The sequence below is a fragment of the Sesamum indicum genome, linkage group LG13, assembly GCF_026168435.1.
Source record: "Sesamum indicum cultivar Baizhima isolate 11 linkage group LG13, ASM2616843v1, whole genome shotgun sequence".
Lineage (NCBI taxonomy): Eukaryota > Viridiplantae > Streptophyta > Magnoliopsida > Lamiales > Pedaliaceae > Sesamum > Sesamum indicum.
In genome coordinates, this window is record NC_142669.1 from 11958002 (window position 1) to 12102180 (window position 144179).

At 33.3% G+C, this 144179-nt stretch overlaps 9 protein-coding genes, 2 non-coding genes and 1 pseudogene across 14 annotated transcripts; 5 read left to right on the forward strand and 7 right to left on the reverse strand.

Annotated features, from left to right (window-relative positions):
* Positions 1-4963: 4963 nt before the first annotated feature.
* On the reverse strand, positions 4964-5776 carry LOC110013103 (uncharacterized). The gene is made up of 2 exons (XM_088876994.1): positions 5547-5776; positions 4964-5283 (listed from the first exon to the last, which is right to left on the reverse strand). The coding sequence occupies exons 1-2, from the start codon at positions 5637-5639 to the stop codon at positions 5161-5163; spliced, it is 216 nt and encodes a 71-aa protein (XP_088733120.1). The 5' UTR covers positions 5640-5776; the 3' UTR covers positions 4964-5160.
* A 22425-nt stretch (positions 5777-28201) lies between these two features.
* STIPL1 (GC-rich sequence DNA-binding factor-like protein with Tuftelin interacting domain-containing protein) lies at positions 28202-32454 on the reverse strand. The gene is made up of 2 exons (XM_011099721.3): positions 32300-32454; positions 28202-31059 (listed from the first exon to the last, which is right to left on the reverse strand). The coding sequence occupies exon 2, from the start codon at positions 31031-31033 to the stop codon at positions 28454-28456; it is 2580 nt and encodes an 859-aa protein (XP_011098023.1). The 5' UTR covers positions 31034-31059; positions 32300-32454; the 3' UTR covers positions 28202-28453.
* A 7907-nt stretch (positions 32455-40361) lies between these two features.
* LOC105176808 (lumazine-binding family protein) lies at positions 40362-41676 on the reverse strand. Its single transcript, XM_020698867.2, has one exon. The coding sequence runs from the start codon at positions 41608-41610 to the stop codon at positions 40756-40758; it is 855 nt and encodes a 284-aa protein (XP_020554526.1). The 5' UTR covers positions 41611-41676; the 3' UTR covers positions 40362-40755.
* Positions 41677-45033: 3357 nt separating this feature from the next.
* Positions 45034-45114, forward strand: TRNAL-AAG (transfer RNA leucine (anticodon AAG)). Its single transcript has one exon. It is a non-coding gene; the product is annotated as a tRNA-Leu (tRNA).
* Positions 45115-45854: 740 nt separating this feature from the next.
* Positions 45855-48678, forward strand: LOC110013117 (CASP-like protein 1C1 pseudogene; annotated as a pseudogene).
* A 3975-nt stretch (positions 48679-52653) lies between these two features.
* Positions 52654-56281, forward strand: LOC105176807 (formin-like protein (DUF1421)). The gene is made up of 3 exons (XM_011099719.3): positions 52654-52972; positions 54457-54747; positions 54956-56281. Exons 1-3 carry the CDS (start codon positions 52817-52819, stop codon positions 56084-56086), a joined length of 1578 nt encoding a protein of 525 aa, XP_011098021.2. The 5' UTR covers positions 52654-52816; the 3' UTR covers positions 56087-56281.
* A 10522-nt stretch (positions 56282-66803) lies between these two features.
* On the forward strand, positions 66804-73311 carry TMT3 (tonoplast monosaccharide transporter3). Of its 3 annotated transcripts, none has more exons than XM_011099716.3 (6): positions 66804-66950; positions 67530-67716; positions 68025-68591; positions 69320-70176; positions 71396-71583; positions 72357-73311. In XM_011099716.3, the coding sequence occupies exons 2-6, from the start codon at positions 67638-67640 to the stop codon at positions 72799-72801; spliced, it is 2136 nt and encodes a 711-aa protein (XP_011098018.1). In that variant the 5' UTR covers positions 66804-66950; positions 67530-67637; the 3' UTR covers positions 72802-73311. The 3 variants fall into 3 exon arrangements, with proteins under 3 accessions (XP_011098018.1, XP_088733037.1, XP_011098017.1); XM_088876911.1 differs by lacking the exon at positions 66804-66950 and adding an exon at positions 66957-67071; XM_011099715.3 differs by lacking the exon at positions 66804-66950 and adding an exon at positions 67084-67313.
* Positions 73312-73738: 427 nt separating this feature from the next.
* On the reverse strand, positions 73739-81402 carry LOC105176805 (MLO-like protein 10). Of its 2 annotated transcripts, none has more exons than XM_011099713.3 (15): positions 80995-81402; positions 79917-79974; positions 79615-79820; positions 79170-79286; positions 77970-78030; positions 77779-77867; positions 77580-77654; positions 77405-77493; positions 77242-77291; positions 77090-77130; positions 76844-77017; positions 76027-76062; positions 75875-75942; positions 75733-75793; positions 73739-74359 (listed from the first exon to the last, which is right to left on the reverse strand). In XM_011099713.3, exons 1-15 carry the CDS (start codon positions 81127-81129, stop codon positions 73922-73924), a joined length of 1698 nt encoding a protein of 565 aa, XP_011098015.1. In that variant the 5' UTR covers positions 81130-81402; the 3' UTR covers positions 73739-73921. The 2 variants fall into 2 exon arrangements, with proteins under 2 accessions (XP_011098015.1, XP_011098016.1); XM_011099714.3 differs by lacking the exon at positions 80995-81402 and adding an exon at positions 80532-80958.
* Positions 81403-100402: 19000 nt separating this feature from the next.
* LOC105176804 (transcription factor SRM1-like) lies at positions 100403-102114 on the forward strand. Its single transcript, XM_011099712.2, has 2 exons — positions 100403-100873; positions 101490-102114. Exons 1-2 carry the CDS (start codon positions 100464-100466, stop codon positions 101944-101946), a joined length of 867 nt encoding a protein of 288 aa, XP_011098014.2. The 5' UTR covers positions 100403-100463; the 3' UTR covers positions 101947-102114.
* An 8876-nt stretch (positions 102115-110990) lies between these two features.
* Positions 110991-111211, reverse strand: LOC148784513 (small nucleolar RNA U3). Its single transcript, XR_016063909.1, has one exon. It is a non-coding gene; the product is annotated as a small nucleolar RNA U3 (small nucleolar RNA).
* A 13118-nt stretch (positions 111212-124329) lies between these two features.
* On the reverse strand, positions 124330-127536 carry LOC105176803 (uncharacterized). The gene is made up of 5 exons (XM_011099711.3): positions 127097-127536; positions 126197-126883; positions 125188-126101; positions 124880-125067; positions 124330-124627 (listed from the first exon to the last, which is right to left on the reverse strand). The coding sequence occupies exons 2-4, from the start codon at positions 126852-126854 to the stop codon at positions 124921-124923; spliced, it is 1719 nt and encodes a 572-aa protein (XP_011098013.2). The 5' UTR covers positions 126855-126883; positions 127097-127536; the 3' UTR covers positions 124330-124627; positions 124880-124920.
* A 7555-nt stretch (positions 127537-135091) lies between these two features.
* Positions 135092-143380, reverse strand: LOC105176802 (thioredoxin reductase NTRB). Its single transcript, XM_011099710.3, has 2 exons — positions 140819-143380; positions 135092-135330 (listed from the first exon to the last, which is right to left on the reverse strand). Exons 1-2 carry the CDS (start codon positions 141906-141908, stop codon positions 135260-135262), a joined length of 1161 nt encoding a protein of 386 aa, XP_011098012.1. The 5' UTR covers positions 141909-143380; the 3' UTR covers positions 135092-135259.
* Positions 143381-144179: the final 799 nt, after the last annotated feature.

Genomic DNA, 144179 nt, shown 5'->3' on the forward strand with positions numbered 1-144179 from the left:
CCATTTGTTCTTCCTGAGGATGGTGACCGATGGGGTTCTCATAGCGGTTGGCAGCATGTATATGGTTTTCATCTCTTCCCTCGAGTTCTTCATGTCCAACATTCCCACTCCTAGCTCACAATCGAGTATTCATTCTCAATGCTTAGATTAACTTTCCACAAACGACACCAAAGTTGATGGGGAATAAATAGGAAGCTCGTGATTAAAGTACGTTATACACTTCTCAAGCTAGAAACTTTTTAGCTCTTCTAGCAAATCTTGTCCTTCCAATTGCCCTTCCGAAAGTCCACTTGTACAATGAAATTATGCGATATTTATACTATGCTAGCAATAAATTTGAGGGTATAAAACAAATTTTACCTTATTACACCAACCATTAATTTATGAATACAGTTTACTATGTAAGGTAATCTAGTAATTACAATGTATTCAAATCGTACGGTCTTGATCTCTTGTTGCCTATTATGCTAAGTATTTGACTTTATTTTTTAATCATCATTTTATTGATTTTCTTGTCTCAATCATAACCCAAATTTACTTTTTCAAAAATGATTTTATTTGAAACATTAGGTGTGAACTTAGTAAACATTAACTACCTGGAGAGCTGTTAAGTCAAAAGCACTCACATAATACTTATTATTGGTTAAGATATGTGCTTCTATGATTTGGTCCTCTTTATATAAATTGGATTATATATTTTAATATTATATTTTTAAAAAGTTATTATTTTAAAGATATGTAAATTTATATTTAAATATATATTATGAATTTAAAAGATATTTATAAATTTATAAATAATATTGATGAAATATGAACCATTCATCTATATGAGATGCTATCTAATAGTTTACAACTAAGAGTAAAAATATTCTTTTACAATTAAAAATCATAATAATAATAACGTATGTCTTTCATCCCTAACACGAGGGAGGGGGTTGCTATTTTTTTCATATGTTGAGGGATTATTTCGCAAATTATTTATTTATAGGAGTTATTTTATCATCTTTATAACACCGGGTTAAATTGCATTTTTCTCCCTAGGAAAGTTGAACTCCCAACTACCAATGTATAAAGAGGTAGATTGAAGCTTCAAAGTTGCAACCTCACTTTAAACATCTAGGGTAGATTGAAGTTTGGCAACGTGACCAAACGTGTCAAGGATCTGAACTAACAAATTAACAAGTTGAAGGTGACAGTTGTGAATTGCAACACAAATTCTTAGATTGAACAATTGAAAGATGACCTCGAGGAGTGTCTTGAACAAGAGGAGCTTATTTAGAAGCAGCGGGGCTAGGCACAATGGCTAAAAGAGGGGGATCGAAATACGACCTTTTATGTCAAGGCAAGTGACCACAGGAGGAAAAAAGGGATGCGACAACTTCAAAGTGGGGAAGAAAATCTAATTACTGATAAAGGGGATATTGAATGTGCTATCCTTAATTATTTTAAGTGCTTATTTCGTTCCACTAATTCCCGAAGTCCGTAGGATGGATGAGCTGCTTGAGGCCTTAGATCCGAAGGTGATGGAGAATATGAGTGCAGAGCTGGTTTGACCCTTTTCACTTGAGGAGGTCAACATAACTTTGTGAGAAGTATATCCGTACAAATCTCTGAGTCCGGACAATATGTGTCCTATTTTCTATCAAAAACTTAGGCATATTGTTGGTATAACGTCTCTGCTTGTCTGTTAAATATTTTTAATAGCCTATCTCTCGATCCTCAATTTAATTTCACCCACATTGTCTTAATCCCAAAAATATACCAATACGAACTCTATTTCGCAATTCTGACCCATTAGTCTGTGTAATGTGATTTATAAGATCGCGTCTAAAGGTATTGCTAATTGCATGAAACCTTTTCTTGATAACATCATTTTTTAGTCTTAGTCGGCCTTTATCCTTGGCTATCTAATCACTAGAATGCGCTAGTTGCCTACAAACTTCATCATTATTTATCTTATAAACATTGGGGGAAAGTATGCTATGCAACATTGAAGCTCATCAGTAAGGCCTATGATCGGGTTGAATGGTGTATTCGTGAGAGAGTCCTAAGTAGAGTAGATTTTCGCTACTATTTTTTTTGCTTTGTTTATGATGTGTATATCTTCGGCAACCTATTCAGTACTCCTTAATGGATACCAGTTTGGTTATATCACTTCAGAAAGAGGGCTTCGTCGGGAAGACCCCTTTTCCCTACTTGCTTCTTTTCTATATAGAGATCTTGAGCTGAAAGAGAGTCGAGGATGTCTTCAAGGTGATGCGATTAGCCGAGGGCACCAACGGTCTCCCACTCACACTAATATTCTGCCAAGCCACCTTGGATGCCATGATGTATATCAAACGGTTATTGTCTAATTTTGAGGCGGCTTCAGGTCTACAAATTAGCTTGAGAAACTAGAGGTAATTGTTAGCAAAAACGTGCCGCAGGAAATGAGGGAAGAGATTGCTTCGCTTATGGATGTCTTCAAGGTGAGGCGATTAGCCGAGGGTGCCAACGATCTCCCACGTATTGTTTGTTGATGTCACACTAATATTCTGCCAAGCCACCTCGGATGCCATAATGTATATCAAACAATTATTGTCCAATTTTGAGGCGGCTTCAGGTATGAAAATTAGCTTCAGAAACCAGCGGCAATCGTTAGCAAAAACATGGCGCGAGAGATTGATAAACCAAAATTATTTAAATTAATTCAATAAACTTAAAAGGCCAAACTCAAAATTCAATTAATCCAATTAATTAAATTTTGTGCCATTCACATAAATGGTCCAATCATTTATGCTCTTCAAGAATAAATCATTTCTTCTCGAATTAATTTTAAATTAATTCCATCACTTACTGTGATTTGTGTGTGACTCTTTATGTTCATCCTCAGGTAGATTTGAGCGCGTACCAATGCAATTAATTAAATTAAATTAAATTAATTATTTTCGATTATCTAATAACAAAAAATACCCGTTACCATAGGTGGCAATCTAGCAACAGTATATGGCATTAGAGACTAGGTGAATAGCAACATGAATATTTAGGCTATCGAGTTCCACACTGATACAGTACTTCCATCAATTCTCTCCTGACCATAGTCTAGGGTATGGAATCGGGCTTCAATTCTCATCTTGGACTAAGCATCTGTATTTAATACTCAAGGCCTCGTTTACTTTATTGTCGACATAGGAAACTTGTCCCTATTCAACGAATCATTGTGACCACAAATTATAAGAGCTTAAACAAATCTTGGAGCGTATAGAAGATATTGTGCTGACAAGGACGACTTTTGTCTTGGGATTCACTGTCCTTAATACACATTCTAACTGCACTGGATAAAGCTTATAATGACCATATCCTATCATGTGCATATGATTACCATGGTTTCTCAAATCCGAGGACTACTTTCGCACTAGTGAAGCTGGGAACACCTATTATACCGACTAAACCTTCAAGGTTCTCATATGATGGTTCCCCCGAGTCAGCTCAGTCTGTTCGACAACCTAGCCAACTAAGTCAACAAAACTGCATAGACGACCTACGTCTTTCGTCTATAAAATACATCACACTTAGTGCAAATCTCTATAGGACTTTCGATACCTCGTCTTGAGGTCCTTGACTTGAAATATTTCAGACTCAACCCTCAAAAGTTAGTTTCGTAGTTGTCATCCAATGCACAACCCAACTATATAGGTTATTCCTTTGGTCTGTAGGCTTTGCAGTGATGTTCAATTACATACAAACTCGCCAAAATTGCATAGACGACCTACGTCTCTCGCCGATGAAACACGACACAATAATATTTAGTGTAAATCTCTATAGGACTCTTGATGCTCCATCCCAAGGTCCTCGAGTTAGAACATTTCAGACCAAGCCTTCTAAAGTTACTTTCATAGTTATCATCTAATGCGCATCCCAACTACATGGGTTGTTCCTTTCGTCTGTAAGTTTTGCTGTGATGTTAATATAATTGTGATATTCATTATAAGTAAGCACAACAAAACTGAATGTCATAAATGAACACTTACTTTTATTCATCAAATAGTATTGCATTACATCTTGAAATTGTCAAAATAGATTACATAAAGATCAATTTAATTGGCTTTTGATCATTTATTCTAACATCGCAATCCTCCTCTTGAAAATCCATTTGTGAAGCTTGTGCTCTAGTTCAACAAGGTCTTGGCGGAAGATTGATAACGGCCACCGAGTGCGAATTTGGTCTAATCTGTGGTTGCCTCGTCCATCTACTTTCAAGCTAGTTGCAACCCCTGGATCATTGGGAAGGAATGAGACAGTGGCCGAACTCATTGGGGAAGATGGAGTTTCATAGAGGTGCTAATTCGCGTCAAAGTTGGATGCCGTTGAAATTTTGAGAACGCTTACCGGGCACTAGCGTGGAGCATACACTAGCTTGGCACCATGAGAAGAACGGAAAGTTCACAGTTCAGAGCGCCACTTGTTGGCATTGCAGTTGGGGGATTCAGGGGGCACATCGAAAGAGGCAGCAAACTCACACAATCAGACGAGAGGGTAGCAGCATCTTTTGGGATGCACCCGTCCCACCTAAGGTGTCGTTATTTATGTGCAGAGCCTGTTAGGGAGCGTTGCCAATAAACGTCAATCTGAGGGAATGGGGGTGTCTAAGTCCAACTAACTGCATCCGATGCACGCAGGAGGAGGGGGCCATGCACACACTGCTTCGTTGCACCTTTTCCAGGCAAGTTTCGGCATCGCAAGGCTGCGGCACTCCACCTTGCAAGGGCACGTCTTGAACTTGGTTCCTAGTTTTCGTTAGGATTGTTTGTTTTTGTTCTCTTTTCTCATTTTTGCTCAGTGTCTTACTGGCTTTGACCAAACTCTTTACGTTTAATATAATTGATTTTCCTCTCCGAAGGAAAAAAGAAAAACTCGAAAAATTAGAAGAACAATAAACAATTGAATGGCGCATGTAACTCTCAGCTCTAACCATCAGCAAGAATAGACTAAAAACATTTTCATATCTGTCATCATCATTACATTTTTTCCCCAGCAACGATACAGACAATAAAATTAGCTTCCTAACAGTAAATTACCATAACAATCACCAATAATCAAGACTCTGTCTCTCTCTGAATTTTCAATTTTTTGGGCACCCAAAATAAAGGGTGAAAAAGAAAGAAAAGAAAAGCATTATTCTCATCTATGAGCTGTGACCAGTGTCTCTATGAATCTCAATCCATCAAACCTCGGCGCAAATTTATCCGGAGAGGACGATCCCTGTGATCCAGAATTCTCGCTGCTTTTCCTCACACACTCATCCTAAAAAATAAAAGAAAAAAGAATAATCAGAACAGAAAATTTTAAGATAATTTAAACAAACTTCTCACCATCACTCACACAAAATTCAAGAGAGAAAAACCATATTTCATAACACCGAAGGTAGAAATCTCCCCGAATATTAGAACAAAGGAAGATGAATTCTGAATCTAAGAAGAAAACCCTTCTTCTGTTTTCGAAATTCTAAAGACAGAAATCACAAAAATTAGAAAAGAAAACAAAAAAAAAATAGATTTTCAGTTTACCTCTCGAGGAAAGTGAATTTTGGAGGACGCGGAGGAGATCGCAGTGGCGGAAGCGGCAGCGACGGAGGCTGCTATGATGCCTGATTTCTTCATGGTGTGTCTGGGAGGGAGGAAACCGTTTTCCCTCTGAATCTGAAAATTTTCTCCAATTGGAAGTACGGAAATGGTTTCCGCGGAGGACAGAGGAATGCAAAATATGGGAAGCGATTTATGGAGGAGAAGGGAAGCTGGGGGGGAGCGGACTTATATATAATGCCGTGCGTGTCGTGCGTGCCGTGCGTGCTCGGTCAATTCTTTTTCGAATACATACGCGGCAACCGTCTTGGCATCTCTCCCCAATTTCGGTCACTCAAATTACAACTTCACCCTTCCCCTCGACTTTCATTACCCCCTTTTACTTGATTTATACTTGTCCTCATCTGTTTTTTCGTGCATTTAATAAATAATTTTTTATATTATAAAATATTTTAAAAATAAAAATAAAATATATAGATTAATATATTATATTTTCAAAAAATAATTTAAAAATATTATTAGTAAAGACAAAATATTAAGATATTGTTGTAATAAATTGTTATTTTTTATTAAAAAATAATTTTTTTTTTCATAATTAACATAGAAGTATAGATAAATAGGCTTAAAGGGTGTTTGGTTAAATTTATCTAAAAAAATTAATTTTAAAATTTGTAGAATATAATTTTTTTTTAAAAAAAAAAGTTGGAGTATTTGAATAAACAGAGTAAAGGTTGTAACATGATAGTAATAATATTTCTATATATGGTATGATCCATACTAAAGAAGTTTGTTAAAAAATTAAAAAATAAGTTCGTACCTCCTTACTTTTTAAAGAACTTATAAAATTTTAGCTTCTTATTTTTAGATTTCGTCAATTTTTCTTTTTTTTTGATTTTGAGTGAACTCAATTACAGTTAAATTATAAATCTCAATAATCAATAAATATATCAAATATCCAACAAACAATTATTATTACAATAGACTGACAATTGCCATTAAAATAAATAAAAAAACCTCATATTTTGAGATTCTAATCTATAATATCGTACTTATGAAACATCAATTTCAGCAACTAAATTAAACATTGCTGATATTCTTTTCTGTTATTATTATTATCAAGCACTTGGCAATATCTTTGATGTGGGGATATTTCTAATATACCACTAAAGACCTTCAATTTGCTCTAAAGACCTTCCTCTTACAATATCACAGTTTTGGTCGAGGCTCCTAGAGACTTTAAAGAAAGACTGGTCTCTTTGGGCATAGACTCTGAGTATTTGATGATCGATTTAAGTGGTAAGGTATCTTAAAGATCTTCGTACACAATGAAAGGGACATCAGTCTTACACAGGTAGTGTTGTGGCCCCTTTTAACAATATGGCATGCTTGTCTCTAGGACAACTTCCTGTCACTATCTTGAGGATATGTACGACCCATTGCACACCATTGATCATACATCGATCTAAGGTGCACTTGATACCGTATAGTCCAACCGACATCTATATATTGACTCTCCCATATCAGGTACAACTCTTGCTTCTCCAACTCTTACGTTCTTTTCTTTAGAAATCCTGAATCCTCACTGACTTGAGTATCAGAGTGTCATTGCCGAAAATCCTTCCAACTTGATTTTAACGCTATGCTCTTTTGTAGGATTTCTACTACACTAGAGGGGATACTTAGAGTATTTGGGATAACGAAGACCTTAAACACTTACTGAATATCATCCAGATACCTACCGTCTTTCTTAGATTCAGTAATTTCAAAAGATTAAAAATACCTTTTAAGATGCACTATTTTATGTTGTATTTAAGAAACTCAACTTATACACCCAACCAATCAAAAATTAACCAGTCAAATTATTTTGATAGAGTAAAACAATTTCATAAATTAATCAACAAATTGTTTGGATAAAATAAGATTGTGAAGCATATAAGATGTCAGTACTCTACTAACCATAAATTTCTAATTTATTTAAAAAGATTTGTTAAGATTTTATAAATAAGTCAGCGATCCTTATGTTTCTTTTTTAACGAACTTATATCTTCCGGACATCATATTTTTAGAGCTTATAAGATCTTTTTCTAAAAAAAATTATCAAATACTTTATAACATCTTATAAGATACTTCAAGGAGCTTGTAAACCCACCCAAACACCCCGTTTAATTGATCCATTTTAACTAAATTTTATTTTTGGAGGAGTAGTTGAGAAAATAGAAGGTAAAACATAGCATTTAGGGCGAGGAATGATACGCGTAATAGGGAACAAAAAGTTTTTAAAAAATTCGGCAAACGACAACAAAAACTCCAAGACATGGAAACATTCAACATATGCTAAATTCTTACTGGAACAAGTTTGATCGATGTTGAATCAATTATAATAGTTACTTTATTTGAATTTTATATTAATCACATGAACAGAGTATTATAGTTGCCGTTCATGCTTAGCCAGCACCGCTGTGATTTAAAACTTTCTTAACGTATTTAGGTGGTAGTTGCAATCACTTAAATAAGTGAGTATCAACTTTTTGTTGAAAGCAGTATTTTCGAGTTATAATTTCTGCCTTTTGACCTATTTGTTCCAGTTTGATCGATGTTGAATCAATTATAATAGTTACTTTATTTGAATTTTATATTAATCACATGAACAGAGTATTATAGTTGCCGTTCATGCTTAGCCAGCACCGCTGTGATTTAAAACTTTCTTAACGTATTTAGGTGGTAGTTGCAATCACTTAAATAAGTGAGTATCAACTTTTTGTTGAAAGCAGTATTTTCGAGTTATAATTTCTGCCTTTTGAACTATTTAAATTAGGTTGTTTTAAGCCAAAACTATACGCAACTTTTTATCAAATTCTATAATTTATTATCAAATTTATAAATGTTAAATTATTTTTCAAAGACTCAAACTTCAATTTTTTTTTAATTTTTTAATTTTATTTTCAAGCACAATAATTTTACTGCTAATCAAATAACAACTTTTCTTTTAGAAGGACTTTTCTTAGAGCAAATCTTGTTATTTTGTCTTTTAGAACATTATTCCATTCTTGTAGAAGGAAAGAATCCTACTTATACTAAAACATTAGGTCACTTAAATAGTGAAGTTTTTGGCATTATCAATATATTTTTCATTGAGAAATAAAATATAATTAACGAAAAAAATGCAAACAACCTTCAATGTGATATCGTAAATGAGCAAATTATCTTTTTAAGAAAAAAATAGTAATTTATTTTCTTGTATTTTCTAAAAATGTAGCAATTTATCCTCTAGAATTTTTTTAAAATGAAGCATTTTACCTTTTTAGATAGAGTGGTAAATTATTTTATTTTAAAAATATAAAAAAATAAATTATTATTTTTTATTATAAAAAAATAATTTGCTCACTTACAATATTATAGGGGTAAATTGTATTAGCCCTTATAATTGAAACATCGCGCTAGAAATAAAGAAAGAAAGAAGTGTATGTAGGGGTAGTATGGTAAATAAGGAAGGGATGGGGATTTGAAACAATGTTTTTTCGCGTCTGGCGTTGATTAACGATGCTCATGGAATTTCGACAAAGCTGTCTCATTGATAGGCCGATATTTCGAAGTTGGGGACGAATAAGGGGACGAAACGTGTATGGACGAGATGGGGCCACGAGGGTGCTCTGTGTTTCACATGTTCACCTCGAGGCCCAGGTTTCCGGACCATGGCAGGTGGAGTGATGGCAATGGCTCAACAGTGACAGTTAACAACGACTGCTATCGGGAGTTGCTTCTTTCCATATATATTTCCACATATGCCCTTCACCCACGATTTTTTTTTGGCAATAGGTAGAATTAAATAATAAATTAATATGATTAAGGATAATAGCAAAATTACATTAATTCAATAAATATATCAAAATAACTAATAATGATGACAAATTATAATAAGCCACGTAAAGTGAGACAAGCACTCAAATAAAATGACACATATTCTTATACATTTGGTGGGGTTTGAACCCATGATCTCGAACTTGTTCATGAGACTTAGGTTTAATCTTAACTACTAGACTAAGAGGGTGTTTGGCTAAAATTGTTTTAAACATCTTATAAACTCCTACATCTTATAATATATTTTATGAGCTTATAAGATGTTGGATCTTATTTTAAAAATAAGCTCTGATGCATTCAAAGAACGTACAGGTGCAATGAATATAGACTATTATTTGAAGTATGGGCAGAAGGGTATGCGGATCCTGAAGAAGGGAGCTGCAAAAAGGACGTTAGGACTCCAGACGCCCTAGTTACTATTAAATTCGAGATAAAATAAAATAAAGAGTAAGTGAATTTAATTAAGAATCGAGATATAGTGAATAAATTTGATGAAAAGTGTAAGAACACATGATAATATACTTAGATAGAGCTTAAGAGACAGTTTAGAGAGTAAGATAGGTGTTTAGAGAGTGAGAGGGGCGTGAGAGGGGTGTCCCCTGTATGGAGGACTAAACTTGTATTTATAGAGGGGGTATATCCCACTCCCAAGATTCTTGCGTAATTTGATTGGAATGATTGGGATAAGCGGTAGGTCATTTTTATCCGTAAGTAGGAGTACATTAGCAAGAGCTATCTTTAGTCTTGGAAAACCCTTCGCCTGTGAGGAATCCCAACCTCTAGGGAGGTCCTCCTAGGGCGGATGTGGTCTAAGGTGACTGCTGACACCTAGGTTGATGAGGTGCCACGTGGGAAAGTGGGTTGCCACGTGTCTGGCCTCTTGGGCTGAATGTTTTGTCGAACTTTGATCATGGTTCGAGTCGGGGGATGTTCTAGGTTTTCGCCCTTCCTCCTGGGCTTCTTGGGCTGTCCATTTCTTTTGAGCCTACTTCGGTATAAGGCTCTATTATTTTGGAGCAAGACTTAGGAACCTTGTTGGAGGTATAATAAGGTGTCCGTCGGAAGCAGGGCTTAGGTGCCTACAAAAGGGGTAGAGCTCACAAGTCCCCTAAAGAGAACCTAAGTGCCTGCCCAAAGGAGGATTGGGGTGTCTCCAGGGAGGAGGGTCTCTGTACCTGTGTGGAAGACAGGGCTTTTTATGAGAGGGTGCTTGCCTGGGGGAAGGACTTTAATCTGAGAATATATATATTTTGCATTCGTCCAAGTTTAACTATTGTATGAATCAACAATTATATTACTTAATTAATGGGAGCATTATTAAATTAAACATTCACTTTTTCTATTAATATTTTAGAAAAATTAAACATGAAATATACTAATTGAAATAAAATTTATTATGTTTTTTGAAAAAAGGTAATTATTATTGACAAACAACAAATGCAAATATAAGTAAAAATAATATCTTTTTAACAAATGGGTATAAATTAGTCTTTAATCAATTAAGTTCATTTTAAAAGTAATTTTTTTCCAAAACTACCCAATTCAACTTTTGTTTGCTTTTTACGTTTTTTACAGATACCACCCATTTTTTATTCTGCTATAACTCTCAACTTTTTTTTTTTTTTTTATAAAAGTTACTTTTCTAATACTATGAAAAAATATGATATTACTGACAAACTATCAAGTGATAACTTTGAAGTTATCGTTAAAAATACATATCAAGTGATATAATTATTAGAGACAAATATGCGTATAAAGTTGTCACTAAATTTAATTGGCGACACATTTATAGAGACAACTTAGTGACAACTGTTATTTATTGTCGTTCAGATCATCATTATACATGAGTCACTAATCGTATTTAGTGACAACTTTGTGTATATTTTTTTGCTATTAATTCATATTAATAGCAATTTTTACAAAATAACAGTAATTACTAAAATCATGAAATTTCTATTGTGACAAAATAAACAGCCTTGTCACTAAATATATATAATTAGTGACAATATTAAAATTATCACTTGAATTTTTTTGTCACTAATCTTCTATTTTCTTGTAGTGTAACAGCAGAAGTTTTCACAAATACTCCCTTAGTCAAATCTGGCTTTAACTAAATCAAGTATTTTGGATCTGTCCACTAACTTTCTATAATATGCCCACACAAAATGACGAGCTCTACACTTTTAATGGATTTGAATTCGTAACATCTAGTACACAACATAGACGATGTGTGTGTAATATCTAAAAATTATAAATAATTAACTTTTTGTCGATGGGTTAATTATAAGTCATGGGATAGTGGTTTCAAAATATAGGATGTGCCAAAAGTTGAGGCAAGATTGAGGGGCATTTTAGTAAATTAATTAAAAAATATTAATAATCCTATTATGATCGAATTTATGAAAAGAATGAATGTATTAAGACGATAAATTTGGATGTTCAAAAGTTGGTATAGCAAAATAAGTTTTATAATAATATATGATAAAAAGAATTACCAATGGATCTTATTGTATTAGATTAATGCAATACTAACAGTATATGGCGCATTCGATGTATGTGCATAAAATTTTTTAAATAATTAAATACTATTTATTAATTTCTTTAATTTAGAAAAAATAATAATATAAAAATAATTATGATAAAAAAATAAATAATTTTGAAAGATAATATTTTTTAATACATACATTGAGCGTACCACAACCACTAATACACGCATTGTCTTTTATTTTTTTACTTACACATCAAACACACTTACATATATTCCCAAATTCGAAGGCAAATGTGATGTTTGTAGGATTTTATATATTATTGAGAAACCAATTGGTAATTATTAATAAAATTTAAATTTTATTATAATAAATTATAGATTGAAATTGAAATATAATAAATTTGAATGGAGTAAATTAGAATGCATTATAATATTTAAAAATAAATTATATTACTTAAGAAATTAGGTAAAACGTAATGAAAATTTTTAAAAAAATTAAATTAAATAATTCAATAATATATATGTATATGGTGTGTGAGAAGTTGACAGTGGGCCATCACCCTCATCGCCTATCTTTGTAATATATGTATATATATATGATAAAATATTACGATTGACGATAAAAAATACATTTATTTCTATTATTTTTAGATTGTATATACATTTACATAATGTTTGGATTCGTATTCTGAGTGTTTTGTGGAGATAGATAGAGAGAAATAAAGATAAATAAATGTGTGTTAGAGCTAATATGTATGTTTGATTTATTTTTTAAGATAATTTAAAATAAGTATTGTATGTTTAATGTTGTGTTTTGGAGGACAAAAATTATTATATATTGTCAAATCATGTCTTTTTTTATATATATTTATGTCTATATATTTGTATATATATGTATGTATTTATGCTAAAACAGTTTAAAACATCTAAATAAGGTATTTTTAAATAATAACAAATATTGAATATGTTTTGACTCGTTTCGAAAATAATTTGAAAATGAAAACAAAGTATTTGGTTTTTGGAGTTGATAATGAATGGTCAATAGATTCGTTCCTTTTCTTTTTTACCTTTTTTTTTTCTATTTAGTTGATTTCTTTTGTAATTACGAGGCTATTATTAAACGACAGCAAACTCAGCAACTAGCTACAACCGTACACGTGTCCTATCGCATCGCCATCTTGATCTTCTGTGATTGACATGGTTGGCCAAGTTGGTCTGAAATCTTAAATCCAGAAAATGACGTAACCATCCCACCACATCCATAATACTAAAACTTATTGCAATATCCACAAATTACAATGTTTTTTTTTTTTTTTTTGTAGAATTAATATAATTATAAATATTTTTTTATTATTTAAAAATTTATTCATATCTTTTATGCTCGATGGAATTATTCAATTTCTTGGACAAATATTTAGAAATGTTGATTTGCCCTCTAAAAAAAAATAAATTGAATTTTCGCTACATTATAAATGACCACGGTTTAAGAACTCTGATAAATCAATACTATTAACTACAGTTAAATAAAATCAAAGCAAAATTTTAAATTTTTAGCTCGGTTCGCCATGGTTTTAGCAATTGCCAAAATATTTGACATGGTTTTAGCTATGATTAATGTTTTGGCCGCATTTCAGAAACAACAACTGATTGTTGCTGCGAAGCTTTGGTTGCCATGATTTTTTTCTGTTAGCTTTAGTAATTAACCGTAACAAAAAAAATAGCCCTTCCTATTGTTTTTTCTATGAACTTAAAATTTGAAAAATTATGCAGAACAACGGACGAGATGAAATTTCATTTTTACCGTTGTAGTTCGTGAAAAATCTTTAGAAATTTTTAAAAAATATGTACAATTGTTTCATAGCCACAAAATATTTTGACTAGTTTACCACAATAAATGGAAAGAAATCTAACAAAAACTAATGAAATGGAGTAATTGCTAAACGAACGTTAAAATCAGGAGTTATTAGTAATTTTTTCAAAAATGTCAAATCTCAAATTTCCTTATAATTTACCCAAAAACTTTGTTAGAAAATACCACAATCCTACACTAAAAAAAAAAAAAAAGATTAGAGGAAAAAACAATTAAGTGAGTTTAATATTATAACTACTAATTAATTATATGTATGAAGTGATAAAAAAATTGATTTGTTAATGAATTTCATAGTTTTGATACTAATAATCATTTTGTAAAAACTATGATCACTAGCAAGAGCCAAAAAAAAAAATGTGTATAGAGTTGTCATTAAAAATAATTAGCAACTATAATATCGACTTAATAATAAAAATAATTATTTAATATTATATTTCATAGTTATATCACTAATTATCTATAATAATAAAACTAAAATATTTGTCACTTGAATGATAAATAATCTATCACTAATATTATTTTTTATTGTAGTAATATTACAAAACAAATTGCATAAATATCGATATATATATGTGCATCTACAATAATATAAAAAGAAAAGATACTTTTTACATACAAATGATGGTTTATGAAATTACTATATAATAATTTTTTTATTGTGTTAATAATATTTTAAAGTTGATTTTTCTAATTTCTTTCTTTTTTAGAAATATAATGTGTTGGTTATATTTTATTTTTATTTGTACTATATTTTAAAATATGAAAAATTATTTATTATATACATGCAGCCTGCAGGGATGGTATCAGTGGTCTAGCGCTACAATAAATATAAGGGTTAGATATATTTTGTACTCCTGAAATACGCATAAAGTGAATTTACGTACCCCTAAACTATAAAATATAACAAAATGTGCCCTCGTGATATGAACTCATTTTTTTATGATAAAAATACCGTTATTATCACCCCTAAAATATATCTATTACAATCATTATCCTATAATATAATTTGAATTATTATTAAAATAATAAATAAATACTTAAATAGTATCCAAGATTTATGATTTTTATTAACGAGTATAGAATATGAATAAACTCTATAAATTTATAACCCTTATATTTTCTACATATCTATTCAGAATTTTACATAATGTTTGCTTGTGTTGTTATATATAAATTGATTTTAAAAAATAAATTATCAATATAATTAAGATATTTTATCGAACATATATATATATATATACACGATAAAATATGAAAACCTGTAGTATATTTAACCTATTATATTCTTGTATCTTTTTTACTAATCATATGCCATATTTTAATTATTTGCACATCGGTATATGTAATTGAATAAAAACTATAAGTTATATAACATATGTTTTTATAAAATTATATATATTACATATTTACACATACTTATATATATATATATTTTAATATAAACAATTTACTTTATAAAATATATTTCTATATATTAAGCTTGTCAATATTTTTGTATTATTTAACTTATAAAAAGCCATAAATTTTTTAAATATTATTTTTAAATAAAATTTGAGTAAAATTTCAAATAAGTAAATGAAGCTTTGGTGGAAATTTTTAATAAAAATATACTCTAGGGAGTAAAATGAAAAGTATGGGGAATAAGTGAGAAGGGTAATTTATCCTACCAATACCAAATTATTTTGTAAGGGGTATTTCTATTATCTTTCATATTTTAAAGGGATAAATAAGATTACATGCATAGTTCATGAGTGCAAAATCCACTTAACTGCAAATATAAAAAGTATAAAATACAACGATTTGAATATGCTAAAAAACTTAAAGGTTTGCTTAAATTAAATATATAATATTTAGTAATTTGTGCTCCGAGAAATAAGGGATGTGCAGGATTTATGTATTATGAAATTGATGCAAGAGTTAGACTCATTATTTTCAAGACAATTGTTGCCCCGCTCTGGTGCTAACGAAAATGACAAATTGTCTCCCAAAATACGACTAAAATCTCAAAGTAGTATCACTACAGACTTTGAGAACAACGAACCAAAAATATTTTGAAACTCTCTTGCTAAAAGTATACTTGCAAAATGCTTTTATTGCTTTAAAATGCTATGAAAATAAATTGAATTAATGAAATAAAATGTGAGGACCTATTTATAAAAGTTGGAAAGATATCATCCAACGGATACGTCCAATCAGAAAAAGATGTATTTGAAAGGTTATAACCTTTCATCCGAATGGACGCATCCTTTAATGCAAAAGATGGTTGCCTATATTATGCCTCCAACATTAAACCTTCCAGATGCAAGTTTGACAAGAGATCCTCCAAGTATATCGTTGTAGGTTATCCCCCAGGTCAAAGGGCTTCAAGCTTTTTGATTTTGACACTCAGTCTTAACTTCTTTCTAGAGATGTTATCTTCTATGAACAAATCTTTCCCTTTTCCAGCTCCTCTTCTAGTCGACCTACTTGTCCTTTACATTTAGTATCAGCGTCTGTTGGTGTAGCTGTGACCTCGCCTCATTCACCTCAGTTTCCTGTACCAGATGAGGTAGGTGTGCCTTCTCCAATCTCTCCCACAATTGCGTCCACTGCACAATCATCCAATCCTCAGTCCTCTCCACTTGCTCCTACTCCAAACTTTAGAATCTCTCCGACAACTATCTCCAATGATCAATCACCTACTTGGATGAGGACATTTTCTCCAGTGATCAATAAATGCATTTCTCCATGGTACTTGGATGAGGACATTTTCGTGGTGCTTCCAGAAAGGTACCATGTTCAGCTAGGTCATGTATGCAAGCTGAAGAGATCACCTTGTGGGTTGAAACAAGCTTCTAGACAATGAAATCAGGAGTTTACTTCGAAATTGTTATAATTTGGCTTCAACTAATCTGCTCATGATCATTGCCTCTTCATAAAGGGTACCGGGGATAGTTTTGTGGCCTTGTTGGTTTATATAGATGATATCTTGGTCAACAGTCCATCTTCTACTCTGATTGCTAAGGTCAAAACTTATCTGGATAAGCTTTTTACCATAAAGATTTGGGTCTGGCCCAATACTTCCTTGGCCTATAGATTGCACGATCCTTTATAGGAGCTAGCTCACTCAAGCCAAGTAAATTTAAGATATCATTTTAGAATATTGGTCTGCAAGAGGCCAAGATTGTCACTACACCACTTCCTCAGGAGGTTAAGCTTTGTGCTATGGGGGTGGGGGGGGGGTGGGGGGGGGGGGTGGGGGGGGGGGGTGGGGGGAGGGGGGTTGCCCTATTAGATCCTGAACCTTACAGGCGACTGGTGGTCAGGCTATTAATCTGGGGTACCCTCCGCCTAATTCTTCATACGGTGTATAGTAACTTAGCCAGTTCCTACAGAGTCCTTGTGAGAGCTATTAGCACTCGACTTTGCATGTTGTGTTCACTACTTGAAGGGAACACCAGCCACAAGTCTCTTTTTGCCTTCTTCAAACTCGTTCCCAGCTTCGAGCTTATTGCAATGCCGATTGGGCGTCATGCCTTGACTTTCGTAGATCTATTACCGGCTTCTGTGTGTTCTTGGAGAATTCTTTGATTTCATGAAAGACTAAGAAACAGGTTACTGTTACTCGTTCCCTAGCAGAAGCTCAGTATCGCAACATATGGGTGATTGTCTGTGACGTCCAATGGATTTTCTACCTTCTTCATGACTTTGACCTTCCTATCCTTGCTCCCATTCCTTTGTTTTGTGATTACAAGGCGTCTCTACACTTCATGGCCAATCTCTATCTTCCATGAGCATACGAAACACCTTGACATTGACTGTCATATTGTTTGGAATGATATAAATTGGATTTTGTTGCTCCTTCCTCTGTTCGTAGCAATGAACAACTTGTGGACATATTCACCAAGAGCCTCTTTGGCCCCTCCTTTCTCATAGTATTGTCCAAGCTGGCTTTGTTCTCTATGGGCCCAAGTCTAGCTTGTGGGGGCTGTTGGAAGTTTGCTTCACCAGCAAGAGGACCATGAGTCTCTCCAGCTTCGTCATGGTCCAGTGCTTGCTAAGCTAGCTGAGCACCATCTTGATACTGGATAGCATAAGTTTAGAAAGAAGCGTGTTTTAGTAGTAGCGTGTTCTTCTTTATGTTGCTGGGAAGCTGACTATTTTATTCAACTTTCTATCGGTGCACTTGGATGTCCACGTATGTCGGTCAAGTTAGTTAGAAAGTAGATAGTTGGTTAGATTAGTTAGCTGAGGAAGGCGGAAGACTTATTGTATTTAAAAAGGGGATTTTGTAATCTTCTTATTCAATTTTTCCCCGAATGCAGAAACTTTCATATTTTTATCCAGGGCTATCCTTGAGAATTGCTCTGAAAATTAATTTTCTTTTCACTATCACTATATATATGAGTTTCACCTGTGATTTAAAAAATTAAAGAAAAAAATTCAATACCCAAAACTTTGTGCAACGGTACCCCTCAAAATAATATTAGGATTGAGTAGTTATTTTAATCATAAAAAATTCGTAATACCTGACAAACCCCTACTCTGCCAGAAACATCCAATCATATCCTAATGTTCCATGCAGACACAAGTTCTCTTTAAAAGCATTAATGCAAAAGTTGCAAATAGTGCAGAGAAAGCAAATATCCAAAGAGATAGGAAAGCAATGGATGGGCAGGACACAGTTGCTGCAAACGGCTGTCGCTGTCGGTGTTTAAGGGTATAGGTACTTTAGAAAATGATGGCGGAGTGGAACGCAGATGCCCTTGGGAAGTGTGCGCGTAGGACCACCCCATTGCCTGCCCTTACGCACATGATGATACAAGATAACGTTTTACGCATTTGAACGTTGAAATATTGTGCCTTCTTTCTCGGATTACTTTCGCATGATGAAATATCTTAACAGTAATAACTGATCAGATCAAAGTTGGCATTGGGGTATGTGGTTCCAAGATAAGAATATGGATATGTAATGAACTGATTTATTTTCTTGAAATGTTCGGAAATTATAATTTAAAAAGAAAGATATGTGGCTGCTTATTTTCTGTTGAGAATTGGAGTACACTACACAAAGTAAAAATAAGAAAAAATTAAGGGATTTTGTTGTAATTTACGGCATGTGATATTGAAAATGAATAAATGAGGTTTTATAAAAAAAATCAAAATATTTTTTTATATTTTTTAAAAAAGAGAAATTTACTGCCTCACACGGTTTAGTGTATTCCACGGGCGTCTTTTTTTTTTTTTTAATTATAAATTATATTTATAACCTTACTTAATAACCTTTCGATCTAATTTATTCTAAGGTCTAAACTCAACTAACATGCTCAATGGCCTAAATTTTCTTTAATTCGAATCAAGGGTCTAGATTTAAATTTGTTTATTAATGTTATATATATTTATATAAATTTTAATATAAAATATACATATAGTAAAATCTTTATAAATTAATAATGTAGGGGCCACGTAATTTTATTAATTTGAAGAGGTATTAATTAATTATTAAATTAATAATTTATTAACTTAAAGATATTTTTTTCTTAAATGGATGAAACCTAATAAAGACTAACTAAATTAGCTAATTGTTGGATAGACGTTAAAAAATCAGGGATATTGGTAATTGAATGATATTTATTTAGATTTAATACCAATACATTTTAAGAAGTACCAATAACAATACATGAGAACACACTATCGGAGCTTTTGGATGCAATAAGAAAAGTTAGAAACGAAATACAACTAGATTTAAATTTTAAGAAGAAGCAAACGAACATAGAATTATAATTTACTAAGTTGTCTTAGTTATATTTGTAATTTTTATAAAATTTATAACATTAAAGGGAACATAAATTTATATATAGGTCTTTCGAAAAATTATTATCTTATTAATTTATCAAAATTATTAAACTTAGACCATGGGCCCAAGTTGGGACCAAAAAACATTATTATTTTTAAAAAGTTAACACTCTGAGATTATACTATATAATATATTTTAAATATATAAAAAATAAATTATACATAAAGAAGGGCGAAGGGAGGGAAGGCAGGCGATAGTGAGGGCTTGGAAGGGGAGGGTCGATGATGGGAGAGGGGAAAGGGGAAGGCGAACGTCAAAAATTCATTCGTCAAAAAGGAGAACGTCAAAAATTCATTCGAAGGAATTTTAGCGAGAACCCTCTGGTATGGTGGGATAAGAACGAGATCGAAACAACTCTGAAAATCAAAGACGAATACAAATATGAGTACGTTCAATATATACAAGCCTTATAGATTGAATAGTTATGGGAATAGTTCTGCTGAAAAAATAAATCTAGAGACTAATTCATACTTTTGAAAACATTTAGAGGCCAAAATGAAAATGAGGTACCAAAATTGCAAATCTCTATAAAGTATAGTATCAAAAAGGCTATTTTTTGAAAATTGTGGTACCTGACTTGTAATACCCTTATACCGTGGTATCGAAAATGCAGTTTTATATTAAATATTAGAACATACACCACATGTAAAACAGTCCTAGCACGTCCATATTGGATGATCACTAGCCTAATCGTATGCGATCCACTAAGCTCGCAGTGGATCCATGGTTAATCTAGGGCAGCCTGCACCATTACAAAATTATAACATATTATTACTGTAATGGGCTTTGTAACGCCTCTTTGTTCTTCGGGGCTTTCTATCCTGGGCTCCGTACAACGGGCCTCTTCTTGGACCTCCATTGCCATGGAAGTGCTTCCTTACATTTTATTTCAAAAATAAAAAATCCACACAATCTAACTACACTCATTACAACCAAAATTGGAAACCTTGATTAAAAGTTGGGGGGAGTATATAGAAAGGGAGGAAGAAAGCCTTATTATTTCAAAACTAAAAACGAAAAGAGAGAAATAAAATTAGAGGCATACAGATCTCAACCCACATAAATTAAACCATATACAAGGGTCATGGGCGTTGTAATCATCCCCATTGTCTCTCCAATACAATATTATGACACATGTATATCAAATATAAATATGCATACCAAATAAATATATCAGATGCACTTATTCACATGATATTCAATATCATAATCAATAATTAATTATATATAGAAATTATATATTAGTAATGCAATTAAAATGGATATCAAACTCCATACATCTAATGTACATTTTTTTTTTTTGGAAATTATTTCTAAATTAATCAGAGATAAAGTTTAATTTTAGAAAAATTCAACTTAACTAAAACTAAAATCGCCAAAATTTATAATTTCAAAAAAAATATAGAAATCAGAAAATTTATTTAATTTTTCAAAAAAAAACAACACAAAATGGCCCAGCCGTTCAAAATCGGCCGACCGACAGCTCAGTGCCAAGCGCGTGCTCGCCTACGCCTACTGGTAGTGGCTGCTATTTTCAACCCATTTTTTTTAAAATTTCTGCAGAAAATAAATCAAAATTAAAACATGCATATATAAAAAATCTATTTCTAAAAAATGGATGGATATCCATAACTAAAAGCAAACTTAACACATTTTTTAAACACATAATTATGCTCAAAACTGTAAAACATGCTTTTCAAAAGCAAACTAAACAAGTTGCTCAAGCTTATCCCATAAAAATATGTTATTCCTAAAGCCACAACATCGAATCTGGCATTGACACCACTGAAAGAATCAGTACGGCCCAACAACATGGCGGAAACATAAAATAAAAAAGAATTTAAAATCAATTTCAAATGGGTGTTCACTTTGAATTTTCAGGTATTCGGTGTTTCTGAAAGCATCATAACAACAAATAAAATATGCTTAAATATGTGGCTAAAGGAGAAGATAAAAAATACAAGAAATGTAAATCATAATATTACTTTTTCATTTTCTTATGTAGAATGGCAACAAGTGCTGTTCCCTTTTCGTTCAGTTTATGTTCACTTTAAGATCTAAATTAGAACCCCGCTAATTTGTCCACACCATACTTTGTAATATAGTCTAACTCTATTGCTAGATAGAATTAAATAAGGGAAGAAACAAATCCCAAACGAAAACTATTAATTAGTGTATTTGGAATCTTTTGGTTCTATACTTGAACTTAGTTCAAACTAGAACATTCCAAGGAGAAAAGAGAAGGATTTTCCTCTTCCAAAGAGGTTGGTAGTGGTGAGTTATGAGAACAAGTGAGGGAGAGGAGTGGTTTTGTGTCTTGTGTAAATGTAAGTAGTTTCCAAAACAACCTACATACTGATGCGTAATATGTGCTCGACCTCCAACCATGTTAGCACAATATGTACACCACCTAGCCATCATGGCAAGCCACCTCATTGCTCACATTGAGTAGTTTCAACTCCTCTTCAACTTGTTTTAATCCTTTGAGTTTGAACTTCGAGTCATGGATTGGTTTTGACCAAGTTTTGATTTAATCAAATTAAATCAAGTCTAACCAAGATCCATGAATTTTAAATTAATCCAAATAAAATTTTAAACCTTATTGAAATTCAATATTTTTATTTAATCCAATTAAATAAACATAAGAAAAAACACTAATTGAAAAAATCCCAAGAAATTAATTTAGTTAATTTAAAAGTGTTAAGGCCAAAATTAATTAATTATTGGACCATCGATCTAATAGACTTTCCAAATAAATGATCGAATCTCCTTGAATTAATTTAATTCAATTAAGTTAATTCATTTATTCCAGAATTAATTTTCAAATTAATTCTACTGATTTTATAGTGATTTGTGTGTGGCTCTTTAGGTTCATCCTAAGTTAGACTTGGGTTTATGTTCAAAATAATTGATTAATTAATTAAATTAAATTAAATTAATTATTTTTAATTAACTATTAATGAAAAATGCTCATCACCATGGGTGTTTGTCTAGGAACGATTCAAGCACTAAAGACTAGGTTAATGTTGACGTGAACAATTAAGCTCCTGAGTTCCATATAGGTAGTCCTTCTGCCGATGGCCTCCCAACCATAGTCTAGGGCATATAATTGGGTATTGCTTCCCATTTTGGATTAGACAACTATACTTAACACTCAAGATATGTTCACTCTAGTGATCGACATAGAAAATCATTCTCTATTTGCCAATCGCTATGACCATATAATTAAAGAGTCTATACCATCTCAAAGCACATAGGAGATATATCCGTCATATACTTATAGGGGACGGTTCTATCTTGGAATCCACTGTCATCATTACATACTCCGACTGCACTAGACAAGGCTTATAACAACCATATTGAAGACACGGTCATCTTTTGCTAGATTCAAGCTACAACCATCATATGCATGCAACTGTCATGTTTCCTCAAGTCTGAGGACTAAGCCCAATACTATGGGAGTTGGGAATTTCAATCATACCGACCAACCTTCCAAGGCTTCCATACGACTATTCTCATGAGTCATTTCAATCAACTGACAACCTTTGTCAACAAACTAACTAAAATTTTATAGACATCCCACGTCTCTTGCCGATAGAACACGACACTCATCCAATAAAGGCGATGCTTAGTGCAAGTTCCTACAGAACTCCCGATGCCCAATTTCGAGAGCCTTGACTAGGAACATCTTAGACCAACCTTCAAAATTTGTTTCAAAATTGTCATCTAATGTGCAGCCCAACTACATGGGTTTTTCAATTGGTCTATGGATATTTGTTGTGACGTTAAAGTATCGTTCAACATAAATCATAAGCACAACAAGCACATAATGTCACAGATGAATGTTTACTACATTCATCAAAATAATATCAAGTTAATAAAGATTGCCAAATAATTTTCAAAATCGTCAATCCAATTGACTATCCAATTACCTATTCTAATAGTGATGGCCTCTCCACCATTCAGGTTCTGGTGGCTCATCACCACCCAAGACAAAATTCAAGGAGGCCACGATAAAGGTCTTCTATTGTAAGCACGATCACAAGAAAGCTAAATCACTATAAGAAAATTACTTAATAATTATGAGAACATTTTATACTAAAATTAACGTTGAGCTAATTAGCAAGTAAAATTTTTACACCATTTAATATGTATTTATATATAAAAATAAATTAATATATAACTAATTTTACATTAGAAATCATATTAAAAAATAAACAAACACCAGTACGAAATTCATACCCACAAAAACGAGGCATCAGGCACTAGAAGAATTATAACGTTTAACTACAGTTAATTGTAGTTATTTACCATAGTTTAACAAATAGCCATAGCAAATAGTTATTGATAACGGCCACACAACGGTTGTTAGCCGTGATTTTTGCGATGATGGCTAAAATATTTGTCATAGCAAATAATTTTTTCATGGTGGAAAAACTAATTTTTTACATCGATTTTATTTAATTGTAGTCATTTACCATAGTTTTTAGCCATAGCCACTAATACTGTAATTAATAGTAATTTTTTTCTAGTGAGAATTCATGATCTTAAATTTATTTTTTTGAAATAAGAGATAAATTATTATTAATTGAAATAAATCGATCATAATTATTCATTTCGAATATCAAATCATACCAAAGTTATTACAATAATCATATCATAATCAATCATATTAAGTAAATTAAATTTGATTATCACTTATTATTATTATAATAGAAAACATCTTATGTAAAACAACATTAAGACCCATGATCTTGGAATCTTTGACTTCACCTTTTGCAGTGAGCGATTTGACCTTGGCAAAGGAAACACTTCGGCGTTGTGGGGTCTGATTCTGATTCTGGGACAATGGGCTGCTCAGCATCACTTATTGTTGCGTTTGACTGAAAAAAGAATCATTATGTTGCGGCTGACGAGAATCAAAATGAAGAACCACCAAAAGCACGCCTTTGCTTTGGATAAAAGAGCAAACACTCGCGACAACACAGAGTCGCATATTCAGCCGTTGACCATTTTCTCACCACAACCAAAAAGGTCTAATAATTCAGTCAAGATTCAAACCATTTTCAGTGATTATGTCAAATCAAAATCCATTAGAGCTACATCCAATTCAAACAAATCAAAAGTCCACTCCAAAAAAGAATATTGGATGTTTTGTGGGTTTTTTCTTTTTAAAAGTTTGTTACGTATGTACAATAGTTTTAGATATTTCATCGTTACAGTATATAGCATATAAAGGTTTAATTCAATTTACCCTCTGTGATATTGCAAATAAATAAATTAATTTTCTATAAAAAAATAGCAATTTACACTCCTGTGATTTTTAAGATGAAGCAATTTACCTCCATATCCAATGATGTAAATTGCTTCATTTTAAAAAATATAGGGAGATAAATTGCTACATTTAAGAAACACGGGAGGAGTAAACTGCTATTCTTTTTATAGGGGATAATTTGCTTATTTACAATATCACATAGGGATTGCTCGTATTTTTGTTTTATTTTTATTGGTAAGAACCGTTGAATTCGATAGAAATCTTTTATTGCTCACGGCGTATGTGTGACGAGAGAAGGTGGTTGGACCAAATATGAATTTTTGAATGATTGAGCATGTACATTATACATATGCATGCATGAGTAGGCCTGAAAAAATAATCAAGCTATTCGATATTCAACTGAAATCGATCGATAAAAATTTGTTTGAACTCGATTTATTAAATTTAATAAATCAAACTTGAACAAAAAAATTTTGTTCAGTAAATTCTTGGAGCCGAGCTCGATTTGATTAATTCAAAAATAGTAAATTATACTTAAAAATATCAAATTACTCGAGTTTGACTCGAATTTGATCCAATTAAGCTCATTTGAGCTCGAATTAAATAATGAATAAATTAAATTCAAACACAGTTTTTAAAGCACAATAATAATTCAAACAAATTTGAACAATAATATATTGGAGTCGGCTCGAATCATTCACAACCCTTATGCATGAGATAATCTATCACCTTACATATTACTTCATCCCCTGCACAGAGTCCTTCAATCTTTCTACTAAAAGAACAAATGTGAAGGGGACAAATCCAGCATAGATCTGATTATTTATCACTTCAAGTGCTCAGTTGGGTCTTTCAATTCACCCACAATCATTTATACTGTTATAAAAGAAATTTTTTTGTCTTTTCAATTTTTGAATACTCAAATTCACCTTTTATTTTTTAAAAAAAAGCTACATTAATAATTTCATAATTATATTTTTTTTTCCTCTTAAATACCCGTTGCTCCATATTTCTCTGACCTTACTTCTCCATATTTATACTATTAATCATTATAATTTTTTTTTTTCTTATCATTTCATATCAAGGTGTTTTTTAATATGCTGGTGGAAACCACATGAGACAATAACTAGTGTATCTACACGCCAAAATACTGTGAATCATTTGCTGCAGCTAATACAGATTTAACTTGTATTAAAATTATAAGGAAAAAGTATTATTTTAGTCCGCTAAGTATGCCTAATTTTAATTTCAGTCCGATGACTATATCCATTTTTATTTAGGTCCAGTAACTTACGAAATTGCTTACTTTAAGTCCTCTGACTGATTTTCGAACAATTTTACCCCTATGAGTGCATATGGACTAAAACTGCCTTTCAAAAGTTGCATAGGGGTAAAATTATCTGAAAATCAGCCAGAGGACTAAAAGTAAGCAATTTCATAAATTGCTGGACCTAAACAAAAATAAATATAGTTATCGGACTAAAATTAAAATTAGACATACTTAACGAACTAAAATAATATTTTTTTCCAAATTATAATATTCATGCACCACATGGAGAAGTTAACTGAGGTTCATAACCTATGAAAGAAAATGCTACTTCTATAACTTGGAAGAGTTTGCTAAGAACCAGTAATTTGTCCAGCATTTTATACATTTCGTCCTCAGCTTAAACCCATTTCAAGTCACACCCAACGACCCATTTCAAGTCACACCCAACGATGGACCAATATTTGGCTAACCAAGCCCAACCATTCTTGTACATACGAAATGAGATTGAACAATAGTAGAAAAATTTTTCAGCCATATTACGCAACTTGATGTGGATTTTAATATGGATCTGATAGTAATGGCTCCAAGACAGCATGCCCAAGACCCGGTTACGCTCTAAGTAAATTAAGGTTTAAGGTATGTCAGTCGCACACCGGCCCACAAGGACAGTTGCCAGCGGAAACGCTGGATGAGAGACGTCTGGAGGCATCCCCAAAGGAGACGGATGTAGTCGATACAACAGGTCCTAGATATAAATACTCGGGCATTTACGAAACCAAGGTAACAGTTCATTGAGCATTATAATCCAAATTTATATGTACATACCTAACTTCATCGTCGGAGTGCTTATGTCAGGTCAAGTCGGCCACACTCACTCTATGTAGGTTCCGAGCTTATTCCTTCTCTTGATCCGAGCCCAATAGCCATTGAGCAACTTACTACCATTGGAGATCAGGACACATCACAACTCAACTAACTACCTTGTTTAATTCATGTACCCCAATGATGATAAAAAAAAATACCAACTCGTTTAAGTATACTGATTCACCGTATCAAAAGTAATAATTTAGAAGCTAAAAACTAAATATAAAGCATTTATGACTATTACAACAGAAATGCATTTCAGATGGATATCAAAGCAGATGTTTACCTATCCACCTTGCTTGGCATTGCAGCTAGTAGTTTCGACGATTATGCCAACTTCACCAGAGCCACCTTTGAAGGAACTTACTTCCTCTGTAAACAGCTTTTGTTACACATATATGAGCCTAGTGCCGTCAGAAGAATGAAAAGGTTCAGACGGCGGAATGCATACATAAAATTTGTATATACCTACGTATGAGTACAAGTATAACTAAAATCCATTATCTAGATATCCCTGCAAAAGTCAGGAACCTGCAAGACAATAAAGAATAAGAAGATAGATATTCCTGTGGAAAGCACAGAAAACTTCAAAAGCCCTGATCGCTATTACACTTACATTGGCGGCTAGAAAGACTTCAGCACAACCATATTCATTCGGGAAATCAGACAAGAATAAGAATCATGAATGTCTAGGAAAGAGTGCATGCCGTTTACCAGATGACCACCACACTCCCTCTAAAATAGCATTGTGAAGTAATGAAGTATGCTCATCGCTATTTAGCAATTGATCCATCTTCGAAGATAGTTGCTGTAGCAAAGGAACCCCCCCCCCCCCAAGCCTGGAGATTGAAAAACCAGACTTTAATCTTCGAAGATGGATCAATTGCTAAATAGCGATGCGCCAGCTAAAACTACTTTATCATCAGTAGTACAACATACCACTCCTAACTACAAATATCTCTTCTATTATCTTACTCCTGCAGCCACTATGAAAAGAAGAACATGAAACTACCCTTCATAAATCAAATGGCAAACCAATAAAAAGACCGAAAATATACAAGAGTATAGCCTCAACAATGTCCACATAGGTATTTCTTTATGAACCTATTAGTTTGTGTTAAAGGTATCTTTTGTCATGACAGTTATTCTGAAAGCGACTATGGTGTAATAAAACCAAAGTGATAAAAGTGTTGAAACTCCATACAACTAAAGATGTCCTAAAATTAATTATCAGTTTATCAAATGGGAACACTAAGGCTGGATGTATGTTATCAGTAGTTTACACCTATGCAAGAAGATATATCTGATTACAAAATTAAGGCAGTACAAGATTTCTAAATCCGGGGACCAAATAGCAGAATCTAATAACAGCGAATTCCCCATTGCAACAGTTTGTTTTGTACAAAAATTACTCTTAAGGAGTTTGGGAGCTCAGTGGCGCTTCAACCTAGAGCGATTATGCAACTCCAGCAGCTGCTCAAGGGATACCAGAGACCATCTGTCCTCAGCTTGGGCAAACACCTTTTGATTGAGGGAGTCTATGATTATGCTTATGTTACCAAAACCATATATTTGATGGCCATCTTGCATCCTTCCAGGTTTAGGCTTGAACAACAGACCATTATGCTGAGCATGAATTTCAATAACTTCTTTCAAGGTCATTTCAACCCCACCACTGACGCCCTCTGCTTTAGCTCCAGCATCCAAGCCTGGAGAGGCCCGTTGTTGAGCTTGTGCAGCTGCTTTTTTCTGAGTCTCAAACTGTCTTTGTTCGCGCACTCTGAGGTAACTGATATTCTCTTTCAAACCAGGTGGCGCAACCTCCATTCCTTCAACAGCCTGGTTCATCATATCTAGACCAAGGTTAAGCCTATATCGAATATGCTCATTTGCCTGAAGTTCCGGAGGAAGAAGTTCTTTCCAGCCAAGATACCACTTGGTCACTTCCTCAAAATCTGGTTTTGAACACAGCCAATGGTATAAGACTTCTTGCCACTTATTGAAGAAAACATCCATCAACTGCAGCATGTGATGAGTAGGAATAGAGGTAACCCATGTTCGTACCCAATAGAATTGATCAAGATTCTGATTGGCAGGATTTATTTGTAAATCATGCATAACAGCCAACAACTTTGGAATGATGTATCGAACCATTAGCTGCTCCCAACTGGCAGGATCAAACACAGTTTTCCAAGGAGACAATATGTAATACGCAGACATATCGCTTGGGTGCCAGGCGTGAAGAACACTTGCCAATCTATTACGTATGGTGTGATAGCAATTCTCTAACTTGTGTCCCAATAGTGGTAACCATGGATGGATCCAAGAATGGATGGGAATGGTTTCTGTACGTGGATCCCAAGAATCCACTGCAGCTGATATCTTTGGCATAACTACACTGTCCAGTATGAGTTGTAAGGCAGGAGGAGGCAAAAGCTCTTCCCAAGATTCCAAAAACCTAAGCATAGGCTCAGGGTCCCGTGCCTGCCAAGAGTTGGTACCAGATATTCTCACGGCTGGGAATACAACTTCCATAAGCAGCTGCATGTATGGAGAGGCTGCAACAGAGAAATTCAACGAATTTTTGCCTTGCAATAATTTTTTCCACAGGGACACCACCTCGACTCCATGAGTTGGACTCTGAAGTGGGTCCCACCCCTGAAATATTCTAATAAACAGAGGTAGAGCATATGAGCACGCAATGCATGATAAGTTGCATAACGTATAATCATCTGAAAATCTTGTCTGCAAATCCATGAATGATTTAGCAAGTGATTCTAGAGTCAGTGTCCCTGAAGAGCTCTCCTCGCCTATTTGGTCCAGTATGCTCACTATCTCTTCCATGTTCTGAAGTTGCTGCTTCTGTTGATGCGCCTCTTTCTGCAGTTTTTCCTTTTCCTTCTGCAAAGCAACCGCAGTCTCCCTCTCATTCCTCAAATCTCTATCAAGCTTCTGTATGTCAAGCTCGGCTAAATCAACTATCAATCTTACATTGTGCTGAAGTTCAGGCATGGGAACATCATTCTCCCTGGCTTTATCTTCTGCATTCAAGTTCTCCAAATTTGTCAGAACACGCACCTGTGGTCCCCTCATGTCAACAACCTTCTGAACAACTTCAAGACCCTGTTCCTGCTTCTGGGCCAGTAACTCTTCTGCTGTTATATAAACCTTCTTCTTCTGAGCTTGCTTTGACCAAAGTTTCTCTCTTGAACGACCTTCTAAAGATTGGCTTGGAGGTCTCAACGATTTTTCATCTAACTCCTGTAATGCAGGGCGAATAGCCTCTTTATAATCATTGAAGCCCATTCCCATATTCTTTGGGCGCATCTTGGCCTCGATAGGAGCCAGAATTCCCTGCTCATTTTTACCAAGGCCACCTCCTTTGTAGCCCATCTTCTCAAGCAACTTCATCCCAATACCCTTAGTATGCTTCTCAAATGCACCAACACCAGCTGGGTCCAATTCTCTCCTGCCAACTTGAGAAGACTTCTTGGCTAGGATGGATTTTTCCTTCTCCCTTTCTCTGCGCAACTGGGCACCTTCCTTTATCTTCTTCCCAAAGGCAGAGGGCAGGAAGTTATCATCTTCATCCTTACCTTCATGAGCATGTGCAGCTTCAGGAGTGACATTCTTGGAAGAGGCCGAACCAAATCCAAGACCAGCAGAAGATCCAAGGCCAGTAGGTTTGACCTCATCTTCATCCATTACGTCATTATCCTCCTTGGAATTACGATCAATCTCCTCATTGGGCATAACAGTTCCAGTTGAAACAAAATTAACAGGCTTGGTGTAGTCGGTCTTCTTAGTTAGATCTTTCCTGCGCTTCTTTGATCCCAGCCCATCATATGAATCAGAGTCGCTGTCGCCAGCAGCAAATACACCATAAAGAACATCGTCCTTGGTCTGAGCATGTTTCTGTCTACGCTTGCCATAAAATTCACCGCCAATCCACTGACCATCTTCATAATCATTATCCATACTAAACCTTTCCATTTCCTGATATTCGTCCATCTTATGATTTTTGTAACAATAGCCTCCTGAAAAAATTAAAGTGTTTGATTAAGGTTCAATCAAGTAGCCATGATGAATCATATAAGTAGCAATTGGACTTGGGTGCGCACACACTAAACCTCAACCAATAATGCTGCCGCAGAGGGGAAAGAAAAAGGAGAGAGAAAGAAAGGTTTCGGATCTAAAACCTCGTTTTATTCAAACATATTGCATTTGGGAACATGTTCTAGCGAAAAATAAACAAGAACCGTCATTAGGCAATCCAAAGCGAGAAGACAAAATTACAATGTTAATTTTCTTGGACTATTAAAACAAACTAGGCAAGGCATAGATCACAGAACTCACTTGAGAAAGTGAAAAACCGAAGGGTGAAGCTGAGCGGCTCCATCAACAATTGATGGAGAGGGTTTCGTCAGGATAAAAAAAAGGTACATATGGTGGAATTAATCAAAAAACTTATTGGATTATCTTTAGGCGAAGTTTTCTAAATAGGTGGACTAAACTCATTATCCGACATATTATTACTTAAAGAAGGTTTTAACTATGTTGAGCAATTTGGGTCACAAAACCAAAGGTGTTATTCTTATATCTTATTGATGGAGCTATTGAACCCACAAATTCTCTGGGCAGCATAGTAAATATTCACATTCACTACTATTTATAGGAAACAGAGAACTATAGATTTAAGGTACAATATGGTACTTGAGTATGGTTACAACATTAAATTTTCAGTCATTTAATGAAGCAAGATTACCGATAACGAAGATGAGCTAGTGTTTCTTATTCCTCCCTACTTTATTTACTCAACCGCTTTCTCTTATTGCTGTATACCCTTTTTCTTTTTTTTTTAAATTGACAACTCTGGTTGTTTCTCACTGCCTAACATGTTGGAATCCTCCAATCACTACAAAGTTTATAAGAAATGTAAAACATCGGTAAAATTATTTCATGGAAATTTCAAAAGTATTGTTCAAAGATTGACTAAAAAGCAAACAATAAATCAGAGTCCATATAAATCCATATAAAAAGTTGATCTTAATACCTTAACAATCAATCAATTCGTAACTAAACAACAATAGAACCAAATCACAGTCCAAAAACAAATTAATGAACCTTAATAAAACGCCAATCATCATATAGAACATATAAGCTTGTCAGACACTTAATATGGGTTTTCTTCCCGGATGCGATTGTTGCTCTAAGCAATTATGGGTTTCTTCAAATCAAGCAGGTAGATATTGTCAGAGGAATATAAGGGAAATGTACCTGGAGAAGGTTGTGGACGGCGGTAGGGGACGGCCACAGCAACGGAGTTTGGCAGACGGCGGTTATGTTGTCCGATCGAGTGGTGGATGGAGGGTTTGGGGTTTTCTCGTGACAGAGAGAAGAGAAGAGAAAGGTTTGGGATTAATTGTAGTAGCTGCGGCACACTTTATATATTATTTTTTAAAATGAAATAAAATAAATATTTATATCAATTATATTATTTATTTTTATAAGGTAAAAGAATACTTAAAAAAATATATTAAGATAATAAATTATAAATATTTGTAGTTTATAAAAAAGTAACAAATAAAGATAATAAAATAATATAAAAAAATTAAAAAAATAATCAATAATTATAAAAAATCATAATAAATGAAGAAGTTAAAAAACTTAATTAATTAATTTAAATTTAAAAATAAAATAACATATCAAAATTAAATGAGGTGTTAAAGTGATGCTCTCACTTAATATATAGTATAGTTTCTGATTGTATTTATAATCACTCAAACCTAATTCTAATCATAATAATTAATATATTTTGTTTATTTATTTTTAATTAATATGGAAAAAAGTTATATATATAAAATATATTAAATGTAAATTAAATATAAGAATTAAAAAAAAAAGAAAAAGAAGAAAAAGTAGAAAAAGAAAACTTCATCTCATAACTTACCGTCAAAAATGAATTTTATTTTCAAAAAATTTCTAAATTTATTATAATTATATATGTTTTTGTTACTAATTAAAATTTTGTTATTACTAACTCTTACTAATTTATGCATTAATTTTAGAATTTTTTTAATTAATATAAACGTACCAACCAAACCCTGAAAACGTTTATGTTATGATTCTCGCGAGTCAGTTCCGTCAGTCAATTATTTTGTCAATTAATCCGCTAAAATTGCATAGGTGACCTACGTTTCCCGCTGATGAAACACGGCACTACAGTACTTAGCGCGCAAGTCTCTATCGGACTCTCAATGCTTTGTCTCTATGTTATCAACTTGGAACATTTCGAAGCGACTGTTAAAGTTGGTTCTATAGTTGCCAACTTATGGGCAACCCAACTCTACGGGTTTAACCTTTCAGTCTGTGTGCATTTGTTTAGACATTGAAACGTCATCCAATATAAGTAATAAGCACAGCAAACACATGAGCCGATGATGAACATTTACTTTATTCATCTAGTCAATATTACTTTGATAAAGATTAACGAATAGGAAAATAGTTAATCAAATTAGCTTTTTAGTCACTTATTCTAACATACGAAGCCATCCACAATGCTCGGTGATGGTGATTAAGCCACAAATTTATCCAATCCACGGTTAACTACAAAAAATAACGATCTGCTAGTAATTCATGAGGCCCAATACAGATATTCGATAAGGCCTAATCATTTATTTGATCCTAATGATGTGATAATACAATTCAGTCTTATTGAATATTTTATATAATTAGATAAATAGTCAACAAAAAGTATTAATTTAACATAACTCATATTTTATTCAATTGGGTCCTATCAAATACTTATCCCATGTACAAAAGAATTTAATGCCTAATAAAAATTAGGGTAAATTTGCTCCCTTGAATTAGTTGTCATGTAATATTTACCCTCTTAAACTAACATATGTAATATTATCCCTTTGGTTGGACAAAAATACCCCTTATGCCTTGAACAATGATATTATTCTCAATATATTTTAGTATTTTACATATTAAATCATCACTAAATTATTTTTTAATTAATTTTTTTAATAAGTGAAGAATTTAAATTAAAAGTGAAGTATAAATTAATATATATATATAGTAGATACACAATAAATATAATATATATATGCTTCCTAAAAGAAATTGACAAATATATATGCTTAACCAAAGGTTAAATATTTTTTAATATATATATATATTATCATATTTTTTAAAGAAAATATGTTCGAAAAATCGATATATGATTACTCATTTTTATCTAAAAGAATAAATAGTTAATAACTTAATTTCATTACTAAATTAATTTTTATGAATTTTTTTGTGTATTTATTATACTCATTCATTCCTTAATTTTGAGTCTATAAAAAAATAAAATTCGAACTATTTAACTAATTAATTGTATTTTACTTTATTATAAATAAAATATACTTTTTCCAATTAGGAATATTTTAATTAAACTTAAAATACAAAATTTCTAAAAAAAAAAAAAGAAATTCTTTGAACTAAATATATGTAAGGGCAATATTGTCTAAAAATTTAATTGTAGGGGAAATGTTACATTTGTGAATTTATGGAGGTAAGTATTATATGACGAATAGTTCAGAAAGACAAAATGTATTTTACCCTGGACGAGACAGTGCTGGTATGGAGCGGTGTTGGGAGTAGGTGGGTTTTGGGGTGGGGGAGGGAAGTATTTGTGTATATATATATGTAAGTATATATTTTATTAATTACGATATTAAATATGTATTTTATATATTAAATAAAATTATTTTATGAAGATGAATGCTGGTCGTAGGGGGAACATAATATAAAATATATTAGTTATTTTTAATATTATATATTTTAGATTTATATAATATATTAAATTAACTTTTTTTTATAATATATTATATATCCTTAACCGTCTCAATTTTTATATAACATATAATATTAACTTTTATTTTTGAATAAAATAACATATAATTAATGTATAAGTTAAATATCTTAATTTTATTTTATTTTACGTACTCAAAGTTAAGTAACAAATGAGTGTAATAAATATAAAAAAAAAAAAAACTTTCATGTAAAATCACTTTTCAGAAGTGCTAAGTTAATATATATTTTTCAAATAAAATATATTTAGAAAACAGAGTTGTATTTAATGATAACATTATTCATATTTTTTGTCACTAATAATTATAGATAAAAATTATTGACACATAATATATATTACAAATAATAATTTTAAGATTATCATTTGATAGTTTATTACTAATATCATATTTTCTTGTAGTGAGTAGAAATACACGATCTTGTTTCGAAATGCAACAAAATATTCCACCATTGCTAGACTACTAGACATTAACTTGCAACGTATCTTGTGCAAATCGCGAAAAGAAACCGATAGATGATGTCGTATATTAGTTAATGATAGAGATAATATGAGATAATTGTGCGTAGACAGACCATTTTCAATGGAATTGATGCAAAAGAAGGATATGAGCAGTGGTATGTGTCATCGTATGCTGAAAGACGTGTAAAAAACAGGTATTAACCTGAGAACGCATCTGTTTGACAAATTGATGAACGGAAGCTAATAAAACAACTTCGTTTTCAGACATGTTCTTTCTTTCTTTAAGAAATTACCAAAATTAAACTGTTTCTGACGTACTTCAGGCTAGCCAAATGCAATCCCTTCAATTAAGAGGACATGTCAACTAGAACCGACGCATGGAGGAGAAGTCATGGCACGACGTCTACTAGCATAGTTGAGGGCGATACTACCGATAGTGATGCTCTGCTTAATACTGGCATTTCGATACTCTATAAACCTATGTTTACAACTTTTAGGCAGGGTGGATATAGCTGGTTCATCTACAATACATATGCTTCTCAACATAAGAGATGATACTGAAAATTGCTTCGTCCCACTGCCTCCACAACAAGATGATTGAGTCCAATCGACTCCATACACACCAATATATACGATACTGTGTTCTACACAAGTTGATCTTAATCTTGATCTTAGCATTATACAATGACGCGCAAAATTTTCACAAATTTAGTTTCCATCGATGAGTACATAACGTGATTAATTGAAATCAATTTTCACGGCATCATCAAAGTCTACCGCAAATCAATATATATAATGATGATCAAATACAAAACGAACTAACGGGCCATGAAATGCATAATATGTGTCTGAGGAACGAAGAAGACAATCTATAACGGCACAGGACTGCGAGACATTATTTAAAGTTTGTAATAATCAACAATTTTGTACATAGTTTGATATTTATTTCATTTTATTGTTATTTAATGCATTGTTTTTCTAATGTCTTAAGGCCGTTTTAAAAAAATATATATTTCAATATATTATTAGAAATAAGTAAAAGTACAAAATAAATATACATTTTGTACAGTCTGCAGCATAGTTAAAAAAGATTAAATGCAAAGTGAATAGTTGCTCTCTCCTGAAGTTCGATATAATTACACATACATATCTTGTGGTTTAAAAAATTATATTTAGCAACTTTGAAATTTGCTTCAGTTTAACAAATAAGTTCCTCCGTTAGTCAAAACTCATCAAATTTTGATAATACTAACAAAAAGAAATTGGATAAAAATTCATATTTACCACCAATTAACTTATTGCAGGTCAAATAAATCATTTTACGATCAACTTATCCTTATACATCTTCATGCATTAATACATGTGAGTAGTATCATTTGAAATACATAATTCAAAATTCTAAATAAGAACCAGGAAGAAAATTTTCACAAGAGACTAAGAAGAAGCAATACGATGAAAAAAAGAAAAAAAAAATTGACAATCATGAAAAACCATTCGATCCACTCATTTAATGAGAAGTAATCAAAATTCCACACCACTACTTAGTTTTTAAACTAACATCAACAAATTCATATGCATTATATCAAATATATATTTACAAAAGAATTATCAGAACGTACTGAATTGATGATTAAGCTTGTCTTTAGATAATATAAATCAAAATATATTATTTTAATATCTAAAACTAAATATAAAATATTGACTAACAAATCTAATATATGGTGAATTTTGAAATAAATGCATTTTTTTGTAGTGGATACAAAAATTATAGCGATAAAATTCATATAAATTATATTAAATACTTAGTTTTAAAATAATTATCAAAATATACTAAATTATTAATTAAGTTTGTTTTCAGTTAATATAAACTAAAATACCATAATTTAATATCATCTAAAACTAAAATCTGAGATATTGACTAATAATTCTAATATATAGTGAATAATTGTATTTTGTTGTAATGGATATTGAAATTGTAATAATAAAATTCATAAACATTATATTGAATATTATTTTAAAAAAAATATCAAAATGTACTAAATTATTGATTAAGCTTATTTTTAAATAATATAAACCAAAATATCATATTTTAATATCATCTAAAACTAAAATCTGATACATTGACTAACAATTCTAATATATGGTGAATTTTGAAATAAATGAATTTTGTTATAATGGATATTGAATTATAATGATAAAATTCATACATTATATTAAATACTTATTTTTAAAATAATTATCAAAATATACTAAATTATTTATTAAGCTTGTTTTTAAATAATACAAACTAAAATACCATATTTAATACCATCTAAAATTAAAATAAGAGATATTAACTAATAATTCTAATATATGGTGAATTTTAAATATTAATTTACAAAAAAAAGTATCAAAATTTACTAAATTGTTGCCTAAGCTTATTTTTAAACAATATAAATAAAAATCCGTATTTTATTATTATATAAAATTAGAATATGAGATATATATTGACTAATAATTCTAATATATAGTAAATTTTGAATATAAACTTTATATAATATTGAATATGTACTTAAATAATATTTATAAATAAAAAATTCGCGAGCTCACGAACAGAAAGAACAAGCTCGAGCTCGAGCTCAAATGCGAGCCGGCTCGGCTCATCTTGCAACCCTACATGTGAGGAGTTATACATTCACTGTTATAAGAGTATTGGTCATAAAAAGATTTATTTGACCTGCAATAAATCAGTAATAAATCAATTGATAATAAATATTGATTTTCGTTCAATTTATTTTAATTAATATCATCAAACTCAATGAATTTTAATTAATAATGAGAACTATTTGTTAGACGAATTTAAACCTTAGAAGTACTAGATATAATTCTCCAAACCACAGGAGTCTATGTATAATTACACTAAACCTCAAGGGAGGGAAGTGTAAATTATCCCTAAAATAAATAAGCTGATAACCCCGTCCAATAAAATTAAGGACTTTAAATTTTTATTACATTAGTTACAAATTACTTCTATATTATAAGCTACATGATCTTATTTTATTCAAATACTTGAAGAAATTGTTTTCGGAATAAGCACGTCTTATAACTTCCAAAATCATCTTACAAGATATATGAGCTTATAAAATATTTTAAAATAGCTTAGCCAAACACCCTCTAACTAATACATATCAAATCCATTTATAAGTAGGCAACTAAAATTACATCATCCACACTCTTTTAATAAACACACTAACACATATAATATTTACTTGTAAGAAAGAATCACATTTTATGAACAAACATACACATTTGTGAAGCTACATACCTCTTTCTAGTTGACAAAGGTAATAACCAAAGATGTGGGATCTCCCATTTCTAGTGGAAGTTAACATTTCCCAACTGCATTAATGTTATCAGACCAACATGCTCATAAGAAACATTTTATATCATAGTAACAAACATGCTCTTACTTGATAAGTCGAGTGGTTTACAACGAAGCCACTCCGCTCTTCAACCATTTCAAGGCGCAAAACATATAGTATTGATTCGAGATATAGATCACCAAATTCAAGCAAAACGGTCACCAGACAGCTATAAATTTGATGATAACTGTGTCTATTACTCTATTTCGCACAATAATATGTCGGCACAAGAATTCCTCTTTCAAACGATAAATATCGTTCTTGCTAGGCAGGCTGAAGAACAAAAGACATTTTTCACCAAATTTATAGCAAGTCAATGTGCAAAATCTACTTTTACAGAATGGTTGAATGTGGGATGTTCAAGATGTATCATCCACAGGAGAAAATTGAACATATTCTTCATAGTGAAATATGAAGATGTTTTAGCAAAGTTTGAAAAGGAAAGGCCTTTGTGAAGTCAGTTAACAGAATCATTAGCCAGTCACTAATAAATATAGAGAACGCCATCTGGATTTTTTAAGCTTTTCGTCTACTCTAAATATGAGGGAGACAGATTTCACAGAGCACACGGCATGATGTCAAAGAGTCAAAAACATACACATGAGAGCTGGACGGAGAAGAATATAATAGAGGAGAGAAAGTTAGAAAAAATATACTATTTAGGATAAAAAGAGCTTCCGCTTCTTCGATTCTTGTGAAATCAAGTCACCATGGATTTCACATTAAGAGGGTGTTTGGGTGAACTTATAAGCTCTTTAAACATGTTATAAGATGTTACAAAAGTGTTTGGTGAATGTTTGGAGTGTATAAGCTCTTTTAGAGAAAGTAAGAATTCCTAACTTACTTTTGAAGTATTAACAAACTCCTTCAAATTAATTATAAATTTGTCATTACTAACATCTTATATGCTCCATTATCTTATTTTATCCAACAAGAACTTACTTTTAAAATAAGATTCACCATCTCACAAGTTCTAAAAACATTATATAAGATGCATGAACTTATAAGATCTTTTAAATAAGTTCCGCAAAAAACGCTCTAGGTGTACTTTAAGAAAAGAATGGCCCACATGCTTGATTTGATTTCTGAAAATCTCATAAAACAACTTAAAAGTTCTCTTCCACGGATGTGGTTCATACTTCTTGATTACAACGTATTATTCTGTCAGATCAACTTCTTCCAACTCCAAAAATCTTCTAATCCGTGATCCCTATAGCAAGTAAAAAAGACTTGTTTTTCTTCTCCTAACCACCACCAGCTTAGTCAGATTTTTCTTGCAAGGTTTCAGTGGTTAAAAGTGAGTATTACCTCAGAGAAAATTATCCTCTTTCGTAGAGTTCAGAAACTTCATAGGTAGAACTCAATAACATGGTGATTGAATCAAATTAATCAGTCAATGGATATGAAGTGCAGCAGTTGTAGACCACTGTGCATTCTCCGCTAACAGACAGCTACATGCAAATATTTGATAATCATCAATAAGAATAAGTAAAGAGATGCAGCAAAAGAGCTTAGAGCCCTGTGATAATCCCTTCTTTTTTTTTTTAAACTTCTACGCATTGTATATTCGGCAACTCATGTATGCTATTCATATGAGGTATTATAATCTAGCAACAAATACTCAGTACCTTTAGTGTTTCATATCTGCTTCCAAGTCAAAAAAACATCCAGGATAAGAATACAGACATCGCAAATGCTATGTTCTAATCACTGCAACTGCCAGCTTACTAATGTTCCCCTACTACCAAAATAGTTCATACAAGATTTCCAGTGGAATCATTCTAGTATCTCGACCAAAGGTGAAAAGGGCTTCAGGTTAACTCATGCACCTCAACGTGCCATACCCACAAACATATGGAACAACAATAAAGATACCAGCATAATTCATTACATAGAAGCTATAACCGGAACTTATTGGGATGATCATGAGAATGGATGTCCCCAAATGGAATAACAAAACTCGAAATACAAGCGAAACAACACACAGGAAGGAAGCACCTTTACCTCACAATTCATGAAGATTTAATAGAATCGACGAACCCACTGCTGAGCAGCCTTTCCACATATTTCCCCAGAATATCAACCTCCAGATTAACTTTCTGGCCTACTTTCTTCAAAGGGATCACGATTTTCTGCTGTGTGTACGCCACCAACATAAAATTGAAAGACTCTTCCTCATCAAACACATCTACCACCGTCAAGCTAGTTCCATCTACAGCAATAAACCCCTTGGGCACAATGTACTTCAACAGATCCCTCCCAGCCTTCACTTTCACCCACAATGAATCGCCCTCCGGCGTCATATCCACAATTTCCCCGGTTGCATCCACGTGCCCCTGCACAAAATGACCCCCCATTCTGGTACTAGGAGCCAGTGCCCTCTCCAAATTAACCAAAGACCCACTCTCCAATTCACCCAGAGAAGTCTTTCTCAACGTCTCCGGCGACAAACCCACTGAAAATTCAGATAAATCAGTGTCGAACTCTGTCACTGTTAAACAAGTACCGTTGACAGAGATGCTGTCGCCCAAGTGTACGTCTTCAAGAATCGTTCTTGCCTGGATTTTCATGGTAAAACTGTTATCTTGATCAAAGCCCAGTTGTTTAACTGTGCCCATTTCTTCAACAATGCCCGTAAAAAGGGATTTGATTGTGTTGGTGTTGAATTTGGGTTGCCGGGCTTGTGGGGGTTTGATGAACAAAGAGGATAGTCGGGGTGGTTTGAGGGAAGAATGAAGCGGCGGCTTCAAGTGGGTTTGGGCAAAAGAACTTGCGGAATGAGCAAAAATTGATGTAGTTTCGGCCGTTCTTGAGGAGGGTTTCGAGCGGTACCGAGACAGAAAGGTAGGTGGAGAAGAGAGAGCCATTTTCCCGATTCGTTAACACAGATTGTTGTTCAGTGGAGCAGTAGAGACGCAAGAGCTGGTTTGTTTACCTTGTATATCGAACGTGGACTTGACCTTGTTTTTTTGTTTTTGGTAAATTACATGTGAGGAGTTTTTGTAAAAACTTTTGTTTTTAGATAAGTAATTTTTATAGAAAAATATGAAAGTTGTAGTAGAATCAAAAGTAAATAGTGTTGTAAAAAAAGTGAATACCGCATAAAAGCTAAATTAGATAATATTTGGAGAAAAATCACTTGTGAAATAAATTTAATTGATCAAAAAGACCGTTTTGTCCCTATATGTTAAAAAGATACTATTTTATGCTTATTATTTCACTTATCGTATGCCAATAATTATTATTTTTCCATAAAAAATAATAAATTCTATTTTGACTAGTATATTTCCCATTTATTTTTTAAAAAATATGTTTAATCAAATAATAATATAATCAGGTGATATAGCAAATAAAATATAGATATTTAAAAATATTAAATATGTGAAAATATAAATTTAATTATTTAGATTATTTGAAAACTTCAACATCAATTTTAAATATATAATTTTAAAATAAATTAAAAATAATAAGTCGAATTTAGATTATTATAATAAAGGTAAAGTAGTCAAAATAAAGTTAGATTTATTAACAAAAAAGTCAAAGCCCAAGGTGCTTTTAGCTTTTGGTCTAAAAGTGCTTTTCTTTCTTGTTTTAGAAGTAGAAGTTGGCATCCCAAACGTAAATGAGATCTCATTGGTCTTTGCATGAATACACTGTTAGAGGAGAAGAGTTTGAAGAAAGTCTTCAAATCGAAAAGATAAAATTCCGTGATTGCATCTCAATAATTCTTTGTTACAACAGCCACTTGTTTTATTTCAAACTTTTTTTTTATACTTGTTCAGTACCAAACACCTAGGATTAAGGGACTAGTTTCCTTTCAATTTAAAATTTAAATATGTTTATTTTCATACTTCTATTGCATTCTTGCCAAGTCCAGGTCATATTGATTCTTTCATCAAAGACTACACCCCTTTGATCCAATTATTTTACAATTATTGTTTTCCATGCTTCCATCATATTATGGGGCCGATTCACAACCTTTCACAGGTGATATGCATGATATAAGAAGAACAGTGAAATGAAAATATAAAAATAAGAGGCATTTAATATATTATTCCTTGTGATAAAAAAATTGTCTTCGAGGACTTTAGTAGAGGCTAAATCATTTATCATTGAGGGGATGAGCTAATCTCATAAGGAATTCACCTCAAGGAGCAACTCAACCTTTTTTATTGGAAATTCCATGAAAAAGGTTCAATGAGTTGAAATAATATCATGAGGAGAAACTATTAAAAAAAAGGGTTAATTATATTTTATCATCCGAATTATAATCGTTTTTAGCATTTTGGTATCTAAACTTTTTTTATGCCAATTTATCATCTCAACTTTACGAAATTGCACTTCACTATTTTTAACTATTTTTTTATTAAGTTTTTTATAAAAAAAAAATCACATGCAGTGCACATGTGATATTTCAGGGATATGTGATGTAATATTTTTTATATATGCACCGCATGTGATGTTTTTCGATAAAAAAATCAGCAAAAGAAATGATCATATATGATAAATACAATTTTTGTAAAGTTGAGATATCAATTTGACAAAAAAAAAGTTTAGATGCCAAACTGTAAAAATGGACATAGTTCGAATGGCAAAATATAATTTACCCAAGAAAAAAAAGATAAAATGATCTGCTTCCCATGCATAAGGTGGACTTATATGAAAATGTGATGTCATGATGGGATTTAATCCTTAATGAAATCAAATGCAGGATTTCCATGACATATACTTTTGGTGGGCTCACATAAGTGAGAGTTGCCATGGGTCGTGGCTATAGGTTTGGCCTAACCCTAGAAACTTCATAAGAATTAGGATCAGAGCTCTGGTCATTAATGCACTTACCCGCTATAACCATGTCCTAAAGTGAATATCATGTGTATGGTAGTTGAAACTTGACTAAGGGGCATAATTCAAGACTAAGTCTATTATTACTCTTTCAAATGAATATTGCCAAACTAAGTATATGTTGAAGCCTAGAAGGCACAAAGTGATTGTATGGTATAAATTACCACCTATTTTTTGTTTCATATTTTAATTTTGAAAATTTTAAATCTTGTGGGGGATTATTGGAAATAAGCTTTAAAATCTTCTTATTTTACATTATTTCTAACATTTTATTATTTCATGATTTTTATTAATGACCTCATTTTATTTTTGATTTATTTTAGTATTCATTTATATGACTGTTGGACTTCTAATATTTATTTTGTGGGCCCTCTTATTGTAATTTATAATTTATTTTAATCATATTTACTCTCAATTTAAAATATATTTTAATAGAGTCATTATCCACATAACGCTCATGTATTTTTATCTATATAAAGAGGTCATTTGAGGTGATTTGTAATGAAAAACGTTAGAAATATTTTATACTCCCACAAGTATTTTAGTGATTTGGAGACGTGATGAGGATTGGTTCTTAGTCTTTTTGGGATCGTGTACATAGAATGAGATACTGCTAAGAGTTAATGGTGTTTTATCCTAAAGTCATGGTCACCAGTTAAAAATTGCACATAGGGAGACAGTCGTAATATTAGGACAGCGACAATGTCATAACTCTCCATCAGTGCAATTTTATTAATTTCTTGAGTTTTATTTTATTGCAATATGAACTTGTGTAATTATCATATTAATATTTCATATGTGAGATTATTTGAAAATATAACTTTAAACATAAATCACCCAATATCCACAAGAAGGATTCCGACGAGAAACAACATTCATAAAAAAAAAATCGAAAAATTTAAATATTTTATCGACAAAACCTTGATATCCAAACTCAATACTCCTGATGTTTCACACAATTATGTAATCTTTGGACGATAAACGGTTGTTATTATAAAAATTTAATAGGACGGACGCTATTATAATTACAACTTAAGGTCCAAAATGGCATTTCGGACGATTGAATACAAAATTTGAATGAAATCTTAATGGGAACTAATTAACGGAATGATTCAATCATTAGATGATATTATTATTACGAGAGTAACTATAATTTCTCAAATAACAAAAATTATTTTCATATAGTAAATACAATTATTTTATAGTTTAACCAGATTATTTATTTATTTTCTTGAATAGGTCCATGAAAATCAAATTTTTTAAGGGTGCTCAGGAGATTAGTTATTTGTCATCTTTGATATGTCCTCCCATAACTGTTGTTTATTAATTATGATTTTATTACATAGAAAATACCATACTAAGTCAAACCATGCAAACTGAAAAAACAAATAAAACACACAGAAGGAATTGTCAATACTGTCTGGTCTCATCCCAACATCACCGTTGTGGAGATGGCCGAGTTGGTCTAAGGCGCCAGATTAAGGTTCTGGTCCGAAAGGGCGTGGGTTCAAATCCCACTCTCCACAATTTCCTATTTTTTTTTTATTTATTTTATATAAATTCTCTTATGTACCCGGAATTTCCATTTTTTTACCAAAAATTAAAAATCAAAATCTATTTTTAGGTATAAAAGTATATATACATTTTCCTTTTCCCTATACATATGCTATTGCATTTATATGGAAACTTTCTCCACCAAAACCCCTTACCAAACATCACATACTTTCCATTTCACAAGAAGAAAAACCCTAACTTTCTCAATTCCTTCTATCCAATTTGATCCAAATTCCAATTTTCGAACCTTAACTTCATCTGAATTTTCTCTAAAGACAGGTCAAAAGCCTCGAATTTTACATCTTGTAAGTGCTTATTATTTCATCTATATGTCTTCTCGTGCTTATATCCATATATTTTTTTCTATACATATATTTTGCACGTGCATCGAGTGTGCTCGACTGCTGGTTCACAATTACCTGTTTTTCTATGTATACATTCTGCACGCACATCGAATGTGCACGATCGTCTCATGATCACCTTATCTTAAACGTATATTTTGCACACGCATCGAATGTGTCTGACTGTCAGTTCATAAATACATTTTGTTGTGCGTATATTCTGCGAATGCATCGAGTACGTGCGGTCGTAATTAGTTCATAACTGTGTTCATTTACATATATTTTATACATACATCGAGTGTGCCCGGCTCTCAGATTCATAATTACGTTATTCTGAATCATGTTTGTTTGAGGTTTGTGCAGTTGTGATAATGGGGAGAGGAAAGCCAATGAAAACCATCGTACTTAGAGGATTAGCAAACGCCTCCTTTTTGGTAGCGGCCATTGTGATGTTCGCGAGCTACCAAAAGGTTGATGAAGAATCCTTCAACTTCATAGCCAGATACAGCGATTGGAATGGTTTCATGTATGCCATCATCTCTTATTTTCATTTATATATATACCATCAATTAAATTAATTTTTTGAAAAACCGAATTAACTAATTACGTACAAATTTAAATTTTCGTACGAAGTTTAACTACCTTAAACTATACGAGATCTTCTGTCCAAATATTCCCATCTCGATAAAAACAGTTCGGATCTTTTATCACATTTTTACGCAACTGAGTAATTAACATGCGTTCTTAAAGTCGGGCCACGTGTAAATATGAAAATGAGCGAAAAATCCCTCATAAAAAAAAATTAGCAAATTACCTCATGTGTTTTGAAAAATACAGCAAATTACCCTTCTGTCTAAACCATTGATAGGGGCTGATCTGCTTCGTATTTCAAAATACAGGGATAATTTGCTAATTCTTTTTTCACAAGAATTTTTTACTCATTTCGAATATTATCGGATTAAATTGCATTTAACCACCAGATATAATATACTGGTGAGTACCGAAATCGACATGAAAGTGTGATTATCGGTAATCGTTGGTCGATATACATGGTTTGATTTCAGAAACTTATAACTATCCTGCTGTTAATTTTACGATGTTTTCTACAACTTATTCCCGTCGTAAAAGTAAAAGCTATTTAAATATACACATGTATAATTTGTCTTTCTTATTGAAAACTGCAGGTTTTGTGCAGTAGTTAACTGCATTGGATGCTTATATAACCTTGTAGTCCTAATTATCCCTTCTGGTAGTCAGCTCTGGAAAACAGTCATCGTCCTCGACGTGGTAATTATTATGCCAATCTATCTATCTATATATATATATGTATATTAGGATTTTATATATTGTTCATGTGTTAAATATTTTAAATTTTATTGGCAATAATAAATAAAAATTTTCTTAAAAAATATTTAACATTTGGGTTCGATGCGATTTACCCTCCTATGATATTAAAAATGAGCAGATTGTCCCCTGTGACAAATAAATAGCAATTTACCTCTCTGTGTTTCAAAAAAAATAAAGCAATTTACCTGTCTGCCTAAGGAGGTAATTGCTTCAATTTTAAAAATATAGGGAGCTGAATTGCTACATTTTGAAAAATACAAAGGGATAAATTGGTAATTTTTTTTCTTAACGGGATTGTTTGCCTATTTTTTCATAATACAGGTACGTAGGTAGATTGCAATTTACTTTTAAGATTTCTTCTAGCTACGTAAATGCGTCGAAGTATTATTTGAATATTTATTTAATTAGATATATTATTTACTCTCTAAGTAGTTTAGAATAATTATGACTGCTAAATAATTTTTTTATAGACTTTTATATTTTTACAATTAATTTTAATTATTATTAAAAATAATAGTTAAGTAAGGGTATGTAATTATTATTTTTATAATGGGGAACAAACACTTGTGAATTTATATTTTTATTCTATTGTTGTTATTGTTCTTTTAAAAGAAAAAAGAAAAAAAAACCAAAATTCCAATTTGTCTTGGTATTAATTTTAATTTATTGATTTCAAATACTTTTGTATTATTTATGAAAATGAAAATTGAGTTTTAGTGTTATTGTTTGCGTGTGATATCTTGGTTTGGTGGTCGAGACTGATGTTTTCTCGAGAAATTCGAGGTTTTGATTTCGAATTTTAACCCATTTTTTTTTGACTTATAATAAACAATCACAAAATTCATTTTAAAAAAATTAATGCATATTTAGAGTTTTATATTTAGAAAATTAGACGTACGTATCAAGTACACAATTTCAATAAGTTTGTCTATCTATACTAATCATCAAGTATGAGAGGCTAGACACTGTAACTACCTTTAATTGGCCAAATGTACGTATACTGATTAAAATGTCCTTAAACATACTTATTCTATACAAAACGATCGTATTTTTAATATTTTTTTATTAATAATATCATATTTATGTATTTACCAGTTTTGATCAATTTTTATTAGTTGAACTTATGCTCACACGTCAAATGTATTTCGGTAGCTAGTTTTTATTTAGGGTTAATTGTACTTAGACCCTTTTAAAAATACAAAATTACACTTTTTCTCTAAAAAAGTTTTGAAATTATAATCACACCCTCTTTTCAAAATTCTCCATTTATACCTAACCTTCTTCTGTTAGTTTTTGGACGAAAAATGCTGAAGTTAGCAAAAAAAATTAAGTAAATTTGTATATTCTATATTTATAAAGGGATAAATAAAAATTATATATATGTATATATAGTGATGTAAATATCATTACATTTTCACCTTTATAAATATTATTGAATGACGTGTAAAATTAAAAAATTACGTAATATTTTTGCTAGAATCGGCATTTCTCGTTCAGACCCTTACAAACAGTGAATTTTTGGAGGAGTAAAACTGTAATTTAAATACATTTTTAAATGACGTATGATTGTAATTAATCCTTTGATGAAGTGATGTTTGTATGTATATGTAGATAGTGAATATGGTAGTTGGTGCAAGCCTGGGAGCAGGGTGGCAGACGTATCTGATGCTGGGCGAAGGAAACATGCACGCGAGATGGTGGCCCATATGCGGCGCCGTTCCGTATTTCTGCGCCAAAGTGTTGGGATCTCTAATCACTTCCACCTTTGGTTTTGCGGTCGCCATTGCTCTTCTCATCTGCACTCTTCACGTTAGTGTCGATCCTTTTCTCGTGGGAAATCAGTCTTAATTACTTCCTACGTTTCTTTTTTTTTTTTTATTTTTAAAGTCCAATGGTATGAGCAAAATATTTGGAATCAAGACGAGGTTGTGTTCTGGTCTGGCTGTCTGAATAATTGATTTTTGTAGTGATTTATTTTATGAAATTTGATTTTAAATTAGTCCCATTATATGTGAATTGTGGTATATTGAAAATTGAGTTAATTAGTATATTTTACCGTCGTGTGGTATTGCAAATGAGCAAATGACCTGCATATGAAAAAAAAAAAAAATTTAGCTATTTATCCCTCTGTGTTTTTTGCTTCATTCAGGGAGGTAAATTGCTTTATTTTAGAATATATAAAGGGGTAGATTGCTACATTTTAAAAAATATAGAGAGGTAAATTGTTGTTGTTTTTTTTTAAGAAATAATTTACTTATTTGTAGTATCGCAGAAATTGCTTATATTTTTCCTATGGAAATTTCTATTTTTGAGATGTCGAATGTCTTTTGGACTATGATTGATTCAAATTTGATTCTTTTATTTAAATTTTCAAATGGATTATAATTAATTTTCAAAAAGGTAATTAATTAAATTGCCAAACACGACATAGAAATATACACATATATATATATATATATATACATATCTTCCTCTTAAAAAAACAAAGAAAAAACGTGCAATTTTAGTCACATCATTAAATAACAGAACTTAAAAAGCAAATATTAATTAAAAAAATCAAAACAAATCTTTAAAATAATCATAAGCTTTTGATATTTTATAGATATAAAAAAGAATTACGATAATATATATATATATATATATAATTCTAAAATTTTTGGAAGAATCTCGTTTTGGTTTTATGTGTATATTTGAGTCCAATTTTAATTCACAATATTTGATTAAAATTATTAAATTTTGTCCAAAGATATCATGGTTAATTTGTTTAAACTATAAATTCAAAACAATTTTTATTTATAAAACTTTTAATGAATTTTAAAATGCAGTTTTGGGTTAAGTAATCTCTTTTAAAGTGCAATAATTTATGGATCATTTTTTTATTAAAAAATATAAATGAATTGAATTTTATATATGTTTGGTGAAAATCAGAATGTGAAGCTTTTTTGAAATTTATGTAAATAATTAATATTCATATATTGCATTTACATTGATAAGATAAATAATTTGTTCTATCTCTAAATTCTTTAATATAATTATAACTCAAAATTGCATATACTCATCTTGATTTTGGATGAAATAGATAAACAAGGAAAGGAAGAAATAAAAACCCAAAAAAGAAAAAAATAGAACACTTATCCTCTTAATTAAATTTTTGGACAATATTGCCTTATACTATATATATGTATATATAGATCAAAGATTTTTTTTTCAATAATTTTGTATTTTAAGTTTAATTAAAATTTCTTAATTGTAAAAATATCTTTTAATTATTATAAAGTAAAATATAATCAATGAATTAAATAGTTCAAATTTTATTATATTTTACAGGCTCAAAGTTAAGTAATGAATAAGTACAATAACTACACTAAAGAATTCATAATTTATTTTTATTAATTTAGGTACAGAATTAAGTTATTAACTGTTTATACTTATTTTTATCTAAGTAAAAGGGTAAGTGTTATACTTATTAACTTAGAAAAGTATTCGTGAAGAATAGTTCGGGGGCAAATGTATTTTACCCAATATTTAATGGCTAGATTGAAATTGCATACTTCTAGATATATGGGATGTAATGTGATGAACCCCATAATATTGGGACCAAAATTGCAAATATTGAATGAAAATTATTGCAATTTTCTCTTTCATTATTATTTATTACTTATCAATTATTTACAAAAATTAATGGGTTGAATGCAATTTACCTCATGTGATATATGAAATGAACAAATTCTCCACTGTGAAAAAAGAATTAGCAAAGTACTATCCCAGTATTTCAGAAAAAAGAAGTCATTTTCTAAAACACAGGGGGCGATTTGCTATTTTATTTCTCATAAGAGTTCTTTTTGCTCGTTTCTCATATCACAGGAGGTAAATTGTATTTTTTCCGGAATTAATTTATCTTTTAAGTAATACATAAAGTATAATAGCCTTTTGGGATTCTTTTAGAATTCTAATAATGTTTTAGTTATCAACATAAACTATAATTATGTAAATATAAAGTGTAGAAAAATAAATAAATACCATTAAGAAAAGCAATTGAGATGAGACAAGCTCGCTTCGATACATGTGAAGATCATAGTTGATGTGTTCGGTTGTTGCCCAAACTACCGAAAGGTCATACGGTTGCTCCACTTGGGTAACTTAGAAGGAAATGAGTTAAAGATCTGCATAGAACGTGGAGGTGCCGAGTTGGATCCCGACTTGAACACTTCGACGCTCAAATTAAAACAAAAACAGATCGGTGGTCTATAACACGGACGCAAAGACATTAATAAGGTGGTTAGTATACTTTTCTTCCCAATGTAGAATGACACATTGTATCCATTTATGTTTTGCCATGTGTCATTCATGTGACGCCCCGAAAATTATAATACATAATTGTAGGACTAATCACCTATCATTAAAGAAATTTAGTTGAGAATTAAATTATGAGTTGAAATATGAATATATTAAAGTCCTAGGGACTAAATTGAAACTTTATAAAATAAGCTAATTGGGGTTGAATTGCATAATTTGAAAAGTTTGTGGTCAACTTATAAATAAATGAAATTATTAAAATCAAAAGAAACATATAAATAAAGTGGCAGCACGTGGGCTGCCACTAATCTGGTGGAAGGCAAGCCACCATTTTAAATAATACAACACATATATGTATATAACAAACATATTTTTTATCCACCCTATTCGATTTTTTTAATTTTTAAATTTTTTTGTAAAAATTACAGCAAAGGCAAAGTTGATAATTTCATACCTCCATTAAAGAATTACATAATTTCATCAAATATCAGGGGATATTTATAATTTTTCAAACAACGAGAGAATATTTACAATTATGTCAAACCTGAACGAAAATTATTGTAATTTACCCTTAAAATTATTTCTCAACCAATCATGAAAAGATGCATGTTGAGTTATCAAAACTCACAAAGATTGATTTGTCAATTTGATGAAAAGACAAAAATAAAGAAGTTGAGTAGTATTTCAATTAATAATATTCTAGTTAATTATATCATGATATAATCCATCCAAAAGCCTTGATATATTATGGTTTATGTTCCTTTCCACCAAATAATAATAATAATAAGGGATAGCTACACTCTCGTCTCTTGAAATTTGGTGTAATTATATATAAATCTTTTATAGTTTGAAAAAATTACATCTAACACCTCTAAAATTTACTTCCGTCTAACAAATAAATCCATCTGTTAATGATAATTCACTAAATTTGTTGATATAAACAAATAAACTGAATGAATTTGGTATTTATCTCGGTTGACTTATTGTAAGTCAAACAATTTTTCCCGACTAAACTACCCTTATAACGATGAACATATACTTCCTCATATGTATTAATGCGGGAAGACGTATGGAGGTGATTTGATCATAAAAAGATTTATTTGACCTGTAATAAATGAACAATAAGTCAAACGAGGGTAAATATAGATTTTCTTTCTTGTGTTTTTTGTTAAGAACTCGGTGAATTTTGGCTACGAAGGGACTTATTTGTTAGACGGAAGCAAACTTCAAGAATACCAGATATAATTTTCTAAATCATAAATTTTTTTACGTATAATTATATTCAATCTTAAAGAAAAGGACTGTAATTATTCTTAATAATAATAATAATAAAAAAAAAAAAACTCTCCATATAAAATAAATGGGCAAACCTTATCATCTCATGAGAAATGATAAAAGCCACAACCACCCCCAGCAAATAGTTTAAAAAGGAAAAAGAAAAATAGAAATAATTATATTAGGAATAATTCTTGTGTAGTTAATGATTGAAGTCGGTGCGGTTTATCCAGTTCTGTGGCCCACGAGTTTCAATTGTAAACACGTTTCTTCGGCCTCGTCCAAAAGCATAAGTTTCCGTACGCATAGGGAGGGATTCAATACAATCCTCGTTTTCCGATTGCGCGGAAGCTAAGTAAACTATACTCTTTCCTTCTCTCTCTCTCTCTAGTTTTGTTATCAATAGCGAGCATCTATGGCATCGGGGTCGACGGGACGGGCCAATAGTTCGGGTTCCAAAGCGTTTGATTTCGGGTCTGATGATATTTTATGCTCGTATGAGGATTACGGCAATCAGGATGGAAATAATGGAATCCATTCCGATCCTTCCAGCGCTACTAATTCCACGAAGGTAGTTGCTTTGAATTGTTTTTTGTTAATCTTTTTTATTTTTTGGTGAATCGTTTATTTTTGTTTACCTTATTTCTTTTGCCTGCTAGGGTTTTGGATTTTTACGTTATTCCTTTTTAATTAATTGTAACTTAGGTTTTTGATTTAGGATTAAAGGGTGTTGACTTTTGTGTGCTAATGTGATTGATGCAGGTCTCGGGTCTTGAGGGGATCTGTATTGAATTGTATTTGTTTCGTTTTAATAATATAACTCAGAAAAATGTTATATTTGGTTTCTTTTAATTGGGTATAATTGTATGAGAACTGTATTTTTGGAATTATTAAGTTCTTGGTCTTTGGTCATTGGAGTTAGTTATGGCCTTTTGCAAGCCTGTCTTGCTGTGTTGAAGATTTAGTCTGTATTGAAGAAACCTTATGTATCAACCTGTATGAAAGTAGAGTTGATTAAGATTGATGGTAAAAAAGTCATGTGTATGATGTATGTTTGCTGTGTTTATTGCAAGAATGTAATATAGTTGGTGTTCTTTTCTTTCTTTTTTTCTTTTGCTGTAGTCCCTTCTTTTTCATAAGACTTTGTGCTAACTGTAACAACTTGAGCACGACTCTGATGACTAATTAATGATGTTGTCACAAATTTGAGTAAATATGTCTCTATAAAATGGGGAAACAAACATGAGGAGCTGAGGCATTTTTGGGTCTTAAAGAGAAGAGAATGAGCAGGACTAGATATGAAGTTCCAACCGACTGGACTTACATTGTTAGTATGTTGGAACTTAGTAGTGTTTCAGGCTGTTAATTCATACATTGGATCTACATTGGTTTGTGTCTGACCTGGGCAAATGTAGGGAGAAAGATCCAAGTTCTATGTTGCGTAAGGTGAAAAAAAAAAGTTCTATCTCCTGTAACTGCTCAGGTTCTAAGCAAATTGCTGGCAGATATGAATCAAAATTTTGTAAAGTAAGTGTATGAAGGATGCATGGGGCAGTTGATATTAATTTCCAGGGATCATATCCTTTGGGCATTATTTGAGATAGCCAAAATTTTTTATGTCAATAATTCAAATTTTAAGTATCTTTCACGTGTTTACCTTGGAAGGGAAATTTAACTGAAATTGGAGACTTGTACATTGTCTTTTGGCAATTTGTTTCTATTTGATCTCAAGACCTTCACAATGAACTGATATTACAAAGATGAAAAGGGCACAACACTTCCAGAGCACAATTGGATCTACTTTATAAGTGGCCAATTTTCGGCCAAGAATTTGGACTTGCTATCTCTCTCCCCCTGTCCCCCCCCCTTCTCTATTTATTCTTTTGCCTCTTCCTCACTGGAGGACCTGTGTTTTATGACTTTTCTGGCTTTTGTAGCAATTATTGTTATTACTACTACTGCTGTTGTTATTGACTTGTTCTCTGCTGCTGCCCTTCAGTCGTGGATCAAACTTTATTAAGCATTCTTCTAACAAGCTCTTCTCTGAATAAGCAGGAGTATAACAAAAGCAGAATGGCAAGATCCTCTGTTTTTCCTGCATCCACTTATAGTCCACCAGAAGAATCTTCATTCAATCAAGGTGTTATCACCACTGTTGAAAACACCATGAAGAAGTATACTGATAACATCATGCGTTTTCTCGAGGGAATTAGTTCAAGGATGTCACAGTTGGAATTGTATTGTTATAATCTCGACAAATCAATTGGAGAAATGCGTTCTGACTTGCTTCGGGATCATGGAGAGTCAGAATCAAAGCTCAAATCTCTGGAGAAGCATATCCAAGAGGTTCGTTTCGGTATTAATCTAGCATTGATTTCTTAAATATTTCATGGGGGTTCCTATATTTAGTAATGACGTGTGTTAATTTTGTGAAACTATGTAGTACAACTGCGTTGTGAATGAACCCTGGTTCTCTGTGTCCGTGTCGTTATGAGTATATCCAACCCTTTGAGTGCTACTAATGGACTAGTTCTTTCCATCGGTTTAAGTGCAGGTCCACAGGTCTGTGCAGATCCTAAGAGATAAGCAGGAACTAGCTGATACTCAAAAGGAGCTAGCCAAGCTTCAGCTTGCACAGAAGGAGTCCTCTAATCAACAGAATGAGGATAGAGCTTCAACACCTGCTTCTGAAGTAAAAAAAAGCGAGAACTCATCAGATACCCATGACCAGCAGTTGGCACTTGCACTGCCCCACCAGGTATCTCCGCAGCCCTCTATCCCTGCCCGGCCACTTGAGCATCAGCAGCCTTCTATGGCACCCCCGTCATCCATGCCTCCCCAAAGTATGCCACAAGTACAGGCATACTACTTGCCTCCACCACAAATGTCAAACGTTGGTGCCTCTTCCCAACCATCTCAGACTCAATATCTGCCAGCACAATCACAAGTTCAAGACCTCTCTAGGATGCCACCGCCGCCTACTCAGCCTCAAGTAAACCAGAGCCCACAGGTGCAGTCATTACCCACATATCAGCAGCAGTGGGCCCCGCAGCTACAACAGCCAGTGCCATCACCCCAACAGCCGGTTATGCAGCCACAGATCAGAACCTCATCTCAGGTGGTTTATTCTTCCTATCTGCCTAATCAGCCAAATCAGTCTCCTGCAGAAATGGTGCCGAATAGCATGCCTATGCAGGTGTCATTTGTGGGAGCACCTCAACCTGGTTCCACAGGTCCTGAAGCAACCTATGGGTATGGCAATGCTGGCAGACCAATTCAACAGCAGCCTCCGCCGCAGCATCTCAAGCCTGGGTATGGCTCACAATCAGGGGAGGGCTATGTCCCCAGTGGCCCCCGCTCGACACTTCCACCTGGAAACACTTACATGGTTTTTGATGGTGAAGGTGGAAGGACACATCATCCTCCCCCACAGCCTCACTTCCAACAAAACGCCTATCCTCCACAGCGTATGCCTAGCCCTAATATGGTAGTTCCTCACTCCATCCGCAGCCATCCCTACAATGAGTTAATTGAGAAGTTGGTGGGCATGGGTTACAGAGGTGACCATGTGGTTGGTGTCATTCAGAGGCTGGAGGAGAGTGGTCAGACTATTGATTTCAATTCAGTGCTTGATAGGTTGAATGGACACCCATCTGGAGGTTCTCAGAGAGTATGGTCTAGTTAAAGCCTCCTCAAATTCACCTGCTCCACGGCATGGTTTCTTTATTCTGAGTTTATCATGTATTGAATAAAGGATGATTGAGATCATTTACGTAATTTGGTAAACATAGGGGTGAAGAGATGCTTTTTTTATATGTAATCTTTTTCCCAATGTTGTTACTGTCAAAAATTGCTATGTTCACTTCTCTTTGCTACTGTATGTATCTTGCTTACACGGCCCAACGGATAATGGTATGTCTTGGTTTTTAACATTTATGAACATTGTCTGTGAAGATATAAGTACGTAAATAAAGACATTAAGGATTAAGAAAAATGTGGTAGTAGGTGCAGAATATTTCGATTCTGGGGAGTTCGTATGTGTCTATGAACATTTTCATAAGTAATTTCAATGCCATGGGCGTGAATGAGAGTTGAGAGAACTCTACTTATGAAGGAATTTTTCTTACACCCGCTTGTTTCAAATTGGCTACACAGTACATTGAGAACCAACCCAGTTGTCAAACCAGGGAGTTGAAAATGAACTTCTTAGATGGCCTCCTGATTTCAATCACTATGCAACAAATAGACCCACCGTTTTGTTTGTTATTTTGGATTGTTTTTCACTATTGAAATTTGTTTTTCAAAACATCCCAACCCATCTTCCATTGTTTCGACTAATAGGGTTGGCAGCGACTTTTGCTTTGATTTTTGTGAGCTTTTGTTTTTTGAAAATTTAATATCTGGATATCTTTTTAATAATTATTTACAGATCATTTTTAGTAATAATTTATTTTTTCAATAGTTATAAAAATATTATTATTATTTTTTATACATAGATAATTGAAGGATGAAAAATAAAAATCTAGCCAGAAAAAACCGTTTAAAAATTCGACCACATTTATCCCCATCAAATATAAATATCAAGTATTACTTAAAATATATATATATATATATATATAATTATCAAGTAACCATGCAGGCCCTCAATCCATGGGACATCTGGTCCTCAGCCATGTCGTAGGCCACCAGGTTCATACCCAAGTATTCCAGGGCTGTTGAGTCCAGCATTGAGCCCAGTTTATCCCCTTATCACTTAGACCTCCCTTCTATCTCAATTGTGAGCTCACATCCTGACCACCCTAAGCGACTGTTTGCAAAAGCTTCTATTTTTAGAGAAATAATTTTTGTGAAAAAGTTAAAAATGATAGTAAAATTAAAAGTTGGTAATATTTCTAAAAAAGTAAAAATCAGATAAAAGCTAAATTGGATAGTATTTAGAGAAAAATTACTTCTAAAATAAATTTAATTAATGAAAGACTGTTTTGTCTCTACGTATTAAAAATATATTATTTTTCTTGCTTATTATTTCACTTGTCGTTTGTCACTAATAATTATTTTTCTACAAAAAATCATAAATTTTATTTCAATTAGTATTTCATATTTATATTTTTAAAAATATTAAAAAATATGTTTAATTTGATCATGCTCCCACTAAGTAATATAATTGTGCATTCATACACAATAATTAAACCCACATTATTGCAAACAATAATTATTTTATTGATTAATTAAATAATAATATGTGAACGAGATAATATTATTAGATGATATAGCACATAAAATATAAAAAATTTAAATATCAAATATATGAAAGTGTAAATTTAATTATTGTTAAAATGTAAATTATTTGAGACTATGATATCAACTTTAAATATATAATTTTCAAAATAAATAAAAAATGATAAAGTTGAATTAAGATTATTATAATAAGGGTAAAGTAGTTAAAAATAAAATTGAATTTATTTAAAAAAAGCCAAAGCAACTAAAAACACTTCCGAAGATGCTTCTAACTTTTGGTTTGAAAATGCTTTTCTTAGCCGTTTCAGAAGTAGAAACGGGCATCCCAAATACTTCAAAAGTGCTTTTAGGGAACCATAAATTGAAAAATACTTTTTTGAAGCATCTGGAAACACTCCCTAAGTTGTTTGATAATCCCAGTAGGCCCTTCATCCATCCTCCTAGCCCAACCCTACTTGAGTATAGTGGCACACTTATCCTTGAGTCCAGTCACCACGGCTTACCGAAGAATACTGGCCTAAATCTAGAGGTGTAAACGAGTTGAGCTCGACAAATTCAAAACTTTTTGGCTCGTGATTTTGAGTTCGAGCTCGAGTTCACATACTCAAAACTTTTTGGCTCGAGCTCGAGTTTTTCTTCTCTATATAATTTTTATTTATATTTAAAATAAAAGAATTTTAGAATATTCATTTATTATGTTAGATTGACATGCCCAAATTATTTTTAACAAAAATATATTCTTAAATTTCTTAAACTACTAAATAATTTTAAAAAAAAGAATAATTAATATAAAATAAAAAATATATAGTAGTACTAATGAACTTAGTAACTTGTTATTAAAGCTTATTTTTACATAGAGATTAAATATATAGCTAAAAGTATTATATTTTTATCATTAGCTAAATTTAAAATATGTGATATTACTTTATAGTTATAATATATGTATTTTGAATATGGAGTTAAATACATAAAAAATATATAAAAAATAGAAAAATGAAAAGCTCGCGAGTCGGCTTGCGAGCTTATGAATAGAAATTTTTGAGCTCAAGCTTGAGCTAGTTCGACTTGAACTCAAAAAATTTGAGCTCGAGTCAAGCTCCAAATCGAGTCGGCTTGATCATCTGCCATCCCTACCTAGGTGTCAAGGGCCGCCCGCGTACTCGGCATCCTTGACGCGCACTTCGGCCACTCAACCGTTCTACATAGCCGACCAATCAACCTTCACCGACAGATGATGGACATCCGCAGTCTTAGAGTCCTAGGAGTTGGTCTTTTACTGTTTTGTTATTTGCTTTCTGTTGTTTAGATTGCTCAGGGGGACGTTACGCCTCATGAGGTGCAATTTTCAGGTTTTCTATTATCTAGTATAGACAATAGGATTTATTTTTTTAAGCCTATTATAGGGGGGGGGGATGAGTTCAAGAAGCTTGGTTTAGTGACGTGTTAGAGTCCCCCTCAAGGCGATCCCCTTGCTCTAGCATCGTTGTTTACTGTATACGCACTTTTCAGCAATAATACAAGCTCCTTTCTAAAATGATATGGACACAATTTGATAAGAAGATCAAGAAGATAATAACTGATAATGGATTGGAATTTTTAAATGAACAATGTCAAAAATTCTTTAAAGAAGAAGGTATTATTCACCAAACTACTTGTATTTACACACCACAACAAAATGGTATTGTTGAAAGAAAACACAAACACTTATTGCAAGTTGCTAGGTCCATTATGTTCCAAACTAATTTACCTAGAATGTTTTGGTTAGAGGCTATACTAACATCCACCTACATTATAAATAGAATCCCTACACCTGTTCTTAAATGGAAAACTCCCTATGAAGTTCTTATGAAGAAGACAGTAGATTATTCTTATTTTAGAACTTTTGGTTGTTTATGTTTTGCTACCAACACCTTGCCTCATAAATCTAAGTTTGATATTAGAGCTGTTAAATGTATATTTCTTGGATATGCTCACAATCAGAAGGGATATAGAGTGTATGATATAGATAAGAAAACCATTATCATATCTAGAGATGTAGTTTTCAAAGAAACCATTTTTCCTTATGCTGATGAACATACTGATCCTATTAATTCTGCTGTTTCTCAGACCTTTAATGAACCTGTTACTCATGTTATAGATGATCAAGATGATAAAATCTCTAATGTTGAACCTGATGCTGAAGTTATAGAAGATAATGTCCTTGATAATGAAGAACAAAGACAAGAACAAGTATCAGAAAATATAAATCTGAGAAGATCAAGAAGACAAATTATTAAGCCTTCTAGGCTGCAAGATTATGTTTGTGTCTGTAACAAAGAAGACAATGATATACTTGCTGTTAAATTGCAGAATGACATGAATACTTGTATGTGTGCTATTGTGAATTTACCTAGTGAACCTAGGAATTATAATGAGGCAGTAAAGAAAAAGGAGTGGATGGAAGCTATGAATTTAGAAATACAAGCCTTAGAAGATAACAATACCTGGGATGTAACAAAATTACCTGAAGGAAAGAAAGCTATAGGCAGTAAATGGGTATACAAACTGAAATTAAAGTCTGATGGTAGTGTGGATAGATGTAAGGCTAGACTTGTTGTAAAGAGTTATAATCAGATTGAAGGAATTGATTATAATGACAGTTTCTCTCCCGTTGCTAAGGTAGTTACTATTAGAACATTTCTTGCTGTTGTTTGTAAACAACATTGGTTTATGCATCAATTAGATATCAATAATGTTTTCTTACATGGTTTTATAGATGAAGATATATACATGAAACTTCCTGAAGGATACAATGTCCCTAATGGACATGTGTGTAAATTAAAGAAATCCTTATATGGCCTTAAGCAAGCCTCTAGACAATGAAATTTGGAGTTTACAAAACAATTAGAAAAGATTGGTTTCATACAATCTAAAGCTGATTATTGCCTGTTTACTATCTTTACAAATTCTAGTTTCTTTTGCCTCTTTGTATATGTGGATGATGTCCTTATTGCAGGACCTTGTGAACACACTATAAATGACTTTAAAACCAAACTGCATAACCTGTTCACTATTAAGAATCTGGGAAAAGCCAGATTTTTTCTTGGTTTAGAGATTGGCAGGTCAGAACAAGGAATGATCATCACCCAAAGCAAGTATGTGAGGGACATCATAGCTGATACAGGCTTAACACACAGCAAGGCCACAAATACCCCTTTACCAGCTGGCTTGCAACTTAAGGCTGCTGTAGGAGAACAATTGAGCAATCCTGAATCTTATAGAAGACTGCTAGGTAGGTTGTTGTATCTTGGCTTTACAAGGCCAGATATTTGCTATGCTACTCAGTAGTTGAGCCAATTCATGCAATTTTCTTGTCAAGAACACTGGAATGCTGCACTTCACTTAGTGAGATACTTGAAAGGGACAATCTGCAGAGGAATACATTTCAATTCCAACAATAATTTCAACCTTGCAGCATATTGTGATGCGGATTGGGCTACTTGTAAAGAAACAAGGAGATCTTTAACTGGTTATTGTGTATTCTTAGGGGGAAGTTTGATATCATGGAAAACCAAGAAATAGACCATTGTTTCAAGGTCTACTGCAGAAGCCGAGTACAGGAGCATGGCCTCAACAACCTGTGAGCTTATATGGATTCACAATTTGCTTAATGATTTGAAGATCAATATACAAACCCCAATTCCATTTTTCTGTGATAATCAGGCAGCTCTATACATCACTGCTAATCCAGTCTTCCATGAGAGGACTAAGCACATTGAGATTGATTGTCATTTAGTCCGGGACAAATACAAAGAGGGTTTCATTCTCCCTAAGCATATTTCTTCAAAGGAATAACCAGCAGATCTTTTTACTAAAGTCTTAACTGGTCCCAAATTCATGTATCTATTGTCTAAGTTGAACCTGAGAACATTTTAGAGAGTTCAACTTGAGGGGGGAGTGTTGAAGATGGTTGATGTTGCTGATCTTTTAAACGCGAGCTGCTGCTGAACAGAGCAAGAATAGAGGGAGGAGAAAGGAGCTTCTGTCGTGTTTCATTTTAGCGCTTTTTCTTTTGTTATAAGAACACGCTTTTCGTTAGCCGTTACAATAAGTCGCCTCTGCTCATGTAATGCGTTTTTATAAGTAAAACGCAAGTTAGTTAGAAGGCAGTTTAGTTTGCTGTTTATAAAAGGAAGGAGTCTTCTCCCTCATTTAATCTGTATGATTGAAACTCAAGAAATAACAGAGTTTTCTGCTGTCAATTTTCTCTTTTTTCCATTCCTTTTGAACTCTGCAAACTTATGCTGCCTTCAATGTTTCCGCTGTGCACATTTCTACACTCTCATCTAATTAATAAGGATCCAACGATCATTAAAAAAAAAAAGAACAATATTTAATATGTAAAGACATATAAGTTATTTTATCAAAAAATAACGTCGTTAGTTATATTTAACAAAAAGGGACAATTGAGCTAAATTTATAAAACATAAAGGGGTGTTTTACTTATTTTCAAACCAAAAAGAGAGTTTCTACTGAGTTTTTAAAACACAGACGACCTTATGCAATTCTACCAATAAATAAATAAATAGAAAACGAGAAACACAAATAGATAAAATCAAATACGAATTGCTAAAAAAATCAAAAATAAAAAATTACTCCGTACTCACCGCTTTTGGATGCGCACAAAACTTGCGTCTTTCAAAACTCTGTTTAAATGTAATGGATGAAATCCAAAACTGGAACCCCACTGCCTAACCCCACAACACCCAAAAAAAAATACAAAGAACAATTAATGATATTGCATGATATAGCAGTAATTGAATGATTTTATTTTTTATTTTTAAGGAAAAATACAAGCAACCCCTTTATAATATTGCAAATGAGCAAATTACCCCCTTATGAAAAAATAAATAGCGTTTTATCTCTCTGTATTTTTTAAAATATAGCAATTTACCCCTTTATGATTTTTAAAATGAAGCAATTTACCTCCTTATATAAAGAGGTAAACTGCTTTATTTTAAAAAGTACAGGGGGAGTAAATTGCTATATTTTTTTCATAAAAGCAGTAATGTGCTCATTTTTAATATCACAGGAGGTAAAAAATATTATTCAGCCCGATTTTAATTTTTTTCTTCTTTTGAAAGAATAATTGATCTAAGCAACTTAGGAAGTGAGTGAGTTGAAAAATCAGATAATTTTCTTGATTATCATATACTATTTATTATCATTATTTTTTTGGTAATAATTGTCATATATATTTAGATTTTTGGTAAACATCGTGCTCATTTGTCACTGCCATGTTGTAAAACAATCAGCACAAGTTTGTTGCTACAACGTTTTCGATTGTCAATCGTGGAAGATAAGTACAATGTCACCATCCAAATATTGTCACAAAACTTCCTAAATATTGCTATTTTTTTCCTAATAAAATAAATTGAAAAAGTTAATCGGGCCTTAGTTGTTTAGTAAGATTGTGATCTTATAATTAAAAAATTGAATATGGATATGTGTTTACTTTTATAGTAATTTACTTACGGTTTTTGTTTCAATTTATTTGAATTATTAATATATTAAATTAATTTTTTGAATATTAAATATAACGTATCGCATACGGTTAAAAATAAATAAATGAACAAAATGCAGAAAGTTTAAAAAAAAATTGCAGGATTTGATTTAGCATTATTTTTATAAATAAATATAAAAGGTGAATAAAAATATTTAGTTGCTTATTCAACTATCTTGATCAAGTTTATAAATTATTCCACAATCAACTGTGGACGTATAGTTGATTATGCATATTTAAATTACGTAACGTGTTAATGGATTTTTATTTTTTTAATGTAAAATTATTTAAATTCTTTTTCTTAAATCACACTTTCTTTTCTAAGATTTGGTATAATTACATGTAAATTTTATGTAGTTTAAAAAATTACATCTGAAGTTTAGTTCTATTGGACGTGTGTATATTTGTCTCACTTTATGTGAATTATTATAATTTATGTGTCGTTGTTAGTCGTATTGATATATTTATTGAATTGAGGTATTGGTTCAGTGTATCAATATGAGTTATTGTAATTTATTTATTGTTATTAGTAAAAAAGATTTTTCAATTGTTGCTTTATATTAATTGATATGGAAATACATTTTTTAACTTGATTATCACTTTATTATAAAACAAAATCCCAACATAATTACTATGCTGTTTTTTAAACAATATGGATATGCCAAGACTTCCAAGGCCAACTTTTTTCTTTCTTTTCTTCTTTTTCAAAAATGTCATTTACTATTACTAAATAATTTATGATAAAATAAAAACAAATATTGACACAGACATAATCACTATATTTGGTTTCATTTTTAATTTGGTTTAGTATTCTGTGGAGATAAAGAGAGAAAAACAAAGATAAATAAGTATGTATTAGAGATAATGTGTATGTTTGGATTTGTTTTTGTAGATAATAATAAAATAAGTATGGTATGTTTAATGTTGCTTAGGGGGAGCCAAAAACTGCTGTTCATTGTCAAATTATGTCTCTTTTATATATGTTTATATATATATGTATGTGTATGTATATAATTTTTTTAGTTGTACGGCCTATAATTAGTGTAGACTTATTTTGACAAAAAATAAATGAGACACTGTTTCAAAACATCTCAAGACAACATAAAAAACTTCCAAAAACAAGGCAAACATTTACCATGTTTTGAGACGGGCCAAAAATAAAACCAAATACTGTAAATACTTCTTATTTAAAAGTAACCCGGAGAAAAAAGAAATAACAAATCAAAGAGAAAAGAGAAGGAAACTCATGTACATAGGATTGAACACGATTCGATTAGTGAAAAAAATATGCTTGAAAATATTGAACTACTTGAACTAAGTTCAGTAGAAACTTATTTGAGTTCGATTCGATCAATTATCAAATCATATATTTTTATATATAAATATTTTATATTTAATGTTGTATTTTTGGGAGACAAAAAATACTGTTTATTGTCAAATCATGTCTGTTTTATATTATGTATATATATAAATATATATATTATATATAGAAAGTTGAAAAATAGAAAAACAAGCAGATAAGATGTAAAAACACAAAAACAAACATTAAGTGTGTTTTATCTTGTCTCAGAAAATGCGAGAATACAAATCCAAACAAAGCCAATGATTTTACATTTGTCGTTCCAAGAAGTTAATTTATCGCGGGATAACTCTGAATTCATTTACGAATAAACTAAAAATTAAAATTCATGAAAAATAAATCTATTTATCTTGAAAATAATTATAAAAAAAATGTTGGAATTTAATTCATTAAGTGCCGAAAATTGAATTTAAAATTTAATATGAATCCACTCAATTGACTATAAACAATGAATATGAATTAAAAAAAAGGATTAAATACATTCACTTTTTCTGGACTGACACTCAAATTACAAATTGATCCTTAAATTATAAAACGAAGGGAAAAGACCTTTGCTATTTGCAAGCGTTGTTCTAACTATTTGAAAAGACCGTTAGAATTTTTGGACCAAAATGCCCTTAGTTCAACAGTATAAAAAGCCCTTATGTTTGGATTAATGTTTTGAATGTTTTTGTTTTGTTGTTTTGGAGATAGAGAGAGAAAAATAGAGATAAGTATGTGTTTTGAGATAGATGGTATGTTTGGATTTGTGTTTTAATATAATATAAAATAATATAAAATAAGTGGTGTAGGTTTGATGTTGGGATTTGAGAGACAGGAGTTACTGTTCATTGTCAAATCATGTCTTTAAATATATATATATATTTAGTAATATATATGTGTATGTATATTTATGTTAAGAGAAGAATAAAAAATAATAAAAAAAAGTAATAAAAAAAATAAATTATAATTGCACACCTAGTAGAGGTGTGCAGAACACAAAAACAAACAAGATTTTGTGTTTTGGCCCATTTCTAAGATGGGCCAAAACATAAAACCAAACATTTTTTCTTGTAGAAATTTGTTGATTGTTTGTAGTTGATCCGGGTCACACGTCGTAGCTACCTCATGTCTTTGGAACTAATCTAGGCCCTAGGTCGTCAGTTACTTCGAATCTTAGAAAATGTTTGGGACCTAAGAAAAGAGGGCAAATCATTAGGCTTGTTGGGAGGTCCCGAGCTAACACCATCTGATTCCTAAGTCAGTAAAAGAGTTCGAGATAGAAGAAGCGATCTAAGTGCGATCTCAAGCGATCTAATATGGATTTTTAGTGTAATAAATTTTACCATAAATGAACTGTACATAAGGTATTTATAAGATTTGTGTGGGTCCACTTGTCCATCGGAACGGTCCAATTGCATCATGCCACGTGTCGTAATCCTAACTCATTCACTGTCAGGTAATCAATAGTCTCCAGAGCGGATCCTTTAAGACCTGCGAACCGACCCGCAATGAGAGGGCGCGAATCCTTAGGATCACCTTGTAATAAATGTCTATTTTGAAAATATTTATATCATTTTATTGACAATTTCTTTAATTATGATATACCCCTATCAGTAGTAATTATCCAAAAACAAAAATCAGTAAATTTTAGAAATATTATATAGTATTAATTTTTTTTTAGGCAAAGATTGAAATGTCTAGTGGTATCGACTTTAGCTCATATAAAATTCTCTATAAAAAATAAAATAGTAAATTATATCTTGATTTTGGAAAGTAAAACAAATTATCCTTGTATTTTAGATAGGGGTATTTTTTTCTATTTTTCGAAATACAGGGGATAATTCACTAATTCTTTTTTCATAGAAGAGTATTTGTTCGTTTCACATATCACTGGATAAATTGTATTTAATCTTTTTTTTTTTGGTTTGGCTGTTAATATGTTATATCACTTACAATTATTATATTTTTTTTATTTGAAATATTTTACACATTACATCAATTTTTATGATTATATCTTTATCTCACGTTGAATCATATACTTAAATAAAAATATCTCAAATGGAAACTCATTTTATCTCAATTTTCCTCGATGTGATAAAATTCTACAACCAATTACAGCCTAAGCTGCTGGATCTCAGATTCTTGCTGGGATTCAATTAAAAATTTACCTAAAATTCAATTTAAGCAACAATCAAATTAAATTTAGATATATATATATATATATATATATTTTAAAAAGAATCAAATTAAATTTCGAAGACGTGAAGATTGACGAGAGTCAGTGTTGAAACAAGACTTCTCACGAGTGTGAAAAGGTAATTGAATCTTTGGTCAGGAAAAGCAACGTTGGATGTTGTATGTCGATACAAAGAAGAACTCTGAAGAATCTTTCCTGAGGCAGACGGCAATGAAATAAAATAAGGCCAGGTAAAGAAATCACAAAAGAGCACAGATCAGCGCAGCACGTTCTTGGATCGCCACCACATCACCCACTGCAATTCCCAAAAACCCCTTCTCTCTCTCTCTCTCTCGTTTCACGTTTTGCCAGGTCTACTTCTGCTGTCTGAATCACCGCTGCCTCGGTCACTCACTGTGTCAAATAAATAAAAGTTATAGTTCTGTTTTTTTAGGCAACTCTGTGACTTGCTACATACAAGGACTCTTTTCACCTCTCTCTCTATATATACAGTTAAAGGTGGCGTTTTGTGGCATTGCATGTAGTTTATAGAGCATCAGGCTTGCAATGTCCCAAAGGACTACTGAAATTCTTTAGACCCTTTTGATTTCAAGGTACACTGAGATGGATTCGGTGCTGAATGTTTGTATTTGTGCAGGGCTTTTCTTATCAGAATGTGTACATGTCGCTGTGCATTAATGTCTGAGCGAAAAGATGTTTTATGTCATATCATGAATCATATGCGCTGTCCCTCCTCTGTTTGTCTGTGTGTGTGTGTTTTCTGCTATTTGAGTGGCGATCGTGACTATAATTCTGTTTTGCATCTATAGTTCCACAAACAAGATTTGCAAAAGACTGTGCCTTTCCACTTTGTGTGTGATATTGGAATCTGTTAGCGTACAAGAATCAACAGTTTGTCAGAGTTAAATCCACCAAGAATGAGGGGAGCTGTGCTAGTTGCGATTGCGGCCGCCATTGGCAACATGTTGCAAGGATGGGATAATGCTACTATAGCCGGTATATTCTTACTCTACTATTAGTATTTCTCTCTGTGTTACTAGTTTTCATCCTAACAAAATCAATGCCTCATTTAAACAATCTCTTCTTGATGCTATTGTAGATTTAGAAGATTTCTCGTATCCTTTAGTACATATCATCTTTCAAATCTGTGGAAAAGATTAGTTTTTATCATTTAAGTTCTTAATCTTCAACCTCTTAGAGTTGTGCCAAAAGCCCATCAATTGGAAGACATCGAATTTTATGTTTTGTTTCTGATCCATTGAAGATCTTGAATCACTGAAAAGGATGTATCGGAATTGTTTCAGGATCTGTGCTTTACATCAAAAGAGAATTTGATTTGCAGAGACAGCCTACCATAGAAGGGCTAATTGTTGCTATGTCCTTGATTGGTGCAACAGTCATAACTACATTTTCTGGACCGGTATCTGATTGGCTTGGACGGCGTCCAATGCTAATAATCTCGTCTGTTCTATATTTTCTTAGTGGATTAGTGATGTTATGGGCTCCAAATGTGTATGTGCTCCTCTTGGCGAGACTCTTGGATGGTTTTGGAATTGGTCTTGCCGTCACTCTCGTTCCTGTCTATATTTCTGAGACGGCACCGCCTGAAATAAGGGGATTACTAAATACCCTTCCTCAGTTTACTGGTTCTGCTGGCATGTTTTTGTCATACTGTATGGTCTTTGGAATGTCTTTGACGAATTCACCTAGTTGGAGACTGATGCTCGGGGTTCTCTCCATTCCTTCGATGATCTATTTTGTATTAGCAGTGTTTTTCTTACCTGAATCTCCAAGATGGTTAGTAAGTAAAGGAAAGATGAAAGAGGCCAAGAGAGTTTTACAACAATTACGTGGACGGGAAGACGTGTCAGGTATATTTGCTAATTCAGTTGCTCATACTGCTAGAGAACCTCAAAGTTTTACGATCGAAGCTAGCTTGTCCGCGCATTAAAAATTCACTGACTTCTAGATGTAGATCTATTGCAGTCTATCCAATTTCGATAATGACTAGTTTGTAATGAACTGTTTATTAGATTACTCTTACTTCTAAACTTATGATTTATTAAAGAGTTATAGCATGCAAGTCTGTAAACATATCAAGGTTTGGCATTTGCAGGGAGCTGCAAATCTAGTTTCAATATTATGCTTTCTTTTAAAAAGAATTGAAAATTTTCTGCTTAATAAATTTTAATCTGTTCATGACTAAATCTTCTCCAGTTATACTCGAAACACGCAAGTCTTTTCTCAAGCTGCCAAACTCACACCTCACAGCTGCAATTTTCAGGACCTAGTGGGGTGCATACGCCTTAGATAATACTTTATACCTTAGAATCCTCGCCTTCAGTAGGTTTTGGTGAATTTTTTTATCTCAAAAATGAATCTCATGAATTGATTTTCTAGATATCATAAGTTACAAGATTGATTATTATGTGATTGTTTTACACTAAAAGTTTTCATTCCGTATTATTTTCCCTAAAGAATCAAGGTAGAATACCTGGTCATTCACCTAAGAACTTGTTTGTAATCTGCAAACGTCACTCTTTCATTTTGGTCCTAGGCAAGTATATGACTTCTCTTGCTTGTGTCTCTCTGTCAACAGGTGAAATGGCTTTGTTAGTGGAGGGTTTGGGCGTTGGAGGTGAAACATCCATAGAGGAGTATATAATTAGTCCAGACAATGATCTTGCTGATAACCAAGAGCATGCTGTTGAGAAAGACCGCATCAAATTATATGGGGCTGAGGAGGGCCAATCTTGGATAGCCAAACCTGTCAGAGGAGGAAGCACTCTGGGTATAGCGTCTCGTCAGGGCAGTGTGGCTAATCGAAGTATGCTTATGGATCCCATGGTCACTCTCTTTGGAAGTGTTCATGAGAAGCTCCCTGAGATGGGAAGCATGAGAAGCATGCTCTTCTCGAATTTCGGCAGCATGTTCAATGTGGCAGAGAATCAAGTTAAAAATGAAAACTGGGATGAGGAAAGCCTGCAACAAGAAGGCGACAACGCATCTGATGCTTCTGGGGCTGAATCTGATGACAACTTGAGGAGTCCGTTGCTTACACGTCAGGATACAAATCCTGAAAAGGACAATCCTGGCGAACAACTCAGCGGTATGGGAATCGGTGGTGGTTGGCAGTTGGCGTATAGAAAAGACGAGAACAGTTCAGGTCTTAAGAGGATCTATCTGCACCAAGAGGGTGGCCCTGGATCAAGGCGGGGTTCTGTTCTTTCGCTTTCTGGTGGAGACATCCCAGCTGAAGGGGAATTCGTTCATGCTGCTGCTCTAGTGAGCCAGTCTGTTCTTCGCGTGGAGGACATTACGAGTCATAATTTAATTGGCACAGCAACTGATAAACAACCTGAAGCTGCTGCAAGAGGAGCAAGCTGGAGAGACCTTTTCGAACCAGGAGTCAAACATGCACTGATTGTCGGAGTTGGAATTCAAATTCTTCAACAGGTAAATCCTACTACTAATTTCTAGACTTCAAACTAACTTACAAATACGCTAACTACATTTGCCTTCTTCAAAAACAGTAAAAAGCACATCTGCTCTTTGCATTCTCATCTGTTGGCTGGGAAGATCTCTCAGATGTTGCTATAAGATTCTATTGTAGGCAATAGTGATCTTACATAAGGTTTTTGGGGATCCAATACTGCTGCATGGTGCAAAGTGCTTGTGATCTAAAGCTTTCGCATACACTTTTTTTCTGTCTTATGAAGTATTATTTCAATTGGAAAAAGCCCATTTCTAAATTCTCTCCCCCACCACATAACAAGGACCATGAGTTTATATGTTTGTGTAATGCTCAATTACTACCAACACTGGTAACTAAATGCTTAGTTTAGTGATGCATGCTCTAAGTTTTTGTTTACTCATGTGACGACAACCTATTTATGCATGATTTGAGGTACATTTTCCATCTTTACACTATCACATGAAACAGTGAATGCGACACCATAATTAAATTAGTTTTTCATTTTACAAGATTAGCATAGAACCAAATACCTAGTAAGCCATCATACTCTTTATGTCTATTCATTTAATAATGTTGCTTTTGCAGAATTCTTCATGAATTGTGGCATAAAATTCATTGTGATCTGCCTTGATTTTATGATGTATCTGCATTTCAAGTTAATTGTTTTCCACGCAACATTTGAGTTGTTTCCCTAGAAACCGAGACTTAGACAGCTCAGCAATCCAATTGATCAATATCAAAACCACTATTTTGCTAATAATCCTGCAAAAGGCATCCTTGAACTCTGTATCTTACTTCAACATGAATGAATAGAGCATGTCCTTGGCTCAGTTCTTCCTTCTGTCATTTCTGTTTGCTACTTCCTAGGTAGAATCATTATTAAGGATAATGTTTGGTTTTCTCATTGGCATGAATATTTAAAGATGTAATCAACTGTCACCTATTTTTATGTGAATCTGGATTCAGCAACTTGGTGCCAGTAACATTCCAGCAAGCAGTAGCAAAGCCTTTAATTGTCTAATTGTATTGAACCAGCCCTTAATGTAGTATGTGCTTTATAAAAGTGCTGCATCTGTGTTGTGGGAAACTATATGAAATTACTATATATAACCAACTAAAATGTTTTCATTTCGAAACTTGTATTCATACACATGATTTCTTGATCCCACGGCTTTCTGATATATAAATGTCGGTTTACAGTTTTCTGGCATTAATGGAGTTCTCTACTACACTCCTCAAATTCTGGAACAAGCCGGTGTGGGAGTTCTCCTGTCGAATTTGGGAATTGGCTCCGACTCTGCATCTCTTCTTATCAGTGCTCTTACGACGTTGTTGATGCTTCCAAGCATTGGTGTCGCCATGAGGCTTATGGATATCGCTGGCAGAAGGTAATTCTCCCATTTCTTAATTCTGAATTTTATGGAAGCACCATTTTCCTGTCAAGAATAAACCTTAGGGTCCAAACTGTAAAATGGCAAAACTTCGAAGGGTACAATTGTGATATGGCAAACCTTAGGGAAGGAGTCTGAAATTTGAAGGAACCTTAAAGGGAAACTTGTGTAATACATTTTTGATTTATAATGAAGGGCAAAAGAGGTATTTCATTAAAAAAAATTAGTACTTTAAACGCCTGCCAGTGTTAAGGGAGAGAGATGTAATTTCGAAAATCTGAGGGGGTCTACCTATAATTAGACCAAACTCTAGGGGAGGCTCTGTAATTATCCGATTTATATGCTTTATTACTAATCCATTTGAATAATTTATGTATCAAATGCACCAAGAAGTAGAACTTCTATGTTACTTCTCTAATTTTTCCTTTCTCCCTTTTAAAGGAATGATCAAAAGTGGTTCCCCAAGTCCCCTGGGCCTTTGATCCCGTGACCTATCTTTCATAGAAACTAGGAACAAGGTGCCACCATTGTAACGTTACAAAGTGGCACCATTGGGCTACTTGATCGCCCCTAAGTTATTTCTCAATTTATTTTTAATGTGACATGGGGTAGGGGGCACATATTAGGATCACCATTAAAATTTGATGCTGATATTACCTTAACCATATATCGCCCATTTCCTAGAAAATCTACAAACACTTTTGAATGACAACATGCACTTTAACTTCATTTTGTCCATATAGCAACATAATTACACACATCTTCTCCAGGTGGCTGCTGCTGTCTACTTTACCTGTTCTATTGCTGACGCTCATCTTGCTAGTACTTGGCAACGTCATCGACCTAGGAACTGTGGTGCACGCTGTTATCTCAACCGTGAGCGTCATTGTGTACTTCTGCTGCTTCGTCATGGGCTTCGGGCCGATTCCTAACATCCTCTGCTCCGAGATATTCCCCACTCGTGTCCGTGGAATATGCATCGCTATATGTGCTCTAACATTCTGGATCGGAGACATCATAGTCACGTACTCACTTCCCGTCATGCTCAACTCGATAGGCCTTGCTGGCGTTTTCTCCATCTACGCTGTTGTTTGCACCATTGCGTGGGTCTTCGTCTTCCTCAAGGTCCCCGAGACCAAGGGAATGCCGCTTGAAGTCATCACTGAATTCTTTGCGGTGGGCGCAAAGCAAACTGCAGCAAGTGCAAAGAACTGAAGTGCTCCATCACATTCTCGAACCGTTGAAAGTTGGGTTGTTTTCTTTCTTACAAACTACTATTATCGGCTACCTACTCTTACATAATCGAAGGCGCTCCATTGTTCGCTCTGAAAAGCTGCGAGGATTATCTGAAAGAAGGAAAGCTGTCACCTTTCTTTCTGATTATACCCACCCCTGCTTGTGTGCTGCTTGTTTTGTACCATTCTTTAGCCCAATTTACGGTGATTTTTCACTAAATATAAATTTTAGATGATTACTTTTTTGTTAATTTCCTTAGTGGGTTCGTGGATAGGTTGCTTTGATCTGATAATGGATTCTAAGTTAAAGTGAGCTCATACTTACAGCAGCCTTGGGTTCAATATTTGAACTGGACAGGGCCAGATTTCCAGCTTGTATGATTTAGTTCATGCTACATTTGGTGATTTGTGCATTGGGGCATCAATGATTGATACGTGCATCTGATTCTGAATAAAATAGATATATGTTGATTTTGTGTGAAGGACAAAAGCTGAATTTGCTACAGCCATTTGGGAGTTTCTATGTTTTCTCATTAACTGAACGTGGAAAAGGATTTACAGCAGCGTAAAAAATAGAGGGAAAATGAAAATGTGTAAGAGATATCCTACTCATTCCCTAACTATCTTGCATTCAAATTGCACTTTGATCACAATTTCTCCTACGAATTTCTTATCAATTTCTCAATAAGATTTATTTTTACGATTATTTATTCCTAAATTCTAGAGTAACTTGGACGTTAGAGCGCTAACTCCTTTTTTGCTGGTCCCCTTTCAGAATTTGCATTTGCTTCAAACCAAGTTTTGAGAATAATCCATATCAATTGGACCTCACATAAAATGTATCATAATTAATTATGCACTCACTTCATTAAAAAATGAATGTATAAAGAATAAAAAAAGATAAACTCGAAATACAATTAAGAGAGGGAAACCAAAAATGTGGTATTGAAAACAATACTTGCTGAAAAATGTACAAAATTCTAGCTATATCTAACAACATTGCTTCCCAATACTGCGAAATTTTTGACAATGAATACATAAGCAAGCAGAGGAAATTATACTCAGGGAACTATAATGCCAAAAGCAATACAAGCTTTGCTTCAGCCTCCTTTCTGGGGAGCAGGCTTTGCAAACGAGAAGTCGTCTTCGTTCCTCGTTTCATCTCCATGATCGGCTACACCGATATCGTGTTCTACATCAATATGATGATCAGCATGCTCCAAGGGATCTGGATCTGCAGTTCGTATAATTAAGCTGGTTGTCGGTGCTGGAGGCGTCGATGGCTCTTCTAGGTCGGATGCATCATGGTCTTCGTACCCAAACCGAGTTGAGTGGCCAGTTGTTTTGAAACGATGCAGTGTGGCAGCTGTAGGGTGGAACGGCGAACCCATTGACGATGTGGGACTTCCACCACCTAAAGTTCGAGTAGGGGACCTTCCTGCCCGTCCGCCATGCTTCTTCTTCACAGCCATGTGCCACTTCTTGAGGGCCTTGGACGTTTGTTCGTCGAAGATTGATTTCTTCATGTGTGAGCCCATCTGTATATTTTCAGCACAGTGGTGTCCAAGTCAGTTCTTTGGAATAAATTACACAAAAAGGGACGTTTAGGGATATCACTGAAAGAACACCCTTAATTTTCAAAAATTACAATGCAGTCCATCCAAAATATTTTACAATATAGATTTCCCTAAAGACCAAATGACGAGGGGAAATCTTTAAGGCAACCATGACTACAGGGGTGGCAATGTAATAGTTCAATATTAATGGGTTCACGTGTAATGTGTTCAAATCTAAAGGGATGCCCCTCATTTGCAGCAAAAAGACCAACAGCTTCACAGTTGAACTATACAAAAATCTTAATCATAAACAGGTCGAAATCTAATCAAGCTAGTCGTTTTGGGACGAATAGAATCTATTAGCTTTGGGTTACCTTAGAGGACTTTTATCGAGCAACATAAGGTCACTATGAAATTATCCTAACAAGTTCAAATAACTTGTTATTGTAGATTTGAAATCTTTACCTCGAAATCCATCTATTCAGACATAACCTAAAATAATTATACTTTCTACAAAACTTAGGTCTGAAAGGCGACTTGAAAACCGCTCAACATTAGAGACATTGGTTGACCCCATGGTTGTAAGTCCATAACATTGCAATTCTGTGTATGAAGAAAACTCTACGAATTAAAATTTAACAAATAACAAAAAGTCAAATTGTGGTATAACTGAGTATCCAAGAACGAAACCATACCCACAATTTCATTTATGTCTTGTAAATTCTCCTACTTTTCACATGTTCTATGACTGTCAAAAAGCTTACTGCAGCCTAGTTCTCTTCGAAGGTCGGGACATGAGGGGTGTTCGCAATGGCTTATTTTAAGCACCTATCAGTTTTTTGCTGAAAGAAGCTGAAACAGGTGTGCACATTATGCTCATTTAAGCCAAAAGCTATAAGCTTTATCCCACCAAATTTTGCAACTTGGTAAAAACCGTAAATATTTTGAACTTTGTCTCAACCATTTCATCCTCAAACACCCCGACTTCAGCTCTTTCACCAAACACTCCAATTTCAGCTTTTCTTCGACTTTCATTGTCACGCACTCTCAACTTGCACAACGACTAATATTACAACTCTGTCGGAAGCCAAGGAGCTACCTGGGTTCTCATGTAAAACTGTCGAGTTTATTTATACTTATAGAACTTTAGAGGTGCGTAACATTAGACATAGAGATATGATAGTTTATTTTATAAGTTGACGGTCGAGTTTACTGCTGCTACAGCTATGTATGGCAGCCACATCACTTAGACAAGGTGATGTTACAACCACGAATAACCTATTTTTGTGGGTCGCTTTCTAATTATGATATTAACGTCGAAGAAGCATATCAAGGATGTAAAGCTGCAAAAGTACCTGAGCAATTAAGGCATACAGTGGAAGTGTAATGTAGCTGCATAAGAATAGGACTCCAACCCTGTAATATCACAACAAAGATTTTGTTCCGTAAATGGAAGCACAACGTATTTTGGGACGAAAGAGGCGGAATATCACTCACCCCAAACCAATTTTTGCGATTACAAGTCCGAAATTGTCGTGGAAGCAAGATTTCAGACCAAACTCATACTGCACATGAGAACATTTTACTCAATGATGCTGTAGAGCAAAAGTTTATAATTCATAGTTAATAGATTGGAGGAGATTCATTACCCAAATCCACAAGAAGTACGTCACTTGGAAGGCATTCTGCACAGATAGTCAAACTCATTAGCACAAAAACAATTAATAATTTTAATAACGTACATAAGAGCGAGAGTCAGAAAATGCTGCTTTGTAATGGACTAATATTTTTTTAACTTTTACTGGTTCCTTATATATACTACAGGTAATTACACTCGATATGTGTGCTTGAATTTTTAAAGTTAATTTTTTTTTATATGACATTAAGATTTTCTGGAATTGTTTCTATGTATATATATGTATTGAATTTTATAATAAATAAATTCAAGCTCATTTAAATAAGAGAAAATAATATAATTGGAAAAATAGAATGGAAGAGAAAAAAATTACAATTTTTTTTAAATAAGAGCTCAGGCAGGAGAGGTTTGATAAGAGAGAAGAAACAGAAGTGAGAATAAAAGTACCCAAAAAAATTATCTTTTCAAATAAAGACAGTTTAGTCACCAAAGTTAGTTTTTAAGGTACCCATACTTTAAAAACTAGTTACCAAAGCACACTAAATGCATTTGAATAATTTAAATATATTATTTTTATTTGATTATATAAAATTGAATAAATTAAAAACAAATAATTGACTAGACAAATATTTCTTTAAATATTTAAATGTGCATGAATAGCATATTATTTGTAGGAAAATTTAAAGAAATGCCATTTTATTTAAGAACAAATATGTGTGAGGGTATTTTAGTAAAGTACATTTTGTCAACCAAAGGTAGTTTTTCTAAATAAATGTATAGATATATATTAATAGTATGATTAATGATCAGAATTTCTATTTAATTAATACCTGAAACAGTGCAAAGTGTATAAGATGCAGAACCAACTGAGGCCGGCCAAACCAAAAGTATTTGTCCGACCCTTGGACAAGAGGTATGCCCTGAACGACTGCATGTCGCTCTGTTATGTCAAGCGCCATTCTTGTCAAAATAGCTTGTAGCTTTGTGCCAACAGCTAAGATTAACTGATAAAAGTTACATCGTTAGGCTTTCTTCTTTGCATGTATTTGAAATGATAGTAGTGATGCGGATCTTACAAATAGAGGAATTAACGATGCCCAAAACAGCGCTTGCCACCCTGATATGGATGAATGTAAGATACTCGAGGGGAAGAAAAGGTATAAAGTGATAGTGGTAAAGTACTAAGAAAAAAATGGGACATCATACTTCGACTTTATCTGTGGCTTACCGTTAACGTTTAGTAGCAAGAACACCACAAATGATCCCCACAACACTGGACTGCCAAAATTATACGCACAAAGGGAAAGCAAAATCAGCGACTTAAATTTGCGGGAGATAGAAATGCCAACGGAAGTTTACTAAAATATTTCGTTCAACTAAGTATCGTTTACCTTACTCCCACAACAGTCTTGAAGTCATCTTCCAGTGACCTCTTGATGTACTTTTGGAAGTTAAACTTGCTTCCCGGCGCCAAATGAACCTATAAACAAGCCAAAATTATTAAAAAAGAGGAAAAAGAGGAAATTGATGATGTAAATAAAAAGACATGCAACGAACAAAACTCACAGTAATAAAGCCATTGCGGAGAGTCAAGTAATCAGATTTACTAACAGACTTAAAAAATTGTCGAAAAAAGCATCCCTGCATTGTAGGCAACATGCAACTATTAGCTATGAAATATCATGAACAAAATGGCGACCAGCAAATAACTTAGTCTCTTAAGACGAGGAATTAATGAATGCAAAAAGACAAAGCAAAATCTCACGATATAAAAGAACAACGGAATCCGGGTCCAGAAACTAGTGTGTGCCCTCACAAAAGATGTCTCATGAGTAAGCCTGAATCTTGAAGGATCTGCGGACAGTTCCATAGATAGAATGCTAATTGGTAAGCACCCCATTTTTGTGAAGTATGGAGATAAAAGTAAGATTTTCCAGGTTCATGACAATGATATACCATTAGAAAACTCATAGTTGTGAGATGAAGTCTCCTGCTCCCATTGCTTCCAGCCACGAATCTGCATCACATAGGTAATGAGATATCTAGATTTTAAAATAAAATCTAAGTCTCTTATTTAAAATATCTATATATTATATTATTAATTTCACTGTCTTAAAATTAAACATATTTATGAGCTTCTTCCTATTACTTAAGTACTTTATATTAATATACTTTTAGACATGATACATCAATATTTTTCTGTATCTTTTGTGTTAATTAATAATGGATACTTTATTATTGAAATTAATATATGGAACTATATAACATTACTATTCTTAAAATACTTTTATATTAATACATTTATTTATTACAGAATGTACTTCTACATAAAACTGAGGTGCTCGATCCACCGAGCTAAATATATACATGCTGACCTAACCTGCCACGATTTTACCAACTATAACTTCTTGGTTGAATATTTGAAGTATTATGCAGAAACTCAGGAAGAGTAAGTAAAAAATAACCATAAATCTCACCCCCATTTCTCATGCAAAGGAAATTTACATGCATTGTTGGGTTTATAATTAAGACAATAAATACTATAGCAAAGACGGTGCTTGTCTGACCAAGAAGATTGAGCAATTGGTCTCTAGATTTATAAAATCAGTACTAATTACAGAATTCCAAATTCATTTTTACGGATTGTTTTTGTGAAAAGTACTCTCTTACTACCATCGTACTTGTTACCAAATGCTGCATACAACATACTTAATTATATCAATTGGCAAAGTGGGGTGGAGTGAAATATAGACATTAATCTAATTTAAATGATATTGATTTATCACGTTTATTCTAGTTGCTTACTTCAAAGCTGATAGTAAGACATCACTATCCGCTTTTACGACGAAAACAGTTTTCGGTTTTCCATAATGCTATGTTTGGATAGGATGATTTGGATTTTTGAGGAATGGATTTGGAGGAAGCATGTCAAATGATTTCATATTAAATGGATTTAAAATCCATCACCATGTAACAAAATATAGTTCAACATGGAAATTCAAGAATTTGAAATTCTTTGCAGCATTGAATTATCCAAATTTGTTATTATGAATTTGAAATCCTTAGTTTCAAATCCATCCATCCAAATACAAAATAAAGGAAATCAAAGATCACATACAAAAGCCGTTATAGACTAATAACAGCTCTTGGAATTACCTTAAGTCTTCCGAGAGCCATAGTAATGGCACTGTAGATCACGTGGAAGACTGCTAGAAAGAATATAAGGATGTGTATCTGGTGTAGTCCATTCACTGATATAAGCGCTACATGCCCCTGCACAAGCCGTTAGATTAGTGTTGCGTACGTTGACTTCATAAATTTGCATTTCATGTGAAGAGCAAAATTACATGTCAAATCTTATGAGGAGCGAATAATCAAGAATATCAAGCTAAACAAGACGGAAAGAATGTAAAGCAGCTCTGTGTTATTCTAGATAATTTGTGATTCTAATGTTGTCGCACATATGCTTTTAGATATATAGTGCTTCGCATAAAATAGTGGTGAAATTCGTTATCCGTGTGTGAAGCAGGGATAATAGAAAATTTTCAATCAGATCGAAATGCATTGTTGAGGTCATCCTTGATGTGAAAACAACAATTACCTCTCCGCAAGTAGGCTCTTTTTTGGCAGCCAAAACTCGTCGCTCATACGACAAAAGTCTACGACGGTGCTCTTCCTTGGCTTTGTCATCAGCACTTGCACGGCAAGGCAACATGGTATCAGCGACATTTGTGGGTATGCAGATCTCAGCAATGTAATATTGACTGAACACTAGGATCAGTGATATGAAACCAAGTATCATCAACTCTGCCACAACCAAACAGAAGCAGAGTTATTAATCGAGATTATTTCTTTGCCCAAAGAGGATATGATGAGGTAGCTGGGAGTGAAGGAATTATCTACCGGCTTTGACCTTCTCCAACGCCTCATAAAGAGCTTTCTTATGCCTGTCCGTCAACCACTATAAAAATTTTCAGAGTGTGTCAGGACTTAGGTTGAGGACTGCTCAATCATCCAATCCAGCAACAGGAATTAAATTAATGCAGAACGAAAACTTAAGCGGAGAGATGTTACAATCACATAAACGCAAGCATATGAAAGCAAGATAAACATCTCACACAAGACAACGAAGAGGTCGAAAAGGTCGCATGTTCTGTGTCGTTAATTTGATTGATCACAAAGATGTCAACATTATTTAAAAGTTATTCACGGAAGCAGAGGAAAATATGGATGGCAAGAACCAAGAATGAAAAGAAAGGAATCGATCCACAACCAAGAAATATTCACATAATTTCCATAATCAATGCAAAAGATTCAACTTTTAGACAAGAAAAGGTGAAAACAGCCGGAGCGCCAGATTAACTAAAAGCAAAGACCATTCGCTACGGTGCATAGATTAAATCAAAGAACATCAGCAGTATTTCAATTGCTTCTAAACGCACAAATGATGGAAAAATTGAGTACTAAAACAGGAACGAATATAAGGAAGAAACAATCAAACAAACAAAACAATCTTACATCAATGAAGTTCAGATTTTTTTCTCTTCTTGAAACGTTTATGTCCAGAAAATAACGAGCTTCAAGATTCTGGAATTGTTAACACTAAGTAAAGAGTAAGCCAGCACAGCTAGAGCCAAAAGAACAAACAACCACCCACTGGTAGAGCTAGTCCCCTCCAAATTACCCATACCAACAGTTCAAACTCAGCATCTTGACAAAGAATTAACATTAGCCCATCACACAATTTCTTAATTAGGCCAAAATTTGACAGAGAAACACACAAAGAGAATCAGGAAACAATAGTCGAAGCGAAAGATGCAGGATCTTCGACCAGTATATCACTATTAACCACCAAACAAGACAAGCCCAAAACAGGAGCAAGAACCCATAATCTTTTTCCCAAACATTCGGTCAACCACAAGAGAAACAAAAGGCAGAAAAGAACTGTTGCTGGACTATGAAATGGCGTACGATTTATTACCGTTCCAACTTTGTGGAGGACCTTTTCCAGGGCAATAGAGATGATTATAATTATTGCACACACACCCGCCACTGCCCATGTCGGTGTCTGATCAAGATTTCTCGACGTGCCCCCTTTACCCCCCTCACCAGCCATATAAATTCACACACGACACACACTGATGAGGTATATAGAAAAGACCCTTTTGGCAACTACCAATTTCTGCACAGGAACAGCAGATTTAAGGCAGATATTTTCAGCTACAGAAGAATAAAGGGTAATTGGTGTTCTGACTTCCCAGCGCGCAGTTCTATCCAAGAATGAATTATCTTCAAAACTGTATGAACTCTAATATCCGGGCAGCACGGGCTCTTACTCGGGAGAATTTATATAGTAGGAAATACGTGTCTACAGACTTTTGAATAAGTATTCAAGAAACTCCGTAGTTGGCAGCGACAGCACATTTATGGGAATTCAGACACAGGTTCCTAGCAATATTTTTTTTCTTATCTCTCCACGTTTTGACAGTGTAAAATAAATATTTTCTTGTCTTCTTCTGAAGCGGTTTTGAGCAACGAGTTTGAGTAGAAATCCACGGTTTCTTTTCATGCATTGTAACGCCAAAAAGTAGAAAGAAAAGTGGGCGGGGTGGGGTTAAGAATTCTCAAAAGATAATCAAATTAATTTAACAAGAATCAAGATAAATCTACAATCTCATTTGAATAAGATACGAAAAATTCATCTCATTAACTTAGATCCCAAGTCAAAGTTCAACAAAAGGGAGAGTGATAAATGACAGCTTTTAGTACATCAACAATAAAAAACTCATATTTATTACAATCTACAAACAATTACCGGTCAAGAAAAAGAAAGAACAAGTCAAGAAACGATTACCGTAATCACAGCGTTGACTGGTTGAGGTTAGAGAGCGGGAATCAAGGGGTTATAAAGCAGTCCACCTACCGTTTCATAAATGGCAACTTGCGAGGTCTGCTTCATTCGTTATGGGCTGTCAACGTTATTGTTCGCAAAGGAATATGTAAATGGCCCACCATCGGACTCAGTTTTCGGACTACATATATCTTTTTGTTTCCATATGTGGTAGAAAAGATAAACTCCAAATCAAGAAAGTGAAACGACAAAGCATATCATTATAAAATGAGTCTTCTAAAAGTCGTCGTTTAATATTAATATTGAAGAATATTTAATTTAAATTTTTGAATAAAATGATCATTTAATAAAAAAAAATCTCGAATTCATGCCACATTAAAAATAGTCTAAAATATCAAAACTTGAGATCTGATTTGCGCAACCACAAAAAAAATAAGTTCCAATCGTTAATTGTGTTGTCAAGCCTCTCAAATTTACATGAAGGCTTCCCAAGAATTCGACCGTCAAATGAAAAAGTTAAATGGCCGAATAAAAATTCATAATATTATAATAAATCCTATTATAAGTAAGCCACATAAATATATAAAATATAATGATCAAATGCTTAGTAAATTTCATAAGATTATAGTTAAATTATTATAATAATAGACCATAAATTTCAAATAAATAATGAATTAAATAGGTGCATTAAGTTAAAATAAAAACTTATTTCCATCAATATGCTCTTACAAAATGGGCATTTAATTCAAACTGGAAAGCCTTTTATTGATTTGATTTTTTTTTCCCAAGACTTTTAGCACATACTCTTGAACCCTTTTTCTTATATTTGTTCTGACCCTTTCTGTTAATTGAATATGCTGAATCACCAATAAAACAAAAAGGAAAAAAAGAACATATATGATCACAATATTAATGTTTGACTTTTAATATTTTACTCAAAAAAGAGATCTATAATGTTCTTCCCCAATATGTATACTTGATCGACATATTATTTTGACAACGTAGCTATTAATTAACTAATTGAACGTGTCTAGCTATGGCCCTTGACTTAGCAATGCCGTGATATCCCATTCCACGTAAATTATGGATTAATAAGATAAATAAATTGTAAGAATTGATAAAAGATTTTAAGTGTTTTCATGAAAATATTCTTTTTTAATGTGTTGTTCATAACGAATTTCAGGATGCATACATTGAGTTTGGAGGCAATTCCCGTATCCAACTGGCTTGCAAGGCGGCGCATGACAAATGTTATCAAAATCGATCACCAAGCAGAGTTGAGAACTAAGTGTTATGTGGGGCAAAGTGATAGCGTGTTATATATGCGTGGGAGCACATCTCTTGAACTTATAGGAGTCACCTCTAGAATTTCAATACCGGCAGTCGATCATGGGCTAAGAAGGATTGATATATCCCGTCCCACATGGATTAGGAACTAATTAATAAGATAAGTAATATATAAGCATTGACAAAAAACTCAAGTACATCAATCGGATATTATTTTCCAGTGAGTTATTCATAATCGAGTTTCAGGATGCATTCTGCGTGTTTAGAGACAATTCTCGTCTCCAAAGAGCTCACAGGCACGGGGCGCGATATACGCCTTTTTATCTGATTGCATTTTTCTATTTCCAATTGTATTACATTTTATGTTTCAATTAATATATATACACATCAATATATAAATATTTGAAGTTTCTGGATATGTATGACTGATTGCAACTGTTAACGTCACTATGTTCTTGATTGAGAGCTGTGGAAATAGTAGTAATTCGTCGTCCTCTTGGCCTTTTCCCGTTTCATTTTCGGTGGAACAAATCAAGACAACGCGATTTCCCACTTGCCTTAGGCGAACACTGATTGATTGACAAACTTTTACTTTGTAATTTTGAACAGATTGAGGTTTCTTTTTTTAAATTATGTCTACTATTCATTATATTATATCTAATTATATACAAACATGTATTATTTTTTATAAAGGGTGAATAAGCAATTTACTCCTTTGATATTAAAAATGAGCACATTACCCACGGAAAAAATATATATATATATAGCAATTTACCCTATTATACTTTTTAAAATGAAACAATTTACCTCCTTATACAGGAAGGTAAATTGCTTCATTTTAAAAATCATAGAGGGGTAAATTGTTGTATTTTAAAAAATAAAGAAAAATAAATCGCTATTTATTTTTTCATAAGGGGGGTAATTTACTCATTTGTAATATCACAAGGGGGTTGCTTGCATTTTCCCCTTTTATAAAATTACAAGTACACCTCTAAATTCATCCTGTGGAATCGAAGATTTACAAGACAGAAAATCATCAATGCACACCAGAAAAGGTTCTGGTTTATTATAGCCTCTGATGCCTAAGCCAGATAGTACATAAAGAGAACGATATAAAGTCACAAGAAACGTAGGGCAGCAAAAGTTGTACATGGGGTATGGGGGGCAACTATTTATAGATTTCCTCATGTCTATGATTTTATGTGAACCTTAAAATTTAAAAATAATCGATTGGCCACAGTCAGCCCATACATGATAGAGTTGAATTTGATCCAATTAGGGTGGGGTCAGATCCACCCGAAATAAATGGTGCTGATCCAGACATGCCAGTTGTTTGGAATTGAGTTGGGGGTATAGTTCTTGATAAGATCTTCAAGAGATTACTCCCAAATCAAACTTCAAATGTTGTGCTTGTAATTTTGTACATAGCCGTGAGTGTTTTTGTAATTAAAACTAATTTCAAGGGGTCTCAACATAATTTATCATTTTATTCTTGTCTTATCTTTTATAGTCGGGATGGTTAATCAAATTTCAATCAACAAATTGTTAGTAATTAACTAATTAATTCAAAATTGTAGTTATATTTCAAAACTTATCAACTCTTGGTGCGATCTCACTATGATGAACTGAAGTAATTTTAGATTGTATACTAGTCGTGGCATATTTTTTTTTATGTACACATAATAAATAATTTTTCACATTTTTAATTATATTATGATTAAGAATATATAATATAAACCAACAAATTATATATTAAAAAATAAATAAATAAAATCAACTTTAGATTTTTATCAAAAAAATATAATTATAATTAAATTTTAAAATTATCAAATTAGAGGTATAATTATTATATTTAAACAATATAGTGAAATGGCGTCATTAATTCCCGTTTATGAGTCTAAAGGCTCTTTCCTTTTTATATTAATATTGATATAGATGATCTTCAGAAATTTTAAAGGGAATATTTCATCATTATTCGAGAAAAAAGTCGAAATAAAATTAAGATATTATTTTTATTCACACCAAAAATAAAAGAGAAAAAAACATTCAATTAAATTAATGATAATTGTTTCTTGTAGAGGCGACCCAAAAAAATAAGTTATTCACACTTAGATTCTCTATAAAAGTAGGAAATTATATTTTTCTTTAAAATTATACTTCCACCCTTTCTAAAAGTTTTCAATTTACACCTAATCTCTTTTTTTATTATTTGGATAAAAAGTACTGCCGTCAACAAAAAAAATTACATAAATTTTTATTATTGCGTACCTTTCATTTAATATTTTTATGTAATATTATTTACTTATAAGACATTAAATGCAATATATATAAATTCAACGGGCACTATAAGAAAAGGGATAAAAATAATTACGTAAAAAAAATCAAACATCAAGCTAATTAATAAGTAAAGTTCTTATTGTTAATCTTCATTTATTAAATAATATAGATTAATAATAAGAATTTTACTTGTCAATTAGCTCAACCCAAATTTTAGCATCAATTTTTTTTATAGTTATTGAGTCATTTACTTGTAATTACATATTATTTTTGAAGCCATTAGATGAAAAGTAGCCGTTTATGAATTGAAAAAACCCTATTAATTGTTTCGTATGTTTTTTTTTTTTATATCCTATATATGAGGTGAGGTGAACACCATTGTTGCATATATTCTTGAAGTGCTAAATGAAGTACTTGGACTAGACATTTTCAAAAAATAAATACAACAATAATTGTCAATCTTATTCCATATATAGGATATAACAATAATTACACCCCCTTTGCTGAGATTTGGTGTAGTTATAGTAGACCCCCTGTGGTTTGAAAAATTACATCTAACACCCCTAAAATTTGCTTTCTTTTAATAAATAAGTTCATCTGTTAGTCAAAATTCACCGAATTTGTTGATATTAATTCAAAAATATGTATTTACTTCTAATTGACTGATTATTAATTTATCGCAGGTCAAATAAATATTTTTATGACCAAATTACCCTCATACATTTTCAAACGTTAATGCATATAAGAAGGTATAAGGGTAGTTTAGTCGAAAAAAATTATTTGACTAGCAATAAATCAGTAATAAACCAATCATTGGTACATATTTTGATTCAAATTTTTTTTTTAATATCAATAAATTTGGTGAATTTTGACTAATAGAGGGATTTATTTGTAGACGAAAGCAAATTTCAAGAATATTATATATAATTTCCCAAACTATAGAAAGTTTACATGTAATTACATCAAATTTCAGAAAACAAATTATAGTTATCCCTAAAATATAAAAAGAGCATCAAAAGATAACTAATTTTTTTATTTATTTATATTAATTTACCATAATATAGGAGAAAGTATATTATATTTTTTAATAATAAATATTGGGATAGACTCCACACTCCAGCTCATAAAACCTAGTACGAGATCAGACATTGTGTCTTGTTTGGAGATGCTAAAGCCACTCTCTCCTTGTTGATTGTTCAGCACTAATTAAATAAAACTAGCCATCAAGACCCTTTAATAAGACAGAGCTGGTGGGGACATCCATCAGTTAGGTAAATATTCCATATCATTTAAATATGCAACAAATATCTAAAACAATTATTATTTAACTTCAATCGCTTTTGGGCTTATTCTTTAGCTTTATAGTAAATGTTCTTCAACAAAAGTGGTCCACACCAACTAAGTTGTTGGTCCAATGTAAATGAGTTGAATCCGACCCTACTGATGGATATTGGTAAAAAATATTAATTTGTAAGGGTAAAAAAGTAATTTAATATATATGAGGCACATGTTAGACAAATACAACCCACTACATAATATAACTTTCAACCCTACTATAAATACAAAAAATATTAATTTTTTAAGCGAGCACTATTCATTGATAGTGACTATTTTTGACTTCCCTCGACAATCGTATTTCACCTGGTGTATAATTATGCCGTAGGTAAAATTTCCCAATTTTATCCCTTCGTAAAAACCTCGACCACATCACTTTCCGCTCTCAATATGACGAATTTCAATTTTAATATAAAATGAAGAAATCTGTTGCGAAAGCAAAATAAATAAATAAATAAAAATAATTATTTTCGCACCTCCTGATCTATGATCTATTTACACAATTATTTATATTTTTTGCATAATTACAGAATCCACCCATGCCATCCGAAAAAGTAGGAGTAGTTTGTGTAATTACGTTAATATTTTTGGGAGATTTATGTATAATTTTTCAAAAAAAAAAAGGTGCATTATAAATAATGTTAATGTTTTAGTTCGTATATGTGTAATTTAAAAAAATAATAATCTGTGTAGATAGGGGAGGGGTAAATGTAATTATTCAAAAAAAAAAAAAAGAAAAAAAAGAGTGGTCCACGTTATATAGTGATTTGACCAGCACATTTCTAGCTATACCACTATACCAAATTGTTCAGCAACTTGGCAGTAGAGAGGAGTTGTTGACCCACATAACACACTTGCAGAGAAGAGCTTTTTTCCATTAATGTTTTAAGTGCTTGGAGGGGCCCACAATCATCCCTTTTCATAAATTAATATATTAAAATAGGGGTAAATAGCAATTTATCCCCTGTGATATTAAAAATGAGCACATTACCTCATATGAAAAAATTATAGCAATTTATCCTCCTATACTTTTTAATATGAAGTAATTTACCTCCTTATACAGGGAGATAAGTTGCTTCATTTTCAAAAATCATAAGGAGGTAAATTGTTGTATTTTAAAATAATATAGAAAGGTAAATCGCTATTTTTTTTAAAAAAAAAGATAATTTGCTTATTTACGATGTCACAAAAGAGTTGCTTGCATTTTTTCCATTGAAATAATATAGGTGCGCTAATTTGCTGGAATGGTATAGCGACACTTATAGGGGTCCCCACATGTATAAAATCTTCCCGCAGATAAAATTAATGCTGTCATGTATACACGTGCCATGCACTACAAGAAAATAGAAAATTAGCGACGAAAAGTAAAAAAAAATTACGACAGCAATTTTTATTTGCCATAAAATTAAATTAATAGGTATATTTTGCAAAAATTGTAATTAGCGAGAATTAGTGACAAAATATATAGTAATAATCTAGTAACAATAGTTATTTACCGTCACCAAATTTATTGCTACCAAATTGTCACTATAGATATGTTATCAATTATTTATAGTGACAACTTTAAACACAATTTTTATTATTAATAATTATATAATAACATGATCAAAATTATTATCATTTAATATATACTTTCTATTATAATTTTAAAATGAATTTAATATCTTGTCACTAATATAATTGTTTTTATAATGATGTATGTATAAAATGAAATTAAAAATCGAATATAAATTAAAATAGAAAATTCAATCCGCATTCTTTTGGGTCTCCATCAGCCAGCTGGATTTCCTTGCTTTTTGGATATTTTTATTTTTTAGTATCTAACATATAAAATTTCTTAATTTGATATAAAAAATTAAAAATAAATCCTGATAACGTTACTTTTTTCATTTCACTAAAAATATTATTTCATGAATTTCGCTAAAAATATGCTTACTGACTCATCAACAAATACTGTTGAAAATATGTTACTTTTAAATTAGAATTACAACTCAGACATTACTTGAACTCAGTTAATGAACTTATAGTCATGCGAACTCGTATTTATTATTAGCAAATTAGATAATATAAGGGGACAATTACACTCCCTTCCCCCGAGGTTTGGTGTCATTACACATAAATTTTCTGTAGTTTGAGAAATTACATCTAGCATCTTTGAGATTTGCTTCCGTTTAATAAATAAGTCTCTCTATTAGTCGAAAATTCACTAAATTTGCTGATACAACAAAAAGACTGAATGAAAATTGATATTTACTCTCGATTGACTTATCGTACATCAAATAAATTTTTTCTCGACTGAATCATCCTTATAACGGTAAAAATATACCTTCTCACATGCATTAAGGTATGAAGATATTTAGTTAGAAGAGGGTGGCAGCGTCAGCCGCGGCCAAAGGGATGGTAGCCAAGGCAGATTCAAGTGGTCCTCGTCCTACAAAGAGAGAGGTATGGACCATTAACAACGGAATAGATTGCAAAAGACGATAACTAGCTTGACTTATGAGTAGCGGTCGGGAGTTGAATAGTGCAAGTTTGAGAGCTATGAATAAGATGTTTGACAGGCATCGAGCTGAGCAGTGCAAAATTGAGAGCTATTCTATATATATATACATATAATGTATGTATAAATTCATGTATAAATAGTTTTTATTATAAAAGTTAAATACAATATATTTAAATTTAATTATATATAATGTAATATTTTAATTTAAACCGTTGATTTGATCAGATAAAATCTATACTGTTGATTTATTAATTAAATTTGGATTGTAAGTGGATCAAGATCCAACGATTATTAAATAAAGATATAAATATTATTTTAAATTTTAAATTAAACAAAAGCTGTTAGGAGGTAAATTGCTCTACTTATAATAACATAGGAGGTAAATTGGTATTTTATTTTTTCACAGACGGTATATTGCTCATTTCTATTAACACAGGGGTAAATTGCATTTAATCTTATTTTTAAATATGTTAAACTTTAATTAGGTATTCAATTTGTTTTTAATATTAGTTTTTTAATTATTTTATTATTATTTTTTAATTTCCCGATAGCCAAAAAACCAAGTTGAAATTTTGAAATCTATCCCATGGAACCTTGCAATCCCACAGCAGAGGAAGAAGATGGTTGGGTGTTTCCTTTCTCATGCAAAACAGATGAATAAGCATTTGAGAGCCAATTTTATAGGTAAATTATCAACGCCTTTTTCTTGGGCAATGGCCAGTCCCTCACATAAACCCCAAATTTCAGCTGTAGAATTTCTATTAATTCCTTTGTTTCATCATGTAGCCACTATTATGCTTTTGACAAAAACTGAACGCCCGAAAATTTCAAAGGGAACACCCATTTGACCCGTTTTAAATAATATTTTTTATTTAATGCTTCCGTCGTGTTTTCAGGTCATACCGAATCTTTTCATGGATAATTTATTCAAAAATCCATGGGTTGGATATTTTCAAAGGTTAATTAAATGAATTAATTAATTTTAGATTAGACCATTGAATTAATTTAATTAGACATGGTCTAATTTATAAATTTAAAGGGATTGTGAATTTGGGTGTTTTAATTGGATTAAAAAGATATTGACTTTAAATTGGTAGGCTTATAATTAAAGTAGATTTAATATAGGTCCATTAGATATGTCCTTAATTTATTAAAGCCTAGTCCATTTAAGGCCAAGCCCATGGGCCGATTATGACCTAGTTTAGATCAAGGAGAGCTTGAGAAAGGAGTGATCTGGTTGCAGAGGATTTAATGCTAGACGCAGATTGAAGAGAACAATGAGCGTAAGGTTCTGTTTGCATTATTTATCCCTTGGTTTGTTCTTGTTCTAGCCTTTTGTTTTTATTAATTGTATACCGGACGTCCGGGATAGATCAAAGGTACACCCTTGATCGCATTATTTTAAGCTTATTATCATTTAATTTTAATTTTTTGCATTTCTGCGGCGCTTCCTGGGCGTAATCACTTCCTTCACCTTCCTCTTTGTTTTTCTTCCATCGCGAGCTCTGAACAACGGGCTTGAGCCGTCATCTCCATGAAAACTTATATTTATTCAGAATAAATAAAACATTACATTTCTAACTACACTCATTAAGACTGAAATAAGAAACTCCAATAAAAAATTGGGGGAGTACATCGAGAGGAAGAAGGCAAACCTTCTTATTTCGAGGCAAAAAATGAAAGAAATAATTAAAAACAAAGGGGGACGCAGGCCTCAACCAACATGAAATTAAACCATACATACGGTCATTGGGCTTTATAATCATCCTCATTGTTTTTTCAATAAACAACCATTAACACATTTATATCAAATATAAAAGCATATAAATACAATTCATGTATTTGGCAATTGAGATCCAATATCAAATACTAAAAATATAATACTAACATATTGATAATGCAATGAAAGAAATGGAATATCAACTATACATCCAATGTACCAAAAAATATTTCTTTTATTTGGATACTATTCCAAAATTAATCTAAGGCACAAATTACTTTTAGAATAATTAAATTTAACTAAAATTTAAATTTTCCTAAATTAATCATTTCAGAAAATCAGCAAACATTGGAAAAATCAAATTTCGAAGAAGAACGGTACAAACAACCCAATCGCCCAACCAGCAGATGGTCGTTCACTATCGGGTGGACATGCGCTTGCGCGCTGCATACACCCTCACAGGCATGGGTGGAAGCTCGGGCGAGATTGTACTACTGGCACGCAAGCCAACAGGCGCACGCACACAGTCGGGCACCATGCTGGCTAATGATTGGCCAATAAGCAACAAGGGCTATACTGTTGCGTTGTTTAATTTTTTTAAAAAAGAAATTCTGCTATTCAAAAACTAAAATTAAATGCAAAGTCATAATTTAAAGTAAAATTAATACATATTTCCTAAGCATAACAAAGTAAAATATTTTTCTCATAGTAGGGGAAAGGCTATTGGTGGGCTTCGACTCAAGTATTTCAGGTTCGGGTACCCAAAATTTTGGATACCTAAAGTAGCTATCCGATCGCGACCAAAAGTCTAGGGTACATGATAGTCTGGTATGTCGAATACCAAATTTACCTTTATTTATTATTGTAAAATATCAGACCTCTTAAAATTATTTCACATATTGAATAATTGAAATTGTTCAAAATATTTTATGAGGGATGATTCATATAAAATATTTTGAATAATTTTATAAGAAATCAAATCTCATGAAATTTTTTATAAAAGCATCAAAAACATGAAGCCATGGCAACCAATGGCAGTTTAGACTTATTAGAGTTGGACAATCTTTCGGTTATTGGAACAGAGAGGTAAAAAAAAAAATTGCCGATGTATGAAACTACTCATTTCCATACCAACCGATACTGTATCCCTTTGTAAGAATTCTCATGTTTGGGGAGAGCGAGAGCAAGAATCATACATGAGAGTTGTGTGTGTAGATTTTTATTTTACTTATAATTGAATTCAAAATTCAAACCACCAAGTTTGGTAGAGTTATTGAGGCTGCAAATTTTGTGGCCTATTGTGTGAGAAAGAACCACCAAGTTTGCCTCCAAGACAACCTATATACACATATTCACATAACCTCCAACTATGATGAGAAAAATCACTCCATATCCACTTCATCATGGCTAGTCATATACTTACATGGTGTGGAGGAGTTGAAACGCCTCATAACTTGCTCTCAAACGGGCTTCAACTCCAATTCATGGACCCGACTTGATTTAATCAAATTAATTTTAGCCCAACTAAGTTCCTTGGGCATTATATCAATATAATTAATTTTAGCCCAACTAAATCCAAAGGTTTATTTAATCCACTTAAATAAACATGAGCCCAAATATTAATTAATTGATCCAATCAATTAATTAAGGCAAAACCAACAAATTAATTCAATTAATTTTAAGGTATTAAATCTAAAATTAACTAATTCAATTAATTAATTCTTGAGCTATCCATCAAATGAATTTTTTTCTATAAATGATCCAATCATTTATATTCTCCTTGAATTAGTTTAATCCAACTAAATTGATTTGTATATTTTAGAATTAATTCCAAATTAATTCTACCAATTTTATATTGATTTGTGTCTGACTCTTTGGGTTCACCGTTTGCTAGGTTTAGGTTTGTGTCTAACACAATTAATTAATTTAATTTAATTTAATTAATTATTACTAATTAACCATCAATCAGAAATTCCTATCACCATGTTTGGCCGTCTCGCACTGGTCTATGGCGCTAGAGATTAGGTGAATGTTGACGTGAGCGTTTAAGCTCCGGAGTACCATACGGGTACGGTCTTTCCATCATTCGTCTCTCATTTTAAGTCTAGGCATAAAATTGGATGTCGGTCTTCATACTAGACTAGACAACTATGCTCAATAACTCGAGATGTGTTTGTTTTATTTGTCGACATAGGAAATCATTCCATACCAATCTCTATGGCCATAGACTCTAAGAGCTCAAACCATCTAAGAGCGCATATGAGACTCGATTGTCATACTGACAGGTGATGAATCCTATCTTGAAACCCACCATCTTCACACCATATTTTGACTGCACAGGACAAGGGTTTTAATGACCACATCTAAGATATGATCATCTTTCGCTAGGTTCAAGTTAACAACCATCATATGCATGTGACTCCCATAGTTTCTCAAGTTCGAGGACTAACACCGTACTACTAAAGTTGGATATGACGATTCTTATGTGTTAGTTCAGATAGTTGACAAGGCACTAAAATTGCATAGACGTCCTACGTCTATCTCCAATGAAACATGACACTCATCCAATGAATGGAATACTTAGAGTAAGCCTCTATAGGATTATTGATGCATAGTCTCAAGGTCCTTGAATTGGAATCAACCCTCAAATGTTGGTTTCATAACAGCCATCCAATATGTTGCCCAACTATGTGGGTTACTCCATTGGTCTGTAGGCATTTGTTATGACATTAAAATACCATTTAACGTAATGAGTATACAGAACAAATATATAGCACCACAAATGAACGCTTGCTACATTCATCATGTTAATATCGCATTAATAAAGATTGCTAAATAGTTTCCAAAATTGTTAAATTCAATTGGCTTTCTGGTCACCTTATTCTAACACATGCTGCAAACTTAGTCCCCTCCATCTTGGAGGGGGGACATTCTCTTCACCATCAACAACTTAGGGTGCAATCCAAAGAAGCGCGGCATCCTCCTGAAGGAAGCAGATTGACCTGAGAACATGGCGGAAGCGAGATAAGGCGTAAAACAAAAGAAATTAAAGGGGTGACGTGTTAATGCTGTGGAAACGTATCATTGTAGTTGAACAATATAATTGAAATACATTAAAAAAATTAGAATTTTTATTTGACATTGATACATGTATGCAGTATGCAATAAATTTGTATATTCATAAATGTTAGTATTATATTGATGTAACTATCATCTTACAGTGCTGAACTGCATGGGTTAATCGCACCGTCAAAATTAAGATCAAACCTCGAATATGATCACACTTACAAATGAATTCGTTCAGCCAAGCTGTAACCCTATTGGGTATACGGATTCTAACATATCATTCTTAGAACATAATAGTAATACTTCAAGATGGTGTATTCTAAATCAGGCAATGTGATTTAAAATTCATACCATCTGATATGATTTAATGGACACATACTTGTATATATTCAAATTTGGTATAAATCGGGTGCCCGGATGTAAAGATATCATATGTTTCTATCTAAAATTCATAAGATGACTCATTTTTCGTAATTGCTTTTGTAACAACTGGTATAATTTACCATTGTAACGTTCTTTATAATGGCTTTTGTAACAGAAAATCGAAATTAAAAATCCCACCTTTTCTTTTATTTTGATTTAAAAAATTTTAGTTTGTAACTGCATTTGAAACGGCTTTTAAATTTTGCCCATTACAAAATTCCATGTCTCGCCTGGCGCCAAAAGTTGGCAGCCTACCATTATAACGATTTTTGTATTAAATTGTCCGTTCCAAATAATAAATTTTAAAATTTTAAAAATTTTATATTTTTTATTTTACAACATTGCAAAATAAAATATTTCATTAAAAAATATACATTATGTAACCTCGTATTCATTCTCGTCAGTCTTGTAATCCTTAAAGCTGTCTTCATCATCCTCTTCGTCTTCATTATTAGTTTGACCAGCTTGAGTCCGTGAAGTACCTGCACCCTGCTGGGGTGCAATCGAAAGATCGACCATAATTTGTAAATCATTGGGATCACATAAATCGTACCATTGATTGTTCATAGCAACTTCAAAAGACTGGTACGACTTCCTCAGGTTGATATGCGATCTCAGACCACCTGGACTCATCAACAACTCTTCGAGCCTTGGTTTTGCAGACAGCCATCCAACTGCTTTGTCCCTCTTCATACTTGAGTACTTAGTGTAGTAACTTGCACTGCTTGTTGTGCAAGTATGAATGGCTCATCCTTTTGGTACACCTTTCTGAAGTTTACATCAATGAGGTAATAGCGTGGGTGTACCTTCATGCATCATACTAGATCGACCCAACGACACTTGAACAGAACGATGTGCAAGTTCGAAATAAGTGGTTATGTCAGTTGAATCATCTCTTTGATGATTCGGTAGAGGTTATTGTCCTCAACTGTATATGATGAAGATTTGACACGCATCTCACAATTCATGGTTGACTTGCCGGCGTTGCGACGCTCCATATGAAAGTTGTATCCGTTCACAAAAGAGCAAGGGACTGACGTCACTTATGTACTTGGACATCAATAATTACACTTCAGGAGCTCATTGTCCATATAGTTCAACTCGGGATATACCTGCACATTCATATATTAATCAAATATTTTGAATTTGGACACAACGTACTTTTAAAAAAATATATATTAACTTATATGTCGTTTGAACTAATCCGTGAACTCAGTCGAAACAAGTCGATTAATAATTGGGTCGACCAAATGGTGGTGCTAGTACAGTTCGTTCAAGTATGATCTATACATATATTAATCAGATAAATAATATATATATATATATACATGAATACACCAATTAACATATTTTATGTATATTGAAAATAACTACTCATAATATGATGAAACTACTTCATAGTTGGTCAAAATATACGTCTCAATGATGTACCCGTTCTAGTCCACTGAGCCATCTCTTCTTCGAGGCACTATTAGCCCGATCAAAGTAGTTGAAAATAGTCATCTAGATTCCAGCATCGCTGCTCGTACGCTCATTATTTCTACGAGGCATGCTTCATTTGGATAACACGTCTGGATCAAAATACTGTGGAAAAAATAAATCGATTTCCTCAACAATGTGTGCCTCGATAATTAATGCCTCAACATGTGTTTTATTTTCACCTTTTTCTTCAACCCACGTAGGAACCTTTCAAATAGGTACGTCCACCTGTATTGAACTGGCCTCCCTACGCGAGCTTCATACGGCAAGTGAACAATGAGGTGCTCCATTGAGTTGAAAAGAACTGGAGGAAATATCTTCTCAAGGATGTACCGTATGATGGCAACACTATTTTCTAACTCATGTAGTTTTACGACATCAAGCGTGGTCGAGCATATGCTTTGGAATAAAAGACTAACCTCCGTTAATGCGCTCCATACATGCTTGGGAAGCATCTCACTGAAGGCAATCGGGATCAATTTCTACATGAATATGTGACAGTCGTGGCTCTTCATGCCGTGCATCCGCAATTCCATCATGTCAATGCAGCAGGCAAGGTTAGACGCGGTAGCCATCAGGAAACTTAAGGCCATGAATTCATTCACATATCCTCCCCGTTTGCTCATTCGTCAGGGTATAGAATGCTTCAGACATAACGTTCGGTTTACGTTTATCCAACTCAAGGCGATTACAGATGATCATTAAATCCCTACGTGCATTAAAATTATCCTTCGTCTTTTCCTTGATGTCCATGACTGTATTGAATATGTTGTCAAATACATTTTTCTCAATGCGCATGACATCAAAGTTTCGTCGAATCAGATACGTTATCGAGTATGAAAGATCCCAGAAGATGCTTTTTTTCATCCACTTGTGGTCGCTACCATAGTCGGAAGGGAGTGCGAACAGTATTTCAACTGTAGAACTAATGTCTGCAACCATATCCAGGATTTGGTCTCCTGTCAGCCTCGGTGGTGCACCCTTACATTCAACACAGTTCTTCGTTAAGACTTTCTTATTCCTTCTGTAGGGATGGTGCTCAGAGAGAAACTGTTCGTGGCAATAAAAGTAGCACGCTTTCATACCGTACTGTAGATGGAATGTCCGTGTGTCATCCATACAAATTGGACAACTTATAATACAAGTGGTACTCCACCCAGACGCCATCCCATAGGTGGGTAGGTCATTCACAGTTCACATCAATGTTGCTCGTATGATGAATGCATTGTTCGTGGCATTGTCGCACGTTCGAACATCCACGTGCCACAACTATAGCAGCTCTTCAATCAATGGTTCCAAGTACGTATCGATCGGACGCTTTTGATTAGAAGGGCCAGGGATCACCATCGTCATAAACATGTACTCAGAACTCATTCACATACTGGGAGGAGATTATACGGTAGAATGATAACGGGCCAACATAAATAAGTACTACCATACTACCCGTGCGGTGCAAAACCGTCTATTGAAAAACGAAGCCGAACATTACCCGGCTCTTTTGGAAAATCAGGATACGTCCGGTCAAAATGCTTCCAAGCCTCGGCATCGGATGGATGACACATTGGTCCCTCCTCCGTCTGATGTGTGGCATGCCACGTCATGTATTCGGCAGTTACCGTCGAAAAATACAACCTCTGCAAATGGGGAGTAAGAGGCAGGTACCTAAGGACGACATACGGGAACTTCTTCCAGCATGGGTCTCGCCCTTGGGTCATCTTGTACCTAGCATCTCCAGAAAACTTGCAATACTCCATATCGACATCGTCCTTCCAATGCAGCATGCACTCATTCTTACACGTGTCGATCTTGTCAATGGGTGAACTTAAATCCTTTATCAACTTTTTCGCGCTGTAGTAATTTCTCGGCAAGGTGTGACCCGGGAGCAATATGTATTAGCCTACTGGGATATTCGATCATATGATCGCTCAAACATATAGCCGTGGACTTTGATATCCACCAACTCAGCAATAGCTGGTGGGCAGCATGCACTACATTGAAAAAATAGTTTGCCAATCTTGACTTATAATCATAGGGGTCGCCAACATAATAATTGAACTAGGACCGACATCAATGGGGCAGGACCTTGTACCATCATTAGGCACACCATCGTGAGAAGAAGAAAAAATAACTCAGCCCAGCTGCAAAGTACTCCAGCACCTATCTTCGCCATGAGAATTCCAATTATAATATTCTAACATAAACCCTCGCATACAGAAGTGATAACTCACATCGTCGGGTGTTCTGAACTTTGTGTTTGTGCATTTTGGCAAGGGCACCTAATTTTGTCTCCATCCATATGTCCACTCTGACCCTTTGCCTATTTTATGAAAGTTTTGAGCCCATCCTCAAACTCCAGAGTAAAACCTATCCTCCCCGTGAGGTTCTTATTATAAATCCATCTACTCAATTCTCGTAACATGATATATATCACTGTATTCATACATAAATATGTATATCATTTTTTAATTTGATGACTTATAAATTTATAAATATTACACTACACTGTTTAGGAGAATATATATAATTAACATGATATAAGATTAATAAAAAGTTATAAAACTACAATTAATTTAATTAAATATAATAAAGTATTAAATTAGTCTCCGTTACCTTATCAACTAACTTAAGTGATGATCAACACTAGTTGATGGTCCAAAGTTTGGGTAATAATCTACAAGCTAGCTAATAAAATGTATATGCACGAAAATCAGAGTGTTGAGAGTGTGTGTGATTAATATAAGAATTTTTACAACAAATTAAATGAAATGAATATATAAATTTTTCTGTAGTGGCTTTTGTAACGGCCTTTGGAACACCTAAGATAGCCATTGAAAACTAACCTTAATAAAATATAGTCGTTATTTTGTAACGACTTTTGTAATGGCCATTACAAAAATAACCGTTTGTAATGTCACAATTTTTATAACACCGTCTTTTTGTATGTTTTGCAATGATTTTTGCCACTGCCATTGTATCGTTTGATTATTTGACCAAATAGCCGTTACAAAAATAACTAGCCATTACAAAAACCATAGCAAATTAGTAACGGCCTATAAATTGTAACGGTGTAGGTACACACAAACTTTGTAACAGTTATTGTAATGGTTCTGACCGTTACAAAATTATTTCACTTTTTATTACACCCTCAATGATATCAGCACCTCCCATCATTGCAAAAATATTAGAAAAACTGTGTGTACTGGAACGATCATTTAGCCTTTACAAAAAAACCGTCATAAATCCTAACTTTTTTTATAATGTAATAATATCAACCTTTAAAATACTTATTGCAGTATTTTTTCTATGAATTTAGAGCCATAATTGCATATAACTTTCATATCTATTAATTAATATTTGCTCTTTGTTGCCCTACTTCTTGTGTGGATATGTATTTGCCTTTTTTCTAAAGTCGTTCAATTGACCCAAGCAAATTAAGGTACCAGTTGAGGATCTTTACATCAAAAACTTTTTAACAAAGATTCCTCAAATTGGTAGATATTAGCTTTCAATTAGACACGTGGCTATTTCGCTTTCACATCAAGCAATATAAATTATGTCACGTTAACAGTGGGACCATATATTACTGATATGCAATAATTCTTACCACTCGTTTGGTGTGTATTAACACTTGTTTGGATGATTGTTTTCCATTGTTCGAGTATGGAAAGTAAGAATAAATTTTATTAGGTGGTGAGTATTTTACATTGTTGTCTAATTCATTACTAGTAGATTCCTCTCCATTTTAAGACATATGTTGCACTTCTTTCCATCACCCTCCACTGATTTTCCACTCCATTTCAAGAAAATATATTTATATATCATCATCTTATGTATATGTGGAAATTCGATAAATATATAAATGCACGTAAAATTTGTGGAAACGTCATTTAAATTATGGTATAAAAGGTTCGACCTACTTGTAGCAATGCTAAAGCACGGCCAATTTAAGATGTTTTTCATAAAGTTAATTCCGACAGTATCTATAAGTTCATCCACTATGTAGTTATCCATAGCGTCTGGCTACATGCACTCAATGTATATGTACAAATATTTCGCAAATAATTATAGAAAAACTAATTAAATCATAACAAATTCTTGAAATAAAAAATGAATATTTCAAAATAATAACACAAAGTAGTTTTGATGTCCATCAAAAGCCCAAATATAAAATTTTCTACAAAATAAAATAAAAAAAATAAAAGTAAGGGCCAAATGAAGTTATTGAGTTAGAATATTTTGCCAGCAATTCAGCGTTTGTACCATGGTGTACATGTAATCCAAACAAATTAAAAATCTACAAGGATCATCCTAGATTTATTAATAAAAGATGTAATACCTCAGCAATTGACTTTTGTTTTCACTTTTAAGGAAGACCATGTACATACAATTGGTCTTAAAATCAGGGTTCTATTTATTTATTTATTGGTGTTTCCCTCCTTATAAATATGGGCAATTTTTCACTCTTCTGAACTCAAACAATCAAACCAAAAAAACACACACACACACACAATGGAATGGTCAGATTTTCACTACTCTCCACTGGAAGAATCTTTGTGTGGGCTTTTGTCACCCCAGTTCGAAATGGACAAGGCAGAGTGGACTTCTGAAGAGAACAAGCTGTTTGAGAATGCCTTGGCTGAAATTGATCCTGCTTCTCCAGCTTTCTTCGAGCATGTTGCATCCCGAGTTCCCTGGAAATCCATCCAAGAGATCAAAAACCATTACCAAGCATTGGTTGAAGATGTGGAGATGATCGAATCAGGCCATTTTCCACTTCCCAACTACCAAAACCTCGATGATCACGAGAAGCAAGAGGAGATGGAGGCCAAGAAAGAGGATGGATCCCCATCGGTTGAAGCTAAAACCAGGAACGGCCAGCAAAGGCGGCGAGGTGTTCCATGGACTGAGGAAGAACACCAGTACTAACTTTTTCCTTTTAGCTTTCGGTCCCTTTTTTTTTTTCCTCCTAATTATTATCATTTTTTGTTACTTTGAAATGCTTTTACTTTCATCTCATTTGGGATTATTCAAATTTTTGTTGCAAATTTGTTGCTTATAACTTCATTTTTCTTCACAAATTAATGTTATGTCTCATTTATTAAGCATTCATAAGAACTTGTAATTTACCTAATAGACATTATGTCATATTGCAGGTCAATTTCTGGCCTTGTGAGAAGGAATTTCATGTGAAAAATTAAAATAAATGATCATTGTTTGCAAGAAAAATTTTCACTTCAGTGGAACAAGAAAAACTTTTTTAAAGAGAAAATAAATGCTTAAATCTATACCCGTTTACATGCATTTTTCAAAGTACAGAAAGAGTACAGACATACGTTACGCGTAATAATTTGATTTATTTTTTTCTTTGTTTCACTTTTCCCATAAAAGAATCATGTATTTCAATATATAGCATTTACTCCTGTTGGATTTTATGTGTCATCCACCTTTAACCTTGCGCTCTGATTTTTCGCCACATTTTCGGTTTTCGCCTTTGACTTCACAAACATTCCTTTTTCCTCTTGCACGCGTGCACAGGTTGTTCCTTATGGGACTCAACAAGTACGGGAAAGGCGACTGGCGGAGCATCTCAAGGTACTACGTCATCACCAAGACCCCAACGCAGGTTGCTAGCCATGCACAGAAGTATTTCAGACGACAAACAAGCTCCACTCCAGTGGACAGGCGCCGCCCTAGCATTCATGACATCCAGACCGTGAATCCCACCACCTTCGCCTCAGTGCCCCAAAGGCATGCGGCCAACAACACTCACCCAAATATGGACGAACCAATTCCTTTCTCTTCTTGCAGCTTCATTCCAATGCTCAACCACAACTTTAATGGAGGTGGTATCAATGTTGAGCAAAACCCTATGTTTTTGCCACCCGTGAACTCCACTTCCTTTCCATCTGCTGATCCCCTCTTCAATCAGACTTCAGCTGCCTATCCTGCACCCTACATGCTTCCATCTTTCAGGAACCAACAATGGGGTTAATTACATATAAATATATATATATATATATATATATATATATATATGCATGTCGAAATATACATGTATATAGTTAATAATAGTTGAATTCTAGTGTTTGTGTCTGGATATATATCTGGAGTCTTGATCAGTACTGTCTTAATTTTCTGCTACAAACAACATATGAGTGTGTAGGAAAAATCCTATTTTTTGTTCCATATCTTAGGGTTTCTTTTTTATTAAGTCATTTTTTGCAGATTGTGTCCCATATCTTGAGAATTTTCTCAAATATGGCCCCAAAATCCAATTTTCGTCAAATAGATAACGGAGCCGTTAGATCGGTTATGGGGACAAGACTCCAACATTGTTTTGGACCTGTCATATTAATATTTCATAAAAATTTTGGGTACTGTTAATATTTTGTAAATAATGTACAGTATAATAAAAAAATTCATGAAAACAACAAAACTTAAATATTAATTTCACCAAAATATCAAATTCCATTGATGGTTGCAAATACCATAGACCTTTGGTAGTTTTGTGTAAAACAACTTTTCATCTTGAAACTCAATTTATTTTTGTTCTGAAATAACCCTACTATTGAATGTGCAAAACAACTCATTTGACTTTGAGAGTCAATTTATTTTGGTACTTGCAGCAATCATAAAATTTGATATTTTGGTGAAATTATTTAAATTATGTTGTTTTTATGGATTTTTCTTATTTTTTATTATATTGTACATTATTTACAAAATATCAATGATACCGAAGATTTTTATGAAATATTAATGTGGCAGGTTTTTTCTCTCCAAAACAATGTATGTCGGCCCCATAACGGAACTAACAGGTCCGTTATCTACATAACGAAAATTGAGTTTTCGGATTATATTTGAGAAAATTCTGAAGATATGGGGAGCAATCTGAGAAAAATGTAACAAATGAGACTTAATTAAAAAAGATTCTAAGATATGAGACCAAAAATGAGATTTTCTCTCAGTGTGTATATCAAAAGTTTTTAAGCAGACCTCTTATATATATATCTAATCTATATTATAAAAGTGTGAATGAATAATCATATATTATGTTTCTTTCATTCTTTGTGATGCCAATTAAATATATCCTTTCGTATAACAATATATAGAACTATAATAATTTATTTGTACAAATAAGTAATTGGGTAATTTATTTATATATTTATTTAAATTGAGATATAATTTTAATAAAAATAAATAATAATAAAGAGCTTTATTAGCAACCAATAACTAATTGAATAAATTTAATTAAAGATCTTAATACGTATAATTAGAAAATATATAGGTTATATAATTTAGAAAATATATGATTTATAAACTTGACGAAGCACATCTTTTTAAAAGAAACGGGAGCTTCACTATAAATTAAAAATTTTATAATAGATATTATAACATGCATGGGATATTTTATTTTCCTGTGATGATTAAAAAGATTAAGATTGCATAAAAAATATAATTATATGAGAAAAATAATATCTTTGGGGTGTCTAACTAATTAATAGTATGATACTGAAATTCAATTAAAATAAGGTTCAACTTTAAATAAACAATATGTGAAAATCAACTATTTATGATAAACAAACTTAGAATAGGACCACTTGTTTGATAAGTGATTGCAAAATTAATTGTCTTTATAATATTAATTATGAAATCAAATAATTTCATTCAAAACTTATTTTATATTTAAAAAGTCGATGTTTGTGAATATTGTTTAATTAATGCATTGCTTACTTGGTTTATAAGAATTTTACTACATCATTTTAAATAATAAGTAATTTAATTTATGTATATTTATATTTTTAATTTACCCGCTTTCTAATTTTAATAAAGAAGGATCGGGGACTTTGAAAAGCTCCTCCCACCCTTAGGTGGTTATTTAAAAAAAAATAATCAATAATTTTTATGCTTATTTTATTTAATTCATTTCATAAAATATTATTCGTTTATACCATTTTCAACTAATATGATGAATAAAATAAAAGGTAAAATTATTATTACATACAAACAACTTTAGTGATTTTTAGTATACAAAATCAAAAGATAAAAAGAAATATTGAAGCACAACTAGAGAAAAAGTTTAAGATCTTATCTCTTGAGGCATATACAATTCAAATATGGATTAATCTAAATAAATTTTTATTATAAGTATAGGAATATAAAAGATAAAGTAAAGTAATATAATATTTTGGTTTTATATAATATGTAAGTAATTTAATACTACCATTTAATTAGATGTTATAATCATGTACAAAATTAAATGATAATATGTTTCTTATAGAAATCATCTATAGCATATTATATTGTATAATTATATTTATTATCATTATTTATGATTTATTTTATATTATCAATCATATTTTTATATTATGTTTGTATATGTATATCACTAGAAAAAAGGCGGGATTTGATATGGATGAGAAAACCATACTTGCTAGATGACGTCATGATCCCATATTATTTGGGCTATAATTTGGTCATTCCAACATATGTTCCAAACAAATAGTGACAAAATCTATTACAAAGACCATTCCAAAATAGTAATGGTAAATGGTTGAAACTCTCTTTGGAACACATTATTAAAATTAGGGATGGTCTTGCAATGAGCGTTCCTATATGTGTGACAACGGATGTTTAAAAAGATGACAATTAGTAAATGTATTAAAAAATAAGCTACAATTGGAACAGTTTGAGTATACACATAATCAGTTATACGAAAAATCGTTCATATTTATGAGTTTTACTTAAGACATAATGTGTTTCAAATATCAAAATCTAGTAGACTTTGGAACGATATTAATAATGTATTATTGAGACTGTTCCAAATGAAATACAACGGTTATAATTCAACGTAAAAAAAAAAAAAAAAAAAAAAAACGTTCCTAAAGCTGTCCCAATGACCGTTTCAAAATTTAAATTAACGGCTATTTTTTAACAACTAAATATGTGTTCAAGTACCCGTTCCAAAGACCGTTTTAAATTTTCCTATATAAATGCATTCCTCTCTTTCCATTTAATCGCACTATTCTGTTCCATTCTTCTTATTTTCTTTCTATTTCCTCAATCTCTCTTGAATTTTTTTTATCTCTCACTATCCCACTAATATTTTTATACTTTTATTTCATAGATATTTGAAATTATTTTGATCAAGTAATAATTTTAGCCCTTTATTTATCAATTAATTATATTTATTGTAATTTTATCAATTAAATTTAATGTTATAATATATATATGTATGTGTGTGTGTGTGTAGGACTCATCATCATGTTAAGATAGTTGAGAAGATGGATGTATGAGAGATCATTCCAAATAGGGTCTTACTCCGGAGTTTGGGGATGGTATTGCTACATTCATAAAATGGGCCAAGTCTCAACATGCATATATGGATTGTGAGAAAATCAAGTGTCCTTATCGAAAATGTAAAAATAATATTTTCAAAACCACGAAGGAGGTAAATCTCGACTTGTATATGAAAGGTTTTATGCCGGAGTATTATAATTGGACTTCTCATAGCGAGGAGCGGGTGTAGAAGTATTTTGAAGCCGTCATCGCGGCCACGTTGCAGAAGGAGCAAACTTCTGTTTCTCATGTCTGGAGAATACCAGTACGCCTTGGGGTGATGCGGCTCAGAGGATGGTTTTTGATGCCGTCGAGCCGGCCGTTTGATCTTCTAATTATAACTGGGATAGTGTGCCTAATGATGGTATGATGTCATGTCTTACTGATGTGGGCCTAATTTATATTACGTTCGGGGCCCCTAGATTATGTGTATGGGTTGGCAAATCAATTTCACAATGTAGTGGATGCTGCCAGCAGCCATTGTGGAATGATTGCACCCAATCTCAATTGGGAGTTGTTGCTGAGTTGGTGTATCAAGATCGAGGGTTATATTTCTCAACATATATATGATTGAGTATCCAAGTGGGCTGATCATATATTGCCCAGTGATCACACTCTCCCCATGGATTACTATAGTACGAAATAAGGGACTTGGATTTACCTGTTGACAGGATTGATGCGTGTAAGAACGGTTGCATGTTGTATTGGAATGACGATATTGATTTGGACTACTGCAAGTTTAGTGGAGAAGCTAAGTACAAGCCGACCAGGAGCGAAATCCTAATCGCAGGAAGACACCATATACTATTCTTAGATACCTGTCGATTACCCCTTGCCTGCAGAGGTTGTATGCTTCAGAAGCGACTGCAGAGCAAATGACGTGGCATGCCAACCATTAGACGAAGGAGGGATTTATGTGCCATCTGTTTGATGTAGAAGCATAGAGGCATTTTCACCGTACATATCCCGATTTTGCAGTAGAGTCTCGTAATATTAGATTGGATTTGTGTATGGATGGATTCGCATTGCACGGGCAGTACGGTTCGCATGGGACCCTTTGGACTTCAAAGGAATAAGCCCAAAACTGATTGTCCATCGATTAACTGTCAATCCATCGGTACGACCTATCCAACAGATGACAAGAATATTGGGGGTCAAGAAAAATGCAATCATCAATGCAGAGATCAGCAAACTGTTGATACATCTCGGAGGTCCATTACCCGGACTGGCTGTCGAATGTAGTGGTAGTGCCAAAGTCGTTCGGGAAATGAAGAATGTGTACTGATTTCACCGAACTAAATAAAGCATGCTCCAAAGACCCTTACCCACTACCAAGAATTGACACACTAGTAGATTCGACGGCTGGTTATGAGCTCTTCTCCATGATGGACGCCTACCAGGGTTATCACTATCTATATGGCGATTTAGGATCGCTGCAAAACATCTTTTGATACCGAACATGGTATTTATTGTTATAATGTTATGCCTTTTGGATTAAAGAATGCGAGAGCCACATACCAAAGGTTGGTGAACAAGATGTTCAAGGACCAGATCGGGAAAACAATGGAGGTGTACGTGGATGATATGCTCGTCAAGTGCCAATGACCAAAAAACCACTTGGTTCACTTGGAGGTCGCTTTTACCATTATGCGAACATATGGGATGAAGCTCAACCCGAGCAAATGCACATTTGGAGTGGGAGGTGGCAAATCTTAGGCTATATGGTTAGCAATCGAGGAATAGAGGCGAACCCAGAAAAGATCAAAGCGATCTTGCAGCTAAAGTCTCCAACATCGGTGAAAGATGTCCAGAAACTAACCGGTAAGATCGCATCCCTCAATCGTTTTATTTCTAGATCTGCGGATAGAAATTTGCATTGCTTTAAAATCCTTAGAAAAGCAAAGAATTTAAGTGGACTGAGGAATGCGAGCAAGCATTCCAATAGTTGAAAATTTACCTGAAGTCCCCACCGTTTTTGGCAAATCCAAGAATAGGGGACACATTGTATTTGTACCTAGTAGTATCAGAAAATGCGGTTAGTTCCGTGTTGGTGAGAGAAGACAAAAGGGCACAAAATCTAGTATACTATGTAAGTAAAATGCTATAGGGAGCTAAGAGAATATACATTGTGATCGAAAAACTCGTTTTGGCGCTCGTAGTAATAGCTCGAAAGCTTCGACTATATTTCCAGTCCCATAAAGTAGTCGTGTTGACTAACCAGCCTTTGAAAAGTATATTATCTCACCCTGAAGCTTCTGGAAGGCTAGTGAAATGGGCAAATGAGCTAGGGGAGTATGACATTGACTACCAAGCCAGAACGGCCGAAAAAAGCTCAAATTTTAGCAGACTTTGTGATAGAGTTAGCTGGAGAATCGACCCAAGAACTTGGCACTTGGATGTTGCATGTAAATGGATCGTCAAATGCCAGCAATGGAGGTGAGGGATCTTGATCCAAGGACCAGAAGGGGTAGAAATGGAGATCGCGGCACGACTCTTTTTCTCAACAACGGACAACGAGGCGGAGTATGAATACTTGATCTTAGGTTTGGAGTTAGCATATGAAGTGGGTGCAAAAACCTTAGAAGTTTATACAGACTCTCAACTCATAGCAATGCAAATAGAAGGAAGCTACGAAACAAAGAAAAAATCCATGGCAATGTATCATAAAAGAGCCAAATCGTTGATGCAACAGTTCGATAAGTGCTCGATCCAACAAATACCGAGATGTCAACACAATCGGGCTGACTCTCTGTCGAAATTTGGGGCCCTCCTTACGAGAATAAAAAATCAGAAGGTAATAGTCATATTGAAAGATCAACTACCGATATCTGAAAAATTAGAAATAAATACGGTCGAATTGCCCTGCCCGTGGATAGAAGAAATTACAAGATATCTTGAGGATGTCACTCTACCTGAAAGCCCTACACAAGCTAGAAAGTTGAAATTTAGAGCCCCCAGGTTCACCTTAATTGGATCGCAACTATATAGAAGATCCATTGCTAAAGTGTTTGAACAACGACTAAGCTAAATATGTGATGGCCGAAGTTCATGAAGGAAGCTGCGACAACCATTCGAGGGCAAGATCGCTAGCCCAAAAACTAACAAGCAAGAATATTTTTTGCCTACTATGCTGAAGGATACGAAGGAGCTCGTGCGAAAGTGTGAAAGCTGTCAGAAACACGCCTTACAGCTACACGCACCAGTAACACCTATACAACCGATCAAGATCACGTGCCCATCCGATCAGTGGGGGATTGACATTTTGGGCCCTTCCCCCCAGCCAAAGCGTAGAAAAAATTCATAGTGGTCGCGGTCGAATACTTTTCCAAATGGGTAGAGGCAGAAGCAGTCTTGTGTTGATTGTTCTTTTGAAAATCTTTTCCTTTATTCTGGTGAAACCTATTTTTAGATCCAGCAAACTCAACAAGGTTAGCTTTAATTGAAAGAGAAGAGAAAGACGTTTCCTTATCTTTTAGGCAATTTGCTTCTTCCATTCTCATATGGCTGATTAATTCTTAGAGGGTTAGATCCCTTTTCTTGTGTTTCAAGTGGTTGCGATATTCATTCCAAATAGGAGGGAAATTTTTCAGTAGTATATTGGCTTGCACTTCAGTTACTAGGTTCTCGTACACATGGATTTGCTCCATTATAGGCTTCTCATCGACCATTTGAAACTGAAGCCATTTACCGACAACGTACTTTTTCCTTCCAGTGTCATCATCTCTGTATCTTGCCTCCACTATAGTCCAAATTTCTTTGGCACTCATATAGTTGACAAACAGATCGAACAGAGAATTATTTATATGATTAAGCAGGTGCCCTCTCACCGTTTTATTGTATATGTCGTATTTCAGTTTTGCCTCATCCTCAAATTTTGTGGTCATCCCTTCTGCGGGGATCGTTGCTGCAATAATGGCAAGCGTGGAGATTCCTGCTGGAGTTTCCGGTGGATTATGGAACAACACATAGTCCACGTCCAATTGTTTTGAAAAATATGAGCAACTTTTGTGACCATCGTTTATAGTTGGTCCTGTCAAGTGGCTCTGTCTTGGATAGGTCAGGCAGTGTTTTAGCAATTGAAACAACCATTATAACAATATTTCGCTTTGAATTATTGGAAAATGAAAGATTGTGCCGTGAAAAACCATTGCCTTGAAAGTAAAATTTCCATACTACTGTGGTGCAGATAGTATAAACCGATCGCTCCTCAAGGTTAACACAGCTATAACTCTCTTACACGCACACTCATGGAAGAAAGTTTGGAACAACAAACAAAACAACACTCAGAAGAGAAGGAGGGAGAGCAGAGAAAGAAAGTAGAAAATGTGCTCTCGAATTTTTTGGTGTAATCAAATGAAAGGAGCTTGAGTCTATTTATAAATGCACAGTTTGATGGCTGAAAAAACAGGGACTCTACACCAACCACAAGTTACCAACGGATCTATCAAAACCAGAAGGAAAAAGTTCGGCCACTATGAGACTAGGTCACTTAGGAGTCCAAAAGTTCGAGAAATGAAGGATTTAAATGTAATTTTCCTAGAAAATATATATACCCGCACGTGCCTACACTTCTCATTCCAAATGTAGCGAGATGATTTAATATATAGAGAACAAAAGTTGTTTGTTTTTCCTATGTGGGATAAATGCATTAGTCATTCCTAACAGTTCGCTCAATGGAGTACAGACATGCGCCACAACTCACAAAGAAGAGGAGGCAGAGCTGCAGGTACATGGAAGAATAATGCTTGTTTTGAATGCTTGGAACTTAAGGGACACCAAATGCAAGGAATGATGCCCGGATGTGCTGCAACACGATGCAGCAAAATATTACATCTTCTGGAACAACGATAACAAAATTCACACTAGGAACTATGATCACAAAAGCTGTAGCTATGAACCAAAGGAAGGCAGAAATACTTCAACTGGCTGAAGTCAATTACAAGTTGAGAGGGATGGAGAATGAAGGTTGGCGATCTACACACACATGTCAGCATTTCACAAAGTGGGCTAGCTAGGGATGCAATTTGACAACAATGAGTGCATGGATGATAGACATGGTAGTTAGAGCTCGAGCTTGTAAAGGAAGTAAATACTCCTCGTTTACTGCATTTAGAGATATACATGAACTACTTTATGATAATCAATAAATTCCTACTTAGACGGTATTTGCTTAAAAAAAAAAACTTCAAATGTATTTTATTGAACAACATGACAAATAGAATGAAAATTTTAATTAATGAGATTACTATTGGAGATTATATTATAAATAACTCTAAGGATAGTCATAAGAATTTAAAAAATAAAAATAAAAATGTTAAGATCATATTTAATAAGTAAAACAAATATAAGGATTGAAAATTAATATTGTTGAGAATTTTAATTATAGAAGGCAAAACAACAAAAAGATTGATTATCAACATTTTCACATGAAATACTGGTAATTTTTCCATCACAAATATAAAGTGAAAGATTAGTATGGAGAAAATTAATTATATAATCTAAAAACTTATAAGAGATTTAAAATCAAAAAATCTGATTAACATTTTTGTTGCTTGTGAAAGGCACAGCTGGGCCATGAATACAAATATGGGAAAGTGTAGGGTCACTTGAGCAAATTAAGAAAAGTTTGGGCCTGCAAGTTCTGTGTAGCCGCATTCGAGATGGGTTGAAATGTGAGAACAGGCCGAAAAATTGTAGTTAAGTCTGTCAGACAGCTGCAAGACCATCCCAGCCAACCGAAGCTAAACTGAGAACGATCCTCTACCGCCCCAACGGCCCAGAAACCAGAGCCGCAAAGCTGTTAATCACGCTCTGGTCAAGCAACCATGGTTCCATGCACCAGACTTGATTTCCTGTCTCCTTAGAACTCAAGGATACAGAGGTACGAGCCTATAGAACAGATCCTGTTCAAGTAAGGTCGTGCTCTCTTTTTCTCCTCTTCATATATATTAGGAGAGATTTTATCTTGTAATCTAGCAATGTGGTTCTGTTTTTGCTGGGCTTAGACACAGCCGCCTTTGTGCTGCTGCTGCTGTCAGTCTAATAAAGCGGCGGCTTGGGTTTGACCCGGTCGCTAAGGGTACGGATTGGGGGGGGGGGGGGGGGGGATTCGGGTTAACTTGAAGTTTGTGCATGTTTTTAAAATTCTTTTATACTAATCTTAAGATCTTATTATTTTGTACTAATTGACTATTTAAATTATAGCAGCATCTATGCACGTTGTTACTTTCACTTCTAATAATTCGATATCAAAATATTTAAAAATTAAAGACAGTTAAAATATTATGGAAATATACAAAAATATTACATAGAGAAATAATATTACAAATATAAGAATACACATAAAAAAAAACTACATATGAAAATGATTTATTTCATTAAATTAAAATTTCTCATACAAAATAAAGATAAAGGGTGTGGGCTAATCAATTTTTTTTCCTTTTCATATTTGATAATTTTTTTTCAAATAGGTTCATAGTATTTTTACATATGCTAAAATTTTTTAATTGCGATCGAATTTGATTAAATTTGAATTTTATTTTGGACAAAGCCATCTCTAAGATCCCAAATTAGTTTTCCAAATTCAATTTTTCTGGTACACTAGCTAGTTCATACATTTTTACTTTTTAGTTTTTCAGAATTTTCACTTACATGATAATATAGATCTAAAATTATTTTAAACTTAATTCAATAGTACAATTGTTAGTAATTCTCATTTCTTTATAAGGTAAATTACATGGGTTCCTATAAGATTTTGTCTTTTTATAAATACCCCTTGCTATTTGAAAAAGTAAAAATATCCCCTGAAATTATAAATAACTTAAAAAATTTCCACTACAATGAACTATTACAAAAAAGTATTTATTTAAATATTTATAATTTAGAGGTTGTATTTATAATTTTTTAAACAATTAGGAAGTATTTGTAGTTATGATAAATTTCAGGAGATTCGGTTGTAATTTATCCTTTATATTTTGATCTTTTCATAAATATCCTTTCAAATGATTAATTTAATAACATTTTATAATTATCATAAATCAAACTTTAAATTTGAATAACTGCAAAAAACTTAAGATAAATTTGGATAGATACCATAGGTGGAATACAATGTTGTATTTTTTTATGATTTATTTTAATTAGAGCAAATTATAAAATAAAAGATCTCAAAGTTAAAAGAGAAAGAGAAAAGTAAAATTTTATTTTCAATGTTTGTTCCTATAATATCATCAAGATAAAATAGTATTAATCGAGAAAGTAAGAGCCCTACTGGAAAAAAATATTTGGCAATTAAACTACAATTAAAAAGTTCTAAGTAAAAAAAAAATGTTTACATTAATCATGTAATGTGATGCTTGCGATTTTAGCACGAACCCGAAGCTCTTGGATCTTTGATTGTGGATCTGAACTAATAGAGTGAAAGTTCTTAAGAAAGAGGACCTGTGAAACACAGGATTAGCACTCCGATTCTTAAGTTAGTTCCGAATTTAAGAATAGATAAATAGAAAAAATGAAATATGACAAAAAAATAGTGATAAAAGTGAGAATTTTGTGTGTAAGAGTACAAAATTAGAGTATCAAAATAGCAGCAAGAGAAGTACATGAATGTCTCTAAGAGCTGCTTCCTGAGGGGTACCTCCTCTATTTTCTATTTATAGAGGAGGAGTTCCCCCATTTTAGGAGTCCTACCAAGTGGGATCCGAAGAACCAGCGGGAAAAGCGAGATTCAATGGATAAGGCTCTTCCTTATCCGTTTTCTTAAGCAGCAAGTTTTCGGATAGAGGAAAACTCATCTTTCGTGCAGACCCCCACCTAGTGAGGAGTCCCTTCAAGTTGCAGAGTCCAACCGCCTAATGATACCTCCCTTTCCGCAAGCCAGCTTCGGAGGCCATCGGGCTTACTCTTTAGGCCATATTTGATAAAGTAGGTTTCCTTTCTTTACTGAACTTCGGTATAGGGGCTACCCTCTTTAACTGGCGTAGCGGGCGTCCCCTTTGGATCAAATCAAATGGTAGGTTGTCTTCTTCTTGGGTCCTGCACATCGATTTAGGTAGGTTTCTCTCCTGGGCTGGTGAGCCTAAATCTGGGCCTGCCACTTCTTGTTTGGTTAATCTATTTTGGGCCATATATATCATTCAATTCCACCCACTCTAAGGAGGAAGGATGCCCCCTTATTCCTTAGAGCAGGATTCTTTACTCGTGAAAGAGGAGGGTATCCTCTCATTCCCTGAATGAGAGGTCTTGATATTTTTAGGATGGGAGGACTTCCATGTCTGGCGTCTGTTCGTCTATCTCACTGCCACAGCTTTGCCTTATTGGGAAACGAGGCAACAACTTTTAGTAGGTCGATCTGACGGCTGCGATGATGGCTAGAAAGGCACGCGCTTGGCAACTACTCTTTAGTAGGGCGGTTATCACAGGTGTGGGTTAAAAACACTCCTTCAGCAACCTCTCGAGTTCTCCTTCATCTCTCTCAGAAAGTTCCTCGTTGAAGCTCCAAGGCCTCCATTCCAACCTTTGTTTTTCTCTGTAAGTATCTCTTCTTCCTTTTCTCCAAAGTTTCTTCGTTCTTTGAGAAAATGTCTTCCTCTAGTGAATTTGTTAGTTTTCTTCAAGAGACCTACCTGGGCGATGATCCCTTGGAGGCCACTTTCAAGAGGGCGGGCCCTGTTCCGCCCCGTTTTGGAAGGGGTTTGAGGAGGAGCCTGAGCCTGATTGATGAGGATACTGATGGGGAGGAGGAGGGAGAAAATGAGTGAGAGGGTTCCTCCCCGAAAGAGGAGAGGGCGAGGTCTTCATAAAATGAGGTCGGGATGCTAGAGTTTTCTTCTGCAGGGAGACCCTCTGGGCCTTCTTCAAGGGAAATACCTCCAGTGGAGGGGGAGGAGAAAAAGGAGGAGAGGGTTCCTCAGTCGCCTTCGGACTTGGGGCCTTCCAGCTTCTCCAGGAGTGTCATGTCCCTCCTGAGTTTATTGTGTATGCACCATCTCCTGTGAGTCGTCCATTTTTCTGTCCTCCTAATTGTTTATGCTTGTTCGCTGCCCAGTGGGGTCAAATCTTCGCTTCCCTATTCCTTTATTTTATTTTGAAGTTACCATATTTTTCAAGTCCCTTTAAATCAATTAGTCCCAAATTCTTTCAAGATTTTAGCCAATTCTTTATAGTCTTTCATTTCCATGACCACCCTATAACCGCTCATGTTTTTGCTAAGTGTTATCGCCTCAAAAAAGCCAAAAAAGGGTTCTTCTGCTTCGTTCCTCATATCTAATTGTCTTTCTTGTAGCTTCCTCATGCCCCAAAACACTGGAAAGTCAGTTATTTTTTTGTCCTTTCTCCCCATGGTTGGTCATTCCCCTAACAATGGATCTTTGAGGTCTCTCCCCTAGAGTATGTGGGGCCCAAGACTGCAGCCTTGTCTTCCTTGCTAGAAGAACTGAATGCCTCCCCTTACGATTGTCAGTCCTTAATAAATGAAATGTTGTTGGGGCATTTTGGGTTGGCTCCCATGGCAGAGCGCTTGAGGGATTCCCTGGGTATTCTCTAATTTTTGTTTGTTGTTGCTTCTTATTTCCTGTTTTCTTTCTAGCGTATTAATTCTTATTGTTCCATTTTATGAAAAGAATATCATGTTTAGCAAGCTACTGAGAGACCACGTGATAGGGGGTCGCTCTGGGGGACCCTACCCCAAGTCCTCCTCCTTCTCCCCTGGCACTGTAGTTGGGAGTTCCTCGAAAAATCCTCGCATCGGCTCTGTGGGGACGCCTCCTTCTCGAACCTCTTCTATGCTGCCGCTCTTTCCTCCTCCCAAGGAGGATGCGGATACCTCCCATTGATCTTCTCGTGCATTCTCCGCCTGCCTTAATAGCCGTCATCTGTTGGAGGGCGGACTTGAGGAGGGGAATCTTATCCTCCGAGGATAATCAATTGCTTTTCTCCTTTCTCTCGGGAAGAACTAGAGGGAGTGGGAGCCCTTTACCTCTTCAAGGTATCCTTCCACCTATGCCTTATCCCTTTTGCTTATACATTCCTTTTTGATGATTTGTGTTTTCCGTAGGTGGCCTTAATCTACGAAGAGCTCTCCTCTAGACCTCAAGGAACCCCTCCTATTCCTTCTAGTGATGCCCATAAGCATAAACTAGAGGATAGGTTGGAGCGCCTGGGGTATGATAATACTAAGCTGAGGGAGACGTAGAAGGAGGTAAGGGGCGCTGCCAGTAATTGGAGAGGGAGGTGGCAGTTGAAGAAGGAGACTGCTGGCCACGAGGGTGTCCTGAAGAAAGTAGTGGAGAAGGTTGTGATGGACTTCCCTCATTCGAAGGAGGGAAAAAAATTTCTTGGAGGCCTACTAAGAGAGCCTCCTAAAAGAATTCAAGGAGTCCCTAGAGTACCAGCAAGAGGTAGCAAAAATAACAGAGCGCTTCTTCGAGTACGGCTTCTCAGCCTGTAAAGAGCAGTTTCAGGCTCAAGGTTACCCTCCTGCGGGATAAGAGCCCTCCTTCCTTGACCCTGCCACTATTTTATACAACGCACCTGATCCCTTTGCTGAACCCTTCGTCCAAGGAGAGGGAGCTTTCCCCCAAAACTCAGGTTAGTTTCCTTCTTTATTATTTGCTCGTATCTTTTCTTTATCTTTATAATAATTCTTTGTGATGTCTTGCAAAAGGAGATTTGGACAATCTGCTCTGGGAGGTGGAGGTAGAAGTGAGGAGTGCCCCTTATGAAACCGCAATTGATGCCACAGCGGGGGATCTCTAGGAGAAGGTGCCTCCAAAGAGAAGGGAGAAGAACCCCCTCAAGCTAGTGATACAACTCCTCCTGCCGCCCCCTCACCTACTGCCGACACTCCTACGGAAAAAGTAGTGGAAGAATCCACCTGTGGAGAGAAAAATTAATGTAACGTGATTGCTGGCTGAAAATAATTTATTTTCTTTGTTTTGTTTGTTATCCCCCATTTGAAATGGGTATGAAACAATTTTAATTTTTTGCTCTACTGGGATATTTTTAATTTGCCCCTAGCCACACTTTTAGGCCAGGGGCCTGGTAATGCAATTTGATTGTTTCCTCTTCTATGCTTGTGGTTCATCTTATGAAATGAGACCATCTTTTTAATGTGATGGTACCTATAAGTATTGTTGTGATGAGGGGTCCTCCTCCACGTTTTTTTTTTTTGGGAGGTCACCAAGATCTCTTTGAAGGGAAGACTCTTTGTGCTCTTCCTCTTCATGAATGGTGCCTCCATGATGTTAGTTGGCTAGATACTTCTATCATCCTTTTTAGAGGGTGTCTTTTTGGATTTTTAAGCAAGGGGATCTCCTCTGACTTATTTGAGAAGATGTGTCCCTTTGACTTCTTCCTGATAGGTCGGCTCCTTCACTTTTCTTTGCAGGATGCGCTCTTAACTTCTTTAATATGTGAGTGTTCAAAACATATATTACCTGTTACATGCTTTCACAAAAAGTAATGAAGCGTAAAGTAAATGAGGGCTTAAGATGGGGGCCTCAGGGGGTCCCTTTAGTAATGGAAACCTGCATGTGCTTTGGCAGGGCTTACTCCTAAACAAATTTTATGCCTCAGTTTAATAAATGTAGTGTATCATACCTTTTTTCGAGGAGGACGTCTGTGGAGGTAAGTTTGATAAGGGGAGTCCTTGCAGGAGGACTCATTGCGCGATGCCCATCGAGAGGACAAATTTTAGAAGGGGCCCTTCTAGAGTGCCTATGGAATGATGCCTTGCAGGAGGACATTTTTAGAAGGGGTCCTTCAAAAGGATTTATTGTAGGGTGCCCTGCAGGAGAACACGTTTAGAAGGGGTCCTTCGGGAGGACTTATTATAGGATGCCCTATAGGATAACACTTTTAGAAGGGATTCTTCAGGAGGACTTAGTGTTAGATGCCCTGCAGGAGGACAATTTTACAAGGGGTCATTCAAGAGGACTTATTGTAGGATGTCTGGTGTAGAATAGGGGCAGCCTTCATCATGAGTAATATCTTTTGAAGTTATGAATATTACACGGTCGTGACAGTGGACGTCCTTCGGAGTTTTCCAATTCATAGGCACCTTGTCCTATTACTACTGTGACCATGAAGGGACCCTCCCAGGTGGGATCCAGTTTTTCCATTGGTTTAAATGCATCTACCCTCCGTAACACAAGGTCGCCTACTTGAAAGCTTCATGTCTTCACTCTTCTGTTGTGAGCATTGATCATGGTGCTTTTATATGTTTGAGCCCGAACAAAAGCTTTTTATCTCAGTTCTTCAATGAGGACCACATTTTCTTTCAGCAATTCTGTGTTATTCTCTTCCAAGAAATGTAGGATCTTGTAAGAGGGTATCCCCAACTTTGCCGGGATAATTGCTTCGTCCCATACACCATGGTGAAGGGCCTTTCCCCTATGGAGGGGTTGTGCTAATATGCCCATATGACGCTGGTTAACTCTTCTGTCCAGTTTTCTCCAACTCGTTCTAAGCACATTTTGATTCCTTGAACAAGTATTCAGTTGGTGACCTCTACTTATCCGTTGGCTTGGGGAGGCGCTACTGACAAACAATCTCTATTTGATATGCAGACCCTTACACCAGTTTTGTATTTTGTGGTCTTGGAATTGCCGACTATTTCTGAGATTATTTCTCGATTGATTCCAAAGCGACAAATGATGTTTTTTCATATGAGTTTCATTACTGTCGATTCTGTGATGCAGGCGAGTGGCTCAGCCTCCACCTACTTGGTGAAGTAGTCGATAGCTACTAGTAGAAATTTTCTTTGGCCGGGTGCCAGGGGGAATAGTCCCACAATGTTTATTCCCCATTGTGCAAAGGGGTAGGGTGATAGCATGGTTGTAAGAGGCTCTGCAGGTTGATGTATAAGTGATGAATGTTTTTTACGCTTCTCATATTTAATCACTATCTGCCTTGCATCCTGCTTCATGGGGGGCCATAAGTATCCAAGTGCCCGCATGTGCCTCACAACAACCACTATGTATTTCTTTTAGGACATGTATTACTTCTGGTTGAGATAGACATCTAAACGAAGGATGTGTGAAGGGATGTGTGAAGGATTTCTTGTAGAGGATCCCTCCTTGTAATAGAAAGCGGGAGGCTCGAGCTTTAAACCTTGCAGCCTCCCACCTATCGCCTAAAAGGAGTCCCTCCTCTAACCATCGGATGACGGGAGCCCTATAGTCGTCCGACGAGGACACAACTTGAATGCAGATTGGAGCCCTTGGTTAAGAGAGGTATTGTATAGTGATACACCTCGTTCTACAATCCTCCAGATTGCTAGCTAACTTAGAAAGGCACTCAATCTTTATGTTTTCTTCTCTTGGAATTTGAATGATTTAAAAGCTGTCGAACTCTGTTTTAAGTTCTGCTATCTATTGGAAATACTGGATCATGTCTCCTCCTTAGCTTCATAGGAGCCTTCTATTTGGTTTACGATTAATTAGGAGTCCAAATAGGCTATCACATGTCTGGCTCCTACATCTCGTGCCATTTTGAGTCCCGTCACAAGTGCTTCATATTCAGCCTCGTTGTTGGAGGCTTTGAATCCGAATTTGGCAACGAACTCCAAGTCTTCCCTTGAGCTGAGGTGAGGACTATGCCTGTGCCACTGCCTTGGAAGGTGGACGACCTATCCATGTGTAACAATCATTTCTCAGCTTGGGAGGTTCCTTCTTCAGATGTTCCTATCATCTTAAAAATGAAATCAGCTAGGGACTAGGCTTTGATGGTACTTTTGGGCAGGTAGGAGAAGTCGTATTCACTTAGCTCCACCGCACATTTTACCAATCGCCCTGAGGTATCGGTTTGCCTAGCGTCTACTTCAAGGGTAAGTTGGTCTTCACTCCAACAGGATGTAAGAGAAAATGTGGGTGTAGTCCCCTAGCAGTGGTGACCAATACGAAGGCATCTTTTCTATGGGGGTGTACCATCCTTCTGCATATTGAGGACCTTGCTGACGTAATAAATCGGCATTTGTCTTTCTCCCTCTTCGCGAATCAACACGGAGCTGATTGCTTGAGGGGTGGTTGATAGATAGACGTAAAGGGTATCTCCTGGGGAAGGTTTTACCAGCAGCGCGAGCCCTGCGAGGTATTGCTTAAGGTCTTCAAAAGCTTGTTGGCAGGAGTTATCCCACTCAAAAGCTTTTGTCTTTCGAAGTATTTTGAAGAAGGACAGGCTCTTTTCCACTAATTTAGAGATGAATCTACTCAGTGCAGCTCTCCTTCTTATATTCTATTCCCACCAAAAAACGGAGCCTAAATTCTTAAAAGTATGATCGGTATGTGAGTATAAACTATTAATAGAATAAGCATTCCTAAACTTGTATTAAAACACATATTTGGTATATATTAGTATTAGGAGTACCCATTTTTTGGGAATGTCCATTCATTAGGAGTATGTGTTTAGTCGTTTCTTCACTTACTCGTGATTTTAGCTATTCTCAAATAATAATTTTTTTTTTTATATGTATACTACTGAAGTAACCTTTAATAAAATTACATGTACAAGATTTCTAGTCATTATTGTTTAGAATGTATTAAATTTGATGAATATTATTATGAAATATAGAAGTATATATAATATAAATAATTCAAATATTAAGTTATTTTATTAAATGTAATAAAAATTCAATTACATATTTATATGCATGTTGCCAATTATTTACTGTAAGCATAAAATATTTTGTAATAATGTATATACTCTACATTATTATTCATTGATTTTTTCCTATTTGTATGCTATTCTTTTTGTAAATAATAAGTATTTATCATAAATTTAAATATATGAACATAAAAAAAAGCATATATTGTAAATTTATATTAATTTAACATTTCAAAAAATTATTTCTCATGTAATAAGATTTTATGCAGGTTTTTTTCTTTATAAACATATTTTTTATTCCTTTGTCATACTAAATATTAAAAATAATACACTAAAATCATTTATTTTCGACGTTGTTCCTTTTCTTTTATGAAAATGATAATAACACTCCGCTCCCCTGAGGTTGGGAGTAATTACATGTAAACCTTTTATGATTTGAAAAATTACATTTAGGTTTTTTGAAATTTGCTTCCGTCTAGCAAATAAGTCCCTATCTTAATCAAAACAATAAATATATTGATATTAACAAAAAAAAAAAAGCTGAATGAAAATCGATATTTACCCTTAATTGACTTATATTAACTTATTGTAGGTCAAGCAAATATTTCGTGACTAAAGTACCCTTATAACATTGAAAATATACCTCTTCACATGCATTAACGAGAGTGAAGATATACAAGGATAATTTGATTATAAAAAAATTTATTTAATTTGTAATAAGTTAATTGGGAGTAAATATAAATTTTTAACCAATTATTTTATTAATATCATCAAATTCGATGAACTTTGATTGACGGATAAACTTATTTGTTAGTCGAAAGTAAAATTTAGAATATTAAATATAATTTTTTAAATTATAGAGAATTTATATATAATTGCACCGAAATTATAATTATTCCTTTACAAAATAACTCCTTATCTGTTCATTAAAATTTATTGGAAACCCCTTAAAGTTTGTGTGCATAAAGTAAAATGTAAAATTCAAATTGAATATAGACTATGTGTGCAATTAATTTTTAATTTAATATTTATTAGTTAAAAATATTTAAAATGCATTGATCTATACAGTAGGATATAACATAAACTTTTCAAGTTAAAAATATGGATACATAAATTAATTCCTTAATTTATTTTTTTTTTACTTTTAATGTTCTTAAACTTTAATTTTGTATTTCAATTTAGCCCTTCTGACTATTTTCTGCAATAAATGTGGTTAGATTTAAAAAAATTTACGTCAAAATAGTTAATTTAAATTTGATTTTCTCACTTTAATTCTTTATATTTGTAAAATAGCCAAATTAGTCCTAAGATTGGAAAACAATTTTTTTATATTTTTACAGATTGAATATGATCTAATGATTTTATGTGAACAATGAAAATTTTGAACTCTCGTAAAAATATAATTAACCAGCCTAACTTAATATATAGTTTAATTTTATAGAAAAAGCTCTATTAAAACCTCTTAGAAATCTAGTTAAAATGTACGTTTCACCAACTTCTTGTTCAAAACCCCAACTGTTAACATTTAATAAATATGTTAAGATTTTACTTTTAAAATTTATCTTTAACTACTAAAATTAAAAATTCTCAACTTAGAATTTTTTATATATTGTTTCAGATAATATAAGTTCTACAAAATTTAGTCATAACTTTAGATTTTGTAACTTCTGAAAATCAAAAATAAAAGCAATTACTTATTTTAAGTTAAGTTGCTTATTATTATGTTAACAAGAGTTTAAAATTTTAATTATTCGCATAAGATAATTACACAATACTCAACAAATAAAAATATAAAAAATTCTTTTTTCGCCTAAAAAATCTGACAAGTTTGACAATTAAGGGACTAAAGTGATAAACAAATTTAAATTGATCATCCTACCTTTCGAAAAGCCAAAATCCGGTCATTTTTTCATTAGAAAAAATTAGAGAAATCAAACTAAAACAATAACTCAAGTTTAGAGAAGCTAAATTAAAAAAGAATAAATTTAAAAAACTAAAGTGATCATAAATATAAATTTACGGGGGCAAATATACTATTTACTCTAAAAATATTAAATCTTAAATAAAGACAAATTTTGAAAAGTAGTGACCGTAATGAGTGAGGTTCGATTTGCAAAAAAATGGTACTTGACCTGCCAAGAAATTCTTGAATCCGGCCTGACCCAGGACCCGATGGATTGGACTCGATAGACCTCGTTTAATATTTTCAAAATATTGAAAAGTATAAACATAATATTATCATAAGTTTATAAATATAAGACAACAATATTATTAAAAGACTCTTTTTTATAAATTTATATGTACATATTTTAGGTTTAAAATACTAAGATTTTAAAAATATTCATTACTTATATATACATTAAATGTTTATAAATTATTTATATTATTATTTTAATTTATAAAAATATTAATTTTATGTGTTATATATAAGCATAAATAAAAAAATACCCATACTTACCTATTTTATATAAGTATCTTTTATAAACTATATAAAAAATATACAAGAATAAAATGACCGAGTTCAGATTAAGAAGGCGTTTGGCTAAGTACATAAAATTTTTCAAAATATTTTAAAAGATGTGTGAGAACTTATACGTTTCAAAATGGTGTATGGCAATTTTTTTTTAAATTAATTTATAAAATATCAAAATAAGATGTTTTTTATCTTACAAACTCTTTTAAGAAAAAATTAACTTATCTAATTTTTTCAAAACATATGTCATTAGACAAAAATATACTTATTCCCACACGCAAACACACACTACAGTCTCTCTCACACACACATGCACACACACCCTCTCTCTCTCACACACACACCCATACACATTCTCTCTTTCTCTATCGAATTTTAAAAATAATTATTGCTATTTAATTTTTTTGCATTTGGAAAAGAAAATTGCTTTATTATTTAATAATAAATTATTATAGTTAAACATAAAAAAAAATTCTATTAATATATTATTTACTGAAAAAGTACAAATTCAAGATATTATAAATTATACGACTAGAAATAGTCATTGCTAAAAGTATATATATATATATATATATATATATATATATCAATTATATGTCTATGTTAATATTCAAATATAAAAAATGTAGATAAGAATCATCATTCTTTTATTTATTTTAAAAAAAATTATCTATAAATTTTTATTTGAGTTAAGCTAACGTGAACTATTTATGAAAATATTTAAATGAAAAGTATGTCAAGAACTAACAACTTATTCGATTTTAATGATATTATGTCATTTTTGGTCATTTTACCAATAAAAGACATTATAATGCCAAGCACCGTAACATTTTATAATGTGTAAAAACATCTTATAAGTTTTAACATCTTATTTTAGAAAACCACTTAACAGCTTATTCTTAAAATTAAATCCAACAACCTAAAACATTTGATAAGATATAGGAGCCTATAAAATATTTTTAAAACAGCAATATCCAAATTAATAAGACCCGAAACCCGAATACGATTTCAAAATCCTTAGTGTTGAGTTGGATAAAATTCAAGAGTAATTGGTTGTATTTTGAGAAACCTCATGCAAGGTTCTTGTGAGTTTAAACATAATCTCAAGGGGGGTTGCAAAAACTTGTCATTTTTACAAAAGTAGCAATGTCAATGAGAAAATCAAGGTTTTAAGTTAAACAACCTGGATGCTAGATCATAATAAACAATAAACTGCAACTCGAGAAAGTTCAAATGATTTGTTACACCTGGATGCAAAACTTCATGTTCTTTGAATTTGGAGAAATAATTTCAAATAACTCTGTATCAAATATATTTGAATTCCATTATAACAGAACAAAATATAATTCAAGTTAGGAGTTCAAGAATTTAAAATTTTTATAATGAGGAATCAACCAAACAAATTCAAATGATCTGCATTGTGAACCTGAAATTTCTAATTTCAAATCTATCAATCCAAACACGATCTGAATGTCTTGTTTCTCACAAAAAAACATCATCAAGATATCCTGTAAATGCACCTTAGCATCCCAGCTTTGGGAAATTGAATGGAAAAATTGACTTTGTTCTTCTGGGCTTTTAAGGAAGGGAAAATCTACATAGTCCCACAAACGCTATCAACCAATAAAGGAAGTTTAAGTTGTCATCACAGCTAGCAAAGTTCATATTCGATTTTCTATTCCAAATTCTATTGCATCTTTTATTCCGTTTAATATGTACACATCATGTATACAAAAATTACACCAATTATTTTATTTTAAGAATTTTTATTCATGTGGCGTCAATATATTAAATGGAATACAAGATGCAAAGGAATTTGAAATCGAAAATCCAGTCTGGGAAAGTCCGATACATAAAGTCTCGTGACCTTCGGGAGATCCACCCATTCCTGAACAAGAGCTAATCTTAAACAGGCAATATCATTATTATGGTATTTGACTGAACAAAGTGAATTGATGAGAAGACAGATAGGTTATAATGATATATATATAACATGAATCAAGTATCTCATGGCAATTCTGGCACCAATAACAGTGGTAAATACTTCTTTCTTTCTCGTTTTAGCGTGTTGTATCAATTGCACATCTCGTTTCAGATTCTTAGACAAAATGCAGAAGACAACACTAGATGACCAAAAGTAAAAGAAAAAATGATTAATCTACAATATGTTAAAAAGGATCAGAGTCATATCTGAGTAGATACTCTCCGTCGAGACATGAATTTGGCAAAACTGGGAGGTTGCTGAAGCACCAATCTTCGCTAGCTCCTGTATAATAGAAATGAAAGTATTTGAGGCTTACAATCAAGATAAGTCTATTGTTGTAGTAACAGCTACATAAGGTCACGGATTAAATGGGAAACTTAAATGAGGTTAAATCATTTCCGAGAATAAGATCAGAACTAAATGTCAGGAGGTAAGAAGTATGTCCATGGGAGCTACCATGTCAGACCACTTTTAGTCTACTATGCGTGATGCAAAGATGAATGGGCGAATTAGTCAAAAGGGAAGAAACTTCACCCAAAGAACCAAATTTAGAGATTTTCCCGAGATGCTTCACACTAGGCTTTTGCAATTTCCACGGTATTGCGCTTGCGTTTGTTAGAGTTTGTAAAGAACAGTTTCTGGGCCCAAGATTTCTTTTGTTTGGCTGCCTGTGGCTTTGTGTCCTTCTGGGCAACACGATCGGCCATGTAACTGACAACAGCCTGAGGTAAAATATCTTGTTTAGTGTTTAATGAAATTGTAAAGAACTGCACAAACGGAAGAGATAAAGAAATAGTAGCAGTCCGAGATGCAACTCAGAAAAGAAAAGTCAGATCAATCACCTGAGCTCCTTTGTCAATTACATCTCTTGGTGGCTCTATCAAAGGATTTCCTTCAACATTCAAGACACCCAGTCGAGTTAGCATTCCAAAAGAGTCTGGAAGGACTCTTATCTGGTTATTATGGCAAAACAACTCCTCCAGCATCTCAAGGTTTCCAATGGACCTTGGCAGGGATTGCAAGTCCGCAAAATTGTTGCTCACATCAAGCTTTACAAGTGTTGTAGCGAAACACAAGCTCTCAGGAATGGTTTCAAGCTCATTAAAACTAACATCAAGTTCCCTTAAGCTTGACAAGGATGCCATCGTCGTGGGCAGTTGTTTAATGTTATTGTAACGCAATGTTAGAATCTCCAAAGATTCAATTCGTCCTACTGCTTCAGGGAGTGCTTTGAGCCGATTATAGTCTGCATGAAGCTCCTTGAGTGAAGTACATCGACCGATACTATGAGGGATTTCCTCTATCTCATTAGTTTCGATATTCAATTTCTGGAGACAGACGAGCGATCCAATCGTCTCGGGAAGCGCTGTGAGTCCATTAGAGCTCAAATTAAGCTCCTGAAGACGAACCAACTTACCAATGGTAGCTGGCAATGCTGTCAACTGGTTTCCTCTGAGATCGAGATGAAGCAAGTTAACCAAACCCGAAATTGATTCTGGCAATTCTTGTATCCTGTTTCCATGTAAATCCAAAGTTTGTAATGAGAAAAGTCCTCCAATAGCATCCGGTAAGATCGCAATCTTATTTTCTGATACATCGAACGTGATCAAACTTGAGAGTTTCCCTATTGAATCAGGAAGCCATTCAATCTGATCTGATAATTTACCCTGGAGAATAAGCTCTTGAGTTCCTTTCTTTGCCGACACTTCAATGAGACTAGCCAGCTTTATTAAACTCAGTTTGTCATCATCTTGCCCTGCAATAAAACCAATAAGTTCCATTATCCAAAATAAATTGTTCATCACACACACACATTTCAACTACCAAATCAGCAGATGATGTCAAACTCACCGGATGTAAAGGTCGGCTTAAGAGTGGAATCCACAATCTGTGGCGCAGCCGCAGCATCCCTAGATCGAACCCCAAGACCAACTCCATCTACAAAAAAGAACGTTTTTGGCTTAGTCAAAAATGTGTCGTCCTTGGTTGACAAGGCCTTTGAAGCCTTCAAAATCTCCTTCTCATTAGGAAAAACAGATGACACTGGCGATTTAGTAGTTGTTGTGACAGTAGAATTCGGACTTTTGGTCCAGAAAGAACCCGTGGTTGCCACGGACGAACTGCTTGAACACCTCGATGCTGAACTTTGAGAACCCGTATTGGGTTGTAAGCATTGTGAAGCTCTCTGGATCAAATCATCGAACGCCAAGTGTACGCCTTCGAGATCCAACAGTTTCTCTGCATCCCTTTTTTGCTCCTTGCTCTGGAAATGGATTATGTTCTTGTGCATCTCTTGCAAGATTCTGAACAATTCTTCCGGCACATCTTTGCCTTTACTTTGCTTAGCAATTGCCTCGAGTCTCAATTGATCCTCCTTCTCTACATTCTGGATTAGAGTCCTTGCTGCAACTACTTCATCGATTCCGGGCCGGATTGGCAACAATCTGTGGATTCTCATTATTTCTTCCACAGCGTCGTCCATTGTCATCGCCGACAACTCCATCATCATTTTCCCTTCAATTCTCCTTCTTTCCTCTCCTGGAATTCATACAAGAACACAGAACCAATATAATAACAAATTACGAAAATTTCATTTCCTCAATCTCAATATTCACCCAAAACAAGAAACCAATTCCGCATTACCAAAGATAACACAGAATTTATCAAACAAAAAACTTGAGAAACTCAAAAAAAAACAAAACAAAAAATCCTCCATTGAAAAGGAAGAACAAAGCTCAAAAATGCACTTACAGAGCATCAGCAGAACAAAACGAAGCATGAAATTTGAGGAATTCACATGGCGGGTCATTGTTTATACTCCTCCACCATGCGGCCAGCAAGCTGTTTCAGAGCAAAACAAGAGGGAACTGGTGGATAATTGATATTATTTTTCCAAATTCCAGCTTCCTGAAATGGGCCCCCTATGTTCCTGAGCTCGCAATTTTACCGGTCTGGGGGAGGGGGGAAACTGCAACTGCTGCCGAATTCTTCCGGTTTTTGATCTCAACTGTGGTTGGGGTTGCCCGTTCCCAGTCCCAAATTCACCCAAGAATGTGAATGCAAAATTTGAATTTGATGATCGAAGGCGTAGTTTAATCGGGCCACAAGAATTTCGCTACCAAAGCGGCGATAAGTAAGGCTAACTTGCATTGACGCTCCAAACTGTACAATACCACATTTTCGCTCTTCTATTTTTCTATTGTTGGTCCATTAATAAATAAATATTTCGAATTGCATTAATCTATATTATTACTAGCTGGTGTGGCTCGTTGTTCCTAATAAATAATTTTTTAAATTTTTTAAGTATATTATAAATAAAAATAAATTATAATGTACATTAAAATTATCTTATCCGTTGAAGCAAAGATATTAATAATCGTCGTTTGTGAGTATAGACAAAAAAAGAGGTGTTATTACACGAAGTTGAGGTTTTTACACTACTGTCAGCATTAATTTTATAATTTCAAAAATACCCATCATAATAACTAACTCATTTAATCTTTGAAGCTTTACATTAACTTAATTGAATTAATAAAACATACATGTTTCTTACATGTAACATATTTAAAATATAAAAAATTATTTATTATATGCACGCAAAACTAACGTGTCATGATGGCTAGTTAAACAAAAAAAAAGTAGCCTACCCTCTTGAACGTTAACAAACAAAAGACAATACGACCCGTAGGGTAGCGATTCTTTTTTCTTTTTTTGAGGGGAAAAAAAAAGTTTCAATGGTCACGATGCTTTTCTTTTGTGTAAGAAACTCTTTTACCTGCATCTTTTATCTCATTTATCATACACACGACAAGGAAAGTACACATAATCTTCTTTTATTTAATAAAATAGATGGTGAAATTTTCTATATATGTAACATGTTTGTGTTAATTAGAAGAGAAGATGCAATGGAATCTCAATAGAAAATCCAATTTGGTATTGTTCTTGAGGATTAATACTTTTAGAATCTTGAAAGGATATATTTCTGTATTTTGGTGAAAATTATACATATTGTCCAACCATAAAAGAGGTTGAGTATTTATAACAAAGAAATTATATCCAGATGAAATTTGATGGGGCCCCACATACCTAATAATAGATGTTGCTACGGCCAATAACATTTTCATGTGATTGATACTCCATTTTTAGAGTGTTGCAATAAATGGAGAAAAATAGTATTTTTTTTGTCCCATGAATTAGATTTATTTAATTTTTAATCTTAATTGATGGGATTAGTATTTTTGGTCCCATAGTTTATAAAATTTAATATTTTTGGATCTAATCCATTTTTCATCTATAATTTGACGGTATAAGCAACGTGTCCCTCATGTGGCTTTTAAGTACCTTTGGCTGGAGAAAAATTAACGCGTTTTTCAACTTGAAATTAATTTTTTTTTTGTGGGAGAGGGCGGGGAGTATAATTAAATTTGAGAGGAAATTAGAGCAAAGAAAAGAAAATTTCTCTCTTCTCTCGAAAAATTAAATTACATCATCCCATATTTATGTAAGTTGAAGCAAGTAGAAGCAATACAAATAGTCATATTTCTACAAGCGAATCAAGTAGAGCAAATATGCTACTGTTGGAAAGATGACCTATTTTCCTTTGGCCAAGAATACCAAAAGGCCACGTGTTAGGCATGTGACCTACACCTTTAAATTGTAGACAGAAAAGTAAGACCAAAAGTGCTAACTTTTAATTTATAAGTTGCGGAACTAAAAGTGTTAATCCCGTAATGAATAGAACCAAAAGTAAAACAGACATAATTTGTGGGATCAAAAATACTATTTTTCCATAATAATTACATAAGAAGTGTAATCTAATAAGATATTTTGGAATGGTCTAACTTGTCCATGTGGCTGAAAATGGTTATGTCTATCATCACGAGAATCATGGTATAACATAAACATAAATTAGAGAAAAAGAAAGATAAACAAAAATTTTGATCTCCCTGTAACATTATTCATTTTTATGTATTCATACATCAATTACTAGCTTCAAATTTAACTCATTTAAAGTGTAAATATAAGTAAGGTATTCATTATAAATATTGAGGAAATCTATCATAATGTTTGATTTCAATTTTGCTTCATTTTTGAGATGGGTCAAAACATGGACAATGTTTATCTTGATTTGTTTTGAAAGTTTTGGTAGTGTTTTGAGATGTTTTGAAACAGTACCTCATTTATTTTTTGTCAAAATAAGTTTACACTAATTATAGGCCCTACAACCAAAAAAAATATATACATACGCATACATATATATAAATATATATATATAAAAGAGACATGATTTGACAATGAACAGTAGTTTTTTTCTCCTACTAAACAACATCAAATATATCATATTTATTTTATATTATCTCCAAAAATAAATCCAAATATACACACTATCTCTAACACATATATATTTATCTTTATTTTTCTTTCTCTATCTTCACAACATCAAAATAAGTTAAAAATGAAACCAAACATAGTGTATATGTTTATAATTTTATTTAAGTATTACTATAAGGAAAAATAAAGACGAGCTAAAAATATATTTTAAAATATTGTTATGTCTATCTGGTAAATTTAATTAAGATAAAAATGGCTCGTAACTTAGTCTAAGTAATACTTACTAGTGACCGATGAGTTCATGGTCTGATGTTGTTGAAGTTGAGGTCCATGAATAAGTATGAGGTCATGCGTTTGAGTTTCATAAAATGTGTGGATATTTATCTCATTATATCAAAATTTTGTTTTAATTTGTTATTTCATTAATAATTATGAGCTGCATATTGTTGAAAAGTATTTTGTTGTGATGATTGATACGGTGTTGAGAAAAATAATGTAAAATTATCCCTTTCGATTCTACTGCTAATAATAAAAAGACTTACCATTCTATATTATGCATTTCGAGTTAAATAATTTTTGTTTGGTCGTGATAAAATTAGAACAGACAATCGTTTTTAGACTGGTGAAATAATTTAATAGAGGCAGTGCCCAAAAATATATTTATCTGATATTCACTTGATCAATAGAACAAAAATAAAAAAAAAAATGTTGAATGAAATTTAATCAAAATCTTCTACTACCAAAGTCCCTATATCAAAATTTGAAGGAAAAAAAATAATAAAGAAAGAAACAAAAATTATTTGAGTAGAAAAAATGTCATGAATAAATATAAAGAATTTATAACCAACACCTCACATGGCATTGTTGCAAGTCATTTGTCATATATTTATCCAACTCGCATCCCTCAATTATTGTGTAAAAAGATTTAATTTATACTATACGCTGAATAAATGAAATTAATTTCTAATGTAATTAATGACTCTGTAAATCCCCATAAAATAATATTGAGAACTGTGATGGGCATTATTCTGCAAATATTTCATCCGCTAATACGGTGAAGTTGAGGTCTCGTGATTAAAAAAATTATTAAAATTTGTGAACGTTTCTATTATAAAAGTAGTAGTTATTTCATTTAATGTTAGTTATTGGTTTTTGTATTATTGATCGTTATAATTATTAATGATTGAGATTCATGACGTAATTGTAATTTTTTCGCTCAAAAAGAATTAGTTTTTTTGTCAATGAAATCTAGCTTAGTTGATAAAATTGAGGTTCCATGATTAAGAAAAATGGGTCCGAATTCCACCAATGTGTGAGCGTTGTTTTGCTACAATAGACCTTGTTATTGTATATTTTGACGGTAGTTATTGGTTACATAATATTAATTGTTATAATTGTTGATGATCGGTATACATGATATAATGGTAATTGATTCCCTCCCAGAAAAATTAGATAATTTGACAAACGAAAAAGAGCTTAGTTGACAAAACTGTCCCATAACTAAAGGTCACGTGTCCAAATTTCGTCAACCTGTGGGCATTATTATTGTTAGGGATAATTACACTCTCCTCTCCTAAGGCTTGATATAATGATACATACATCCCATATGGTTTGAAAAATTATATCTAACACCCCTGAATTTTGCTTTTGTCTAACAAAGAATTCCTCTCGTTGGTCAAAATTCACTAAATTTGTTGGATATTAACAAAAAAAAAAAAAAAGGAAGAACTGAATCAAAATTGATATTTACCCTTAATTGACTTATTACTGACTTATTGCAGGTCATACAATTTTTTGGACTAAACTACCCTTATATGGTGAAGATATACCTCCTTACATTCATTAACACATGAAGATGAATTAGGGTAATTTAGTCATAAAAATATTTATTTGGCATGCAATAGGTAAGTAATAAGTCAATCGGATGTAAATATAGATTTTTTTATTAATATCAATAAATTTGGGGAATTTTGACTAATAGAGGGACTCATTTGTTATATGAAAGCAAAGGTATTAGATGTAATTTTCTAAACTCTAAGGGATATAATTTTTTTAAAATTGAAATAATAAATTAATATAAATAAATTGACAGCAAAGCATAAAAATAAATAATTCGAATAATAAAATGTAATTTACCCAATAAAATATCTATGTGTTTGAATTCAGGGTTGACAACGGAACATACCTAATTTGATCGATACATATGTGTAAATAAGGAGGTGAAGTAATGAATGAGGACAGGTGGGAATGTTGGATGGAAGGACACGTGGACAACCGAAACCAGCTGGCGTGTCACGGAATAACCGTTTTAGGCAGTTGGAATGGGGTGTCATGGAAGGAATTGCAACCCTCTCTCTCTCTCTCACACACACACACTGCCTTCCATGTGCTTCTCCTCACTTCACTAATTCACATCCCGTGACATGTTCCCCCTCCTGCCCCCCTACCACCCCACCCCAATCAAATCTTGTGTGGACGTGAGTTTAATGTATTATTCTTTAAATTTATTTGAATTTTTATCTGAGTTTGAAATATTGTAATTCATCTTGCTTTAGTTATTAAATAGATCGAGATCAAATGAAATTTAATTGAATTGAATATGAACCCAACTCAATTTGTTTGATATTTTTAACTGTGTTTTACAGAATTCGAACAAGAAATTATGTTAGAATTCAACTTATTAAGTTTAATAAATCGTGTTGAAATAAATTTTTATTAATTAATTTTGGTTCAGTATCGACTTGTTTGATTTATTTTTTAATTTTAGTACCCATACTAGTTTATCAATATTTTAAAAAAAAATTAATTTTGTACATATATATCATCTTTTAAATTTCAATTCTTCCACAAAATTTGCTCGAGTTTTTTTTTATTCACTTTAGTAATGACAAATCTAATTGAACTTTGTGAAAAATTTAGTTTGAATACAATGTCATAGTTTAAAAAATTAAAAAAAAATATATAAAACAGTTAAATTAGTTAAACTCAAGTAATATATATGAAATATATAAAATTTGTTTGAATTCAAAATGAAAAAGAAAATGAAAATTGAATACAATTTCAAATGAATGACAAATTTATACAAAGTTAAAATATTCTTTTTTTTCCCTTATTAATCCTTATTTCCGCTCTTATCATAAACATATCACCATTTCATAATTGTTTAATTATGATTTATCATTTGAACAAAGTCAAGATAATTAATTCGCACCTGTCGAAAAATCCAATAATTTTTATTTTATCGATTGAAAGCTTGCGAAATATTTTTTAAATAAGTCTATTATTAATGTATTTCATGATAACATCTCCAGTTTTAGAAAATTATATTTTTGAAATTTTAATGTAAATTTAAAATCTATTAAGTTTTATGTTTTAATATTTACCACAAAAATAATTAAGCAAAATTTAATGGGGAAGACTCAAACTCAAGCCATAAAATCCATAAATGTTTATAAGAGTAGAGATAATTTATTTAAATATCATACTACCATATGATCTCTAACTACGAATCAAAAACTTCAAGGAGCTCTCCATAAGCTCAAGAAGAGTGCTTTACATGGAGTTTGGAGTTAGACAGAGTTAAAGTTCAAGATCATAGCAAGAATAAGAGGGTGTCTACCTAAATTTATCTAAAATATCTTATAAATTCTTACATTCTTATCTTAAAAATAAGGTCAAAAAAATGTTTGAACGAAATAAGATAATAAACCTTATAAAATGTTAGGTTTTTGGCTTAATAAACTCTTTTTATTAGTAAAACAATAAAGAATAACATGATACCATTAAAATCAAGTAGTTATTTCTCGACGCCTTTTATATCTAATCTTTTTAAAATAGTTTCATAAATATTATACATTAATTTAACTGTTCATTCAATAACAGTGTGAAATATACGTAGACTAAAGTTAGGAGAGATCCAAAAAAAAAATTGAAGTTTTTTTTGTCTTATGAAATATTAATCATAGGTTATAAGATAACTTTAAAAAGTTAGATAAAATAAACTTTTTTTTAAAAATCTTATAAGATAAAATATTTTATTTTATATTTATTTATCTTTTTAAAAAGATAAAATATTTTATTTTAAAATCTTATAAGCTCTTTCAAAATAAATAAAAAAGAATTAAAGAGTTTTCAAAATCTTATAAGCACTGAGACATCTTATAAGATGTTTTGAAAAGTTTATGAACAGCCTCTCAGTAAATATGCATAATGTATAGAATTGGACCAATCAGTGTACCTAACAATTGCCAGCCTGAGAAAAAGTACTGATGAGATAAGTTTAATTCAAGTTTGGACATATGAAAACAATAGGCTTAGACGGATTCTCAATATACAGGCATTACCCGCAATATCATGTAACATGCATACTCAGGACCAACAACCAGACACGAGTAAGATGACATTCCCTTTAGTGCCTCAGATTCTGGAAATGGACCTGCCAAGAACTGCGACGCCAGGCTCTTTGTCACACCACCACCACCACCATTACAAGCAAAGAACAAACACGAGAGAGAGAGAGAGAGAGAGAGAGGTCTATACCTAACAAGACAGATACATAGACCACTACACACTAAGAAATAATTGCAGCACATTTAGACTGAATTTAATGCTCACACTTCAATCAACATCAACAACATATTCATAAGTAGGTATAAGTAATGATCACTAGACTCTAGATCTGGAGAGTGTAAACAGATCGAGTTGAATTTTCATTGAGCTTCAAATTTATGTTTGACTGGTTTGATTGTTCACCAAATCAAGCTAAGTCGTGCTCTGAACTTAACTGAACTGAACACGAGTGAAACTCAAATAGCTTGAATTTTTACAATTTTTTTAACTAATTAAAATGATCAAACTTAGTTTGTTCTAACAAAAACTCAGCTCAAATGAGCTCCTAATGATTGACCTGATTCAAGTATTGAGCAGCTATGCTCCTTTTCCACCCTAATCTTTACCAAACCGTCCCCATCAAATTACCTCTGGCTTCACACAATAACCCAACCCCCAAATCACCTGTGGCTTCGCACAAAGACAAATCCATCTCCCCCCCTTGTCACTCTCCTGTGTTTCCCCTTTCGTGATTGGGATCACTCAACTGGGTATGGGGGCTAGGATCAGTGGAGCAGAGGGAGAACAGATTCAAACCCCCCCCCCCTCCCCCTCCAAAAAAGAAAACAGTAGTAGAATACCGATTCGAATAATCCAACAGCTATGGAGCAGGGGTCGGACTGGCTCTATATTTAAGTTCTACTTATGTCTAGGTAGTGCATAGATCCCCCTTTTTAGAGGCCTAAACTCCTAAGAAGCGAAAAAAGAAGAGCCTAACAAACAATAACATGTTAACATACTATACGGTTACCAGGGTTCAATTCAAGCTATAAACTAGGTAATTTTCAACCCTCAACAACCAACCAATTATCAACATAATGAATAACTTTGATCTAACATAAATAAGTTTCCTTCTTCAAATCAGCACTAAAAAATAGTTAAATAAGGTCAATAAAAATGACACTTTTGTCTTTTTTTCCCCAATTTGAGAGCTCAGAAACATTCATCAGATCTACTTCCAATAGGCTTCAATATTCAATCACTCTTACCCTCTTGAGAACCAATCTCTTGAAGGTAATGTTCTGCATCCAAGGCTGCCATACATCCTGCATTATAACAGTAAAAAGCACCGGTTTTAGATTTAAAGAGAAAATGATGACTGTAGATGTCCCTCAAATTTGGAACCACCACAGGTGACAATAAATGAACAAGATCAGATTGTAATATTTCTTACAAGCAAATAAAGTGGTTATACTATCAGTGTTCATGAAAGTTAACCCTCAGCATATATCATATCTAACTGATAGCAAAAGCATTAAGTTCCTTAAAATAGTACACATACACAAACCTATTCAAATAAATGCATTTTTTTCTTTATAGTCACTTCCCGACCCCCTGGGTTCGAATCTCCTAAACTTTTGCTACGTCTTTTAGTAACAGGTCAGAAACCCACATAATAGTCTGGTTTAATAACCATCTATTATATAAAAGTTGACCATATAAACTCGGTCATACTCCCATTGGTCACGATATATTATCACTCTTCCAATAACAAAGAAATGTCAGCATGGTGACAAATTCCTTGTGAAGGTGCACAACCAAAACGAAGCAATGGGGATGTTCATAAAGAGAAGTTCCAGAAGTCATCTTAGATTTGGCTTTGATTCGATGCTAACTATTTTTTTGTTACAAATGGATGGTAGAAGCACTTCTTTATGCAGTTCATTGAGTTTTGCTCTGTTTGATAATCAAAAAGTTAAATGGTAGCACAGAGTAGAGCTGAATAAGGATCATGGGACATTCAACAGTTGAAACCAAGCTTTTGGAGGAAATATAATTTTTCTTTTCCCTGAACTTACTACAGATAATAGGTATGAAGGAAAAAAGATCGGACGTGACATTTGGGATAGAAGAATTTATGCAAAAAGTTCGGTGCAGATTCCTGATTTGAGGATATGCACAGGGAAAGAAAACTTATTTGACAAAGAAAATAACAGGAATCCAAGAGCAACATCATTTAATATCCATACACGATAATTCTTACGATAGTTATAAGGCTAAAAAGGTGTTTCGCGAGAATCAGGAATAAGACCACAATGCAAATTACAAAAGAAACATAGACCCTAAAATCTCCAACTAAAATTAAAGATCTTAAGTCTAACATGCAACTGGAATAAATCTGGAATTATATAGTTTATTCTGAATATAAGATCTAAAGAATTTAAATATTTAAACAGATAGGCATTGATTATCAAGAAATCTATATCCTTCTAATCCATGAATGACCAAGGACATCAGCACCCAGCCAAAACTGCTTCTGTAATTAAATTCACAACCTAACACATGTATAACACTTGTCACTTGGCCAATCAATTTGATGGTAACTTTGCTAAAACCTCAAATATATCCCAACAGTAGTTGAGTAAGAGAAGTTTTCGAATGCTAGTTAATGATTTCTACAAGGCCCTTTCAACTAATTTATATAATTACCATTTCTAACCCAACAGGAAAACACATCTTAATAACTCGTTTTTGAAAGAACCTTCCTTCCATTTTCATACTTCATAGGACTAAAACCTTCAACAAATTAGAAATCTTAGGGAGCCAAGCATGTTATGGAAAGATGTCAAAAGGAACCTTGCAGGAAAAGACTGGGAAGCTAAATCATGAGACTGAAAACTTCAAAGAAATAAGAAAAGGAATAAAATTAAGGACATTGAGAGTGTCAAAGGTTGCAAAGAAGCAGCATCCAATAATAATCAAGAAAGCGTTCACTAAAAGCAAAAATCCTGCACTATGTTTGTTTTTGTTTTTGGCCCATCTCAAAGATGGGCCAAAACTTTTGCATTTTTGAATCATATTATCTTGCAGTTTTCTAACATGTTTTAAAATATTTTACTTTATTTTGCAAACTATGGCCCACTCTAATTTCTGCCTTTTTCGTTTCTTTCTCTATTGCTTGAAATGACAGCATAGCTGTTACTTTATACCTTGCTTGGATAGGGATTTTCGAACACGCGCACTGGTTTTGGAGTGTGGTGCATGGGGGCGGTGATGTCATTAGGGCGTGTTGATGTGTGAAAATCACATTTTGTTGTTTTATATACTAATGAGCGGGCACAACTAATTAAAAATGTTGAAGAATTAATTATTATTTTTTAAAATGTATTTTAATTAAGTAAATTTAAAATATTAAAAATAAAGTTATATGAGAAATGTATTTTAATTAAATAAAATTTACATATATCAAAAATATTTCATAAAATAACATTAAAATTTAAAAAAAAATCATTGATCAAAATTTAAAAAACAAAAAATAATATGTCAATTCTACGTGGTTAATTCATATAATACATTATTTCAATAATGTATTTAAATTTATCACCTCGCACAGAACGTCTAACAAAAATAGTGTCAATGGATTACTAAAGTGCATTTAATTATTTATAAAAGTGTATATATATAAATTATATTTTTTAATTTCCATACAAATATAATTAAAAAATACTATTTATTTTAATCCACTCACAACTAAATAAATGTTATACATATTAATACATATATATATATATGAAACCACTCACAACTAAATAAATGTTATACATATTAATACATATATATATATATATAACTATATATAAAAAAGATATGATTTGACAATGAACAGTACTTTTTGTCTCCCACTAACCAACATCAAACATAACATACTTATTTTATATTATCTTCAAAAACAAATTCAAACATATACACTATCTCTAACATACACCTATTTATCTTTATTTTTCTCTCTCTATCTCCACAAACCACACCAAAACAAGTTAAAAACAAAACCAAGCATAATGCTGGTGTTTAGGAGCTTAAAACAAGAAGAAAGGATTTGGTGGATATTTGAGAATACAAGATAAGTCTTCACAGAAAAGAAGCAGAAAATTATGAAAGAAATACAGATGGCTCTCCAGACAATGTAGAGAAAACTCGTTTTCTTTTATTGCATATGAATTTATTTCCTTCTTGGCTCACCAATAATGACATCTTTTGATTGATATTTCTAAGAAGTCTTCTTCCTAGAAGCACACCATACTATGTATAATAGATACTTGGTCCAGTGCTAAAAGAGAGACAATTACACTAATCACATGTATCAAGTTGATAAAAGAATTGCACTATTTATTAGATTTTTACCAAAATGCACAACAGTAGAAGTTTACCAATGGCTTTAACATGGAACATCATTCCACGTTGGTCTTCAGGAGTCATGACTAATTTAGACATCATCTTTTAATCATATAAAGGATCATTGTAGAATTTTAAGATACCACATTACTTCTAGGCGGGTGTCAGCGTTTTTGGTACAGTCCTATTTTTTAGTCTTATTCCCCATGCTACGGTGGCTCCATTTAGAAATTTCAGCATTTAATATATTCCTTTGGGGATATTTAGAAAGGCAAATGATTGCTCCAAGCCTACACTACAAAACCATCAATTTCTTTTACTGAGATGCAGATTCTTTGGTCAAAATGATATCATAACTTAAGGATTTTCTTGTCAAGAAAAAGTATTGTTCTTGCTACTTGCAATCATCTAATAGATAGACACCCAGGGTGCCGAGCAATCAACCCTAATGCCATTCTTCAAACTTCCTAATTCAAGTTAATTATAAAAGAATGCATCCCATTAGTCGGCTGATAGTACACCAACCTTTTTGTTTCAGCTCGTCCTCTCAATCTTGAGTACAAAAAAAAAAAGTAAAAATTAAACGATTTCCTTGAGCACCTCACAGCTTTGAAATATGCGCCCGCACCATGAGCAATTCCAAGATGAAAAAGAGTCAAATTGCCGAACTTCTGTAGTGATTCGGTACTATTTAATTATTTACCAATAAAATCATTCTTACATTTACAAAAATAGCCAAGGTGACTGGTTAAAAAGACTATCTGACATATTTTGGGCTGGGGATAGTAGTGTTTAGTGTTTACCTCATTGACATCCTAAGTCTCATTCCTATTATGAGTTATTACTTATTAGTTCTTCGTTCTAGTGCCAGTTTAATTGTTTCAGATGAATAAGTTGGGTCAAGACTCAAGAGTATCTTAACAGTTTTGAATCACATTAGGACAGATGGGGTTCGGAATTGAATTCTAAGTTACTTGTGCTGATGTGCTCTTCAGCAAAATAGAGAATGGATAACTGAATCTCCACAGAGCCTTTTCATCATACTTTCTCTAGAGAGATGCAATCCCATTTAAGATGTAATACCTATTGGATTCAGGAAGTAATCTTTTTCTTTCTTTTTTTTTTTTGGCAAAGTATATTTAGGCACCAAGCTATAGATGTAACAAAGTCCAATTTCCAACATCCCAGAGATCCTTAAATCATCTATTGTTTCTAAGGAAACCTACAACCGACACTGTCCAAAAACCTTTTCAGTGAGGGAACTGCAGAAAGGTAATGTTCAAAGTAGTGGACATCCTCTAGTTAACTTTGTCTTATATCCTTAATTTCCTCATCAATTTCAAGAAAACTTTGCCTTAATTCCAAAGCAGTCCCACCATCTGCCCTCTTCTCATAAACCAAGATACCTTAAGTACATGCTGTTGAAACATCAGCAACGGCTCTATTCTTAGGCATATTCTTTTCTCATATGATGAGTTTCTCTATATCAGTAATCCCAATTCCAAGAACAAGGCATCTATTACTACATAACTATCTTTTGCTTAATGGTTATCACCATTCTTTTGATCTTACACAATGTTACAGTATCAACAAAAACAGTCTAGTGACAGAATGCAAGATAAGAGCAGCTTATAATAAACTGAACAAAACAACATAAGTTTTATAAATTGAAAAACAATTAACTCAATCAATATATAATAATGTAAACCTTTGTGAATCAAACACAATGAAAAAAGTAAAAACCAATCAGTGTACACATAGCAAAAACTTTTATAGTGTTCTAACTGGTGCCAACGGTATTTCTTATCCTGAACATCACGAGCAGCAAAATTAACCCTTAACACTGGTCAGTATTGCGTAAATCATCTATTGTTTCTAAGGAAACCTACTAACGATACATCCAGAAACCTTTTCAGTGAGGGAACTGCAAAAAGGTAATGTTCAAAGTAGTAGACTTCCTCTAGTTAACTTTGTCTTATACCCCCATTTTCCTCAAAGAAAACTTAGTCTTAATTCAAAAAGCAGTCCCGCCATCTGCCCTCTTCTCATAAACCAAGATACCTAAAGTACATGCTGGTGAGACCTCAACAGAGGCTTTATCTTCAGGCATATTCTTTTCTCATCTGATGAATCCCAATTCCAAGAACAAGGCATCTATTCCTTAATTACTATCTTTTGTTCTTAATGGTTGTTAGGATCCTTTTGACCTTAGACAATGTAAAAACATCAAGAAACAGTCTATAGTTATATAATGCTAAAGCACAGCAACTTCAATTGAACTGAACAAAGCAAAAAAAGTTTTATAAATAAAAAAACAATGAACTCAATCAATATATAATGTAGACCTCTGTGAATAAAAAACAATGAAAGAAGTAAAAATCAATCAGTATACACATAGTAAAATTTTTATAGTGTACTAACCAGTGCCAGCCGCAGTAATAGCCTGTCTGTATTTCTTATCCTGAACATCACCAGCAGCAAAAACACCCTTAACACTGGTCAGCGTTGTGCCTGGTTTTGTGATCACATAACCATCAGAATCCAATTCCAACTGTCCCTCGAGAAACTTGGTTGCAGGCTCATGCCCAATTGCAAAAAATAAACCAGAAACCTTCAAATCCGAAACTTCCCCACTCTGCACATTCTTCACCTTCAAGCCGTCCAACGTGCGCTCGCCATACGCTTCTGTCACCACAGAGTTCCACAAGACCTCAATCTTCGGGTTTGACAGTGCTCTGCTTTGCATGATCTTTGAAGCCCGAAATTCATCCCTTCGGTGAATGATGTAAACCTTAGAACCATACTTAGTCAAAAAGTTGGCTTCTTCCATAGCAGAGTCGCCACCACCGATGACAGCAAGAGGTTTGTTACGAAAGATGGGGGCAGCGCCGTCACAAACAGCACAAGCAGATATGCCGCGGTTCCAAAAGGTATCAGAACCCGGAAAGTTCAGGCGTTTCGCAACGGCGCCGGTGGCGATGATTACAGAATCAGCAAGAACAGTCTTGGAATCACTAAAAATCTTGAAAGGCGAAGCTGAAAGATCAACTTTAGAGACAGTCTCTGTGAATATTTGGGTGCCAAATCGAACGGACTGAGCGCGGCATTTCTCCATGAGGTCGATTCCCCCAATTCCTTCGGGGAAACCGGGGAAATTTTCCACTTCCGAGGTGGTGGTCAGCTGTCCTCCGGGAGCGATGTCGTTAGCCATCCAACCTTCGAATAGAATCGGCTTGAGCTCGGCACGGGCCGCATAAATTGCAGCAGTGTGGGCGGCGGGGCCACTGCCGACTATGCAGAGGCGAGTTTTCAGAGTTTGGATGTCGTTTTCCATGACGGAGAACTTAGGGGTAACGGCGGCGGCGGTAGTGGTGGTGGTTAGGGTGGCGACGCCGATTAGGCTGCGGGCTTTCTTGAGAGTGTTGAAGAGCTTTGAGAAACAGTTGTAGGTCATTTGGTTATATGGATCAAAAGATGGATGGCGGGATCCGAATTGGAACGAGCGGGTCATTTTTAACAAGGTTTCTTTTTATTGATGCTCTTGATTGGTTGGCGTGAGCTTACGCGGACGGCCAGATTTGTTGGCCTTTGAAAGGCGTGTTCATTGATTGATACGGCCCCTCTATTCAGTTCATATGGAGAATAACTTCACTTTATGGCTAATGCTATTATTCAAAAATTATAAAAAATAAACAAATATTTTGTACTAAAATCTTTATTAAATGGACTTATTAATTACTTAAAATATAATAAAAATAACAATATAAAAAAATATTTGTTACCCTAAAAATCAATCTGCCCAAGTGGGGGTCGAGAGAACACAAACACCCTGGCCAGCTTGGTGCAAAGCCTAAGATCCCTTGTCTGGATTCAAAGCCCAACTATAGCTAGGCCTGCCCTCGAGGGACATCCACATTGACAGAGAGGCCCATATGACAGGTATGACCCAAACTACCTCAAGAGGGATGTATGTCATGTCCAACTAAGCAACTTGAAGACTTAGGACTCCTCGTTGAGAACATTCTCCCAACCAGTTGAAGACTTGGAAATGTTCTTATCCAAAGAGGATGACCCTATCCACAAACAGAAGACTCATTGTCATCCTTATCCAGGGAGGATCGCCTTATTTGTGGAAGGTATCCTCACTTGCAAGAAAGCTTCCTCTCTCCCAGAAAAGAGGGACTCGGGTGGCCAATGGATAACTCTTCCCCCGAATCCATGGAGGCCTGGCTCTATCCTAACGGCTTAGAGGAAGTACTTATAAATATGGAATTCACTCATCCAAAAAGGGGCGACTGTCAATTATACCTGCTCAGGTGAAATCCAAGCACTTTGTGATCTTTTTGAAAGAATCGACGTGGTTTAGAAAAACATAAGTGATTGGAATATAAAAATTAAAACATGAAAACTTAAAAGCCATGTAGGGATAAAATTCCTTTTCCTGGGCGTTCAACGCTAATTAAAATAAAAATAAAATGCAAGTGGATAGATAAGAAAATTGAAAATTACATGGAAACGTAAATCCAAAATTTACCTCTTGTATTTAATTGTTAACCAGTACAAGCATTGTTTCGTTTTTTTTTTCTTTTGGCTTTCGTGCAAGAGCTAAAGCAAGATCTCCTCTACTTTGTCCACACCCACCTTTGGATCTCTATACTTCATCTTACTAGAAAGGAATGTATATAAAGAAGAAAATAGAAAAGCAACTAGTACTATTAATTAGTATAATTGTTTTTGTTCTTAGTTCTTCACCTGCAACCTTTAAAAGAAGGGGGAAAAAAAGATCTCTAGAGAGTATGGAGGAGAGAGGGATGGTCAAATGAGGGAGAGAGAGCAAGAGGTGGAGACTCTATTTGAGGGTTAGCAACCACTCGGCAGGAGTCGATTTCATGCTTGACTCTGCCCACAACCCCCACATTCTTTTATTGAAGTGAGTTTGTTTGATCAACTTGCATTCTTATTTTCTGCAGGTATCAAGATATTACTTTGCTTTGTTTTGGTTCTCTTTGGTCTTATCGTCCTCTCTGTCACTTCGTTCAGTCATTCTTCAAGTTATTCATGCTACAAGGCGGACTACAAGAGGGGGATGCTCACGAGAGGTGGAATGTAACCTACTTTTACGGAATCAAGCTGGGTTGTTTCAAAACATTCTTTAATAAAAAGCAGTCAATCCACTGAGAGAGACTGCCTCTACGCTGGGATCATCTGCATTAGGCTAACTTTTTCTATGATATTTTCTTTTTAGGTTTAATAATTCTCCTATTAGAGAAGCTCAAGTAAACAGTTTTGAGATATCGATTTTGGAAATTGACAAGACTTTAGACTTTTTTAATTTATTTTTAGCTCCTTTGCTATGTTGGGCAATGCATCCCTTTGCTTAAGATTTTAGTCTTGAGATATTTTGTCGTTATTTCAACATTGGACTCATTTTGAGGTTTAGGTTTTATTAGTAATGGGATGTGACTTATTGTTTTGTCATGGAGTATCTTACTTGCATAGTTGTCTCCTGTTTGGGAACTCCTTAAGGTTTGTTGCATTCTCATATAGCTTTGGGGCATTCTATTTTGCGTCTTAGGGAAGCTTGATTGTTATTAGTTTCAGGACATTCTATTATGCACCTCAGGGAATTTGATCGTCATTAGCTTCTGGCCGTTCTATTATGCGCCTCAAGGATTCTTGATTGGCATGAACTTAAGTGTGGGAGTTTATTTTCCCATACCTCAGACGTGGGTATATATTTGTCTACTGGGGCCAATAGTATAGATCCTTAGGGATGATAAAT

Excerpts from the sequence above, each read along its gene's own strand:
- STIPL1 (XM_011099721.3), bottom strand. The coding sequence starts at position 31,033 with ATGGACGAATATCAGGAAATGGAAAGGTTTAGTATGGATAATGATTAT.
- LOC105176807 (XM_011099719.3), top strand. The coding sequence starts at position 52,817 with ATGGCATCGGGGTCGACGGGACGGGCCAATAGTTCGGGTTCCAAAGCG. Across the intron at positions 52,973-54,456 it reads GCGCTACTAATTCCACGAAG|GAGTATAACAAAAGCAGAAT; the intron begins GTAGTTGCTTTG and ends CTGAATAAGCAG. Across the intron at positions 54,748-54,955 it reads TGGAGAAGCATATCCAAGAG|GTCCACAGGTCTGTGCAGAT; the intron begins GTTCGTTTCGGT and ends GTTTAAGTGCAG.
- LOC105176804 (XM_011099712.2), top strand. The coding sequence starts at position 100,464 with ATGGAATGGTCAGATTTTCACTACTCTCCACTGGAAGAATCTTTGTGT. Across the intron at positions 100,874-101,489 it reads TGGACTGAGGAAGAACACCA|GTTGTTCCTTATGGGACTCA; the intron begins GTACTAACTTTT and ends ACGCGTGCACAG.
- TMT3 (XM_011099716.3), top strand. The coding sequence starts at position 67,638 with ATGAGGGGAGCTGTGCTAGTTGCGATTGCGGCCGCCATTGGCAACATG. Across the intron at positions 70,177-71,395 it reads GAATTCAAATTCTTCAACAG|TTTTCTGGCATTAATGGAGT; the intron begins GTAAATCCTACT and ends GTCGGTTTACAG. Across the intron at positions 71,584-72,356 it reads ATGGATATCGCTGGCAGAAG|GTGGCTGCTGCTGTCTACTT; the intron begins GTAATTCTCCCA and ends CATCTTCTCCAG.
- LOC110013103 (XM_088876994.1), bottom strand. The coding sequence starts at position 5,639 with ATGAAGAAATCAGGCATCATAGCAGCCTCCGTCGCTGCCGCTTCCGCC. Across the intron at positions 5,284-5,546 it reads AAATTCACTTTCCTCGAGAG|GATGAGTGTGTGAGGAAAAG; the intron begins GTAAACTGAAAA and ends TTTATTTTTTAG.
- LOC105176802 (XM_011099710.3), bottom strand. The coding sequence starts at position 141,908 with ATGACCCGCTCGTTCCAATTCGGATCCCGCCATCCATCTTTTGATCCA. Across the intron at positions 135,331-140,818 it reads TATTACTGCGGCTGGCACTG|GATGTATGGCAGCCTTGGAT; the intron begins GTTAGTACACTA and ends GTTATAATGCAG.
- LOC105176805 (XM_011099713.3), bottom strand. The coding sequence starts at position 81,129 with ATGGCTGGTGAGGGGGGTAAAGGGGGCACGTCGAGAAATCTTGATCAG. Across the intron at positions 77,131-77,241 it reads CTTGCTACTAAACGTTAACG|GGTGGCAAGCGCTGTTTTGG; the intron begins GTAAGCCACAGA and ends CATCCATATCAG. Across the intron at positions 75,943-76,026 it reads CGTACTTCTTGTGGATTTGG|TATGAGTTTGGTCTGAAATC; the intron begins GTAATGAATCTC and ends TCTCATGTGCAG.
- LOC105176803 (XM_011099711.3), bottom strand. The coding sequence starts at position 126,854 with ATGATGATGGAGTTGTCGGCGATGACAATGGACGACGCTGTGGAAGAA. Across the intron at positions 126,102-126,196 it reads TAAGCCGACCTTTACATCCG|GGCAAGATGATGACAAACTG; the intron begins GTGAGTTTGACA and ends GTTTTATTGCAG. Across the intron at positions 125,068-125,187 it reads TAATTGACAAAGGAGCTCAG|GCTGTTGTCAGTTACATGGC; the intron begins GTGATTGATCTG and ends ATTTTACCTCAG.
- LOC105176808 (XM_020698867.2), bottom strand. The coding sequence starts at position 41,610 with ATGGCTCTCTCTTCTCCACCTACCTTTCTGTCTCGGTACCGCTCGAAA.